Raw genomic sequence first — 121,896 nt, forward strand, 5'->3', positions numbered from 1 at the left:
TTTGGTTGGCCCTGGTCCAGTTGTTTGCCTGGCCTTTCCTTGTGTGGATGTTGACAGCCATTGTGTGGTAGGGCTGGGTCATGATGCAGCTGGCTATAGCACCCTGGGGGGCCCTGGGGCTAGTGCTGGCTCACTGGTGGACAGAGTTGGGGTACAGCAGACCACAGGGCTGGTGCCTGCCCACTGGTTGGTGAAGCCAGATCCTAAAGCTAGTACCAGACTACTGGCTTGCAGAGCCACATCTTGGGGTCTGGCCACAAGGGTTCCAGAGGTGGTGTCAGGCTGCTTATTGGTGGAACTGGTTCCTGACACAGCTCGCTGAGGGGCCTATGGTGTTTTGAAGCTTGTGTTGGCCTGCTAGAGAGTGGGGCCAGAGCCCAGCCAGTCCCAGGGTAGGTGCTAGCCTGCTGTTAGGTGGGCTGTGTCCACAGGCTTCAGGTTTGTGGCTGTCCTGTGGTCTGTATCTGTCCACTAATGGGTGAGGTTGGTCCTGAGGGTAAAGCAGGCTAGCTGGTGGGCAGGACCAGGAATTCTGGGGCTGAGAACTTCCCACTGGCGTGTGGAGTTGGGTCCCAGGTCTCTGAAGGCAAGACCCTGGAGGCTCCTGGTATAGTGCATACACACTGGTGTGTGGGGCCAAGTCATAGGCCCTCTGGTGAGCTGGGCCATGTCCAGGGGTGATTTGGGCTCAGGGGATCTTAAGGCAGTCTGCCTGATGGTGGATGGGGCTATGTCCCAGCCCAGTTAATTGCTTAGCCTGGGACATCTCAGTGCTGGTGCCTACAAGCTGTTGGGCAAGGGTGGGGCTAAGTTCTGAGTCTAATAAGCTAGAGAAAGTATTCTAAAATGGAGATTGCCAGAACCAGTGTCCATGTGGTAAAACAAGCTCTCAGAAATGGTTGCTGCCTGTGTCTATGTTCCCAGAGTGAGATCCAGTTGCCTCCTGCCTCTCCAGGAGACACTCCAGATCAGCAGGTAGGTCTGACTCTGACTCCTTTCAAATTACTACTCCTGCCCTGGGTCCTGGAGCATGTGAGTTTTTGTATGTGCCCTTTAAGTGTGGAGTCTCTATTTCCCCCAGTCCTCTGAGACTCCTGAAAGTAAGCACCACTGGCCTTCAAAGCCATCTTCCAGGCACAAGACCTCTAAACAGGGAAGCCTGATATGGGGTTCAGACCCCTCACTATTTTGGGAGAAATTCTGCAATTCTCCCATTTGTGGTCACCCTCCTAGGGGTATGAAACTTAACTATATCATGACTCCTCCCCGCCTACCAGTCTCCTTGTTCTTTCTTTATATCTTTAGTTGTAGAAGATCTTTTCTGGTAGGTTTGGATTTTTCATCAATAATTGTTCTGTAAATAGCTGTAAATTTGGTGTGTAGTGGAAGGAGGTGAGGTCAGGATCTTTCTACACTGCCATCTTGACCTCTCCTTCAAATACTTGATTCTTTCCCTTTATCAGTTTCTAGAAAAACCAACTGGTATCTAACAATTATCCTAAAGTTGCTAAAGAGATTTTTTTTAAGTATCATTATAAACCCATATATTATATTTTATATTTATTTCAGTGCATTTTAATAATTATTGTTTTGATGCTCAAGCTGATCTATCTTTGGCCAATTTAAGCCCTTTCAAACTGGTTTCTGTGCCTTTTTGACATGATCTCAAGAGTTTTGGAAAGCTTCCTTGCTTTCAGAAATGACAAGATATCTCAGATCCATCTTTTACATTTAGTACCCAGTTGAAGAATCTGCCATTTCTCTAAGGAGACCTTGTTCCTTTTAGTAGGAAATGTTTGAAGATGAAAATCTGTGCACAAGGTATATTTTTTTCTACTAGTTGTTATTGCTTCAAGAAAACTGAGTGGACAAAACTAGAAAATATGCATGCTTTTAGAATGAAGAAACTAAATTCTGAGTTCATACTGACATTTCCAATTAAAAACGAAAAAATAAAGAGTTTTTGCCTAACTTATTTCATTTCATATTTATATTGCATACCTTTTAACATTTTATCTCTTAAATGTGCTATGAGATATATGTTTTTCTGTGGAAAAGTAATTATGATAGAGAGTAAATACTGTTTAAATTTGGAGCATTTGATTTGTTGGTATTATGGATAATTCTGTTGTGATCTACCCCTTCCCTACAGATGACTTACTCATCTTAATAAATGATACTAAAACCTTAATATCTACCTTTGATTCCTTTCTCTCTCTTACTCTGTATCTAAACTATTAGCAAGTCCTACAAGCTTTACTCCCAAAACATATTCTAAATCTATTTACTTCTTCCATTTTTAATACTACTAGTACTGCTACTACCACTAGCTGCCAATCATTAGTTAGCTTTTGCTGCATAGCAAACCACCCAAAAACTTAGTATCTTAAAACACCAATAATTTATTACTTTTCACAATTATGTGGGTTAAGTGGGTGGTTCTTCTAGTGTGGGCTGGTCTGGCTAGGACTGAATGATTTAGAATTATCTTGCTTACACATCTGAGGCCTTACATGGGATCGCTGGGATGGTTGGGATGACTGGAACACCTGTCCTGGGTTCATTCATCATCTTCAAGCATGCCAGTCTGGGGCTTGTTCATATGATAGTGGAAGAACATCCAGGATCAAGATGGCAAAAGCTCTAACAGACTAGTTCATTTTTCAAGCCTCTGCTTGTAACACCAAAGCTAGTCATCAGGTCAAACCCAGATTCAAGGTCAGAAGAAATAGGCTCCACTTTTTGATGGGAAGAAAGGTAAAGCCTTGTGGCAAAAGTTGTGCAAAAAGGGATGGGAGGAATCTGTGACTATTTTTCAGTCTACCAAATCACATGAGGCTAAACCACTACTATTTCTTATGTGGGTACTTGCAATAATACCTTGCTTCCACTTTTGCCTTTATGCAAGCAGTTGTCTGTATATGAATCAGTCTGCTATTTTTAAAATATAAATCAAAACACATCATTTCTTTTTCTAAACACTGTCAAAGATTTCTTATCATATTTACTTGGTCTTTGTGCCTTATGTGATCAGTCTCTTGCCTTCCTCTTTGACATAACCTCTACCACTCTTCCCTTAGTACATTGGCCTTTCTCTTCCAAAATTAGGACACTTGCTCTCCCTGTTTCTTCTCCGTAGAATGTTACTCACTTTTATCTTCACATAGCTGGTTTTTCTTGTTATTCAGGTCTCAGAGAGAACTTCCTATGTGGCATAAATATCAGTAGTGCACACCTCTCTTTGCTAGATATTTGGAAGATTATACTTCCAGACTCTGCTGGAACAGCTTAAGCACATTTGACCAGTTCTGATCAGCAGACCATGAGCGAAAGTAAAATGTATCATTTCTAGGTTGAGTCCGTGAGAAGTGTTCTAATCTCTCTTCTCAGAGTTCTAATCTCCCTTCTTCCCTTTCTGTCACAATTGAAGAGTCTCATGTTGAGATGGCAAAGCACAAGATTAAAGTAGCTTTAGTTACTAAGGCAATACATGAAGGATTGCTGTCCTGGAGAGTTTATAAAACCCAGGATGGACTTCGGATGAGTGAGAAATAAACTTGTGTTGCTATAATACACTACAATTTTGGAGTTAATTTGTTATTATAGTATCCTCTTCTGTCCTGACTGACACACTAAGAAAAGTTTTAAGTAGCTGCTTCATCATGTTCTCATTCTCTGTACTAACAATCTGTTTTACTTTCCACATAACTCCTAATAATATTCACTTATATCTTGTTATACTCCCGCTTATCTAGAATGTAAACTCTGTATAAGGAATCTTATCTGCTTATGAATCATTTTATTTCCAGGGCTTAGAATAGCAGCTATTCAGTAAATATCTATAGACGGAATCAGTATGGTGTCTATTACATAGCACTCTTTGGTATACCAGATTGGATTACACAGCTGTGCATGAAAAGAAGCAAAATAAAACAGGTGAATTCTCACCCAAATATATTGTGGGAAATTTATAGGAATTAAATGATTTTTTGGATACTTCATAATTATAGAAGTGTGTAAAGACAACAAGTAAAATGCTCATTTTATTATTAGAACAAAGTGGACACATAGGCACAATGTAAAACTCTTCAGCCTTGGAGAGAGTAGAGAGATGCTAGGAATCTGGCAGAGTTCCAGAGAGACAAGAAAAGGAAAGCATAGAAAATAAATATGCTAGAAGTATTTCCCTGATACTCACTTCTTTTCTTTTCTGAGACAGCCATACCCTAATTGACCATACACTTGGTATTAAGTCCACTGAATTAACTCAGAATGAAGAGAATAGAGAAGACAGGAGAACATTGCCTCCTTAACTGACCTCTATTTCCATCCACAGAGAAGGAACTATTTCACACATGTCACCAGGACAAGTCTGGTTAACAGTGTAAGAGCAGCTTACATCTCATTCTCATTGTTCCTAAAGCATGTAGCTCTCTCATGAGCCTCATAAGAAATAGTGGCTAATGCTTTGTGAAGATTCTGGCATCATTAAGAGCTCAATTTCTAATTCAGTTGAATATGATTCTAACCTGCATGGAAAGACCAGTTCATTAATGACTGGAACCCTCATAGCAAGCTCATTTTCTTTGTCACAAGACTCCTGAGTTCATGTGAATCAAGGAGCATGGGTGGACAGCTCTTTCAATGTCCATGAATAATCTGTAGAAGCAAAGAAATTTCCTGAGCATTCTCTGACAGAAGAGCTATTGCCTAGCGCAATAAATATACTCTTGGAAGGGGCGGTTCAGTGTTGCCTAAGTCACATACAAATTAACAAAATTACCTAGCTGAGCCAAAATGTGTTTGGAAATCAAGGCAGACAACAGGCAGAAGAGGAAAAATTGGTTAGTAAAGAGCAGAATCCAAAACCCAAAAAGACACAGACAGAAAAAGAAAGGGTGGGGATAGGAGGTACTAAAGTAGCAAGGTGAATCCTCTAATTGAGATGCTGCTATGTGCAAGTTACCAAGAAAGAAATCCAGTGCTAGGAAAATAAAGCGTGTTTTCTCAAAATTGGTAAAGAAGGTGAGTCCATTTCAGGAACAAGGTGAAAATTCAGCTATCGAAGTCTAATTCAGCACGAAAGTCTAATTCAGCAACAAAGATGTAGAAAGTTGAATGGGAGCTGCTTAATCATTGGTGCCTGGTAGAACTTACCCCAAAGACTGTGCAAGGCTGGAGCTAAAGGTAGGCATCAAGTAGCTCCAGCCCTGAGGAAAGTAGATAGAGGTTAGGAACATGGCAGAGTCTTAGAGAGACAAAAAAAGGAAAGCAAGGAATGCAATAAGAATGGCAACAAAGCTCTTTCCATGTGACTAGGGTTTTCACAGGAAACCCCGAATATCAAGTATATCATTTGATTCTTACAACCATATTATGATTTAGGCGGTGTCTCTATGTCACAACTAAGTGGAATGTTTCTCCATTCCTTTTTCCCATACAGTAACAAATTTGGCATTTCTTTACCCTCAAGTTTGGATTTCTACACATAAGTGAAAGTGAAATTGGCTTTTGATAATTCTTGAAAAATATCAGATGTCCACATAGTTTTAGCTGGATTAGTTACCAACCAGCTTAACAATAGGATTAAAATGAACAAAAATTATTTCCAAACAAATTTTGAAAATATAATCATAGAATATTTTCTATGGAACACAATAAAATTATTATAAGTGTAGCTGAAAATTTTTATTTTCTTATAATCTACTTTGTAGAATAATGGCAAGTGCCACATTTAGAGCACAGTAGAACATTTTGTTGCCCTGTATTTCTTCATCTTCTCAACCCCCAAAGCTTGAAATATTTCTTTATGACAAAACTCAGTTACGATAATGCCTCTATCTAATATCCTTTCAAATTACTATTATGAAATAGTTATTTCCTATATACTTAGAAATGTTATTTTCGTCTCTGTTTTCTCAATTTCTAAGTTGAAATAAAGTAAGCAGTGTGGAAGTCACTTTACAAAACTGCCATGAGATTGACCTGCAGTGTTGATGAAAGGTAGAATAATAACACTGATTGAAAAACAGATGTTTATACATTATACATATTTCTCATCCCATCCTCAAACAAACCTATGAAGCACATATTTTTATTAGTCCTATTTTACAAGTGAGAAAACTGGGGCTTAAAACGAGGTTAAATAAGCTATAGAATGACTATAATAAAAAAAGACAGACAATAAGAAGTGCTGACAATTATGTAAAGAAACATTGCTTGTGGGAATGTAGAATGGTGGCTGTGGGTTTTCAAAATCTTTCTGGTCTCATGTCTTAAACAATAGTCTTGTCATACTGCAGTAACTTCGCATGTAGTATGCAAAGATCTCATGCTACTTTCTAGGTAGCTCTTACCCCGTAAATTGACACGACTCCCTCATTTCATTCACATCTCTCCTTGAATATCACCTTAACAGAGAGGTCTTTCGCAAACATCTTGTCTAAAAGATATGCTCTCTAAACTTTCACCCTGCTTTATTTTTTAATAGCTCTTATCACCACCTGACATATATATTTGCTTACTCTCCTCTTCATGGACTACTCCTAAACAAGTGGAACTACATCAAACCAAAAATCTTGTACACAGCAGGGAAACAATACCTAAAATATATAAGGGAAATACATACCTCAATAGCAAATAATAATAATAATAACCCAATTGAAAATAGGATAGGGACCTTGACAGACAATTCTTACAAGAAGACATACAAATGGCAACAAAAATATGAAAAGGTGCTCAACCTCACTAATCATCAGGGAAATGCAGATCAAAACCACAATGAGCTATCACCTCACACATGTTAAGAAGAATATTATTAAAAATAAAATATAAGGGTTGGTAAGATTGTGGAGAAAAGGGAACCCTGGTACATTGTTTGTAGGAATGTAACCATATGATTCAGTAACCTCACTTCTAGGTATTTAACCAAAGGAAAATAAATCAAGATCTTGAAGAAATACCTGCCCTCCTATGTTCATTGCAGCATTATTCACTTTAGCCAAGATACGGAAACAACCTAAATATTCATCAATGGATGAACGGATTAAAAAATGTGATGTATAAACACAATGGGATATTATTCAGCCTTAAAAAAGAAGGAAATCCTGCCATTTGTGACACGGGTGAACCTGGAGGACATTATGCTAAGGGAAATAAACCAGACACAGAAAGACAAACACTTTATAATCTTGCTTTTATGTGGAATCTAAAATAGTCAAACCCATAGAAACAAAGAGTAGAACATTAGTTGCTAAGACCTGAAAAGAGAGGAAAATGGGAAGGTGATAGTCAAATGGTACGAATTTACAGCTGTGCAAGATAAATAAGTTCTGAAGATCTACTATACAACATTGTACTTCTAGCTAACAATAATGTATTGTAAACTTAAAATTTACTAAGAAGGTAGTTCTTATGTTAAGTGCTCTTACTACACATACACACAAGTAATGATAATAAAGGGGGCAGGAGGAAATGTTGGAAGGTGATGGATATATTTATTTCCTTGATGGTGGTGATGGTTTCATAAGTGTACACTTTTCTCCAAATTTATCAAGTTGTATACAATAAATATGCACATCCTTTTTTTTTCAGCTTTATTTGGGTATAATTGACTGGCCTGCAAAGTTTCTGCTGAAAAGTCTGTTCATAATCTTATGGGGATTCCCTTGTACATAAAAAGTTGCTTTTCTTTGGCTGCTTTTAAGATTCTCTTTTTGGAGAGTGCAGGGAGACGACTGGGGTTGGCAGCGTGAACACAGCCTGCAGGGGGCTAGTGCACCACAGGTAGCCGGGAGGGAGTCCAGGGAAAAGTCTGGAGCTGCCAAAGAGGCAAGAGGCTTTTTCTTCCCTCTTTGTTTCCTGGTGCTCGAGGAGAGGGGATTAAGAGCGCCGCTTAAAGGAGCTCCAGAGACGGGCGCGAACCACGGCTATCAGCGTGGACCCCAGTGACAGGCATGCGACTAAGGCCGCCACCAAGAAGCCCGTGTGTGAGCACAGGTCACTCTCCACACCGCCCCTCCCGGGAGCCTGTGCAGCCTGCCACTGCCAGGGTCCCGCAATCCAGGGACAACCTCCCCGGGAGAACGCACGGCGCGCCTCAGGCTGGTGCAACGTCACATCGTCTCTGACGCTGCAGGCTCATCCCGCATCGTACCCCTCCCTCCCCCGCGACCTGAGTGAGCCAGAGACCCTGAAGCAGCTGCTCCTTTAACCCCATCCTGTCTGAGCGAAGAACAGACGCCCTCAGGCGACCTACACGCAGAGGCGGGGCCAAATCCAAAACTGAGCCCCGGGAGCTGTGAGAACAAAGAAGAGAAAGGGAAATCTCTCCCAGCAGCCTCAGGAGCAGCAGAATAAATCTCCACAATCAACTTGATATACCCTGCATCTGTGGAATACCTGAATAGACAACAAATCATCCGAAATTGAGGAGGTGGACTTTGAGAACAGGATTTATTATTTTTTCCCCTTTTCCTCTTTTTGTAAGTGTGTATGTGTATGCTTCTGTGTGAGATTTGGTCTGTATATCTTTGCTTTCACCATTTGTCCTAGGGTTCTATCCATCCCTTTTTTTTTTTTTAACTTAAAATTTTTTTTATTAATTATTTTTTATTTTAATAACTTTTTTATCTTTATTTTCTTTTATCCTCTTTCTTTCTATCTTTCTATTTTTTCTCCCTTTTATTCTGAGCCATGTGGATGAAAGGCTCTTGAAGCTACAGCCAGGAGTCAGTGCTGTGCCTCTGAGGTGGGAGAGCCAACTTCAGGACACTGGTCCACAAGAGACCTCCCAGCTCCATGTAATATCAAACAGCAAAAATATCCCAGAGATCTCCATCTCAACACCAACACCCAGTTTCACTCAACGACCAGCAAGCTACAGTGCTGAACACCCTATGCCAAACAACTAGCAACACAGGAACACAACACCACCCATTAGCACAGAGGCTGCCTAAAATCATAATAAGTCCACAGACACCCCCAAACACACCATCAGACATGGACCTGCCCACTAGAAAGACAAGATCCAGCCACATCCACCAGAACACAGGCACTAGTCCCCTCCACCAGGAAGCCTACACAACCCACTGAACAAACCTTAGCCACTGGGGAACAGAAATCAAAAAAAATGGGAACTACAAACCTGCAGCCTGCAAAAAGGAGACCCCCAAACACAGTAAGATAAGCAAAATGAGAAGACAGAAAACACACAGCAGATGAAGGAGCAAGATACAAACCCACCAGACCTAACAAATGAAGAGGAAATAGGCAGTCTACCTGAAAAAGAATTCAGAATAATGATAGTAAAGATGATCCAAAATTTTGGAAATAGAATAGGGAAAATGCAAGAAACATTTACCAAGGACCTAGAAGAACTAAAGATGAAACAAACAATGATGAACAACACAATAAATGAAATTAAAAATACTTTAGATGAGATCAATAGCAGAATAACTGAGGCAGAAGAACAGATAAGTGACCTGGAAGATAAAATAGTGGAAATAACTATCGCAAAGCAGAATAAAGGAAAAAGAATGAAAAGAACTGAGGACAGTCTCAGAGACCTCTGGGACAACATTAAACGCACCAACATTCAAATTATAGGGGTTCCAGAAGAAGAAGAGAAAAAGAAAGGGACTGAGAAAATATTTGAAGAGATTATAGTTGAAAACTTCCTTAATATGGTAAAGGAAATAGTTAATCAAGTCCAGGAAGCACAGAGAGTCCCATACAGGATAAATCCAAGGAGAAACACACCAAGACACATATTAATCAAACTGTCAAAAATTAAATACAAAGAAAACATATTAAAAGCAGCAAGGGAAAAACAACAAATAACACACAAGGGAATCCACATAAGGTTAACAGCTGATCTTTCAGCAGAAACTCTGCAAGCCAGAAGGGACTGGCAGGACATATATAAAGTGATGAAAGAGAAAAACCTACAACCAAGATTACTCTACCCAGCAAGGATCTCATTCAGATTTTTTTTTTTTTTTTTTGGTACACAGGCCTCTCACTGTTGTGGCCTCTCCCGTTGCAGAACACAGGCTTCAGATGTGCAGGCTCAGCGGTCATGGCTCACGGGCCCAGCTGCTCCGTGGCATGTGGGATCTTCCCGGACCAGGTCACAAACCCATGTCCCCTGCATTGGCAGGCAGACTCTCAGCCACTGTGCCACTAGGGAAGCCCTTTCATTCAGATTTGATGGAGAAATTAAAACCTTTACAGAAAAGCAAAAGCTGAGAGAGGTCAGCACCACCAAACCAGCCTTACAACAAATGCTAAAGGAACTTCTCTAGGCAAGAAACAAAACAGAAGGAGAAGACCTACAATAAAAACCCAAACAATTAAGAAAATGGGAATAGGAACATACATATCGATAATTGCCTTAAATGTAAATGGATTAAATGCTCCCACCAAAATATACAGACTGGCTGAATGGATACTAAAACAAGACTCATATATATGTTGTCTACAAGAGACCCACTTCAGACCTACAGACACATACAGACTGAAAGTGAGGGGATGGAAAAAGATATTCCATGCAAATGGAAACCAAAAGAAAGCTGGAGTAGCAATTCTCATATCAGACAAAATACTTTAAAATAAAGACTATTAGAAGAGACAAAGAAGGACACTATATAATGATCAAGGGATCAATCCAAGAAGAAGATATAACCATTGTAAATATTTATGCACCCAACATAGGAGCACCTCAATACATAAGGCAAATACTAATAGCCATAAAAGGGGAAATCAACAGTAACACATTCATAGTAGAGGACTTTAACACCCCACTTTCACCAATGGACAGATCATCCAAAATGAAAATGCATAACGAAACACAAGCTTTAAATGATATATTAAACAGGATGGACTTAATTGATATTTATAGGACATTCCACCCAAAAACAACAGAATACACATTTTTCCCAAGTGCTCATGGAATATTCTCCAGGATAGATCATATCTTGGGTCACAAATCAAACCTTGGTAAATTTAAGAAAATTGTATCAAGTATCTTTTCCGACCACAACACTATGAGACTAAATATCAATTACAGGAAAAGATCTGTAAAAAATACAAACACATGGAGACTAAAATATACACTACTTAATAACGAAGTGATCCCTGAAGAAAACAAAGAGGAAATAAAGAAATATCTAGAAACGAATGACAATGGAGACACGACCACCCAAAACCTATGGGATGCAGCAAAAGCAGGTCTAAGAGGGAAGTTTATAGCAATACAATCCTACCTTAAGAAATAGGAAACATCTCAAATAAACAACCTAACCTTGCACCTAAAGCAATTAGAGAAAGAAGAACAAAAAAACCCCAAAGTTAGCAGAAGAAAAGAAATCATAAAGATCAGATCAGAAATAAATGAAAAAGAAATGAAGGAAATGATAGCAAAGATCAGTAAAAATAAAAGCTTGTTCTTCGAGAAGATGAACAAAATTGATAAACTATTAGTCAGACTCATCGAGAAAAAAAGAGAGAAGACTCAAACCAATAGAATTAGAAATGAAAAAGGAGAAGTAACAACTGTCACTGCAGAAATAAAAAAGATCATGAGAGATTACTACAAGCAGCTCTATGCCAATAAAATGGACAACCTGGAAGAAATGGACAAATTCTTAGAAACGCACAACCTGCCGAGACTGAACCAGGAAGAAATAGAAAATATGAACAGACCAATCACAAGCACTGAAATTGAAACTGTGATTAAAAATCTTCCAACAAGAGGCTTCCCTGGTGGCACAGTGGTTGAGAGTCCGCCTGCCGATGCAGGGGACACGGGTTCATGTCCCAGCCCAGGAGGATCCTGTGTGCCGCAGAGTGGCTGGGCCCCTAAGCCATGGCCGCTGAGCCTGCGTGTCCGGAGCCTGTGCTCCGCAATGGGAGAGGTCACAACAGTGAGAGGCTCGCGTACCACAACAACAACAACAAAAAATCTTCCAACAAACAAAAGCCCAGGACCAGATAGCTTCACAGGTGAATTCTACCCAGCATTTAGAGAAGAGCTAACAACTATCCTTCTCAAACTCTTCCAAAAGATAGCAGAGGGAGGAACACTCCCAAACTCATTCTGCAAGGCCACTATCACCCTTACACGAAAACCAGACAAGGATGTCACAAAGAAAGAAAACTAGAGGCCAATATCATTGATGAACATAGATGCAAAAATCCTCAACAAAATACTAGCAAACAGAATCCAACAGCACATTAAAAGGATCATACATCATGATCAAGAGGGACTTATCCAGGAAGGCAAGCATTCTTCAATATATGCAAATCAATCAACGTGATACACCATATTAACAAATTGAAGGAGAAGAACCATATGGTCATCTCAATAGATGCAGAGAAAATTTCGACAAAATTCATCACCCATTTATGATAAAAACCCTCCAGAAAGCAGGCATAGAGGGAACTTACCTCAACATAATAAAGGCCATATATGACAAACCCACAGCCAACATCATCCTCAATGGTGAACAACTGAAAGAATTTCCACGAAGATCAGGAACAAGACAAGGTTGCCCACTCTCACCACGCTTATTCAACATAGTTCTAGAAGTTTTAGCCACAGCAATCAGAGAAGAAAAGGAAATAAAAGGAATCCAAACCAGAAAAGAAGAAGTAAAACTGTCACTGTTTGCAGATGACATGATACTATACATAGAGAATCCTAAAGATGCTACCAGAAAATTACTAGAGCTAATCAATGAATTTGGTAAAGTAGTAGGATACAAAATTAATGCACAGAGATCTCTGGCATTCCTATACACTAATGATGAAAACTTTGAAAGTGAAATCAAGAAAACACTCCCATTTACCACTGCAACAAAAAGAATAAAATATCTAGGAATAAACCTACCGAAGGAGACAAAAGTCCTGTATGCAGAAAATTATAAGACACTGATGAAAGAAATTAAAGATGATACAAATAGATGGAGAGATATACCATGTTCTTGGATTGGAAGAATCAACATTGTGAAAATGACTCTACTACCCAAAGCAATCTACAGATTCAATGCAATCTCTATCAAACTACCACTGGCATTTTTCACAGAACTAGAACAAAAAATTTCTCAATTTGTATGGAAAGACAAAAGACCCCAAATAGCCAAAGCAATCTTGAGAATGAAAAACGGAGCTGGAGGAATCAGGCTCCCTGACTTCAGACTATACTACAAAGCTACAGTAATCAAGACAGTATTGTACTGGCACAAAAACAGAAAGATAGATCAGTGGAACAGGATAGAAAGCCCAGAGATAAACCCATGCACATATCGTCACATTACCTTTGATAAAGGAGGCAGGAATGTACAGTGTAGAAAGGACAGCCTCTTCAATAAGTGGTGCTGGGAAAACTGGACAGGTACATTTAAAAGTATGAGATTAGAGCACTCCCTAACACCATACAAAAAATAAGCTCAAAATGGATTAAAGACCTAAATGTAAGGCCAGAAACTATCAAACTCTTAGAAGAAAACATAGGAAGAACACTCTATGACATAAATCACAGCAAGATCCTTTCTGACCCACCTCCTAGAGTAATGGAAATAAAAACAAAAATAAACAAATGGGACCTAATGAAACTTCAAAGCTTTTGCACAGCAAAGGAAACCATAAACAAGACCAAAAAACAACCCTCAGAATGGGAGAAAACATTTGCAAATGAAGCAACAGACAAAGGATTAATCTCCAAAATTTACAAGCAGCTCATGCAGCTCAATATCAAAAAAACAAACAACCCAATCCAAAAATGGGCAGAGCACCTAAATAGACATTTCTCTAAAGAAGATATACAGATTGCCAACAAACACATGAAAGAATGCTCAACATCATTAATCATTAGAGAAATGCAACTCAAAACTACAGTGAAATATCATCTCACACCAGTCAGAATGGCCATCATCAAAAAATCTACAAACAATAAATGATGGAGAGGGTGTGGAGAAAAGGGAACCCTCTTGCACTGCTGGTGGGAATGTAAATTGGTACAGCCACTATGGAGAACAGTATGGAGGTTCCTTAAAAAACCAAAATTAGAACTACCATACGACCCAGCAATCTCATTACTGGGCATATATCCTTAGAAAACCATAATTCAAAAAGAGTCATGTACCAAAATATTCATTGCAGCTCTATTTACAATAGCCAGAAGTTGGAAACAACCTATGTGTCCATCATCGGATGAATGGATAAAGAAGATGTGGCACATATATACAATGGAATTTTACTCAGCCATAAAAAGAAATGAAATTGAGTTATTTGTAGTGAGGTGGATGTACCTAGAGTCTGTCATACAGAGTGAAGTAAGTCAGAAGAGAAAGACAAATACCATATGCTAACACATATATATGGAATCTAAGGGGAAAAAAATGTCATGAAGAACATAAGGGTGAGACAGGAATAAAGACACAGATCTACTACAGAATCGACTTGAGGATATGGGGAGGGGGAAGGGTAAGCTGTGACAAAGTGATAGAGTGTCATGGACATATATACACTACCAAATGTAAAATAGATGTTAGTGGGAAGCAGCCACATAGGACAGGGTGATAGCTCGGTGTTTTGTGAGCACCTAGAGGGGTGGGATAGGGAGGTTGGGAGGGAGGGAGATGCAAGAGGGAAGAGATATGGGAACATATGTATATGTATAACTGATTCACCTTGCTATAATGCAGAAACTAACACACCATTGTAAAACAATTATACTGCAATAAAGATGTAAAAAAAAAAAAAAAGACTCTCTTTTTTTCTTAACTTTAACAATTCAATTAGAATGTCTGGGTGGAGCCTCTTTCGTTCATTTTTTATGGAAGTTTCTGAGCTTCCTGGATCTGGATGTCTGTTTCTTTTCCCATGTTTAGGATAGCTTTCAGCCATTATTTCTTTTAATAAACTGCCCCTTTCTTTCTCTCTCTTCTCCTTCTCGGACCCTTAAAATATGTATATATATAATTGTCCTCTTGCTGTTATCCCATAAGCTCCTTAAGCACTCTTCACTCTTTTTTCACCTTTATTTTCTTTTTGCTTCTCTCATTGAATGAATTCCACTGCCCTGTCCTTGAGTTTGCTGATCTTCTCCTTCACTTGATCTTGTCTGCTGTTGGACCCTTCTATTGAATTTTTTAGTTCAATTACTGTATTCTTCAGCTTTGTAACTTCTGTTTGATACTTTCTCATATTTTCTATCTCTTTGTTGAAATTCTCACTTTGTTCGTATATTGTTCTTCTGACCTCTATGAGCGTCTTTATGACCAATATTTTGAATTCCCTATCAGTTAAATCACGTATCTCCATTTCATTAAGATCTATTTCTAGAAATTTTCTTGTACTTTTGTTTGGAACATATTCCTATTTATTCATTTTCCTTGATTTTTGTGCTAGTTTTTGCACATTAGATAAAATAGCCATCTTTCACAGTTTTGACAGAGTAGTCTTTTGGAGGAGATTGGACTTGCCAATCAGCTGAGCCCAACTCCTGTCCAGGCTGCCTTCTTTGTTCTTAGTATCTCGCAATAGTTTAAGGTGTGCCAAGACATGTCCACGTCCCAACAGGTAGGATTGCAGTCAGCACCTAGATGCAGGCTGATTAGAAACCAGACTCTCTGGAAGTAACCGGGAAAGTATGTAGTTAAGCCCTTTCCAGGGACAAACTGAGAGATGGGTGGTTTTGCCTGCTTCTTCTATGCTGAGCCCAGGTATATAGCTGTCGGGGGCCGGTGGGGGGGGGGGGTCGCTCCCATACCTTATTAGAACTGCTTCTTTGTTTCCTATAGTCCTGTGAGACTCATGAATGTAAGCCCTATTGGCTTTCAGAGCCAACTGATCTGGAAACCTGTCCCTCGAGTGGTAGCCACAGATGCTGGGGTGCCAGATGTGTGTACTAGCTCCTTCTAGAGAGATACTAGAAACTTGGTCTTATTGTTGGAGACAGCCAGAAGGAGAATGCAGAGGAGGTGTCTGCCAGCTTCTCTGGTCTCCAGGGAGGTCACAACCATGTCCTAGACACATGCTAAATTTAGAAGCCAGACTCTCAGACCGCTGCTTATACAGTATGCAGTTAGACCCCTTTCAGAGAAAGCCTGGGAGATGGGCTGCTTCATCTGCACTGAGTCTTGGGGGAATAACCATGGTGACTGCTAGTGTGCCCATCACTGCTTCATTGTTTGCTATAGACTGTGGGTATTGTGGATGAACACCCCATTTGTTTTCAGAGCTCAGTGTTTTGGGGGCTCAGCCTCAGGTCAGAGTCTTGAAAGCTGGGCACCACATGTGTGGTCCAAACCCTCTGCTCCTCAAGAAGAACCTGGGAATTGGGGGGTCCCCCCAGATTGTATGGCTCTGTATTGAGTGGGGTCTATGACAAGAGTGTATCTCAGCCTTTCCTAATTCATTTCACTGTGAATATTTTCTTGTTTATCCAGTGTGTAGGAATCACTCAGCTAGTTTTTGAATTTCTTTCAAAAGGAATTGCTCCCTGTGTAGCTGTGCATTTTGTACATCCAAATGGAGAAAGGAAGTTAGGAGCCTCTTCTGTCACCATCTTACTCAATTCCATGTACAGCTTTTTACTTGACAATCATCTCTCAATAAAGTGATATTTTTCTAAAGTATATGTAGGACTATGAAATATATAAAGGCAGATGAGGAAAGGAGTGTGACCGGTATATGTGGGATGGATTACAGGTGGGAGAGAAATATTAGAATAGTCAGAAACATTGATTGAGTTTTAAAGGTGTTCTGACAAAATTATAATTCTAGATTTTGAGTATTAATAATCAACTTTCTTTCCCCTCATTAATTTTATGGTAGGAACATTTGTCTTTTAAAGCCATTAAAATTATCTCATTGGCGTATAGGAAACTTTTTTATTATATAAGGGGGAGAAAATGAGAGATAGAGGCAGTGGTGGAGGATTCATATGTTTAGCTCATTTCAAGGCCACCATCAAAAATGAGAGACATAGGTAGACTCATTTCTGCATTCTTCCCCTATTCAATTCTCAGGCTTGAATGTTACAAACAATTGATCCGTCCTAGAGAATGATGCTAAATTTCCTTAAGCAATGCAGAATCAGTTCCCTAGGATCAGACTCTGAGATGGATATTAACAAAGAGTAGGTTTATTAGGGAATGCTCTTGGAATCCAAAACTGTGGAAGAGAAGGAAAGAATCAAGACTGGATGGAGGGAGAAGTCAAGCCATTATGTGTCTTCAATGGAAGGCTCAGTCAACCTTTCAGGGCATTCTTATGATGCAAGTTGTGATGAGAGGGCCAAACCTTTCTACTGTCCATCAGTCACTGGATGTTCCTCTTTTCTCCAGAAAGGGGATAGGACATTGAGGGTTGTGGCTTTCTTTAGCTGAGGTAATCCCTGAAGGAGGCAGACAGCTGAGAGCAATCTTCTGGCAGCACTCTCAAAAGCTGGGAAAATAAATCCTTTATTTTTGAAGGGGAATCTGGGCAGTGCCTCACAGTATCCCTCACAATAAGCTTAGTTTGGTGATGACTGAATTGCAGCTGCTCTTCTAGATGTTTCTGTAACCAAATGAAACAATATGGGCTCCAGAACTTTGTTTCCAAATATTGGTTTGGAATCAATATAAATATTGATTCCAATTTAGTACCTGCTTTCTAATCTACTGAATTGGAATCTCTTGGATGAAGTTCATAAATCTATATTTTTGCAAAGATCCCGAATGCTTATGCTATAGACAATCCATAGGCCTTCATTTTAGAATCATTTGTGGCTCCATAGGCAGTTGTGGCTCTGTAATTCTGGCAAATAGTATATTAGTAAAAGTATATGTACAACTTCCGGGTCTTGCCTTTAAAAGGAAGGCACATACATTCCCCTTCTCCCATTCCCCTTTTTTTGCTGATTTGAATGAGACTGAAATGCTAGGGCCTGGAGGGAACCATCATGAGCTACAGATGGAAAATAAAAGATGCATGTTGAGAATGTCAGAGAAACAAGATAGGAGATACTAGGTGAGTCATACCTGTTCCAGATCACATACCCAGTTTGTGCATGAGGGAGAAACTTCTGTTTATTTGTGTCACTTATTTTGGGTTTTCTGTAATCAGTTGAATTCCTAATAATACAGAGATGGTGGGCCATCACTTCCAAAGTGAAGGACATGCTGTTGTAAATTGTTCCCCTATACTAGGAGATAGACCCATTAGATTTTGGAAATATAAAACCTATATGGATGTCTTTCTTAAGTCCTTTTACTGGATGACCTAAGAGCTTCTAACTCTAGAGGGACTTTGACCAAATAGCTGTTTGGGTTATCAAGTTTTTGGTGAAAACTGCCTTGATTTTAACTATTACAACTTGTGCTGATCTAACGGTTCTAGAAGAATCTTTAGCAGAAGAACAAAACTTCGGGAAACCAATGACAGGTTTTAATATAATCATAGCAATTGCTTTGGGAGCAAGGCCACATCAGTATCTGGAGTACCTATGCTATTTTCAACAAATACAAGCTTTTTACTGGTATCTAGCAATAACAGGTAACCGTGACCAAAGCCCCTCATCCTGGACTGGACATTTTCTTGTCTATATAGCTATGAAGTTAGGTATTCCCAGCAGAAGTCATATATGTAAGATGGGTGCCTCATGACCCATTCAGATCTCAAAGGCAAAAGTCAGATCCATGAGATGGTTTCTTAGTACCTACAATATGATACCACTTATCTGGCTGTCACCTTTGTCTGAATTTATGCCTATTGCTTGGAGGGGAGGACTAGCTTATGACCAGTTGGCACAGGATGAAAACACTCAAGGCTGGATTACCAAATGACCCCAGTATCAATGAAAAGTAAGCTCTATGTGTTATTATAGTCTATTTCAAGCAATGGCATGGATGACAACTGGAAAGGATATTTCTCATTGGCTATTGTGCTTAGTAGAAGGTTGGCTCAAAGTAAGGATTTACACTGATTTCAGGGAAGTAGCAGATTATTGATAGAAATAACCAAGGACTCAAAAGAAGCAAAATTGGAGGATGACACAAAGAAGATTTAGAGAAATCATTTGGGTCACCAGAATAGATCCAAGTCTGAACATAAGTAAGCATATATTTACCAGAGATTCCTTACCAGGATTTTCATACAAGAATCAGGTAATAAACAGTATGTGTTAACTATGGTTATCACAGTTTATGGTTGTCAGTAAGTCTTCTTTCTCATCTTGGCCAGTAGTTGCTAAATGAGTGTTGGTTTGTAAATTGGCCCCTGTACACAGAGGGCAAGGAAAGACTGAAGAGGCAGACCACTACAGATTGGTAGGTGGTAGGTTTTAATTAGCAAAGGAACTTACTTACAAGACTTGTCTTGGGCACCACAAGACAAGTGGATCTCTGTACCCACCTGCCTGAATCTTAAAAGATTATATAGAGGTCTTAATTGAATTCAGTCACATATACCATTCAGATGGTCTCAGTAACACCTCACTATCTCAAGGCTATGTCCTTGGGGTAGCTGCTAGTGAGGGGAAGGTAAGTAGAACACGCATTCAAAGGACAGGGAAGTGGGTAAGTAGCCTCCAACTGCCTCAGCACATCCACAGATCAACTGGCCGTCACGCACTCTTGATGACCTCCTTCAACAACGAGGTTCATGAATAAGGTAGAAACTGTGGCAAGGAAGAGGCGATCTATGGGCTCAAGAGCCTAAGTTTCTACCACTAAAGCCAGTATGAATACCACAATGTCAACAATAAAGTGATCTTCTTTTTTGGCCTCATCATGGAGTGCCAGTCAGCCACCTGGTAACAAGTGGACAACTTTGATCCTTTTCAGTTGGGACGAGATCAGTACTTCTTTTCTCCAATATAACCAATTGTTGATTTGAATTTTCTTTTTGTGTTTAATATGCTTCAGGAAGTACTGCTATCCATAGCTTATTGAATATTTTATTCACTACCATGAAATGATGCACAGCACTCCTTTCAACTGAAAAATATTTGTTTCAAGATGAAAAAAAGGAAAGGAAATAGGTGCATACAGTATCAATGAAATTATCTTGCCTATTATTCATAGATGGTAAACCTTAAAGACTGGCCTATTGAGAACTCCTCTCTAACACCAGCTGAGGGATACTAACTTGTGAGATTGATATGCTGATTGCACTATGTGACATATCAGATGAACTAGAAATCAAGATTTACATTCTCTCCCATTTGTTCAAAGTCCCTGCTGGCCATTTTGGGTCTTTTGTGACTCTAGAACAGCCTTTCTAAGCAGAAAATCCATCTCTGTCATTATATTGTCTGGGATGATCAATTCTGACTACCAAAGGAGAATAGAGTTACTGTCATGCAGTAAAGTCTGAGATGTAGGTGTATAGTTGATTCTGTGTTTATCATTCTCTAAGGTAAAAGGTATTGAACAACTCTTACAACCTCATCCACTTGGATTTTTAAAGGCTCAAATTTGCAATATTTTGCCAAATGACCAACTCGGATATAGACTGAGAGGAAGAAAAACCTGGAACCAGTGACAAGACATGGAGGAAAGCCAAAGGCCTTGGGACCAAATTTAAAAGTACCTGTAATATCCACCTGTATTTAGTTATTATTCACCTTTTGTTGGCAGTTACCAAGATCCTAGTTACCAAGAAACCTAGTTTCTTCACCCACCATTGGACATACAGTGTTTGATGATAGTTAAATGTACCAATAGTCCAAGTCATATAAAAAGGTGAGTAGTACAGAAGTGGATTATGATAAATTGGGTTTGGGAAGGGAATAAGAGTGCTAGTAACTATGCATGTTTTACATATGTAAACAATGTTGTGCAAGACACATTTGGAAATATACGTATAGAAGAAGGGTATGAGTGTGAGGCAGCAAAGTGTAAAATGTATTGAAGATGATAGTCATGATATTATTGAACCTCAACTTCTAGCTAACTACCTCAATGATATGCAAAATACAAGTAAAAGAGTGGGTTGGGGGAGTGACATTAATTTAGTTTTGGTCTTGCTTAATTTGTGGTACCTACAGAATGTCCAGTTAGAGATGTAAATTCAGAGTTCTATCAATGTAGTTCTATTAATGTAATTCAAAGAAGAGTTTGGGGCTGGAGATATAGATTGGAGGTCCTCCATGTATAAACACATCTGCCTATTTTAGTGAAATTGTCTAAGAAGCCTCAGTAAAATGAGAAGAGGAAAAAGATACAACTTTGGAGAACTGAGATTTAAAAGACTGGCAAAAGTGAAGGTGTCCACAGAATGTAGAAGTACTAATTTAAAATGATGTCACAGAAACAACAAGGAAAATGTTTCAAGAAAGGAAGAGTGAAAATGATATCAGATTCTACAGAAAAAAATCATAAGAAGGCCATGGGTGTTCTCAGCAGAGGGAGTTGTCATAGAATGAAAGGAGTGATGAACAAAATTTACATTTTCATAAGTTTAGCTGTGAAGGGAAGGAACAAAACAGGAAAATGGCCTCATCCAGATGAAGAGTAGAAGGTGAGTACAATGGAGAACCATGATATGACTCAGTTTCTCCTTGACTTCTAGAATTCTCATTGCTACCAAATAAATACATATGTTCCCTAATTGCTTGAAAAGTTGTATTTATTTTTCAGATCCAGTCAATAAAAGAACAAAATGACTCATAATGGCAACTCACATTTTGAGTGACATAAAATGTTTAGTTATTCTCATTATTTAAGTCATTATTTTTACTCACTTACAAAATAAATACCTGGTCTGTTACATTACCTGGAAAGGTAATACTATTTACTATTAACTGACTGTTGAGGTCGTAGATTGTTGGCACATGTCTAAGCAGGAACACCTCGTGGTGTGCCTGTATCTGTAAGGTATTGTATCGCCATCAGGACAGTCAAGAACAATTTCTCTGAACTCATAGTTTTCTTCTTGGCAGCAAAGGCATGAATTTTTCAACTGAAATTTATGATAATCATACCTAAAAAAAAGGAAAATTAGGTAATAAATAATTTCAGAATGTCTTCTGAAATAAATTGACATCAATGCTCAAATTCTAATTGTCTAAGTGATTTAGCAAGTCTTCCAACCAACTTATTCTTTCCCTACACCTTGCATTTCCCCCTTTACTGTAAACTTCTGGTATGGATTCGTTAAAATTGGTATGTAAGACCAAAAGAAAAAAGAAAATGAAAAAAGTCCAAAATGGAGAGATTTACCATTTCATAATTAGAGCATTATGGTGCAAAAACTATAAACAAAACAGTTTTTAAATATACAATTAATATCAAATTATTATTTTCCATATATTAATCTACATGTAAAAGTGTACAAAAGGAAAAATATGTAATATGTTATGTCTAAAATGTAAGCAACTTTTTAAAAAATCACTTTTTAGCAAGAGTATTTGCTTAAGTAATCTCTGTAATCACTATATGAAAATAAATACATTTGTCATAAATGTATGTTTGACTTACTTAGAAAACTACTTCAAAATGATTAATTACTATTTAAAATGTTTATTTTGATTTGCAGATATTAATATTTTCATTTTAATCAGGTCCTGATCATTAGCTCTCATGTAAACATTTGTCCATGTAATGTTTTAAACACTTAATTTTCTCCACAGTGTTCCAAAATTAATGCACAGTATACATTCAAGGAAAAACTTACCTGAGAGTCTTTTTGCATTCCCCTGTGCATCTTGCCATCTCAACTTTTTTCTTGCAACCATTGTAGTTAACAGTCACACTCACGGGTGAAGATCTGCAATTAGTTTTACCTAGGATAACAGAGTCAAAAATGAGGTTCAACATTAACAATTGCCAAGTCTCAGTTTTCTTAACCATAAAGTAGAGAATAATAACAACAAAAACGTCACAATGTTATTGAAAGGGATTAACTGTCTCAGCATCCATAACAAGGTACCTCGTTAATAATAAATGTTATTATTATTCTATTATTACTATCATAGGAGAAGAAAGAATAAAAGAAGGAGGAGGAAGGGAAGAAGGTAGAAGGAGGAAGGAAGAAAGAGGGAAGGAAGAAAAGACAGAGAGATGGTTGTTTCTGATATCCATTTTCTCATTGCTGATCATCCTTATGATCTAATACAACAATTTACAACATAACCTACTGATGTTAGGAGAGCAAACTAATTTTTTTCCATGAAAATTAAATTTTCTCCCTTGTAAACATCACTGGTTTTTACTGGGAAGAATGCTGCAACCAACATGCGTGAGAAAATATAATACTTTGTATTAATTGTTTGTGTAATTAATTATATGCATATGGTTAGATTACCTGTTGTGTTAAAAACACAGGAGACTTTCTATTAGTGATCTGTCATTTTGTTTTAAAGAAACACTAAATTTTTGTCAACAGTTTACATTTCCTCCGTATGTGGAACTTGATTTTACTTACATGTATAGCAGCACTTATTTGAATCATAGACTCTGGCTTCCTATAAGGGTATGAGGAAAAGAAACAGGCTGAAAAACCTCTGTATTTTCCTATAAATAATATAACATTGTTAACATATTGAAATAGCATCACAAAGGGGGAAATGGAACAGATAGACATGCTGATCTCAGATCCAGTCAGCACAGACGGGAGAGTATAGCAATAAAAATGAGACTATTGACACCAAATTTGTTCAACAGTAGTCAGAAAGGGAAAAACAATGTTTAAGTTCTTCTTTAAAATAAAATACCAAAAAATAAAAAGTTACTCTTCCCTATTTGAATTGAAAAAGAATACTTTCATAATAACATTACTACTTGACACTAAGTTTCTCACAGGCAGGATTTTCGTCTTATAAATTATTATACCCTCAAACTTATCAATGTCTCAAAGTAAAAACTCAGTAAATGTTGAAAGCCAACACTGGAGTTCTAAAATAAAACTTTAAACTATATTATCAATTATAGCTTCAGAAAGAAAAAGTAGTTAAATTTAAACCTTCCTTAGTAATTTAAACTTAAGCATTCATTAATAAAAAACCCTCACCATATTTTTGGGGGATAAAAATTGTGGCACAAAGAGAGATCTGAACAGTACACATTTATGTGATTATATTTAAAAAATATGTTCTTTTACAGGAAATGATTAAGCTGAATCCATGAACCTTGAAAAAAACAGTTTTTTGTTTGTTTAAAAAGCAGCAATATGCTTTCTACAGTAACTTACTTCTAGACTAGCACTAGATTAAGTTTTATAGAACCTGAAAATATATATTTGATATGAAAAATATACTTGGCAATAAAATGTGTATGACATAACTGGAATGGAATCTACAGGAGATGTATAACTATTGTCTAGGCACAAACTTTTCCAAATAAGGAAGAAGACAGGTTGTGTTTATATTTAACATGAGAAGTGAACCTTGTTGTTCACTGCTTAAGAAGATGACTTACTTCTGCACACCAAGTCTGCTTTGGGCAGTCTTGTACCACCGCAACGAAACCTGTGCTGTGGCAGAAGTAGGAGACACATGGGTTGCTGGGGTCACCAAATGAAGCACCAACCTGGGAGGTAGGGAGGGGGACAGAACAAATGAGTATTCATCTTGATTTATTTTTCAGGTTGACAATAAAACCTGTAATTCTTTTTTCAAATTTATAATGTTTAGTGAATTTCCAGAGGCACTTTCAGCCATTAAATTAATATTTAAGAAAAGGTGATTAAAGTCTTCTACTTCCATTAATAAATCAAAGGTCTTCACTGAGAGCACAGAATGTGTCAAGATTCTCAATCCTCAAATTAAGATTCATCTATAGTAGCTCTATTATATTTTTCAAGGATTTTAAAGAAAATCCTTGAAATCTATAGTAGCTCTATTATATTTTTCAAGGATTTTAAAGAAAAGTCCCAAAAGATATTTTCTATCTTTCCTTGTGTTCCTGTGTTTTTAAAGCTCTCTAGATTGCTTTATAATTACTTTATGTTTAAAATTCAAACATCAGTTTGAGGAAATTCCATTTATATCAGGCCCTCAAACCACAAGTAAACTTTCTGTTAAACTGAAATTTTATTATTTCAACTATTTTGCATAAAAATGATTAGAGATAAAACTTTTCTTTGTTCTTTAAACATCGTCGCATTTTATATTTCAAAACTGTCATAGATTCTCAAGTCAGATAACTTTTGGAAACTAAAATTTAAGAAGCCCAGGTAGAAATGTGAGTGTAATAAATGAGTTATATCAAATTAAATTATTATTAAATTATAGGCTCTGTTTTATGTATTTCCTAACATACCACATATTTTATTTTATATTTAGATTGTTGTAATATTTAGTATCACCAGTTCAAATTTATTAATATCAGTTTGAGAATCATCTGGTTTTTATGGCTTTGTGATACTTTTCCTAGAAAGTTAAATTACTTTTCAATATGTCAAATCAATTGTCAAATCCAGCCCTGAATATACTGTGTTGCTATAATCCCTATAGTAGAGCTCTAGTCTTTTGGGTTTTCGTATTTGATCTCTGACTGTTCCGCCATCTGATCTTTCTGATTACAATTACAGTTTAACTCTCTTCACTGATTTGAACATTGTATGTCTTCTCCATTTGGTGAGACCCATGGGAAATTTTGTTCAGAAGCTCCATTGCTAGGTTAATGATCAAGTATATTGCCCCCTTTTGAAGCAAGTTATGGTGGATATTGTGTTTGACATTTCTTTTGAAATGAATATGGGAAAGAAATAAATTCCACTCTACCATTATCTATGATTTTTTCATATTAGCCAAAAGAGCCTGCATTTATTCATAATTATATTAATAAAAGTATTTTAAAGTAGAAATGACCTTACCTCATAGTTGGTATTCTTAAATAAACATGTTCTTGGTTCTGAAAAATAAGTACATATTTTACCCTAAGATAAATATTATAATTTTTTATTTACAAAACAGAAATTGTATATGAGATCATATTTACCAACCAATAAGGAAACATTATAATGTTTCTTCCCATAACACCATCATCTCCTTTTAACCTACTGATTACATTCATAACTGGGTTTCCCCTGTTCCAAAGATAGTAAGCTTTAAGAGGGCAAGTACTGATTCTGCTTTATTTATCACACCCATCAAGCATTTGACTCATATTAGTAGCTCAATAAATATCTCTTGAATGCGTAAATAAGTAAACAACTATTCAATTCAAGTAATGTATTATGAATACATACCACAGTACCCGATTTCACAGCAGGTATCATTAGCTTTGAACTTTACAAGCCTCTCTTCAGTTTTGCATGTGGGTGGAGAAGGACACTCCTTGGGTTTACAGTCTACGGTCTTTGCATTTGTACAGGTGCATCTGTGGCAATTGGCAGTCCATATGTCTCCAGGCTACCAAAACAAACCAAGTTTAGACTTCTATTTGAATACAGGAATGACAGCAAATTTGGATTAAAGTAGAGACAAACTGTGTACTTACAGACTTCTTTTCTCCCAGTGGACCATGACAAACTGTTAACATGAAATGACAAATGCTAATTAAATTCGGCAAACAGTAACAGTCAACTATCTGTAATAACCACCAGGTTGACCAATACTGAATTGGCACTAGTATTTCAGAGATGCAGAATTATGAAGGATTGTAAGGTGCTTTAAGGTAGATAAATCACCTCCCCCTACTCTGAGCAAACTGTCTTTAGCAAGCATATATATAGTTCCTATTTTTATAATCCTCAGAAAGGATAATTCTTGACCTGTCCTTTCAGTGATCAATAAATCTTATGGATACTGCTTTACTTATTGTTTCACTTTCTGACTTCTGTCTCCACAATCCTAAAAGTCACCAAGACCTCATAATTACCAGTCCCAAGCGCTCTTTCTCAGCTTTTCAAGTTCCCTACAATAGCTGACATTTTTTACCTCTCACCTTCTTGGAAACGTTCTTCCTTCAGATTGAATACTCTGAAATTCCTGTTAGCAGCACTTCCTCCTTCCTCTTATTTTGTCTCTATTCTTCCCACTGGTACCTTCCTCCATCTTTACAGTATCTACTGTAACATCAAGTGGATGACTCTCAAACTTCTAGCTTCTGTATAAACATCTCTTGTGAGCTACGGACCCAGATCTCCCTTGGCCTAATAAACAGCACCTCGGCAGATTTAAAAGAACCTCAGACACGTGCACAAAATGTGCACAAAATAGATTGAATCATTTTTCCCCTAAAACCAGTTTTTCATCTAAGTTGGCCACCTCCTGTTACAGGCTGAACTATGCTTTCAAATACTTAAGCTTAAAACTTAGAAGTCATCTTGATTATTTCCTTTCCATCATTTGGCATTGAACCAATTGCAAAATCTTGTATCCTTATCTTCACTTGAATCCCTTCCTTTCCTGATTTTACTTGTTACAATACTACTCCAGGACATTAGTATCTTTTTTTTTTTAACATCTTTATTGGAGTATAATTGCTTTACAATGGTGTGCTAGTTTCTGCTTTATAACAAAGCGAATCAGCTATACATATACATATATCCCCATATCTCTTCCCCCTTGCATCTCCCTCCCCCCCACCCTCCCTATCCCACCACTCTAGGTGGTCACAAAGCACTGAGCTGATCTCCCTGTGCTATGCGACTGCTTCCCACTAGCTCTCTATTTTATGTTTGGTAGTGTATATATGTCCATGCCACTCTCTCACTTTGTCCCAGCTTATCCTTCTCCCTCCCCGTATCCTTAAGCAGGATCTTAGTATCTTTGACCTAGCAGAATCTGGCTTTTTTGGGGAAGTCTGACTCAGTCTTCTTTCTGACCCAGTCAATTATCTGTGTCATAGGTAGAACAGTTTTTCTAAAGCCTACTTTTCATCTCATCATTGCTTCAATTAAGAACTTCTGATACCCCTTACAGTCTTGTAAACTAAATACTTTATTTTAGCATTCTGCCTTCTGAGGTTGCCATAACATGTCTCCAATCTATCATCTCGACCTTGTCTCACTTCTTTCATTTACATACCCTGAATTAGCCTACTTATTGTTCTCAAATTCCAATTCTCTAATGAAATACATGAGAATCCTTCCAAAGTATACAATATATGTAATATATGTGACACATAACATGTGCTCTCTATATAATACATAGGTCACATATTTCACTGTGAAATTTATTTTCAGCCTTATATGAAAATTACCTATGTTTCTTTGAAAATCTCCCTTCTCCCACTATATCCTAAGATCAGAGAATGATTTTTTTGGTAACTTTTGCCACTTTGTACAAAGCACATCACATTGGCTTGATAATTTTAGAGGAACTCAAAGTCCTCTAAAAGTATTGAACTCTGGTTATGCCTAATTTTTCTTGTTAAAATTCAGTCCTCAATAAAAGCTGGAATTATTTAGCTTCAAAAATACTATTGCGTAGCAATATTTTGATCAAGGTATCGTATAGTTACATGAAACACTTTATTTAGTAAACTCTATTTTGACTAGGTGACAAGATGCATTTGTTTGGTTTGGTTTTATTAGTTTGTGTGTGACAAAACAAACTATCATTCACTATTTATTTGGTAAATAAAAGCTAAATTCATACACTTCAAGTTTTCCTGTTTTATCACACTTCCATAGCTAGTGACTTTCATTGGCATGACCTCTGAAATTTGATTTAGAAAAACCATTAATGTAGGATGATTGCTTTTTAAGTGGAGGTAAGCTTACCTGGAGGCGGTGGAAGTGATACTGGACATCCTGTGTAAAAACAGACACTTCATATTAATCTCTAAAGTTACTGGAATAGGTTTGGAATAAATATAGTTTTCTAATCACTGAAAACACTTGACCACATTGCTAGTATTACAAACAGACATATTGCCATCAACCTTCCCTTTCTACTCCTCATGGCATTTGATATTCCACCATTAGAAAGTGTTTCCTTTAGATTTCAAATTTTAATGGTAAGAAAATATGAGAATCAAAAGGCAGAATGAGAATCAAGGTAAACTTCTCTTCAAAATTTCTCAGAAGACAGTTCTGATAAATAGGACAATAAAATGTATAATCAAACAAGGAAAAGGATAACTCAGATATATAAAAGATATAAGTATTATTAGTTGCCTGGTTTTAATCCTTTAAGAATTTTTATCCTCTTTTTGTCTTACAATATTTTAATCTTGTTCTGTCTCCACTCCCACAAAATGCTTTAAACTGCTTACTATTTTTTGTGAGGCTTCACTTATCACAAAGTTTCATCAACCTAACAATCCACTCCAATTTCAAATTCTATTTCCAAACTGCTAAAATTCAGATTAATATTTTTATTCTCTCTACCAAGCAGAAGGCTGAACTAGAAATAACAGAATATTTGAGAAGAACTTAAAGTTTCTTTATGTTTGAGTAAAAGGACCCCAACAAATAATAGGTACAGAAAAACAGAAAATAAATTAATTAAAGATGTACAAGTTTGGGGCATAAAATATTTATCTTTACTAAGGGAACTCTAGGCTAATTCTCAATTATAAATGCTTAACAGATTACCAGAAACCAGCAACAGCAGAGAGAAATTGTGTTTAGGCATAAATATAGCAGAAAATTTTCCCTACCCAGAATTCCCAGTTCATTGAAAAAATTTGTAACGGGAGGAATAAGATACAATCTCATACTCTCCACATTGCTATCAGAGCAATTTTTCTAAGACCTATCTGATCATATCATTCTCTTAACAAAATCTTTAAGGAGACCCCATTTATTGTAAGGATAAAGTCTCATTTAAGTTTGGAAATAAGGTCCTTCATAAACATTCCTTTGCTTACCTATCTAATCTCATTTCTTCCCTGAACCTCATACAAATAGTACCAATACCTGGTTGATTCCTGAAGTCACTCATGCTGTCTCAAGTCTCTGTCTTTTTAAGTGCCATTTGACAGGAATTCCCTCCTCACCCTAGCCAATATTGAAATCAATGATCTCTTCCCTAATGCCTTCATTCAACCCTACCAACTAATAAACAGAAATTAACAGTCTCAGTGCACTCCCATGACCATAATTGCTGTGCACGTGTTTGAGAAGGATTAAATACACTATAACGATAGTATCTGTGTAGATAATAATCTCTTCCAGGCTTCCCTGGTGGCACAGTGGTTAAGAACCCGCCTGCCAATGAAGGGGACAGGGGTTTGAGCCCTGGTCTTGGAAGATCCCACATGCTGCAGAACAACTAATCCCGTGTGCCACAACTACTGAGCCTTCATGCTGCAACTACTGAAGCCCACGCCCCTAGAGCCCGTGCTCCGCAACAAGAGAAGCCACCGCAATGAGACGCCCATGCATCACAACACAGAGTAGGCCCTGCTTGCCACAACTAGAGAAAGCCTGCACTCAGCAACGAAGACCCAAGACAGCCAAAAATAAAAACAAATAAATAAATAAATTTATATTAAAAAAAATAATCTCTTCCCCCCCACACACACACACAAAATAATAAAATGGCAAGGGCTGCTACAGAGTCTAGCACATATAAGGTATTAAAGAAGTGTTAGTTGAATAAGTAACAAAGAAATCAGTACTTTTCCCATACTGACCTGTTTTATTTTCATTTTCTTGATCTCCTGTTGCTACTACAGTGGTTTCTGTAAAAGGATAATGCTGTCATTTTATTTATTAGATATAATGTACACATATCAAGTTTCTGTGTGTATGCATGCACGCATAAATGATCACACACATTCACGATTAAGGAAAGCTTCGTGTGGAAGAGACAATTCATTCCAGTGCATTTGGGTCATTTCATTTTACCTGGGTAGGACACTTTGAGGCTTGTTGTGATTCCATTTGACACTGAGGTGGAACCTGCAGAGGGAAATATTTAAAATTTCAGGAATGCACATTTCATAATCCCATTCTCAGAGATTTCAAGGTCATAACTAAGTCTTCCAGTGAGGTGTTCTGTTAAAAGCCTAACCCAAAAATATCCTGGAGGAAAAACAAAATCCCTAGTTGAACTTCAAAGTCATACTCCTAAAGGAAATGTAGGATAATCTTCCTGGCCTTTCTTTGCTGTTTCTTTCCCACCACTCCTCTCCTCCAAACTCAACTCCTCATATATAATCACAGGCACACTGATCATTGAAGGGTCTGTGTTGCTAGCATTCATCTGTTTGCATTCCAGTTCCAGAGGTTTCCTTGACTCCTGTGGAAGCAGTGACTGCTAAGAGAGGCACAAACGTGGTGAGTAGAGGGACTAAAAAAGCTAGAGTTTAACTTCAGGTAAGCTGCCCTGTCTTCTAAGATGTCACCAAGCAAAGTTCATTTATTATTATTTGACCTACCTGTGGTCGAAATTACAGGAGCACTGGTTGTTTCAGATGCTTCCTTGGAGGTAACTAAAATGAATAGGGAAAGAGCAGTGAACTTTTTCTGGTCTCAGAAGAGTGTGTCTGAAGACATCTTCACAAAGAATAAGAGTCTCAAAGCACCTGGAGTGTACTAGTACACCTACTAATGCTGGTTCATGCTCCTGCCATTGAAACAGGCCCTAACATAGCAACTCCTTGCTCAAAGAAGAATTGAGTATTTTCCTATGACCCTGGTAGCCTTATCATTTAAGGGCCCCCTTCTCTTAATGACAAAAACTATTTTCACACTTAACTATTTTGCTTCCTATATCCTGGTTTCCTGGTTCTCCCATATTAGTTTTTTGGGGAGGGTTGTAGGAGTTGTTTATATATTTTGGATATTAACCCCTTGTCAGTCATATGATTTGTAAATATTGTCTCTTATTCAGGAGGTTGTCTTTTGTTTTGTTGATGGTTTCCTTTGCTGTGCAAAAGCTTTTAAATTTAATTAGGTCTCATTTGCTTATTTTTTTTATTGGTGTGTAGTTGCTTCACAATATTATTTTAGTTTATACTGTACAGCAAAGTGAATCAACTATATGTATATATATATATATATATATATATATATATATATATATATATATATATCTCCCCTCTTTTTTGGATTTCCTTCTCATTTAGGTCACCACAGAGCATTGAGTAGAGTTCCCTGTGCTATACAATAAGTTCTCATTAGTTATCTATTTTATACATAGTATCAATAGTGTATATATGTCAACCCCAATCTCCCAGTTCATCCCACCACCACCCCTTTCCCCTTGGTATCCATACTTTTGTTCTCTACACCTGTGTGTCTATTTCTGCTTTGTAAATAAGATCATCTATACCGATTTTTTCAGATTCCACATATACGCATTAATATATGACATTTGTTTTTCTCTTTCTGACTCTTTCATGGTCCATCTATGTCTCTACAAATGACCCAATTTTGTTCCTTTTTATTGCTGAGTAATATTCCATTGTATATATGTACCACATCTTTATCCATTCATCTGTCAATGGACACTTAGTTTGTTTCCATGTCCTGGCTATTGTAAATACTGCTGCAGTGAACATTGGGGTGCGTGAGTCTTTTTGAATTATGGTTTTCTCTGGGTATATGCCCAGTAGTGGGATTGCTGGGTCATATGGTAGTTCTATTTTTAGCTTTTTAAGCAACCTTCATATTGTTCTCAATAGTGGCTGTATCAATTTGCATTCCCACCAACAATGCATGAGGGTTCCCTTTTCTCCACACCATCCCCAGCATTTATTGTTTGTAGATTTTTTGGTAATGGCCATTCTGACCAAGATGGTGGGGGAATAGGAGGATGGAGAGTTCATCTCTCTCCACAAATGCATCCGTAGTACATCTACAGATGGAACAATTCTCACAGAACACCAGCTGAACACTAGCAGAAGACCTTGGACACCGGAAAGGACAAGAAAGATCCCCGCATAACAGGGTAGGATGAAAAAAAGAAGGGAAAAAGAAAAGGAGAGGAAGTAGGATGGGATCTGTGCCCCTGGTGGGGAGCTGAAGCACAGGAGAGGCTCCCACATCTGGGGAAGACCCCTCACTGACAGGGAAATCAGTTGGGACAGAAGGGGAGCATCTGAGGCTGTTGAAGGAGGGTGTGTGGCAGACAGGACACAGTGACACCTACACAGACAGTCCGCACCATAACCCTGCATGCCCCAATCTGGGACGTGTGTCTGCCGGTGCACATGGGGGCTGAGAGCTGAACGTGGGGATTGGAGAGAAAACCTGGGGGGAGGACTGCTGTTGGCTGCAAGGAGACAGCCTGAGGGGATAGGAGGGAGGTAATTTGTAACCAGGAATGCTTCTGGAGATAAGCATTTGCCTATTTTTGTTTTTATTTCCTTTGCTTTTGGAGACAGATCCAAAAAAATATTGCTATGATTTATGTCAAAGAGTGTTCTGCCTATGTTCTCTTATAGGAATTTTATGGTTTTAGGTCTTACATTTAGGTCTTTAATCTATTAGAACTACCATATGGCCCCACAATTCTGCTCCTGGATATATATTCAAACAAAATAAAAACACAAATTCATAAAGATACATGCACCCTAATGTACAAAGCAGTACTATTTACAATAGCCAACATAGGGAAGCAACCCAAGTGTCCATCAACAGATGAATGGATAAAGAAGATGTAGTAAGTATATATGTGTGCATGTGTATATAATGGAATATTACTCTGCCATAAAAAAGAATGAAATTCTGCCATTTGCAACAATGTGGATGGACCTAGAGAGTATTATGCTTAGTGAAATGTCATACAAAGACAGAAACTGTATGTTATCACTTACATGTGGAACTAAAAAATAAAACAAACAAATGTATATAGCAAAATAGAAACAGACTCACCGATATAGAGAACAAATTAGTGGATACTAGTGGGGAGAGAGAAGAAGGAAAGGGCAAGATAGAGGTAGGGATTAAGAGATACAAACTACTGTATATAATATAGGTAAACAATAAGTATATATTATACTTTCAGGGAATATAGTCATTATTTTGTAATAATTTTAAATGGAGTATAATCTATGAAAATATTGAAGCACTATGCTGTATACCTGAAACTAATATAATATTGTAAATCAACTATACTTCAATAAAAACAGAAAAGAAACATAGTGCCCCTATCTCCCTGTCACTGTGGGAAGGTAGGAGCCTAACTTCATTCTATAAGCACCAATTAGCAAACACAGATCACCAAATCACAGAAACCAACCTCTCCCCTAACACTCTCTAGTACTTTCCCACTAGTTCACCCCAGCACTTAAACACTCCCCCACCTTTTATTTCAGCAAAGTTAAGTTCAAAATCTCAACCTATTGCAATGTTCTTGACTCCTATTTAATAATCTTAAAGTCTTTTTTGCCCATTTAACTCCATTTGGTACAATTTTTCTTTTACAGTTCAAGTTTAATATTCATAGAGATAAATATCCATTTTCTGAAACAATTGGGTGTTAAAAGGAAGAAGAATATTGAACATGTTAACTTCACTCTGTCAGTCATTTCCATTACCTTGGCTGGAACTTTCTGAGACACCAGTAATTTTGCTTGATATCACAGCAGTGCCTGCAAAGTCAAATGAAGGACATTTCACATCAGACATACCTTCTATAGGTAGCCTCAAAGATCAAAAGCAGGAAGAGAAAGTAAATCAGATGAAAGTCTAGGCCAATGCTGCAGCTAGCCCATAGAGCAACTTTATGAAGTAAAAACAAACTAACAAAAAATGACAGAAAAAAACCCTCTGGGCAGATGAAACCCCATGGATTTATAACTTGTTGAAGGAATGCTGGCTGGATTTCAGCCTCTACTCCTCCCTTTAGTAGTGTGCCCTTGTGCACTTTTACACACTTACCTGGGGGCTCTGGTTGGAGCCCAGAAACTCAGAGCAAGAAGACAACCTTAGATGGCTGGAAGAGGACATTCTCTACTAAGATTCTGCCCTATTTCCTGGCCCTTTATCTTTACCTTCAACATTCCCCTAGGTTGAAGCAAAGGCATAGGAGTCACTAACAGAACTCAACAGATATGAACCACTGACACTTACTTTTTTGCATTCCAACTCCAGTGCTAGTTCCTAAGAAAGGCAAAGAAGACTAAAGTCAGGACTGCTGTGTTGATGTTACAACAGACAGTAAATTCCAGAGAAAGGCTCTTATTTTTCTAGGCTTAGCTACTTAGAGCCACATATTAAATATTTACTTGCCTGTGTTGGAACTTCCAGGAATACCTGTTGTGCCAGAGGCTAACCCAGTGGTACCTGTAGTAAGAGAGAAGGATAAGCCTCACAAAGCCTTTCTCACCCTAAGTATAGTGTGATATTGACAAGCGTTCCTGTTTCTCTGAAGCAGTAGAAAACTGTTTAAAATTTTTTCTTGCACAAAATGTTAAGCCTAGCATATTTTCCTGTGCACTTTCTCATAACTGCTTGGTCAAATAAAATATAGGAGGAAAAGTCATGCTCCATAGATCTTATTTCTCTAGATCTAGAATCATCTAGAATCTGATATTAAATGAGAGAATATCTGTCCTATATTTACATGATTTACTTCTAGTGACTTAACTCCCTGGTTTTCCAGCATCAAAAAAAAAAAAAAAAAAAAAACAGAAAAAAATTGTCTAAACTTGTGATCAAGGGTTAGGCATCTCAACCAAAGCCTTAATTAACAAATTTACTTGTGTCTATTATAGTGATCTCCATTCACCTTCTTGGCTACTGGTGACTCCTACTGATTCCTGGCTATTGCCTGGCAAAACAAAAGCAGTGAAATTTCAAATAAAGAATGTGCTTAGAGAATTAAATTTCATCTATAGTATGTTCTCTAGGAAAAACCAGAGAGCTAATCTAAGCTGGCCTTATGATATGCTATTAAATTAAAAGAAACCATTTTTAAGTCATGCTAATTTTCATTCACAACCTGTATGTAGTAAATTCAAATGAAAAAATCATTGAGAATCCAAAATCTGGCAAAACTCACCTGATGAAATTCCTGCTTCAGTGTTTCCAACATATTCTTTAAAAGTTGTGGCTTCTGTAAGAGCAAAGGAGGAAAAATTGAGAAGCTTGAGAGGTTGAAAATATGAAAATTATATAGCAGTGTATGATCTTCTCCCTACGACCACTTAAAGGAGAATTCCTTTTACTATTTGACTTACCTGTTTTGAAACTTCCAGGTGAGGATGTCCCAGAGCCTGTCCCAGTGGTACCTGGGATGGGAGAGAATATAAAGAGGAGGAAATGTGCAGGGATGTCTTTCTTATTAGATGGAGATCATGGTTTAGGACAAATCATGTGTTTCTGTAAAAGAATGCATTCCTTCTCTAGGATTCCTTGTTCCAAAAGGTGAAATAAACATTTTTTTATTGATCTGTTTCATTTCTTGTGGTAAACTCCAGTCTTCTGGGATCCTTCTTTTCTGGAACTAGTATCATGGAGTTGGATGCCTCTCCCATCTTCACATTTTTAACTTCCCCAACTTCACCCATTTTACTTCTAGTAGATTGGCTCCCTGAAATTATGCTAGTGACTCCTGAAGGTTAAAAAATGGAAAGGATCAAGAATCTTGAAATTTTAATTAATTATTTCAAGACAGTTCTCCCTTTTAATTTCAAAGTTTTATAATTGTAAGGCTAGGTTCTCCGAAAAACAAAATATTAAAAACACATATGCCCCCTGCAAATTCTGGTTGATCCTGTTTGATTTGACCTTCTGAATCCCAAAATTAGAAGCAATCTAGTCTCCAGCACTCCAAAACTTTGCCTTATGGATTTGACTTAACCATACTGGCAATTGTTGAGCCCCAACTCCTCCTTTTTTCAGGGCCCTTTGCCTTTGCCCACCTTTATAGCTCAAGGAATCATGTTTCTGTTTATTTGTCTTCTCTTCTCACTCTATATACCCATCGTAAGGAAACCCACCAGCATCCACAGTTTCAAATATCATTTGTAAGTGAACGACTTGACAAATCTCTATCTCCAATGCAAGCTTCTCTTCTGTGTTCTGGTCACATTTATCACTCCTGCTGAGCATACTAACTGGACACCTCAGAGCATCTTAAATCCAAACTGTCAACATTTGACCTCACTATATCTTCTATCAGTTATAATATTTTTCCTTCCTCCCGTATATTCCCAGGTGCGATAGTTGTGCCAGTAGTCACCCTCGTGGTAACTGAAATCACAAGAGGAGAGAATCAATTTATGATTCCCTTTTACTAGGGTTTCGAAGTAGGATTTGGTTTAGCACAAATTATATCAGAAACGTTCTTGCCTTAAGTGTGGCTTCTATTATGCCATTTTATTACAAATGTACAAAAAAGGCAATTCACACGGGGTAAAATATAGGGCAGTTAACATCCTAACAATTTGTACCCAAAGAGAGATTCAGGTAGAATAGAATTCCCCCTAATTTTATTATAGCCAACGTGATATATTTTAAGATGAAGAGAAAAATAATTTTTGACTGTTTTTACTCACCTATTTTAATTCTACCCTGGGTGGTTTCACCACTTCCCAAAGAAGTTGTGGTCCCTAAGCGAAACAAAGAAAGGAGAAGAATACTAAATACTGAAGACTCATGTACTCAGAAAACTTGGGTGGTATCCACTGGGTTTGGTAGGGAATGTGTGTTTTTGGGTGCAAGAGTTGAAGGGAGGAGGCTGTCTCATTACTGAAGTTCTTTATACTCCCCATTAGGTTATTGCTTTACCTGTGTTAGAGTTTCCAGATGCAACTGTTGTGTCAGAGACTACACTAGTGGTACCTGAAGTAGAAGAGAGAAACAGAGAATCCCAATAGTGATGCATTTAACACCCCGAGAAGAGCATGGTCAACAAGTTCTCTGGGACTTGAAAGTAGAAGACTCTTCTTGGGGCTATCCTGTCAAAATGAGGTGCATTCTCCATTTTTAAATTCAGGGCAACAATAAAAACATTGGCTCATGTCCAGGCCTTGATGATTTGCTTCTTAAGGTTAAATATCAGAGGTCACTGGGCCTCTCCCATATGTACCTATTTCATTTCCAGGACTTGGCTTCTCAGAGGTGCCAGTGGTGGCTCCTAATGACAAGAAATAAAAACAATATTTGTCTAAATGCATTTAATTGTATAAAGTGAATAAATTCATAACATCCAAAATCAAAAATTTTAATAGAACTAAACTAAACTTCCAGAGTTACTTCCATCATCTCTGCTTCCCTACTTATAACTATATGGACATATATTGCCTCCATCTCACACCCAGGTAATAGGTTGAATGTCCAAAAGAGAATCCTTTCTGGACTTCTCTCTTAAGAATTACAGTATAAGGTTTATCCCAGAAGAAATGATATAATTTTCATAAATACAAGCTTCCTCCTTTTCTTTGGTTATGCTTCCTTCTCTGAAAGTTGTAGCTTCTAAGAATGAAAAGTTAGAGTAGTGAAGTCTAATAGAAAGTCATAAAAAGACATCATGTGCTATTGCTCCAGAACTTGCCCCAAGAAAGAAATTATAGCACCTGTTTCCCCATTGATTCACCTGTGTTGGAACTCCAAGGCGAGATGGTACTACCACGATACACTCCAGTAGTACCTGAAAACAAAATTGAATGGTATTTGAGAGATTACTACAAGCAACTATATGCCAATAAAATGGACAACCTGGAAGAAATGGACAAATTCTTAGAAATGAACAACCTTCCAAGACTGAACCAGGAAGAAATAGAAAATATAAACAGAACAATCACAAGCACTAAAATTGAAACTGTGATTAAAAATCTTCCAACAAACAAAAGGCTATAACCAGATGGCTTCACAGGGGAATTCTATCAAACATTTAGAGAAGAGTTAACACCTATGCTTCTCAAAGTCTTCCAAAATATAGCAGATGGAGGAACACTCCCAAATTCATTCTACGAGGCCACCATCACCCGGATACCAAAACCAGACAAAGATGTCATAAAAAAAGAAAACTACAGGCCAACATCACTGATGAACATAGACACAAAATTCCCCAACAAAATACTAGCAAGCAGAATCCAACAGAACATTAAAATGATCATACACCATGATCAAATGGGGTTTATCCCAGGAATGCAAGGATTCTCCAATATATGCAAATCAATCAATGTGATACACCATATTAATAAATTGAAGGAGAAAAACCATATGGTCATCTCAATAGAGGCAGAGAAAATTTCGACAAAATTCATCACCCATTTATGATAAAAACCCTCCAGAAAGTAGGCATAGAGGGAACTTACCTCAACATAATAAAGGCCATATATGACAAACCCACAGCCAACATCATCCTCAATGGTGAACAACTGAAACCATTTCCACTAAGATAAGGAACAAGACAAGTTTGCCCATTCTCACCACTACTATTCAACATAGTTTTGGAGGTTTTAAGCCACAGCAATTAGAGAAGAAAAGGTAGTAAAAGGAATCCAAATCAGAAAAGAAGTAAAACTGTCACTGTTTGCAGATGATGTGATACTATACATACAGAATCCTAAACATGTTACCAGAAAACTACTAGAGCTAATCAATGAATTTGGTAAAGTAGCAGGATACAAAATTAATGCACAGAAATCTCTTGCATTCCTATACATTAATGATGAAAAATCTGAAAGAGAAATTAAGAAAACACTGCCATTTACCATTGCAACATAAAGAATAAAATACCTAGGAATAAGCCTACCTAAGGAGAAAAAAGACCTGTATGCAGAGAACTATAAGACACTGGTGAAAGAAATTAAAGACGATACAAACAGATGGAGAGATATACCATGTTCCTGGACTGGAAGAATCAACATTGTGAAAAAGACCATACTACCCAAAACAATCTACAGATTCAATGTAATCCCTATCAAACTACCAATGCGATTTTTCACAGAACTAGAACAAAAAATTGCACAGTTTGTATGTAAACACAAAAGACTGTGAAGAACAAAAGCAATCTTGAGAAAGAAAAACGGAGGTGGAGGAATTAGGCTCCCTGACTTCAGAATATATACAGAGCTACAGTAATCAAAACAGTATGGTACTGGCACAAAAATAGACATATAGATCAATGGAACAGGACAGAAAGCCCAGAGATAAAGGAGTCAAGAATACAGAATTCAGAAACGACAGCCTCTTCAATAAGTGGTGCTGGGAAAACTGGACAGCTTCATGTAAAAGAATAAAATTGGAACACTGCCTAACACCATGCACAAAAATAAACTTAAAATGGATTAAAGACCTAAATGTAAGGCCAGAAACCATCAAACTCATAGAGGAAAACGTAGGCAGAACACTCTATGACATAAATCACAGCAAGATCCTTTTTGACCCATCTCCTAGAGAAATGGAAATAAAAACAAAAATAAACAAATGAGACCTAATGAAACTTCAAAGTTTTTGCACAGCAAAGGAAAGCATAAACAAGACCAAAAGACAACCCTCAGAATGGGAGAAAATATTTGCAAATGAAGCAACTGACAAAGGATTAATCTCCAAAATATACAAGCAGCTCATGAAGCTCAATATCAAAAAAAAAAAAAAAAAAAAAAAAAAAAAACCCAGTCCAAAATTGGGCAAAATAACTAAATAGACGTTTCTCCAAAGAAGATATACAGATTGCCAACCAACACATGAAAGGATGCTCAAAATCACTAATCATTGGAGAAATGCAAATCAAAACTGCAATGAGGTATCACCTCACACCAGTCAAAATGACAATCATCAAAAAATCTACAAACAATAAATGCTGGAGAGGGTATGGAGAAAAGGGAATCCTCTTGCACTGTTGGTGGGAATGTTAATTGATACAGCCACTATGGAGAACAGTGTGGAGGTTCCTGAAAAAACTAAAAATAGAACTACCATACAACCCAGCAATCCCACTACTGGGCATATACCCTGAGAAAACCATAATTCAAAAAGAGTCATGTACCACAATGTTCATTGCAGCTCTATTTACAATAGCCAGGACATGGAAGCAACCTAAGTGTCCATTGACAGATGATGGATAAAGAAGATGTGGCACATATATACAATGGAATATTACTCAGCCATAAAAAAAGAAGTGAAATTGAGTTATTTGTAGTGAAGTGGATGGACCTAGAGTCTGTCATACAGAGTGAAGTAAGTCAGAAAGAAGAAAACATATGCTAACACATATATATGGAATATATATATATAAAGGTTCTGAAGAACCTTGGGGCAGGACAGGAATAAAGATGCAGATGTAAAGAATGGACTTGAGGACATGGGGAGGGGGAAGGGTAAGCTGGGGTGAAGTGAGAGGGTGGCATGGACATATATACACTACCAAATGTAAAATAGCTAGTGGGAAGCAGCCGCATAGCACAGGGAGATCAGCTCAGTGCCTTGTGACCACCTAGAGGGGTGGGATAGGGAGGTTAGGAGAGAGACACAAGAGGGAGGGGATATAGGGATATATGTATACATATAGCTGATTCACTTTGTTGTACAGCAGAAACTAACACAACATTGTAAAGCAATTATACTCCAATAAAGATGTTTTTTAAAAAAATTGAATGGTATCATTATGTCAATTTTATTCCTACAATAAGAAGAGCGTATTCTAGAATAGGATGGGGAAACTACAGAATTCTTTATTACATTAAAATGTTGTTTTCAGGGATAGCTTTTCCCAGAGATTTTAATATTTTTTTCTAATGTAATATTTCATCCCAGTAAAAATTTGGTGGGGGGAAGGTGCAATGTTGGGTGGTTGTGGGAGTCTCAATGATAACATTCCTTTCTCTGGGATCAATGTCAGTGAAACAAATGTAGTTTCCTTTACTTATCTGTTTGAATGCCAGTGACTTCGTTACTAGATCCCCCTAGAAGAATAAACAGTGAAGGGTTGATTGCCCACTGAATTTTCATCTGGGTAAAGTATTGATGTTACTGAAATTTTAATGTGCAAGAAAAGTTTAGACATGTGACAAAGAAATCTAGTGAAATAATGTGGTAGTAGTAGCAGAGGAGCATAGCGAAGTGGATGGACCTTGAAGCCAGATGGCCTGAGTTGAAATCTGCTGTTTATTTGCTGTGTGACCTTGCACACTTTAGTTAATATCTCTGAGCCATAGATTGTCTTATCTGTGAAAACAGTAGCACTTACCTCACAGTTTGGTGTGAGGGAAAAGAAATAATAATAAGTTGTAGAATAGTTCCTGTCACATAGTTAGTGTTCAAAAGAGTTAGCTATTATTGCTATTGTAAGTGAAAAGTGGAGAGGTTATGAAGCTTGTGTGCTGACATGTATATATTCCAGTTTCTGTGGTCCCACTGTCTCCAGAGTGTGTACTAGCTTCTAAGAGAGAAGAAAAGTAAAAAAAAAAAAAAAAAAAAAAAAGTAAGATGAAGAGGATTTAGCATTCTGAGAAAAGTTAAGCATTCAGGAAAGTTAAGCATTCTAAGAAAAACTTTCTTGATAACAGCACCATGAAAGACACTTTACTAGTAGAGATTTTCCTGTGGAGGATTCTCTCCAGTTGGTTGGCTCACCTGTGTTTGAACTCCTAGGTTCAAGTGTAGTGCCAGAAGCTACCCTTGTGGTACCTGCAACAAAAAGAGAAGTGGTGACTTTTCATCCCATGGGAGAATCTGATCATCTTTTGGGCTTTTTCAAATGCTTGTGAATTATTTGTGTTCTCTTATGCATAGTTTTAATTCCCAAATCAAACAAAGATGCAAATTCCTCAGCATAGGAGACCCCTCTTCTGGAATTTAATGGTAGTAAGATAGGGGTTATTCATGCTTTGCTTTCTTGTTCTTCTGGCCCCCTTCCCACCATAGTCACCTAATGTGTTTCCAGTTTCTTCATTTATTAATACTCCAGTGGTAGCTCCTAAGAGGATGAAAATAGGAAAACTTTTGAATGTAACATAGACAGTTATTGGGATAAGCACTGCACATTTCAGTCACTTTTGTACTCAAGGAAGAATCTAATGAACAGAAGTCAATTTTCTGTGTTCATTGTAGCCTTCTGTTTACCTGAAATAGAACCCTCTGGGACTGTCTTTCCATCATTTAATTTCGTGGTGATACCTAAAATGGCAAACAGAAAAAACTTTCTAGATATTTATCACTTCTACTTTCATTTGCAGGGATCTACATGTATGAGGCTGGACAACGGAAAGAGAGGGACTTCAAAAATCTGCCCAAATTGATTCAAAATCAAGTAACAAAAGAAAACATTGTTGATCTGAGATGAGAGTTCCTAAAAAGTTCCTCCACAAGAAACTGTCCTGCAAGAAACAAAAAACACGGTTGACCATTGAACAAGGTGGGGGTTAGGAGTGCTGACTCCCTTCATAGTCAAAAAATCCATGCATAATTTACAGTTGGCCCTCTATATCCACAGATACTCCACATCCATGATTCCACATCCGTGGATTCAACCAACCACAGACTGTGTGGTAACAATAATATTTACTATTGAAAATAACCCACATATAAATGGACCTGTGCAGTTCAAACCCATGTTGTTCAGGGTCAACTGTAATTTATCAACCAAAATTCTCACACACACATACACAATAATTCTCATCTATTTTCCATTCCACTACAGAAGTTCTAATGACTCCAGTGGAAGTTGTGGCTTCTGTAAATAAAAAAAGAGAAACGGATAAAAGAGGATTTAGGAAGAAGGGAAAATAGGCTATGATGTTCTTATGTGAGAAGATCAGTGTGAAAGACATTTTTGCCACCTTATTTCTAGAAAGGATGCTTTCTTTCCAGCTTGTTAGCCTACCGATATTGGAACTTCCAGGTTCAACAGTGGTACCAGAGGCCATACCCTTGGTACCTGAAATGAGAAGGACATGGGATTATCATGCAGAATCTTCCACATCGAGGTAATCTGAATATCAAATCAATGTATAAAAATAAATGTATATTTCCAGGGCCATATCATTCAGTGTTACATTGTGTATGGCAGCTTCCAGAAACACTGTTCACAGAGACCGTTTTGTCCAGATGGCAGACCTGTAAGCATGCCCTTTCACTGGCTTTTCTACTCCTGGATTGAATCACGTGTGTTTTTCTCGTATATCAATTACTTCATTCATTCAACAAATATTTACTGAGCTCTGTTAAATACTAGAGATTCATCACTGAATAAATGAAGACTTTTTACTCAAGAAGCCTATTTTCTAGTCGGCCTACTTAGCAAATATAATACAAAATCTTCAGCTAAAAACAGAGGAATTTTTTCCACATTTACCTGCTTTACTTTCAGTGACTTGATTGTCTGATGTTCCAGAGATAGTTACTAATGGTTGAAAGCATGAAAAAGATTCTGTGTATGTTATGACCTTTAATCATTCATGGAGGCAACCAACCATTAGGCAATTTAGAATTTAAAGCTCAAGATACAAGTCAAATGGGAGGCAAAGTTTGCTAAGTTCATTTTAGTCATCCTTTTACCTGAGACAGAAACTTCTTGGACAGTGTTGACTCCTACATTAATGCCTGTAATATCCAGTGGGTTAGTCTTCCAGGGAATTACTACTCCTACTGCCCTCTTCAGAAATCCACACCACAGTGCCAGGCGTGGGAAAAGGCTGGTCCAGAAACCAGCTGGGGGTTGTGAATCAACAGTATTTTGGGTCCTGCATTTTGGCTGGAGGGCCTGCCCTTCATGTACAATCTCTCTGATCCAGAGGCAAACTCATGATGGTTCTCAATGGCAATGCTAACATCTGGGAATCTTAGTTCTCACTAATTTCATCACAATGACTCTGAGGCTTTCTAAGGAAGTTTTAGACTCTGGAAAAAAGAAATAAGGAAAGTGGAAAGTATGTTTGGGGATACATATTTCTCCCTGAGGTTAGACAAGGGTTGATTGCCTTTGTATCTATTCCATTACCAGTGCTGGAACTTCCAGATGTAATAGCTGGGCTGGAGACTACACCACTGGTACCTGAAATCACAAAGGAAAAGGGATTATATGTCATTTCCTTTACGTTCAAAGAAGAGCTAAGAAGAAAATCATTATGTTTCTTTTCAGTCATTGAGGTCCTATTCTAGGATTCCTCACATATCTTTCCACAAGTACATTTCTTTCAGAAAAAAATTAAGTAAAACTATATTTTCACAATAGAAGTTCTCTTATTCTGAGTATTGGTAAATATCAGAGAGATATTTATATTTTCTCGTGTTCACCTGTTTGACTCTCAGAGACCTGGCTCCCTGGTAGAGCAGTCTGAAGAGAAGACAAGACAAAGAGATTGAGTGAGAGACAGAGAGAGATTTAGAGAGACAGAGAGAGAGTATTCTGCTGTATATGAATTCAGGGATTTGGGAAAATATTAACACTCTGGAATTTGGAAGCTCAGACAAAGATTTCCATAGGGCAGAAATCACTCTGCACTCTGTATTATTTCAGCTAGAAGGAATTGACAAAAAAAGAGAATTCTTTTTGGATTCTGGCTAATATGCTGGTGATATTTGTAATACCAATGGAGAAATCCCATCCCTTCTTTAGACTTGAAGCAGTGAAGCTCAATTCTGTATTTAATGGATTTTCAAAAAGATTTTATCTCTAATAGCAAACTATTTTGACTCACTTGCAGTGTCCCTAAATTACACATAACTTTCTCAAGGAAAGCCTAGAGAATCCTAAAACTGATGGCCTCAAATCATAGGCTCTTTGTTTTCACCTGTTTGAGCTCCAGTTGTAGTCTCTTCTGTGGAAATTGTGGCTCCTGAGGGAAGAAATAGGATAATGATGAAGTCTGGGAATTTGGAACACTGGGAAGAGATATTGGGGTATTTTTTATTATAGAAGCCCTAAAAGTGAGATCGTGACATCTGAGATTAAATATGGGGAATTTCCTTCTTGCTAACCTACCTGTGTTAGAAATTTCAGATGCAATGGTTGTTCCAGACAATTCTCCAGTGATACCTAAAATGCAAAAAGTAAATGTTGCAGTACAGCATTTCCTCCTCAGTTCATCTTGGAATCATCAGTGTGGCCCTAAAGCACTGGTATCCTTTTCTGAAAACTGTCTATGAAAAAAATGGAAAATAAACAATTTTACAGCATTTCATTTCTCAAGTCAGCTTTGGATGGATGTGTTGCACCTGCGGTTCCCTTTTACTATGTAGTAAGAGGAAGCAGCAGTAAAAATCACCCTTACCTGTTTTACTTCCAGGGACATATCCACCTGGTGTGCCAGAGGTGCCTAAGTGAGGGAATAAAGTATGGTTTAATCTTTGTAAGAAAGAATCTTTGATATAACTTGGAACATTTTGATAATCAGTTGCCTTCATGAACTTTTCCATTGAGAGGAGATAGAAAATAAATAATAAACATCATGCATAAGTATGGGAGAGTTGATAGACAGCAGGCTATGGCAGGAAGGCAAGCTGGGTAAGGAGGATTGGAAGTACTGGGGGAAGGGGTTGGGATATATGCAATATGTATGCATACCTTTTTACAGGAAAAAAAAATCTTTGTAAGCCAGAACACTGAAGACAGCTTGATTGAGACATCTGTGGTCTTGGAATTCCCAGGAAGAATAATTACCCGGGTTCATATGGTACAGTATTGTTGAAGAAGAGGATTGTCATGGAGAGGATGTACAACTAGTTGACCCTAAAGCTAGACCCAGGCAATCAGTGACACCTCGCCCCATTCCCTGGCCTTGGAACTTACGTTCTGACCACAGTTCCCATAGTGGGAGCCATTTTCAAAGATGCAGCCTGGAGAGAGCAATGTGTCATTGAAACCTTCAGGATGGTATACGTGACTGAACCCAGTTAAGGCCTCTATAAAAACTTTTAAGATTCTGGCAGGCAGATGCAGAGATCTACTTGTCTTATGGCTGCCCAAGACAAGCTTTGCATGTAAGTTCCCTTGCTTGTTAAACCTGCTACCCACCAACATGGAGTGGTTTGCCTCTTTCTTCAGTCTCACCTTGCCCTTTGTGGATGGAGTCAAGTTTCAGATTTCACCCAGGAAGATCCTGAGTTTTTGAACCAACAAATATGGCAGGTCCTTCCATCATACTCCTTACCATTCATTTGCTCATTGAAGTGATCCAAATAAAGAAATAATGAGAACCTAGGCCTTGGACTGAAAACCTCACCTCCTGGTAGTCCTCCTTGGGTGGTCTCACTGCCTCTTGTGGAACTTATGGTTTCTGAGAGAAGATAACAAAAAAGGAGTAAAGACTTGGGGTGTGGACAGGACCTTCTGGGCTTCCACAGTCTATATCTCCTGAAGGTCCACGTTTAGGACTCCTGACCTGTGTTGGCACTTCCAGGTCCCAGAGTTTTGCCAGAGATGCTCTCAATTGTGCCTGAAATAAAAAAAGAAGAAAAAAAGGGGCTGTGGTCAACTTGTTGCACATCATGAAATGGGCATAGGTTTTAAAAAAGAAAACTGTTTCTCCCATATACCAGTGAATCTATATTTCTCTGGACTTCTTAGTTTCAAGAGATCCTCCAGGTATTTCCTTCAAAACATGTCATTCCCTTCTCAAATTTATGGAGAAAGTCCTCCAACACTGAGACCCCCTTTTAGGGTCTAGTTAAAGGAAGATAGATTTGAGGGCAAATCACTTGTATAATTATCAGGAATGGGCCCCGTGATGCCCTGATGAAGGCTCGTTAGAACACAAGCAAGAAAAGTTGAAGTGTCTGAACTGAATTTATTGACGTCAAATATTGAACATCTGCTAAAATTTTGCCCAATATGCTGAATATGGAAATTCAAAGAGTTTTGATATATTTCAGACAAGACTTTTTATTAGGAAGACATTAGAAAGTACAAGTAGTGACTCAGCAGTGCTCACCCATGATTATTCCAACTCGTGCTGTTCTACTTTCTTCTACAGAAGTTGTGACCTCTGAGAGAGGGGGAAACGGAAGAGAGATGATTGGAAACCATGCAAGGACCATGGAAAATATGTGGTAGTTCTCCTACACAGGATAGCACTGGAGTAAACTCATCATAGCTGAATCCATGGAAGATTTCCTGCCATTTTGTCGACTCACCTGTGTTGGAACTGCCAAGGGCAACAGTTGTGGTGCCTGAAACACAAAGGGTCTAAAGTCATCACAGTGACTTGTGTATGTCTCCTAAAGACCTGCCTCTAGAAGAAATGTGCTGTATCAAAGGGTCCTTTCACTGCTTCCTGATGAGGTGAGAGTCATAAACCTTTTCTATGACAAATGCCATTAAAAAAGCAATCAAAATGTTCCCAAGTTGAGGCAACTTTCTCAGACAACCCATTTATTCCAAGACAGGAAAACAAGGTGGTTTTCTCCCAGGTTCACCTGTCACACTCCCAGTTGCTTGACCTCCTGGTACTGCAGTGCTATCTACTGTGGGCCAAAAACCAGAAAAATATTTGAATGTGCCAAGGAAAATACTGAATATCATTATTGACTATTTGAGCGAGAAAACCTTTATATAGATAGGCCTGTTCACATTACTTTCTCTTCTTCCTAAGTGTGTAATATTCCTTGGTCCCCCTGATGTGTATGTCATCCCAAGGAGAAACCCCTCACATGGATTACACATCAGCCCATCTTTAGAAAGTTACATCTGTGAGGCTAGATGCTAGTATTGAAAGTTCTTCCATAACATGTTAAATCTAAGAAAATCCTAAAAGCCAATGAAAACTACTCTGCAGGAGATCACAACTCCCAACAGGCAAACCTATGGAGAATCATAATTCATGCTAAACCCCAAACTATGAGCAACCCATTTGTACCAGGTCTGAGTCCAGTTCCAGGTGTGCCACTGCCTCCTATTAATCTTGTGGCCTCTGAGGAAATAAAGTGATGAATGATGAGTTCTGAGGATTTGGAATATTAAGAAAAGAATGATGCTGATATTTTATCAGAACAGGTCTACTAACTACATTATGAGGTTAAATAGCAAGATTTCCTTCTTGTTAACCTACCTGTGTGGGAACTTCCAGATATGGTTGTCTTAGGGAATTCTCCTGAAGTACCTAAAGTGAGAAAAATAAAGGGATCAACACAGCATTAACTCCCCAGTGAATACTGAAGTAGCTATGCAGCCTTGAATCACTGGAGACCTTTCCTGCAGATCTTTGATTCTGTAGGAAATGAACCATCAATTACTCCCACAGTTTCCTTTCCTGACCCACCTATTGATCATTGTTGTTATTAGAGTTCCCTTTCCATAGAGTCACTGAAAGTGAAAGGAGACCTTATGTCACCCTCACCTGTTCACTTCCAGACCCTGGGCTCCCTAGAATGGTGATAGAGCTGCCTGAAGGAGGAAAAAGGCAGATGATGGGTTTGTCTTTCTAAGCTTTACTCATCAATTATTTGAGCTAATTTGATATTCAGATATTTAAAATAGATCTCCTTGACTCTAATACTCTGATAAGGTTAACTTATTTAGTCCATCTTACCTGACATGGAACTCTGTGAACTGCTGCTGGCTCCAGGTAAAACCATGGTGATACCTATTAAAGCAAATAGAGTGAAGCCTCAAAATAAGTATACATTTCATCATTCCACTAGTATGTATTAAGCGTCTCTTCTGTGCAATATTGTTTCAGGCCCTTGCATATATCAGCAAGCAGAATATTCAAAGATCCCTCCCCTAATGCAAGTTACATTCTAGCAACTGGAGACCAACAGTGAACAATAAACATAATAAATAGGTCGATGTGATAGATGTTAGTAAGTGTTATGAGAACATGGCAAACCATATAAAAGGATAGGGGACTTGGTAGGCAGGGGCTGGCTAGCAGTCACCCTCATTCATGCCATTCAACAACTAGCTCTGCAAGCCCAGGCCTCTGGAAATCCAGATGGAGACATCTGAGGTCATGGAATTCTTAGGCAGACCCAGGTTTGTGACTCTGGCATATTGTGTTCCCAGAGGAAATTCAGACCCCTTTCCTTTTCCCACTTTCACACTAATGTGTTCACTGTATTCACAAACAGAGATTTGATGAAAGTCCCAAAGCCTCAGATTAAAAGAGCTCACCTCCTGGAAGTTCTGGTTGGGTGGTCCCACTTCTTCTCATGGAAGTGGTGACCTCTGACAGAGAAAAGAAAGGAAGGAGTAAAGACTAGGATGTGGGAAAGTACACACTGTGCTTTTGTCAGAATATATCATCCAAGGTGCCACTGTCCAGATACCTGTGTTGTAACTTCCAGGTTCCAGAGTTTTTCCAGAGACTCTACCTGTAGTACCTAAAACAAGAAAGGGTCAGTGGTCACTAGCTCAATTGCTGTTCACCACGTGATTTAAACAGGAATCTAAAGTCTCCGTGCAGTAGCAAACTATAACCCTGAGACTTTTAGTACCAGTAAGTGGTCCATATATGCCCCTTGTAACATGTCTTTCTACAATTTTACTGAGAAAGTGCTCAACTATCAGGTCCCTTTTTTTGGAGGGGAGATAGGAAATTTCTCTCTACATTACCAGTTTATCTATCCCTAGTTTGACTTCACAATAGTCTAGTGAAGGCTCTTATAAGCTCAGGAAATAAGGAGACTGTCTTGTCTTGTTTTTCTGAATTTGCTCAATATAACATACATAAACAGTGCAGATATATTTTCATAAGATTGTTTTTGTGAAGTTATCATAAAGTTCAGGTATTAGCTTAGCAGGGCTCACCTTTGGCTATTCCAACTCTGGTTGTTTCACTTTCTCCTTCTGTGGGAGAGAAGGAGGAAAGAATTAACTGGAGAATATTTAAGGATCATGGAAAGGATATGGCAGGAGGTCTGCAAAAGATAGTAACAGAGGAGACATCTAATTTGTGGGAGGACTGTGGAAGATTATATGTCACCTTGTTGACTCACCTGTGTTGAAATTGCCAGGGGCAACAGTTGTGCCAGGGGCTACCTCAGTGGTGTCTGAAACACAAAATGAAATGTAGTCACCATGGTGCTCATGTTTCTTTCCTAAAAGCATGCTTCTAGAAAGAACCTAGGTATATCTTCATAGTATCTAACTGGACTGCTCACTGACTCTTCTCTGTTGATGAGCTCTGTGTAGTTTTTCATTAACCATTTTATTACCAAAGCAATAATAGTGACAATGTTCTCAACCAGAGATACACTTCCTGGCATTCTACATCGAGGAAACAGGGTGGGTTTCTCCCACCCTTTCCTGTCTTACTCCCTATGACTTGGCTTTCTGATGCTACACTGGTTTCGAAACAGAAGCCATGAGTGTGCTGAGAACTTGAGACACTGGGAAAATACTGTGCTCTTCATCACTTCCTTGTGAAAAGCATACATCTACGTGGGACAGACATGTTTCCTAGGTTCCTGTAACTCTTCTCAGTTTCTCAGGAATACAAAGTTTTCTCACTCTTCCCTTGTCAAAGCTTATGATATATGTAAATCCACAGGAGAAGTTATTCATAACAATTACCACAATCCCAACTTCAGGATTACAGCTACGACTCTAGACTGTTATTAGCAACTTTTCAGAAAAAAAATTCAAAACTGAAAAATAATTAATTTGCCTAAAATGCAGTATTGGTAGAGTAAATATGAACTGTTCCCCAGAAATTCTCTCTAGGATCTCCTGTGTCATAATTAGTGGTAATAGCAAGACAGGAGCTGCCCCTTCTCACCTGTCTGGAATCCAATTCCAGCAGTACCAGTACCTTCTCTGGAAGTTGTAGCCTCTGAGGTAGAAAATAGGAGAACAGTAAATTCTGGGCATTTGGGATATGGGGAAGAGGCATTTAGTATTATTTTTTCACAGCAGCCCTACAAAAAGCTTCATGTCCTGAGTGCCTATAGCAGTGCTGTTATTATTATTTCAGCCATACCTGTGTTGGAAATGCCTGTCTTAAAGGATCTCTCAGGTTTCTGGTAGTAGGTAATGAGTGACAACAGAGTGATGTATATTGAATGGTCCCCATTCCACAAAGGTAGAATCTAGTGGATCAGGTGGGCAAGTATCAAAATCAAACACCTTATCAGATAAGGACCAGAAAGGGATTTTATATCAGTGAACAAAATAAGAAAAAAATGTCTGTCCTCATGGAGGTTATACTCAAATGTAAATGCTAAAAGAATGCAGAGGGGGAACAATTAAGAAAAAGTGGAACATTCTAAAAAATAAATTTCTTTTGCATATCTTTTAAAACTGTTAAATTTAAAAGAGACACCAGGATGCAATAAAAGCTAAAAAAATTAATGGAAATGATAGGTGACAAATAATATGCTGAGAAATATGGAACTGCCTTTTTATTTAATAAAGAGTGTATTTCTAGAGTCATTTTTGTTTATTTGATTGATTCTGTAAGTTTGTACACAACCAGTGCAGAATTTAATGACTATATATGAGATTCAATGTCTTTGGTATGATTTAAGAAGGTATAAAAATAGAAAAAGCAAGAGCCCTATGCTACCAAAATCTAATTTGAAGTTTATGTTTTATTAATCTGATAATTTAAGACTTCTGCTATCATATTTTTGATTCTAGTTACTGTAACACCATTTTTTTCAAATCCACATTTATAATGTGACATTTTTTCATCTGTTACTTCAGGCTGCTTAAATGGCACTAAATTTAAAAATACAAATATATTTATAAATGTACATTTTTATTTATCTCAATTCATACAGATTAATTTGTATTAGGTTAAAATTTGAGAAGAATATAACAGTCCCTTAGATATTTTTCAGTGTTCAAGTAGAAAAATTAGAAATATTATTTAAAGGCACATTGTGAAAAAGCATAATTTTGTCATTTTAATATCAACTTACCTACAACAGGTTTAGGTGGAATTGTATTATCTGAGCCTAATAAAGAAAAATTAAATTCATGTTTCAATTAAATAATATATTTGAATTTTATTTTTAAAATTCACCACAATGGGGCTTCTCTGGAGGCACAGTGGTTGAGAGTCCGCCTGCTGATGCAGGGGACATGGGTTCATGTCCCGGTCCGGGAAGATCCCACATGTCGCGGAGCGGCTGGGCTCATGAGCCATGGCCGCTGAGCCTGTGCGTCCGGAGCCTGTACTCCGCAACAGGAGAGGCCACAACAGTGAGAGGCCCGTGTACCAAAAAAAAAAAAAAAAAAAAATTCACCACAATGCTTCAAATGCCATGATATATAAATTTTTTAATTAAAAAACAGAAATATGTTATTTCCACAAAGGCTCATCTTAGAAATTCTATTCAGGGTGAGAGATCTCTTGGGAGATAAATTGTAAAGTGCTCTTTTAAGAAATCATCTATGAGTTACAAATTATCAAACTAAAAACAAAGGCATTGCCCTTTTCCCAAATAAAATGTTTACACATATGTAATTCTTCTTTGGTTCCATTTAAAGACTAAAGTCTTGAACTTGGAAAATGCAAAAGATAAAATACATACGGTGCCCAGGAGTCACATATTAGTAACTATGGAATTAATTTATAATTATTATGTTCAATATATAATATGAAGCATGGCAATTCATTTAGGTTAGCATAACCATAGATTGAACAGATAATATTATACATTTAGTCTGAATCAAATTATCAAATTAATTATTTTCTAGTGATTAGTTTGTAAAATAATTTTACATAAGGGGAGTTTGTAAGAGTAGTTAGAATAAACATAGGATAAATCTTTACCAGAAAAAGAAAGAATAAGCAATCTACTCTTTAAATATTGGACAATTTATTCACTAAAACCTAGGTTCTATTAGATAACCTGCAAACTGAGAAATGAAGTTTTTCCCAATATACTCGATATGAGTATATTGGGTTGGCCAAAAAGTTCATTCGGGTTTTTCCATATACGATGCTACAGAAAAACCCGAATGAACATTTTGGCCGACCCAATGTTACTAGTCTAGAAACTTGATAATATATTATAGGCTTGAATAAATAGTCCATTTATTGTTAAGAAAAAATTGTCTTATAAGTATTTGTTAATTTTACGTCGTGTTGTAATAACTGTAAAAAGAAATAAAGAGATAAAATTTTGATTTGCAAAACAATAGTATTATAGTTTTCATAAATGCCTCAAATCTTGTGATTTCAGAATGGCAAAATGCCAAAGTTTCTCAACATATTAAAAATGTTATACTTCTTTTTATTATCTGCTGCTGTAGTTTTTATAGTTAGAAATGGGGAAAATTTAATCTATGTAAATATTAAATGCAAGCTTTTATTAATGGGTCACTAATGATCATTCTATATTTCCTTAGTGAAGGATGCCCTTGTGGTAAAGAGCACACTGTGGAGTCAGTAAACAATGGATAAAAATATTGTCTCCACATGTAAATTGATACAGCCACTATGGGGAACAGTATGGAGGTTCCTTAAAAAACTAAAAATTGGGCTTCCCTCGTGGCGCAGTGGTTGGGATCTGCCTGCCGATGCAGGGGACACGGGTTCGTGCCCCGGTCTGGGAGGGTCCCGCATGCCGCAGAGCGGCTGCGCCTGTGGGCCATGGCTGCTGAGCCTGCGTGTCTGGAGCCTGGGCTCCACGACGGGAGAGGCCACAGCAGTGAGAGGCCCACGTACCGCAAAAAAAAAAAAAAAAAAACTAAAAATAGGACTACCATATGACCCAGCAATCCCACTACTTGGCATATACCCTGAGAAAACCATAATTCAAAAAGAGTCATGTACCACAATGTTCATTGCAGCTCTATTTACAATAGCCAGGACATGGAAGCAACCTAAGTGTCCATCGACAGATGAATGGATAAAGATGTGGCACATATATACAATGGAATATTACTCAGCCATAAAAAGAAACAAAATTGAGTTATTTGTAGTGAGGTGGATGGACATAGAGTCTGTCATACAGAATGAAGTAAGTCAGAAAGAGAAAAACAAATACCATATGCTAACACATGTACATGGAATCTAAAAAAAAAAAAAAGTTCTGAAGAACCTAGAGGCAGGACAGAATAAAGACACAGAAGTAGAGAATGGACTTGAGGACACAGGGAGGGGGAAGGGTAAGCTGGAATGAAGTGAGGGAGTAGCATTGACATATATACACTACCAAATGTAAAATAGCTAGCTAGTGGGAAGCAGCCACATAGCACAGGGAGATCAGCTCTGTGCTTTGTGACCACCTAGAGGAGTGGGATAAGGAGGGTGGGAGGGAGATGCAAGAGGAAGGATATATGAGGATATACGTATATGTATAGCTGGCTCACTTTGTTATAAAGCAGAAGCTAACACACCATTGTAAAGCAATTATACTCCAATAAAGATGTTAAAAAATATATATTGTCTTCACTATTTGTTTTGCTGTAGAACCTGGACCAACTTATGTAATATCTTTTCTAAGTTCTTCATGAGTAAAATCAGATAACAATACTTATTTAAATAGTTAAATAGCATAATAGATTTTAGGGCATTGTATTATTTAACTGGAATTATTATTAATTATTTTGCCATTTTTAATTAGCCAGTGAGCGTGAAAACAAGTCAAAAAATACATCTCACATCTCCTGCTTACTTACCAGTAGTAGTGGATATTTCTGGTGCAATTGTTGAGCCAGGGGTGGCTCCTATGGAATGTGAGATTAAAAGTAGAAAGTCATGAGCAATGTTCTTATTTTATTGGGACACTACCTGGACATTTAACAATTTAACTACTTTGAGTCCAGATGTTGCAGTTGCAGTACTGGTCTGAAAACACCTAACAAAATATCCAAGGTCTTCAATACCAGATAATTTGGATCAGATTTTCTGATTTCTAAACTTATAATACACTAATATCCAATAATGGATATTTATCAGATTTATCAAAAAACCTTATGTTGGGTTGTAACTAGGGCCAATAGCTTCCCTTCCCACTCACCTGATTTTCTGGGTGTAGTTGATCTGGTCATGCTTTCACCCACTTCAGTAGTTTCTCCATATGGTTCTTTAGTTGTGTCTGGTTAAAAGGATAACTGACTATTATCTTCACATGGTTCATTTTGTAAAAATTATAAACTTACTGCCATTTAAGTAAATTTCAAATTTAGATGTTAATAATAAACCTAGAACACCTCTTAATGATTTCTCAAAAAATGTGGTCCTTGCTTAAATTAACTTAAATCATTATTGTAATTTGGTCCTAAGGCATGCTCATATTGGACCACCAAAAGAGCACCCTGGTGAGTCTTGCCTGCTTGGTTCCCAGCAGAAGTGACTCCAAAGCTTGATGCTCCAACTGGGCCTCCACTACCAGCACCTCTGGTAGCTCCTACTGATCTACTGATTCCACCTGGTCACAAAAGAAGTAATAGGGATGAAAACATAACCTTCTGAAGGGGTCTGAGGAATCAATTTAAAACAATAATATTCTACAAAGTTCCCATCTTTGAGTTCTAAATAGTATAATTCTGATAAAGTAATATAGTTCAAAATTAGATCTCTATTAAATTAAAATTATTTATATTATTGTCTAAATATAGCTAAATTTACTTACCTTCATATGTGGTAACCTCACTTCCTGGCCCCCAAGTTGTCCTCCTGGCCCCTGTGGTTGTAAAAGTTGATGATCCAGTTGTTCCAGATCTTTCAACTGGTGTCCCAGTTGTCCATGATCTTCCAGTTGATGGTCTAGTTGTCTTCGATCCTTCAGCTGATGTATCAATTGTCTCTAATACTCCAGTTGATGATCCAGTTGTCCCTGAACCTACAATAGATGTTCGTGTTTTCCACATCACTCCAATTGATGGTCCAGTAGTCCCTAAACTTACAACAGAGATTTTAGTGGTTCTTGTCAATCCGTCTGGTGATGCAGTTGTCCCTGATCCTTTACCTGAGGGTCCACTTGTTCCTGATTCAACAACAGTGGTCCCTGTTTCTCCAGATGATGATCCAGTTGTCCCTAAACCTACACTGGATGTTATTGTTGTCCTTGTCACTCCAGATGATAGTGCACTTGCCCCTGAACCTATACCAGATGTTCTAGTGGTTATTGTTAGTCCACCTGCTGATCCAGTTGTCCGTGATGCTTCAGCTGATGATCCCCTTGCTCTTGATTCAATAACAGTGGTTCTTCTTTCTCCAGATGGTGGCCCAGTTTTCCCTGAACCTACACCAGATATTATTTTTGTCCCTGTCACTCCAGATGATGGTCCAGTTGTCCCTGAACCTACAACAGATGTCCTAGTGGTTATAGTCAGTCCAGCTGTTGATCCAGTTGTCTCTGATGCTTCAGCTGATGATCCACTTGACCCTGATCCTATAATAGTGATCCCTGTTTCTCCAGATGATGGACTAGCTGTCTCTGAACCTACAACAGATGGTCTACTTGTCCCTGTTACTCCAGGTCTAATTGTTCCTGAAGCACCAGCTAACAATACAATGGTTGATGAAGTTACATCTCCTGGGCTGGTTGTCCATGATTCTCTAGTTGATGGTTCCATTGTCCCTGAACCTACCACAGAGAAGCTAGTTGTGGCAGTCAGGCCAAGTGATGATCCAGTTGTCCCTGATGCTCCAGATAATGGTGCAGTTGTCTCTGAACCTACAATGAATGTTCCAGTGGTTCTTGTCATTCCAGGTGTTGATCCACTTGTCTGTGATCCTTCAGCTGATGATCCACTTGCTCCTGATCCTATAACAGTGGTCTCTGTTTCTCCAGATGGTGGTCCTATTGTCCCTGAAACTACACCAGATGTTATTGTTGTCCTTGTCACTTCAGATGATGGTCCAGTTGTCCCTGAAACTACAACAGATGTCCTAGTGGTTATAGTCAGTCCAGCTGTTGAGCCAGTTGCCCCTGATCCTTCAACTGCAGGTCTGGTTGTCTCAGATCCTATAACAGATGATCGAGTTGTCTCTGAAACTCCCGCTGTCCTTGTGACTCCAGGTGATGGTACAGTTGTCCCTGAACCTACAGCAGAAATACTACCTGACACTGATTCTCCAGGTGATGATCCAGTGGTTCCTGTTTTCCCAGTTGACGGTCCAGTTCTCCATAAATCTCCACCTGATGATCCCATTGTCCCTGACCCTACAACACTTGTTCCAGTTGATGCTGATCCTCCTGGTGATAATACAGGAGTCCTAGTCACCCTAGATAATGGTTCAGCTGTCCCTGAAATTTCAGCATAGGTTATAGTTGTTCCTGTAACTCCAGCTAATGAACCAGTTGTTCCAAATCCTTTAATTGATGTTCTAGTTGTCCTTGATCCTCCAGATGATGGTCCAGCTGTCCCTGATACTTCAACTGCTGGTCCTGTTGTTCCTGATCCTATAATAGATGATTGAGTTGTCCCTAAACTTCCAGCTGATAATCCAGTTGTCCTGGTACCTGCAAAAAACGTTCCAGTTTTGCCTGATTCTTCAGCTGATGTTTCAGTTGTCGATGATGCTTCAGCTAATGATCCAGTTGTCCCTAAACCTACATCAGGTGATTCAGTTGATACAGATCCTCCAGGCGATGATTCAGGGGTCAGTGTTGCTCTAGATGATAGTGTAGTTATACCTGAATTTACAACAGAGATTCTATTGGTTCCTGTCACTCCAGATAATGAACGAGTCGTTCCTGATCTTTCAGTTGATGTTCCAGTTGTTTCTGATGGTCCAGATAATGATCCAATTGTCCCTGAACTTACAATAGAGATTCTAGTTGTTCCTAACAGTACAACTGTGGATCCAGTTATCCCTGATCCTACAACTGATTGTAAACTTGTCCCTGATCCCATAACAGTCGTCCCTATTTCTCCAGATAATGGTGTAGTTGTCTCTGAACCTACAAAAGATGACCCAGCTGTTCCTGATCCTCCAGGTATTGATCTAGTGGTGACTGATCCTTCAACTGATGGTAAACTAGTTCCTCTTCCTATAACTGTGGTCCTTTTTGCTCCAGATAATGGTGCAGTTGTCTCTGAACTTACACCAGGTGTTCCAGTTGGTGCTGATCCTACAGGCAATGATCCAGGAGTCCCTGATGCTCCAGATGAGGGTACACTGGTTCCTGATCCTATAACAGTGGTACCTGCTGTTGCAGATAATGGTGCACTTGTCTCTGAACCTACAACATATGGTAGACTTGTCCCTGACTCTCCAGGTGTTGAACTAGTGGTGGCTGATGCTTCAACTGATGACAAACTGGTTCTTGACACAATAACAGTTGTCCCTCTAGCTCCAGATAATGGTGCAGTTGTCTCTGAACTTACAACAGATGGTCCACTTGTCTCTGATCCTCCAAATATTGATCTAGTGGTCGCTGACCCTTCAACTAATGGTAAACTTGTTACTAATCCTATAACAGTGGTTGCTCTTGCTCCAGATGATGGTGCAGTTGTCTCTGAACTTGAACCAGGTGATCCAGGGGTTGGTGATCCACCAGGTAATGATCCAGGGTTCGCTGATGTTACTGACGAGGGTAAAATGGTCCCTAATCCATAAATAGTAGTCTTTGTTCCTACAGATAATGGTGCAGTTGTCTCTGAACCTACACCAGGTGGTTCAGGTGCTGCTGATTCTCCAGGCAATGATCTAGGGGTCCCTGATGCTCCAGATGAGGGTAAACTAGTTCCTGATTCTATAACATTAGTCCCTGTTGCTCCAGATAAAGATGCAATTGTCTTTGAACTTACACCACGTGGTCCACTTGTCCTTGATCCTCCAGGTACTGATCTAGTGGTCCCTGATCCTTCAACTGATGGTAAACCAGTTCCTGATCCTATAGCAGTGGTCCCTGTTGCTCTAGATAATGGTGCACTTGTGTCTGAACCTACAATATATGGTCCACTTGTCCCTGACTCTGTATGTATTGAACTACTGGTGGCAAATCTTTCAGCTGATGGCAAGCTAGCTCTTGATGCAATAACAGTGGTCCCTGTTGCTTCAAATAGAGACACAGTTGTCTCTGAACCTACAACTGATAGTCCAGTTCTCCCTGATCCTCCAGGAATTGATCTAGTAGAGGCTGTTCTTTCAAATGATGTTAAACTGTCTCCAGATCCTGTAAGAGTGGTGCCTATTGCTCCAGATACTGGTCCAAATGTCTCTGAACCTACAACAGGTGGTCCAGTTGCTGCTGATCTTCCAGGTGATATTGCAGGGTTCCCTGATGCTCCAGATGAGGGTAAACTAGTTCCTGATATTATAACATTACTCCCTGTTGTTCCAGATAATTGCTGAGTTATCTGTGAACTTAAACCAGTCAGTCCACTTGTCCCTGATCCTCCAGGTAGTGATCTAGTGGTCCCTGTTCCCTCAACTGATGGTAAACTGGTTCCTGAACCTATAACTGCAGTTCCTGTTGCTCCAGATAATACCGCACTTGTCTCCAAAACAATAACATGTGATCCAGTTACTGCTGATCTTCCAGGTGATGGTCCATTGGTCCCTGATGCTCCAGATGAGGGTAAACTGGTTCCTGATCCTAAAGCAGCGGTCTCTGATGCTCCAGAAAATGGTGCCATTGTCTCTGAAACAACACCAGGTGGTCCAGTTGCTGATGCTCCTCCAGGTGATGATTCAGGGTTCACTGATGCTCCAGATGAGGGTAAACTGCTTCCTGATTCTATAACATTAGACCCTGTTGTTCCAGACAATGACACATTTATGTCTGAACTTACGCCAGGTTGTCCATTTGTCTGTGATCCTCTAAGTAGTGATCTAATGGTCCCTGATCCCTCAACTGATGGTAAACTTGTTCCTGATCCTATAGTTGCAGCTCCTGTTGCTCCAGATAATGGTTCAGTGGTCTCTGAACCAATACCAGGTGGTCCACTTGTTGCTGATCCTCCAGGAGATGATAAAGGGGTCCCTGACGTTCCAGATGAGTGTAAACCGGTTCCTGGTCTTATAGTGGCAATTCTTGTTTCTCCAGATAATGGTGCAGTTGTCTCTGAACCAAGACCAGGTGGTCCAGCAGCTGATGACCCTCCAGGTGATGATCCAGGGGTTCCTGATACTCCAGATGAAGGTAAACTGGTTCCTAATTCTATAGCAGCAGCCCCTGCTGCTACAGATAATAGGGCAGTTGTGTCTGAAACAACACCAGGTGATCCAGTTGCTGATCCTCCAATAGATGATCCAGGTGTCTCTGATGTTCCAGATGAGGATAAACTGGTTCCTGATGCTATAGGAGCGGTCTCTGTTGCTCCGGAAAATGGTGCTGTTGTCTGCAAACCAATACCAGGTGGTTCACTTGCTGCTGATCCTCCAGTTGACAATCCACATGTCCCTGATGTTCTGGATGAGGTTAAACTGGTTTCTGATCCTATAACATTAGTCCCTATTGTTCCAGATAATGGCACAGTTATCTCTGAACTTACTCCAGTTGGTCCACTTCTCTCTGATCCTACAGGTAGTGATCTAGTGATCTCTGATCCCTCAATTGATGGTAAACTGGTTGCTGATCCTATAGCTGCAGTTATTGTTTTTCCAGATAATGCTGCAGTTGCCTGTGAACCTACACGAGGTAGTGCAGTTGTCCCTGGTTCTTGAGGAATTGATCTAGTGGTCCCTGTTTCTTCAGCTGAGAGTAAACTTGTTCCTGCTCCCATAGCAGCAGTCCCTGTTGCTCCAGATAGTGTTTCTGTTGTCTCCAAACCAACACCAGGTGATGAAGTTGCTGCTGATACTCCAGTTGATGATCGAAGGGTCCCTGATGCTCTAGATACTGGTAAACTGGTTCCTGATCCTGTAACACTAGTCCCTGTTGCTCCAGATAATGGTGCAGTTAACTCTGAACTTACACTAGGTGGTCCACTTGTCCCTGATCGTCCAGGTAGTGATCTAGTGCTCCCTGATCCCTCAACTGATGGTAAACTGGTTGCTGATCCTATAGCTGCAGCTATTGTTTTTCCAGATAATGCTGCAGTTGCCTGTGAACCTACACGAGGTAGTGCAGTTGTCCCTGATTCTTGAGGAATTGATCTAGTGGTCCCTGTTTCTTCAGCTGAGAGTAAACTTGTTCCTGCTCCCATAGCAGCAGTCCCTATTGCTCCAGATAGTGTTGCTGTTGTCTCCAAACCAACACCAGGTGATGAAGTTGCTGCTGATCCTCCAGTTGATGATTGAAGGGTCCCTGATGCTCTAGATACTGGTAAACTGGTTCCTGATCCTGTAACACTAGTCCCTGTTGCTCCAGATAATGGTGCAGTTATCTCTGAACTTACACTAGGTGGTCCACTTGTCCCTGATCCTCCAGGTAGTGATCTAGTGCTCCCTGATCCTTCAACTGATGGTAAACTGGGACCTGATCCTATAGCTGCAGTTCCTCTTGTTCCAGATATTGGTGCAGTTGTCTTTGAACTTACAGCAGGTGGTCCAGTTGTCCCTGATCTTCCTGGTATTGATCTAGTGGTTGCTGATTTTAAAACCGATGTTAAACTGGTTTCTGATCTTATAGCAGCTGTCCCTGTTGCTCCAGATAATGGTGCCGTTGTCTCTGATCCAGCACCATGTGGTCCAGTTGCTGCTGATCCTGCAGGTGATGATCCTGGGGTCCCTGATGCTCCAGATGAGGGTAAACCTGTTCCTGATCCTATAACATTAGTTCCTGTTGTTGCAGATAATGGCACAGATATCTCTGAACTTAGACTAGTTGGTCCACTTGTCCCTGATATTCCAGGTAGTGATCTAGTGGTCTCTGATCTCTCAACTGATGATAAGCTTGTTCCTGATGTTATAGCTGCAGTTCCCATTGTTCCAGATAATGCTTCAGTTGTCTCTGGACCAATACCAGGTGGTCCAGTTGCTGCTGATCCTCGAGATGATGATCCAGGTTTCCCTGATGCTCCAGGTAAGGGTAAACCCATTCCTGATTCTGTAACTATGTTTCCTGTAGCTTTAGATAATGGTACATTTGTCTCTGAACCTACACCAGATTGTCCTGTTGTTGCTGATCCTCCAGTTGATGGTCGTGGGTTCCAAGATGCTCCAGATGAGGGTAATCTTGTTCCCGATCTTATAACAGTGGTCCCTGTTGCTCCAGATAATGGTGCACTTGTCTCTGAACCTACAACATTTGGTCCAGTTTCTTTTGAATTTCTAGGTGTTGATCCAGTGATCCCTGATCCTCCAGATGACCATAAACTGGTTCCTTTTCCAATAATAGTAATTCCTGTTGCTCCAAATAGTGGAGTGGTTGTCTCTGACCCTACAACAGATGGTCCAATTGACCTAGATTTTCCAGTTGTCCCTGATGTTCTCATTGATGGTTCATATGTTCCTGTCACTGCATCTGATATCTCAGTGGTTCTTGATCCTCTAACCGATCGTTCACTTGTCTTTGAACCTAAAGCTGATGATGCAGTCGCCCCAGAATCACCAGTTGATGGTCCAGTAGCCCTTGATACTCCAATTGATGATCCAGTTCTTCCTGATCCTCCAGTTGATGTTTCAGTAGTCCCTGTCACTCCAGGTGATGGTACTGTTGTCCCTGATTCTTCAGTTGATGATCCAGTAGTCCCTGTAACTCCAATTGATTGCACAGTTGTCCTTGATCCTTCAGTTAATGGTACTGTTTTTCCTGAGACTGCATTTGATCGTTTAGTGGTTGCTGATTCTTCTGTTGATGGTCCAGTTTTCTCTGTCACTCCAGTTGTATAAGAGAGACATGAAGACACATAAATGAAATTACTATCCAATCAATCAAACAAATTCACAAACAAGAAATGCATCGAAGCACTAAGATGAAGTGAGGTGATATCCAGCATCTGGAGTTCTAATTTTAGACTGCCTGGTTAGCAAAATGCCTCTCTGAAAAGATGTCATTAATTTTGAGCTCTGACAAGAAGCAGACAACTATGTGAAACTCTAGGGGAAATATCCTTACAGGCAGTGGGATCAGACAGTGCAAAAGACTGAAATGAGCTGTTTATGCTAGAGAAGCAGAACTAGATGAATGTATATGGATCATGGGAGGTTAGGGGGAGAACACTAGAAGGTGAGGACATGTACATAGGACTGGGCAAGTTATTGTGAATCAGGGGAGGGAAATTGGACATTTTTCTAAATGCAATGGAATATAATGTTATGCCTTGGAGTGATAGATTTACATATATTTAAAAATTCCTCTTTCCACTCTGTAGAGAATGTATGGTAAAGGGTGTATAATAGAAGTTGGAAGACCAGTATGAGGTTATTTCAGGAATCCAAATGATATATTAGTGCCTAGGGCTAGAGTGGTGACAAAGGAGATTGAGAACAGTGGATGGATTTAGGATATGTTCTAGAAGTAGCATTAACAGGCCTTGTTTGTATTGGGAAGTGCAAAATTAAAAGAGAGGCATCAAGGAAAACTTTAAGATTTTTTCCTGAGTAAAACGAGTCAGTTATGGTACCATTTATTGTTATGGGAAAGACTGATAGAACAGGTGGGAGTATGAAAGAAAATCAAGAATTCTGTTTAGCTCATACTAAATCTGCGATTTCTATTAGACATAAACGTGGAAATGTCGAGTTATCGATTACTCAATCTAGAGATTACTCAGTCTAGAGATCCAGAGAAGCCAAGACTGGGGATATATATTTGGATATCTAAACCTAAAATGTCTTTGAAAGTTTCTTATAGCTGACTTCCTATGGATTATGCAACCATGCCCACTAGGCCTGTCTTGTCTCTGACTACCAGAAGCTTCTTTCTGAGCTCAATTTAAGGGAACTTCCCACGCGCCAAGTCATGCTCTTGCATTTTTCTACAGACTAGTTTGCTATCTACCAGCTAACACTGTGATTGCCTCTGAAAACTTAACTTTATTCTCATTCATGCAACTTTGAATTAGTATTCTGTTTGAGTTATTGAAGCAATTAATTCCACCATACCTCATACCCTGTCATTCTCTGACACTGAGTAAAGCCTACATTTCAGTTTCCTCTATCATCTGTGGTATTCTAAAGTCATGCTGGGCTTTGTCTCTTTTATTCTAAGCTCTTACTTCTTCCACAGCCTGTTCTCTATCACAATTGCTTTTACCCTGTCCTCTGGAATCCACATTCAATGATTCTATATGCTTAACAGTTTTACAAAATGCTTCTACTTCCTCCTGGGCTTAACCTAATGGACTTAATTCTGCAACAACCTGTCATAACTCAGAATGCTCCAAATCTTTATCTGAAGAATTCTAAAGGACCAAATGAGGATGGAGGCCTTGGATTTATAGAGATATGGATCTACACAGTGGTGTACGTGTGTGGATGCAAAGCTCCACTACTTGAGTATAGCAACAAGTAGCTTACTCCCTCTCACATCTCCAGTTCTTCTGGAAGGTTCTCTTTCACATAACCTGTTATTTTTACCTCATTTATAAGAATAAAGCTCTTAATCCTTTACCAGACTGTGAGTTCCTATTCATCTATTTACTTATTCACCAGATATCCACCAGATACTTATCAAGTCAGTCATTCAGCTAAGTACTGGGAATACAGCTGAAAATAAGAAAAGGCAAGTTGACAAGATCTTTCTATACTTTTGACAGAAATTCACCATGTTGGTGGCCTATGTAGTAATGGTGAATAACTGGATGAAGAATCAACAGTGTAGGCCCTGTTTTGGCCTCACAACATACTCATCCTGTGACTGAAGTAAACACATTAATTTTTTTGTAAATAAAATGTAAATAATTCTGAATATACTGTCAATTGCTCAGGGCAGTTGTATAATTCAAGTAAGTAAATGTATGTGACAACACTTTGTCCATTTTACACTTAGTGAATTTTTTTCTGCTCATCATTTTTTATTTTTGCTAAAACAGATTAAGGTGACTCACAAATGATATTATACAATGGTTAATGATTGCCTCATATCTTTATTTTTATCCATTAAGTTGTATCAATATATTGGGTAAAAATCAAGGTATAAAAACAGTATTATTTTATTCTATGAATTATATTTCTCAAACACTTTTTTTTGCCTATTTCATGAGAAATATTCATCAATCCTATTTATTTGTTTGTTTTTAGTCTCTATCTTTAGTCCTTCGAAACATGTTAAATATTATGAAGCACAAACATTGTTTAGTATGGGTTGAGCTTTGAGCAAGTGAGGTATTGTCATGTCCCTTTTGCAAATTCTAGAAAATAAGACATTTTTAAACCAATGTGTAGAGATTTTAGGGAGCAAATTGTTTTCTGAATTTTTAGACAACTCAGAAGCCAATGTTATTTATTAAATTACTCTCAGAAATTGGGAAAGCTGTTCTTCATGGTTCTAGATCACTTTTCTGTTCAATAAAGAACTTATGGGAAAATATATTAATATTTTAAACTACAACACTTTCTAATATTAATGAACCGTGAAATTTTTCTAATACTAAAGATAGTGGATTTTTGCAAAAGACTGCAAAATGAAAGACTCTAACTTTAAATTTGAATATCCTTGTTAATGCCTGATAACTTTTAATATCCAACAGTCTATTATTCAAGAAAGAAATGAATTTATTGAACTCAAATATTTCTGTAATGGGAAAATTATATTAACAATCAATAAAATGCAAAAATAACTAACATTGTTTTATAATTATTTAGTACTTTCAATCCATATTTATTTTTGCTTGTTGTTGAAGTGATTTTGTGTAGTGCAATGCAGATCTTAGATAAAGAAATGGAAATAACTGCATGGGAAATACATCCTAAGAAGTCCCTAACTCAAAGACAACATTTAAGGACCAAACAGAAGATGGTCACTATTACTTTTTTACTTAAATCCACTATGATTGTATCAAGTAACATTCCAGTGATTTCTAAATTGGCCATATAAGAATATCAGATTTTAAATGCCACTTTAGTCTTGTTTAGTAATGGAGAACACCTGAACTGTCAGATCACTGTCACACTCTGTGACACTAGTTGTACCACCTGACATTCCAGGTGTACCTGTTATAAAGGGAAAAAAATGGAAAAGTCTCATTCACAGAATTTCTTAAACTATGAGATAACCAATTCTGATTTAAATTAACTTCCAACTAAAGATTACAGAAGTGTCTACTTTTCCATATCAATAATAATTATTACCCTTCATACATTTCAAAAAAATGTGCTTTGACATACATTTATTCATTATTTCATTTGATCCTCATCACAATGCTACTCAATAGATTGCATTACTCAGTTTTTACAGATAAGAAAACTAAGGTAATAGAGGTTAAATGATTCACTCACTTAATTACATGATATTGATTCTAGGAGTAGTGTTTGCATATGGACACTGCTTGGGCAAGTTGTTTATTTATTTTTCTTTTTTCACATCAGAAATGATTATTGAATGTTTACCAAATGGCTTTTTTAGCCTCTTTGTAGAAAATTATTTGTTTTTATTTCTCTTAGAGCTATTAGTACAATGAACTATTTTAATGATTTTGTAATTTTGAAAAGCTTTCATTGAAAGTTAATAAGAATTATTATTAAACATTATTTTAATACACTTTTGGATTCTAATTTTAGCCACTTGTCTTTTGCTATGCAAACTCTTTAGATGCTCTCTTTTTTTTTTTTTTTTTTCTCTTTTTATAGTTAGAAAGGTGTTTTCTGATTTTTTGAGGTACGCGGGCCTCTCACCGTTGTGGCCTCTCCCATTGCGGAGCACAGGCTCCGGACGCGCAGGCTCAGCTGCCATGACTCACAGGCCCAGCCACTCCGCGGCATGTGGGATCCTCCCAGACCAGGGCACGAACCCGTGTCCCCTGCATCGGCAGGTGGACTCTCAACCACTGCGCCACCAGGGAAGCCCAGAAAGGTTATATTTTATAGTGATATTTTTATATAATCCCATTAGCATCCTCCCAATTTTCTTTCAGATAGTGTCTATTGGTTGTCCCCTGTGGGCAGCAATAAAATTAACTCATAATTTCTTCTTTCCTTGTTCTCTTTCTCTTCTGTAGTTTCCAATTTAAGTAAATACCATTTTCTTTCTTAATGCTCATGTTTTTACTTGGTCATTTATACTTGGACGTTTTTACTTGGTCAAATATGTAACACTTATCTTCCACCTTTCTTTCAAACTTCGTTAGAGTTTTAGAGCTACAGTTAAAAATAGTGTTACAATCTTTTTGTTTGTTTTCAAGGCATCTTTTTGCTGCTTAACACTCCTCCAGTGATTTCATTATGAAGGGCTCATGGCTATCTAATTCCCTGAATTCTTTCATGTTCCTATAGCTTTAATACTTGAATTACATTTAGTTAGCTATGAAAACCTTGGCCCATATTCTCTTTCCTTAGGTATCTAAATGCTACTCTACTCTTGTCTAATGTTAACCTGATTTTCTTTCTCTCTTAATAGCTGCCTTTTTCCTCAACATCCAGAACATTTCTCTATCTTTCAAGCTTAACATTTTTCTAAAATAAGCCACAGAATTGACTGTTCATGAATGATTCTTCCAGGTAGTTCCTTTCAACGTGTAGATTTGAAATTTTTTTTTTAATTACAGGAAACTTAATCGGATTTACAATTTTAAATATTAGTTCTATTTCATTGCCTTTTCTTCTCCAGAAACTGCAATTATATATATATATATATACACACACATATATATATATACATATATATAATATTTTTGTCTGTTTCCTATAACTATGTCCTACTCTGATCCACTTTACCTTTTTTAAAAGTGTCTGCAATTTTTTTGGGGGGGTCATATTTCCAATTCTACCCTCTAATCCCTTTCCCATATTTTCAGTCATTTATTCTCTGTTGGGTACCTTGTTATTTGGTCTTTACTTTCAAGAATCTTTTTTTTCAATATCTCTCCTTAGTTTTCATCAATTCCAATTTAACATCTTCCTATTATTTATCTGTTTCTACCCTGAGTTTTTTAGTTTATAGTTTTGATGTCTCTTTATATCTTCAGTTGTTTCTTTATTTTAAGTTTGTGTTAATGTTATGTTTTTCAAACTGAGCAGAACCCAGATGGCTCCCCCAAGTATAAAGGCCCTTCCATGTCCCCTGTCTCTTGTTTGCAGAAAAGCTGAACTCTCCCAGGCCTCCCTGGGTCACAAAAGAACAAGTTCAAGCAGTTAATGATTAGGGAATAGAGTCACAGAATCTTTCAGTGTCTGGTGCGCATTCCTGAGTTGTTTTACAGATAACTATGACTGCCACCAGAGGGAAAAAGCTAACTTTATGATGACCAGAATGTACCCATGACATAGGCTGGCCTATGTCAGCCATCTATGGCTAGCACAATTCCAAGAACTGGCCTCAGGAGAATGGGATTAACATTGTTGCTCATAATAATCTATATCTTTGTGGGTATCAAAATAATTATAACTTGCTCTGCCTGCATATGTAAGAAGGAAATTAAAATTTTCAGCAAAGAGATGCTACAGACCCATGTCAACATCTTCCACTCTAAGAATATGGTGCCATATGTCAACATGAAGAAGTTACAGAACATGGACCTTCACCCCTAATTCCAGAGAAATAGAATGATGTCTGACAGTGGGGATTTGTAAGAAGTTCCTTTGCCCCTTTCCTGTTGCCTGTTTCTGTTCCTCTCAAACCTTATAGAAATGAGATCACTTGGCAACATTTAACTTAACTCCTGACTTATGCCCTAATGAATGCACATAATACCTTGCCTAACCTGTTGATTCTTTCCCTAGATTAAAAGCAGTAGGAATGAGGGCTTCCCTGGTGGCGCAGTGGTTGAGAGTGCACCTGCCGATGCAGGGGACATGGGTTCGTGCCCCGGTCAGGGAAGATCCCACATGCTGCAGAGCAGCTGGGCCCATGAGCCTGTGCGTCCGAGCCTGTGCTCTGTAACAGGAGAGGCCACAACAGTGAGAGGCTCATGTACCGCAAAAAAAAAAAAAAAAAAAAAGCAGTAGGAATGAAGAATTCAGTAGTTAAAGAGTGACTAGCTTTCTACCCCCAGACTCCCCCTTAGTAATTCTGCAGGCAGACAATGCAAGCAAGAAAACATCTGAAGAAAGATCATGAGGAGTCAGGCATTCTGCATGCAATGGAAAATGATACAGAACCTAACATTTTGCCTCAACAATTCACTGAGATTCTTTCCCCATTTTCCCTTTAAAAACTGTCATGGCCAAGTAGAATCTTTGGAATTGGTTCTGGGACATGAGTCCACCTTCTCCTCAGATTGCTGGACTTCTGATTAAACAACTTTTCCTTTGCCTCTCAATATTGGCTTTCAAGCAGTGAACAGCCAAACCTGAATTCGGTAACATTTTAGTGTTCCTCTGTTTTATGACTAGATTTTTAGAATTTGCTTCCCATTGCTGAAAATTTCTGAAAATGTATACAAAAGAATAGTTTAAAATAGATATTGGAATTTAATTTTTTTCATGCCTTTTTATTTTTGCATTGTGTTTTCCTAAAACAGCAATAGCAGGAGATCCTATGCAGTGAGGGCACAGAGGCTTCTGTGAGGTTCATCAGATTTCTAAGATCAAGGGCTTCCTCTTGTTACATTGAAGGGAAGATTCTTTTATAAGTGGAGTTTTTCCTTTTTCTTTCTTCTAATTTTTAATTATTATACTGTTTTCTTGAGACCCTGAGCATTTTTTTTTCTTTTTCCATTGACATTCATTCTCCAAGGATTCCTTCACCTTCCAATATGCCTCCTTCCCCTTTACAAGCAGTTGCATGCCTTCCCAAGACTGCCAGTTCTCATTCCATGAACTCTCCAATCCTTTCTTTCAAACTCACATTCACAAATGCTCTGACTTGCCAGATCCCAGATCTCTCAGTATTCTCTAATCAAGGTGAGACCTTTCCTTTTGGAGGTGAACTCAGTTGATGCTACCTACATTCTACCACTATAAAAGACCTCTCTATACTTCCCTCTGTTCTGATGCTCTGACCTGAATCTTGGTTCCTCTATGAGCCCCAGAGCACTCTTTTCCAGTCTCGAGATTTTAGTCTTCTCTAAATATTCTAGATATGGGCTCTGTGTTGATATTTCTGGTTGGTGAAAGGAGGTATGTGTAGCTTCTAATGTATGCAGCCACCATTTTCCTCTTTTTTTAAAAAATTTTTTTCACAGGTTCCTTGAGTTTAAATGCTACTCAATTCTAAGAGCATCAGTGCAAATTAAGGATCAGATCCTTTGTCCAGATCAGACACTGATGAGGGAGGTGTGGTTGGGAACTGCTAAAAAATCATGTCCAGACTTGCCTGACTTCCCAGGACTTGTGGGTCCAGTGCTTGGTTCCCCACGGGCGTTGCCACCTCCAGCTTTGGGGATTGCTCCAGGCAATACCCTAGGCAAGGCTTAATTTTATAATGGGAGAAAAAAGCTAGCTAATTAAAATATAAAATTGATCATTTTATGAAGATGGCCTGTGTAAGAACAAATAAAAATTTTGAATAAGAGGCTTAATTCTCTCTATTGAAAATAAGGGAAGAGACTTCCCCTTTCCTTTTCTTAGAGTATTTACTTTAGAATATCTGTAAATGTAAGTTCTTTTCAGTGTCTTTGAAATGTATGTAAATCTTTCAAAAAAACTAAATAAGCCTCTTGTCAGCTTAATGACCCAGAAATGTCTTTCTCAAGGGCTTGAGCACTATCTCTTTGAAATGTAAACATCTAAGAAGACAGTGGTTCTTCCCTCTCTAGATACAAAACTTCCTCCTATCATCAAGATAGAAGTTTATTTTTCTGTTGTATAAAACCAGTTATTAAATAACCAGATGGTCACCCAATTGCCAGGTGAATTTAGAATGAACTATGTGTAATAAATGGTGTTGTCAAGTTCTCTTACTTAAGGACTATTTTTCTGGAGAACATGCATGTAGCAGATTGTATTGTCTTGGTGAGATTTCTTTCTGTCTTTATAGATCTTTAGTGAATTGGCTATAATTTGCATCACATTCTGGTTTAATGCTTATTCAATAATAAAACTGTTTTCTTTCTCTTCTACCTTTGTGGACAGGGTCTCTGGGTTGGGAGATTTTGTTTTCAATTCTATTTCCCCAACACCTGAAATATGATTGCTGTTTATTCCCCTGAAATTGAATACATCCCTAAAATTTCACTCAGTTTACTTATGTTTTGAGTATATTTGCTCGAGTTAAAGTGTATAGTTATAGACAAAGAATGTCTCCTGCCATTCCAGTAAACAAAGAATGTTGCCTATCATCGCGCCATCAGCTACTGCGGCCTCCCCCACCAACAGTGAACCCTCAGGGGAATTCAAGATGGAGAAAAAGAGGATACTGGCCCTACATAGTTAAGATGAACACCTAAGGAATAATTTCAATGAGCCTAGACTCTTGCATCTTCCCATACACAGAAAAGCACTAAAATCATTAACTTGAGATGTCTGATTTTTTTATGATTAGCTGTAATCTTTTCATGTAAGACTACATGTATTGTTTTCAGCAAAAATCCTATATATCATGGCTTCCCCCTTACCCCTTCAGAACAGTTCCTCAGAGCTATCTGAGAGGCTGTCTCATGGGCTATAGTCCTCAATAAGGCCCCTAAATAAAACATAACTCACAACTTTTAGGTTGTGTGCTTTTCTTCAGTCAACACAGTCATAGTGTACTGATCATAATGTCATATTATTTTCAAAATAGAATAATTCTGTTGTCTTTAACCGCAACAAATCAGTTCTCTTACTAGAAGGTCCTCTTGAGTTCCCACTTCAACAATTGTCACTGAACATTTCCTCGATTTAGATTATCTTCTATTGGACATGGTTTTTGCCTTTGTGTGTATATAAATATTTATTTCTCCTGCTCAAAAATCAAGTTCTAAGAGAATAAGTATCTTACTCATCTCCTCCCCTACTTTCTCTAGGACACACAGTGTGATGTGGGCACACATCAATAAATAACTCTTGATTTATTTCTGATCTTCATCAGTTTTGACACCACACAAATAATAATAATTAAATTTTCCAGAAAACCTTGCCTCTGACAAAATTTTAAGTAAAGAACTCACATTTCCATTGTCTGGTTTTATTCTGATTATATTCATTCAGTACCTGCTCCAGAAGTGTTTTCACCAGCAGCTCCAGTGATGGCAGCATTTTCCTCTCCAGTTGTTCCTAATTGAAAAGAACAATGGTTCTCAGTGGACATTGGGGTTGCCAGATATAGCATATCAAAATAGATGGCACCCAGTTTCACTTGAATTCTAGATAAACAACAATCACATCCCAATTATTGCATGGGGCATACTTATACCAAAAAAATTTCTTATTTATGTGAAATTCAAATTTAAATGGCATCCTGTGCTTTATCTGGCAACTCTACTCTATGTAGGTGGTTGTAATGAAAATGCTCAAACTACCCATATTCATTTGTCCTAAAATTATAACTGTTAAATCCATAGCCATTGCTCAATTCACCTAAATTCCCCATGAGAACTTGGAATCTCAGCTCCTGATGGAGCACCACCAAAGTGTCCAGGTGACCTGCACCTTGACTCTGAGCTACCAGTTGGGCTGGAACCATGGAAAGGTGGTCTATCTGTGATGCCACTGCCAGTTCCAGTGGTAGTTCCAACAAATTCTCCTGTTACACCTGATAAACAGTATTGGGAGAGTATATATATTATTATGACAATCCAGTACTGTAGTACTTTTGAAGTGAAGATTTGGAGAAACCAGAAAAAAGACTTCTTGAAAATGTTAATCATGTTTATACTATTCTACATCCTACATCTTTTGTTGGATGGTATGTTATCAACTAATACTAAGTGCAATCAATGGTATTCTGATGAAAGACTGTTCTTTTTGACAAAAGTCGTGGCCTCAGTGAGATCCTCTACTCACCTAACTTACCTTCAGATTGTGGCACTTCACTGCTTGGTGCTCTAGTTGTTTCACCAGCTGATGATCTGGCAGTCTCTTTCAAAATAAACAATATATATCAAATTACATATATATACATATATATATATATAAAGATCTTTAGTTAAGCGAACAGAATATGCTGTTCTCTGCTTTCAAAAGACTTGTCACACTTATACATTCCCAGTTCACTCTTTCCAAAAATTGATCATAAGAGCCATCTGGGTTGCTTATTAAATATACAGATACACTAGCCCAGTGATTCTCAGCTCCAGCCTATACATTGGAACCAACTGTAAGGCTTTTAAAAATTACTTATGCCTGGGTCTTTCTTCCAGGAGTTCTGATTCAATTACTCTGTAAAAGCCTCTTCAGTATGTATTTTCAAAAATCTTTCTAGTCAATTCTTATTTGTAGCCAAGATTGCAAACCATGACTTTAGCCCCACTTCACATTCACAGCCTCGGAAGTCCAAAGGCAGGAGTCTTAGAATCTGAAACATAACACGCTTTGCTATAAATCACCTCTGAGCTAATGTTAGAGAAACACTGTCATTAATCCCATAAATGCAGGGATAGTGAGGTCACGAATATGTGCATTTACTAGTAACTAATAACTCAGAAGTGCTGGCTACTTCCCTAAGGTCAGTAAGAAGATGCCTCAGACTTCACATTTCAATACCTGCTTGGCCTCCTGGGGTTGTGCCTGGGGTAGGTGAGTCTCCACTTGTGCTCTTGCTTCCATGCGTGGTTGTGAAACCCTCTGATACTCCTGGGGTCCCTGACACAACAGCAGGGAATGAGTATTACTTCCACTGTTGCCGGATTCTACATACCACTCTTCCCTAATGTGACAGAATTGAGGTTTCTCACATAAAAGACAACTTTAAATGATCCCTATGATTTCTGTGACTAGATGGTCTTATACCACATAGAGCTTAATCTTTAGTTCAACCTGCAATATGTTCAGTGCCATTTAACAGGGGTTGAGGAGCACATCCTGAACTGCCTAATTTCCCTGGGCTTATTGCTCCTGTACTTGGTTTGCTGGGTGTGCCATCTTCCTCATCTCCTGTTATTGGTGCAGTAGGACCCCTGTTCCTGCTCATAAAGAATAGCAGTTTGAAAAATAACCTAGATATAAATCAACTCATGTAATCCTATAAAAATCCTCTGAGGCAGGTAATATTACTATTCTCACTTAACAGACATGGTTAAGTGACTTGCTCCAGGTCACCCAGGCAATCTAGACCTAAGTTCATACTCTAACACGTGCTTCTCAGAAGATCTGTAGTAAAAGATCAATTCTGTAAAATTTTCAGTCTTCCATATTGATGCTTTGGAAAAATGCCATGAAAGGAGAGAAATAAAATTAAAAAAAATAAATCCATACACAACATAAGCTTTTATTCAACAAATATAAAAATTGCTGTGTCAAATTGCCATGTTTCTAAATACTTGTTTTCTGTTTCTGTTCTTATCACTTCATGGACCAGTAACAAACAGTTCTGAATTGCATTCATTGGCAGAGCAAACTTTGAGAAGCCCTGGACTGACTTGTCATTATCACCCAAATAATTCCCATTCAAATTCTAGAAAATATATACTAGTCATCACCCTCAAATTTCAGTCAATTCACTGATCTAGTTGGAATTAAATAGTTTCTTAATTTGTGCTACCGTAGCTTATATCTTTCAACACATTATTTTTTATGCAAACAATATCTTATTCCAAAAAGTTTTTGACAAAGATTTTAAATTGAGAAATTTACTAAGGGAAAATAAATGTAGGAAAAATAAAGTCAGGCCATCGATTAGTTAATAAATGCATAAAGAGAAATTCCATGCAAACACTATAGAAATGGCTTTTAATGGTATATAAAGGAGTTTTGATTTATCCTAAAAGCAATCTGAAAAGTTGAAAGATTTTAAGTAGTGGAGTGGTATGATGACAGTTGAGGTTTTGTAAGTTCATTCTGGTGTGGTATCAACTAAAGTGTAAATTGGGAGGGAAGTGGGGAAGGGTGGGAAAGTTCTCAACATTGACAAGCATCCATTGCCTAAAGGGCTTGTTAATACACTGTTTGCCTGGCTCCACACTAAGACCTTCTGATTCTAGGCAGGTAGGCCCCAAAATTCTGTGCTTCTAAAAAGTTTGCAGGAGCTGTGGATGCTGTTGGTCTGGGAACTGCACTTTGAGCATCACTGTATCAGAGGAAAGTGAGCGAGGTGGGTGCATGTAAAGATTAGGTGGAAAACGTCTAACATCTGATCAAAAGCAGAGGCAAATGTGATGCACAGAGGAAATTTAAGAGTTATTCAATATTTAAGTCACTAACTAGCAGCATAAGGGACAGGGTGAACTCAGGCTTGTTTGTTTTTAACCAAAATCATCTACACTTAAAGAAGTCAATAATATTTTATTCATGAAACCAACAGTAGTTGAAATTTAGTCAGTGATGCACAAGGGCAAGCATACTCTCACTGACTTCTCTTGGATGTTTGCTCTTAGGCACAGATCACAGAATTGTGGAGCTATGACAGAGGAGGCTAAGGGTCTGGGTTCTAATCCTGCCTCTGCCAGTTTTGAGAACTTTTATTATTTTCTTCCACCTGGGAAAAAAGACACATATTTCAGCATAATTCAGAAATTTCAGTGTGCCATAGAAATGTCACTAATATTTTGTTAACATATAAATATTAATTTTTGAATTTTTCCCAAAGTCATTCAGATAACATAGTGCTGCCACCAGACCCCTGTTATCTAATGAACTCAGAGTACAGTTGTTCTTGACTTGAAAAGGAGGACTGCTTGTGGAAAGAAGCTATGGAATCATTTCTTTGTCTCACCTGCTCTGAAGCCTATGTCACTTGTGCTTCCATCTTCAGCACCTGTGGTTGCACTTACTGATCCTCCAGTTGACCCTGATGAAGGTAAAGAAAAAACAAAGTTTTTTTCTGTTAAAAAAGTGTGTGCTGTCAACTCTCAAGGTAATGGGTGTATATGATTATAACATGATATTCAATAATAAAGTAACTTGTGCAAAAACTATGGAGTCTACATGTTAATTACATATAAAGAACATCCAAATCTGATTATATATGTCAGATACATTTATTTTGTAAAATACTGCACTGAGCAGTATTGCCTGAAACCAGCTGCTTAGGAGTGGCTGGTATATTTGTTCTGAACTTAATTTACCTGATATGAGCCCAGGACTGGTGAAGGTGGGGCCCACTGCTCCTGTGGTGCCCACACTTCCAGCTGTGGAGGTGATAGGCACTGGAGTTCTAGTAATACCTGAGAAAAATATAAAGTGAACTTCTCAAGTTTACTTGGCCTTTAATACCAATGGGTGATTTAGCTGTTCAGTCAGTTCCTACTATAGAGAAGAGAATCATGAATCCAGTGACTTTCTTCAAAGAGTCCTTAAGATTTTTGTTCTGTTATTACTTTCCTACTAAGATTTTGGTTTAGTTCTTGCCATATTTTTTTTTAACAAAGTCATGTTATCTTTTCCCACAAAAGAACTTGGGAAGAGGTAGGTCTGAAATTGTTGATATAGCAATAAAAAGTATGGATAAGCCTCTACTAACAGGAATATATGAGAATCCACATCCATTTGTCTTCATGGTTTAATTACCAAAACTGATAGATAAAGCATTTCTGTTCTCATTAATTTTGACATCCATAACCATTACAATTTCAGTTGATTTTTCCATTACTTGCAGATGAACATACACACTAAAGTACTTGATGTTATGAATTACTGTGTATCAGATTCTTTGTTGCCAAGACATAAATGATAATAGAAAGAGCTGTCTTTACCAAAATATTGATAGCTCTGTGTGTTACAAAGTAGTAATCCACCCTAACAATTTTCAAAGTGACTGTGTCCATTTATTTTTACCTCATGATAAAATTAATAATTTATTTTATTATTTTAACCTCATTTATTTTTCACCTCTCAATAAACTTAATAATTAAAATAAAATCTTGCAATTAATTTCCCAGCTACTGCTAAGTTTTTTGTTTACTTCTAAGAACCATTTAAATTTTTATAAAATCTTTTATAAATGATTAATTTGCCTTTTTTCTTCAATGGATTCTATTTTACTTAATATAAATTTGAAAGATAATCTTAAGGAGTATCTATAACATTTACCATAATAAACAACACATTCAGTACTGCAAAGTTTATTTTTTGCAAAATATCTTATTCCTGAAAAAAGTTAAAAATACATAAAATTGGTTTTAATTAAGGAAGCAGTATGTTTGTGATTAATTATTAAAAATACTAAACTCCTCTGCTAAAATTTAAGTTTATTTACATAATGAATTATTCTTTAAAAAATTGTAAGTAGTAATAAATTTGACTTTATTGAGTATTTATTATGTATTACACAAAGCTGCACTATCACATTTACTCAAGTCCTGTAATGTAGATATTATATTTTTCCTACTTAAAGAATGAGAAAACTAATCTTCAGAGTGTTTGACAGACTAAAACTAGGGTCATACAGCTAGTAAGTAGAAGAGAAGAGATTCTAGTTCTTATTTATCTGCTTCTGCTTCCCACTACACTCAGCTGGCTCTCTGTAATATCCTGGTACAATTATCTTCTTTCTATGATTGATGCAATTTTAGAATAAGCACATTATACAAACAAATAAAATTTATATACAACGTATATAAATTCTGATAAAATTTAACTTTTTGAGACAAGAAAGATGCATTTTAAGATATCAAATTGTTATGTAACAGAAACCTACATTTTAATTATATGAATTAGTATCCCATTTAGTCAATGAGCTATTTTTAGTTTTAATAGAAACTTATTAAATAAGTTATAAATTTATTAGAAACTTATTAAATAAGTTATTATAAATTTTAACACAAGTCCCAATTTGAAATTGGAATCTGCAATTATATGCTACTACTTCAATAACTGATTTAAATTAAATTTAACTTTTTTTTAAATATCAAAACACAAAAGCCTTAAGACTAGAATCTAGAAAACTATGTCCTGGATTTAATCCTCTCTCTGCTACTTATTACCAAGTGACCTTCAACACATGGCTTAACCTTTTGTGCTTCCATTTCCTCATTTGTAAATTGAGGAAAATAATGGTGCCCACTTCATAGAATTCTATATCAAATGAGATAATATGTGTCAAATAATTATAATAGTGCTCAGTAAATATTAGCTCTGTGTCAAGATTTGTCAAGCTAAACAGGAAAGAAGCATAATTGAATAATTTTTCTTCTAAAAATAACATACTTCTTGCAATGGTTGGCTAAGCATCTCTCAGGGCATTTTAACCCTTTGAAAGCCTTTACTGTATAGAAAATAAAATAGATATATAAGGCATGGAAAAAAGCTTAAGCTTTGCATATTGCTTCCTTTAACTTCCTTTAAAGTTTTAAAGTCAAATACATCATAAATCCTCTTCTGAGCACCCAGGCCTTTCTCCTTCTATCTGGCAGGAATGCCTTTGATCCATCCGAGAAGGTCATTTAAATTTATGGAAGAAACTTTAAAATAACTTGTACAAGTTATTGTACAAGTCATTTTCAAGTTATAGATGGGAAACAAAAACAAAAAAATATCTAATGGCCAGTGAAAAGTACTTGATACAGGGAAGTATTTGATCTATTACTTGATCAAAAGTACTTCACTCAGGGAACGAGATAAGGGAAAAAAGGTGCCCTTCTGCACAGTCTCTTTTTGAAATAAATCTTACCTATTCAAGAATCATAGGGTTTTTTTTGAATACCACATTGATATCTTAAGACAATGTAGAAAATAAAAATAGAAGAGTTTTGGCTAAATTAAATTAACCCATTAATCATATTGGTTCAATTCAACAGGACAAATATATTATCCAAAATGAAAGTACATTTAGAACATTGAGACTATAAACCAAATTTCTGGGTAAAATGGGTTCTCATGTCTAAGAAAGAAATCCTTCCATCTATCGTAGACAGTTCATGGAGAGGCAACACATGTTCAAAATGATGTGTCTTCCTAGCTATATTATATCTGGAAATATTACATTTCATTTTTCAGTGTCTATTTAAATATTCTTAGTTGAGGCATACTATATTTAGAAAGAAACAAAAAACTTGCTAGTGATGATGACTAAACTCTTATCTTGGGATCCATTTTTCTCATCACTGATCAAGAGAGCTTCACCACTAGAAAGCTAAAAACCAAAAATCATTATGTAGTTATGAATTCATCACAACTTGTCAAATGCTGTTCAACTTTTAAATCACTGATGTCAGTAAAAGAGATGGGATATGATATTCAAGCCTTCACTTTGTGCAAGGCAATTTCTCCACAAAAAGGATCCTTACTTCCTTTAAAAAATGTTATAGATAATCTGATTTGCAAAGCAGAAATAGAGACAGAGAACAAACTTATGGATACCAAGGGGGAAAGTGTAGGGTGGGAGGAATTGGGAGATTGGGATTGACACATATACACAATTGATGCTATGTATAAAATAGACAACTAATGAGAACATACTGTATAGCACAGGGAACTCTACTCAATGCACTGTGGTGACCTAAATGGGAAGGAAATCCAAAAATGAGGGGATATATATATATATATATATATATATATATATATATAGCTGATTCATTTTGCTATACAGTAGAAACTAACACAGTGTTGTAAAGTAACTATACTCCAATAAAAATTAAAAAGAAAAAAGTGTTCTAAAAGCAAACACTTTAAACTGTTTTATTTTTACTATGGCGTGATGCTTATTGGATGAATTTATAAAACCAGTTTTTTTTTTAATTATGTTGATGTGCCTTAAAATGAAATGCTTTATTCTTACATGAAAAATGAAGATCAATAGAACATTAAACTTAGCTTTTTTAAGAGCTTCAAAATAAGACTATCAATAAACATACTCGTCCTTCTGAGACTCTACTGATTGCCACCCTCACTTTAAGTAGATTCTTATGATACTTCAGTCACCAGCAAATGAACATGTTATCTCTTATGACTGTTAAAATTCAAAAATGTCACATTCAATTCTCAACATTTTATACCCAGTCCAGGAATCTATAGCACATTTTGAAGTATAAAATTTATGGTTGGTATGGTTCCAGAGGGGAGACCTTCAAGACAGCAGAGGGGTAAGACGTGGATATCACCTTCCTCCCAACAAATACATCAGAAATACATCTACATGTGGAACAACTCCTACAGAACACCTACTGAATGCTGGCAGAAGACCTCAGACTTCCCAAAAGGCAAGAAAATCCCCACATACCGGGGTAGGGCAAAAGAAAAAAACAGAGACAAAAGAATAGGGACGGGACCTGTACCTCAGGGAAGGAGCTGTGAAGAAGGAAAAGTTTCCACACACTAGGAAGTCCCTTCACTGGTGGAAATGAGGGCTGGGCAGGGGGAAAGCTTTGGAGCCATGGAGGAGAGTGCAGCAACAGGGGTGCAGAGGACAAAGAGGAGAGATTCCCTCACAGATGATCGGTGCTGACTAGCACTCACCAGACTGAAAGGCTTGCCTGCTCACCCGCCAGGGTGGGTGGGCACTGGGAGCTAAGGCTTGGGCTTCAGAGGTCAGATCCCAGGGAGAGGACTGGGGTTGGCTGCGTGAAGACAGCCTGAGGGGGCTAGTGCACCACAGCTAGCTGGGAGGGAGTCCAGAAAAAAATCTGGACCTGCCTAAGAGGCAAGAGACCATTGTTTTGGGGTGCACAGGAGAGGGGACTCCTTCCCCATCTGCCCACAGAAGGTAGAGCACCGCCTAAATGAACTCCAGAGAAGAGTATGAGCTGTGTCTATAAGCTCAGACCCCAGAGACAGTCAGGAAACACTAAGGCTGCTGCTATAGCCACCAAGAATCCTGTGTGCAAGCACAGGTCACTATCCACACCACCCACCGCCCCCCTGGGAGCCCATGCAACCTGCTACTGCCAGGGTCCCATGACCCAGGGACAACTTCCTCAGGAGAACACATGGCATCCCTCAGGCTGTTACAACATAACATCAGTCTCTGCCACTGCAGGCTCACCCCACATTCTAGTTATGACTACTGTACCCCTCACTCCCCCTGGCCTGAGTGAGCAAGAGCCCCCTAATCAGCCACTGTTTAACCCCCTCTTGTCTGGGCAGGGAACAGATGCCTGAGGGTGAACTACTTGCAGAAGTGGGGCCAAAACCAAAGCTGAACCCCAGGAGCTGTGTGAAAAAAAGAAGAGAAAGGGGAATTTCTCTGTGCAGCCTCAGAAGCAGCAGATTAAATCCCCACAATCAAATTGATTTACCCGGCACCTGTGGAATACCTAAATAGACAACAAATCATCCCAAAATTGAGGCAGTGGACTTTGGGAGCAATTGTAGACTTGGGGTTTGCTGTCTATGACTGATTTGTTTCTGATTTTTATGTTTATCTTAGTTAGTTTTTAGCACTTGTTATCATTAGTGGATTTGTTTATTGGTTTGGTTGCTCTATTCTTTTTTTTTTCTATTTATTATTTTAATAATTAAAATTTTTTTTTCTTTCTTTTTTCTCCCTTTTCTCTTGAGCCTGGTAGCTTACAGGGTCTTGGTGCTCTGGCCTGGTGTCAGGCCTGAGCCTCTGAGGTGGGAGACACGAGTTCAGGACATTGGACCACCAGAGACCTCCCGGCCCCATGTAATATCAGTTGGCGAGAGCTCTCCCAGAGATCTCCTTCTCAACACTAAGACCCAACTCCACCCAATGGCAAGCAACGTCCAGTGCTGGATGCCCCATGCAAAACAATTAGCAAGACAGGAACACAATCCCACCCATTAGCAGAGAGGTTGCCTAAATTCATACTAAGTTCACAGACACCAAAAAACACACCACCGGATGTGGCCCTGCTCTCCAGAAAGACAAGATCCAGCCCCACCCACCAGAACACAGGCACCAATCCCCTCCACAAGGAAGCCTACACAAGACACTGAACAAACCTCACTCACTGGGACAGACACCAAAAATAACGGGAACTATGAGCCTGCAGCCTGCAAAAAGACCCCAAACACAGTAAGTTAAGCAAAATGAGAAGACAGAGAAACACACAGCAGATGAAGGAACAAGGGAAAAACACACCAGACCAAAAAAATGAAGAGGAAATAGGCAGTCTACCTGAAAAATAATTCAGAATAATGATAGTAAAGATGATCCAAAATCTTGGAAATAGAATGCAGAAAAAACAAGAAATGTTTAACAAGGCCCTAGAAGAACTAAAGAGTAAACAAACAATGATGAACAACAAAATAAAGGAAAATAAAAATTCTCTAGAAGGAATCAATAGCAGAATAACAGAGGCAGAAGAATGGATAAATGACCTGGAAGATAAAATAGAGGAAATAACTATCCCAAAGCAAAATAAAGAAAAAAGAATGAAAAGAATGGAGGACAGTCTCAGAGACCTCTGGGATAACATTAAATGCACCAACATTCAAATTATAGGGGTCCCAGAAGAAGAAGAGAAAAAGAAAGAGATGAGAAAATATTTGAAAAAATTATAGTTGAAAACTTCCTTAACATGGGAAAGGAAATAGTCAATCAAGTCCAGGAAGCACAGAGAGTCCCATACAGGATAAATCCAAGGAGAAACACATCAAGACACATATTAAACAAACTATCAAAAATTAAATACAAAGAAAAAATGTTAAAAGCAGCAAGGGAAAAGCAACAAATAACATACAAGGGAATCCCCATTAGGTTAACAGCTGATCTTTCAGCAGAATCTCTGCAAGCCAGAAGGGAGCAGCAGGACATATTTAAAGGGATGAAAGGGGAAAACCTACAACCAAGATTACTCTACTGAGCAAGGATCTCATTCAGATTTGACAGAGAAATTAAAAAGTTTACAGACAAGAAAAAGTTAAGAGAATTCAGCACCACCAAACCAACTTTACAAATGCTAAAGGAACTTCTCTAGGTAGGAAATACAAGAGAAAGAAAAAAACCTACAAAAACTAACCCAAAACAATTCAGAAAATGGTAACAGGAACATAAATATCGATAATTACCTTAAATGTAAATAGATTAACTGCTCCAACCAAAAAACATAGACTGGCTGAATGGATAAAAAAACAACACCCACATATATGCCGTCTACAAGAGACCCACTCAGACCTAGGGACACATATAGACTGAAGCTGAGGGGATGGAAAAACATATTCCATGCAAATGGAAATCACTAGAAAGCTGCAGTAGCAATTCTCATATCAGACAAAATAGACTTTAAAATAAAGTCTATTACAAGAGACAAAGAAGGACATATCTATTGATCAGGGATCAGTCCAAGAAGAAGATATAACAATTGTAAATATTTATGCACCCAACATAGGAACACCTCAATACATAAGGCAAATGCTAACTACCATGAAAGGGGAAATCAACAGTAAAACATTCACAGTAGGGAACTTTAACACCCCACTTTCATCAATGGACAGCTCATCCAAATTGAAAATAAATAAGAAAACATAAGCTTTAAATGACACATTAGACAAGATGGACTTAATTGATATTTATAGGACATTCCATCCCAAAACAACAGTATACACTTTCTTCTCAACTGCTCATGGAACATTCTCCAGGATAGATCATAACTTGGGTCACAAATCAAGCCTTGGTAAATTTAAGAAAATTGAAATCGTATCAAGTATCTTTTCTGACCACAACGCTATGAGACTAGATATCAATTACAGGAAAATAACTGTAAAAAATACAAATGTATGGAGGCTAAACAATATACTACTAAATAACTAAGAGATCACTGAAGAAATCAAAGAGGAAATCAAAAAATACCTAGAAATAAATGACAATGAAAACATGACGACACAAAACCTATTGGATACAGCAAAAGCAGTTCTAACAAGGGAAGTTTATAGCAATACAATCCTACCTCAAGAAACAAGAAAAATCTCAAATAAACAACCTAACCTTACACCTAAAGCAATTAAAGAAGAGCAACAACAACAAAAAAAAATTTAGCAGAAAGAAAGAAATCATAAAGATCATATGAGAAATAAATGAAAAAGAAATGAATGATATGATAGCAAAGATCAATAAAACTAAAAGCTGATTGTTTGAAAAGATAAACAAAATTGATAAACCATTAGCCAGACCCATCAAGAAAAAAAAAGAAGTCTCAAATCAACAGAATTAGAAATGAAAGAGGAGAAGTAACAACTGACACTGCAGAAATAAAAAGGATCATGAGACATTACTACAATCAACTATACGCCAATAAAATGGACAACCTGGAAGAAATGGACAAATTCTTAGAAAAGCACAACCTTCCAAGACTGAAACAGGAAGAAATAGAAAATATAAATAGACCAGTCACAAGAACTGAAATTTAAACTGTGATTAAAAATCTTCCAACAAACAAAAGCCCAACACCAGATGGCTTCACAGGCGAATTCTACCAAACATTTAGAGAAGAGCTAACATCTATCCTCCTCAAAGTCTTCCAAAATATAGCAGAGGGAGGAACACTCCCAAACTCATTCTACAAGGCCACAATCACCCTGATACCAAAATCAGACAAAGGTTTCACAAAAAAAAAAACTACGAGTCAATATCACTGATGAACATAGATGAAAAAATCCTCAACAAAATACTAGCAAACAGAATCCAACAGTATATTAAAAGGATCATACACCATGATCGAGTGGGGTTTATACCAGGAATGCAAGGATTCTTCAATATATGCAAATCAATCAATGTGATACATCATATTAACAAATTGGAGGATAAAAACCATATGATCATCTCAATAGATGCAGAAAAAGCTTTCGACAAAATTCAACACCCATTTAGGATAAAAAAAATCCTATAGAAAGTAGGCAAAGAGTGAACTTACCTCAACATAATAAAGGTCATATATGACAAACCCACAGCCTACATCATTCTCAATGGTGAAAAACTGAAAACTTTTCCTCTAAGATCAGGAACAAGACAAGGTTGTCCACTCTCACCATTATTGTTCAACATATTTTGGGAAGTTTTAGGCACAGCAATCAGAGAATAAAAAGAAATAAAAGAAATCCAAATCAGAAAAGAAGAAATAACACTGTCACTGTTTGCAGATGATGTGATACTATACATAGAGAATCCTAAAGATGCTAGCAGAAAACAACCAGAGTTAATCAATGAATTTGGTAAAGTAGCAGGATACAAAATTAATGCACAGAAATCTCTTGCATTCCTATACACTAACAAAGAAAAATCTGATAGTGAAATTAAGGAAACACTCCCATTTACCATTGCAACAAAATAATAAAATACCTAGGAAAAAACGTACCTAAGGAGAGAAAACATCTATGTGCAGAAAACTATAAGACAGTGATGAAAGAAATTAAAGACAATGCAAACAGATAGAGAGATATACCATGTTCTTGGATTGAAAGAATCAATATTCTGAAAAAGACTATAAAACCCAAAGCAATGTACAGATTCAATGCAACGCCTATCAAACTACCAGTGACATTTTTCACAGAACTAGAACAAAAAATTTCACTATTTGTATGGAAACACAAAAGACCCTGAATAGCCAAAGCAATTTTGAATAAGAAAAACAAAGCTAGATGAATCAGGTTTCCTGACTTTAGACTATACTACAAAGCTACAGTAATCAAGACAGTATGGTACTGGCACAAAAACAGAAATAAAGATAAATGGAACAGAATAGAAAGCCCAGAGCTAAACCAACGCCCATAAGGTCACCTTATCTTTGATAAAGGAGGCAAGAATATACAATGGAGAAAAGACAGCCTCTTCAATAAGTGGTGCTGGGAGAACTGGACAGCTACATGTAAAAGAGTGAAATTAGAACATTTCCTAACACCATACACAAAATTAAACTCAAAATGGATTAAAGACATAAATAAGGCAAGATACTATAAAATTCTTAGAGGAAACCACAGGCAGTACACTTTCTGACATCAATTGCAGCAAGATCGTTTTTGACCCACCTCCTAGAGAAACGGAAATAAAAACAATAATAAACAAATGGGACCTAATGAAACTTAATAGCTTTTGCACAGCAAAGGAAACCATAAAAAAGACAAAAAGACAAGCTTCAGAATGGGAGAAATATTTGCAAATGAAGCAACTGACAAAGGATTAATCTCCAAAATATACAAGGAGCTCATTCAGCTCAATATCAAAAAAAAAAAAAAAACGAACAACCCAATCCAAAAATGGACAGAAGACTTAATAGACATTTCTCCAAAGAAGATACACAGATTGGCAACAAATACATGAAAGGATGCTCAACATCACTAGTCATTAGAGAAATGCAAATCAAAACTATAATGAGATATCACCTCACACTGGTCATAATGGCCACCATCAAAAACTCTACAAACAATAAATGCTGGAGAGGGTGTGGAGAAATGGGAACCCTCTTGCACTGTTGGTGGGAATGTAAATTGATACAGCCACTATGGAGAACAGTATGGAGGTTGCTTAGAAAGCTAAAAATAGAACTACATATGACCCAGCATTCCCACTACTGGGCATATATCCTGAGAAAACCATAATTCAAAAAGAGTCATGTACCACAATGTTCATTGCAACACTAGTTACAATAGCCAGGACACGGAAGCAACCTAAGTGTCTATCAACAGATGAATGGATAAAGATGATGAGGCACATATATACAATGGAATATTACTCAGCCATAAAAAGAAATGAAATTGAGTTATTTGTATTGAGGTGGATGTACCTAGGGTCTGTCATACAGAGTGAAGTAAGTCAGAAAGAAAAAAACAAATACCATATGCTAACACAATATATGGAATAAAAAAAAAAAAAGGTTCTGATGAACCTAGGGGCAGGGCAGGAATAAAGACGCAGACATAGAGAATAAACTTGAGGACATAGGGAGAGGGAAGGTTAAGCTGGAAAGAAGTAAGAGAGTAGCAGTGACATATATATACTACCAGATGCAAAATATATAGCTAGTGGGAAGCAGCCACATAGAACAGGGAGATCAGCTCGGTTCTTTGTGACCACTTAGTGCGGTGGGAGGAAGATGCAAGAGGGAGGGGCTATGGGGATATATGTATACATATAGCTGATTCACTTTGTTATGCAGCAGAAAGTAACACGACATTGTAAAGCAATTATACTCCAATAATGATGTTTAAAAAATAAATTAAATAAAATAGAATTTATGGTTATGCAGTTAATTGAACAAAGATAACCAAGTGGTACTATCTGAGCCCCCAAGTTACAGATTTTTGATGAAACTAAATCAATGATTATTTGAATAATTTCTAAGTTCCTACCTGTTATGTATGATATGGGCATATTCTCAGAAAAGATGTTGTGGAATAGTCGATGAGGAGCTAAACATTAAATCACTAATAATTATTTTAGAATTGAAATTTAATTAATATACAAAATTTTATGTGCCTCAGTTCATCTGGGAAATAAGCAATTACTAATTTATTCCAGTATCAATATAAAGCTACATCTACATTATCCAAAAATTCTGGAAAGTTACTAATGATTCTATAACTTGATAATCAATGTTTTCTCTATATTAGGATTATTTGACTAAATCTACTTAAAATTTATTTGATTTGTGGCACATTTACAGAATTTTAACATGAAAAAAATAAACTTCTAAAAACTACATTTTTCTCCTGATTTCAGATTAACGTTGGGGCAAGCCTTAATGATTCACATCTCTGAAATTATAATTTCTGATTTTATAATTTCTTGCTTTCACAAATAAAAAGGAAAAGACAACTCTTTTTTCTCTCTACATCATACAAGAAAATCCCTTTTTCTTCTGATATTTGTAATGCTGGAAAAAATATTTGAGCTCTTTTTATCTCCTCCCCTGTAAAATATGAGGGCACCTGTGTTGTGGAGGATTGTGGAATCAGGGGATTGTTGAGATTTAATGAGAAATTGAAGAAAAAGTTCTTGATATAATGACTAAAATATAGTAATCACTCATTAACAGTTATTATTTGCTATATATTGTAATACAGTACTAAGATGATGTTTTAGTAAAATAATATTATACTAATAGCATGAAATGTCTGCTGGAATTTCAGTGAAATTAAATAAAACATTAGGATTTGGTAAGGTTAAGCATTAAAAGTCATAAATAATACCAAATGAATTCAGGAAAACATCACCTAACTAATCTTCCCTATAATTAAACTCTACATTAGATTTATAATTTTTTTAAATGCTATGGTGGAAGCAATTGATAAGATTTTTGTAGTGTTTTAAGGTTAATTTTACATGTAAAACCTTATCAGTGGCTAATGATGAAGTAACGAAAGCTCTAGGTAATCTACTCATGGCCTTCTGTTTTATGTGAAAAGTTTGCTTGCTACAATACAGAATGTTGACAAAATTAAATTGCCAGAATATTATGTTCAAAACTGAATGCTTGGGGAAGAAAAGGCAATAAAAGAAAATATATGTATAAACTGGAAAAAAATCAAACCAGTCTTCTTAGTTCTGATTGCCTACTTTTAATGCAAGATGCAGATATCAGCATCACATTGAAATAGTTATCCAAATTGCTTATGACTCATGCATGACTACACAATTCATCAAATCAACAGTCAAGAATACATTAAATGGCCTCAAGATTCAAAAGTTTTAGTAGCTGAGTGAATGATTTTATTTTAACTGAAAGAGACCTATATAACTGAACCAAATTACTTATCTTAGACACAGAACAAGGCTGAGAATTAGGAATTCAGTCCATTGTTTATGGCTGAGATAATACATAGATAGAATATCATTATGCAGTGTATATTAAACAACTACTGGGATGAAATTGTTACTAAGCCTTCAGAAATAAATTTACAATTATAGAATAAAGAAAAATATTTCTGAAACGTGTCAGTTCTTCTAAAATTACATTGAAAGAGCCAGACCTGCTAATGATATTCAACATAAGAGAAAGTTTGATAGAAATTAAAAATGTCAGTTGGGCATTTTAATGATATTCCACACTATGATGGTGATAAAATTACATGTTTGCCCTTTGAATATAAGCAACATGTATTAAGTACCAAATAAATCAGACAACACTAAAAATTACAAAAGTACCACAAATTAGTCATAATTCTATATCATGATATAAAATCATAATCAAAAAGTAGTCTTGGGCTTCCCTGGTGGCGCAGTGGTTGAGAGTCCGCCTGCCGATGCAGGGGACACGGGTTCGTGCCCTGGTCCGGGAAGATCCCACGTGCCTCGGAGCGGCTGGGCCCATGAGCCATGGCCGCTGAGCCTGCGCGTCCGGAGCCTGTGCTCCGCAGCAGGAGAGGCCACAACAGTGAGAGGCCCGCGTACCGCAAAAAAAAAAAAAAAAAAAAAAAAAAAAAAAAAAAAAAGTAGTCTTGATTTTACACTATCTCTTTGTATTCTAGAGAAGAAATATTAGCTCCAATGAATGAAATGTATGAACTATAAGATTCATCAGTATAAATAATATCTAATCAATAGTATAATCTTCACTAGAAATTCTGTGCCAAAAGAAAAAACCTGAATTAAAATTTGGGACAGGGAAAAGAAGAATCATCCATTAATTCTACAAATATTTATTGAATACTAACTATTATATAGCTTGGGACTAAGTGCAATTGGGAATACAAGGATGGCAAACCATTATCTGTGACTTCAAAGATGTTACCTAGACTTCTTGTGCTGATCATTTTGCAATATATATAAATATCAAATCATTATGTTGAACACCTGAAACTAATAAAATGTTAACATGCCAATTATACCTCAATAAAATATTATGTTTTAAAATATATATGTATATACAGAGACAGACAGATTGGAGAAAGTAATAAATAAGAGGAGAAAGAAAAATAATGTTAATTGAGGGGAATAAAAAGGTATTAAGTATAGGAGAGTGGGTCTGTTGATTCTAATATGTAAAACACAATTTTAATATATGTAAAAGCCTATATTTGTCAGTTTATAGGCTTGTTGATTCACCTATGGATGATTTCACTGCTTGATGTAGTAATCTCTGGAATGGAAGCTGCTGAATTGGAGAACATAATGGAAAAAAATGTTTCATGTGGAAGGAAAATTGTGTTACTGATAACATCTATGGCAATATATAAGATGGATTACCTTGAAATTAATGTTTCAGAGAAATTTGATTAAATAGTACATAGATGTCCAAATGTAAAATTAAAGTTTAAAATCTATAGACCACAAGTAAAAGTCAAAGACTCTTATCAGTTTGTATAACATTTTTTTCCAAAGTTTTCTTCTAAAATGTTAAAAATAAACAAAACAAAAACAGAAAACAAAATCTTCCCTGAGTTTATTTTTGTGTATGGTGTTAGGGAGTGTTTTAATTTCATTCTTTTACATGTAGCTGTTCAGTTTTCCCAGCACCACTTATTGAAGAGGCTGTCTTTTCTCCATTGTATATTCTTGCCTCCTTTATCAAAGATAAGGTGACCATATGTGCATGGGTTTATCTCTGGGCTTTCTATCCTGTTCCATTGATCTATATTTCTGTTTTTGTGCCAGTACCATACTGTCTTGATTACTGTAGCTTTGTAGTATAGTCTGAAGTCCAGGAGCCTGATTCATCCAGCTTTGTTTTTCTTACTCAAGATTGCTTTGACTATTCAGGGTCTTTTTTGTTTCCATACAAATTATGAAATTTTTTGTTCCAGTTCTGTGAAACATGCTCAAAATGGATTAAAGACCTAAATGTAAGGTCAGACACTATCAAACTCTTAGAGGAAAACATAGGCAAAACACTCTATGACATAAATCACAGCAAGATTCTTTTTGACCCACATCTTAGAGAAATGGAAATAAAAACAAAATAAACAAATGGGACCTAATGAAACTTAAAAGTTTTGCACAGCAAAGGAAACCATAAACAAGACCAAAAGACAACTCTCAGAATGGGAGAAAATATTTGCAAATGAAGCAACTGACAAAGGATTAGTCTCCAAAATATACAAGCAGCTCATGAAGCTCAATATCAAAAAACAAACAACCCCATTCAAAAATGGGCAGAAGACCTAAATAGACATTTCTCCAAAGAAGATATACAGACTGCCAACAAACACATGAAAGGATGCTCAAAGTCACTAATCATTAGAGAAATGCAAATCAAAACTACAATGAGGTATCACCTCACACTGGTCAGAATGTTCATCATCAAAAAATCTACAAACAATAAATGCTGGAGAGGGTGTGGAGAGAAGGGAACCCTCTTGCACTGTTGGTGGGAATGTTAATTGATACAGCCACTATGGAGAACAGTATGGAGGTTGCTTAGAAAGCTAAAAATAGAACTACATATGACCCAGCATTCCCACTACTGGGCATATATCCTGAGAAAACCATAATTCAAAAAGGGTCATGTACCACAATGTTCATTGCAGCTCTATTTACAATAACCAAGACATGGAAGCAACTGAAGTGTCCATCAACAGATGAATGAATAAAGAAGATGTGGCACATATATACAATGGAATATTACTCAGCCATAAAAAGAAATGAAATTGAGTTATTTGTAGTGAGGTGGATGGACCTTGTGTCTGTCATACAGAGTGAAGTAACTCAGAAAGGAAAAACAAATACCGTATGCTAACACATATATATGGAATAAAAAAAAAAAGAAAAAAAAAGGTCATGAAGAACCTAGGGGCAAGATGGGAATAAAAACGCAGGCCTACTAGAGAATGGAATTGAGGATACGGGGAGAGGGGAGGGTAAGCTGGGACAAAGTGAGAGAGTGGCATGGACATATATACACTACCAAATGTAAAACTTATAGCTAGTGGAAAGCAGCCACATAACACAGGGAGATCAGCTCTGTGCTTTGTGACCACCTAGAGGGGTGGGATAGGGAGAGTGGGAGGGAGGGAGGGAGACACAAGAGGGAATAGATATGGGGATATATGTATATGTATAACTGATTCACTTTGTTATGAAGTAGAAACTAACACACCATTGTAAGGCAATAATACTCCAATAAAGACGTTAAAAAAAAAACAAAAATCTTCCCTGAAAAGTGTAACTGCAAAGGTATAATACTGAAAAAGGAAGTTTTGGAATTTTTTTTAATGATTAAGTTGATTAAGTTGTGGTTGATGATTATGGCTTGCCTGTGCCTGAGCTACTGGTCACCAGTGTAATTGCTGTACAAAGGAGAAGACAAATATTTGGAAATGTATGTTAAAATGGTGTTGAAAGGCAAGATTACAAAGTATTTATTTAGATATGGGTTAGATATCTCTATAATTCAAATAAATAATGAAATGTCAGTTAAATTCATTTACCAGAAGCACTCCTGTACTTCTCTGATCACTGCTTTAATTACAAATGATTCAATTAAAGTTAAAATTCCTTGGTGTCAGTTGAAAAGAAAATATAAATTATTTTCAAAGAATTTAGCATAGAATTTTCTTCTGTAGCCACTTTCTTCCAAATTAGTAATATGTAGAATGTTATTTTTAGGACACATGATCTCTGAATAGGGAAAAGGTTCTTCACCAAAATCACAGTTGGGATGTAGACCCTGCCATTTGTCATTTAGAAAATAAATAAATAGAGAATGACAAATTTGAGAAAAGGGCCAAATGCCTGAGTTGCAAATTCACTTTGATGCTTATTTAGAAGCTAAAAACCAAATAAGCATTTTTTTTACCTGCTTCAGCGCTTAGTATGGAGGTAGCTGTTGTAGTAGAAACTGTTTAGGGAAGAAAATATTTATGAAAATAAATTACTTAAATAATTTTGCTGGAAAATTTAGTTCAAGAAACCAGTTGCCATAAACTTAATAAAAGTTTCTGAAGTTGTATGCAGAGGTTAATTAACAAAAGAATCTTTCATTAAATCAATATGAATACCACTGTATACTTACTGTATGCCCAACAAAGATAACTATTTTCTGTTATTACCACTTAACCAAAATCTCACAGGAACTTTATAAGACAGGGCCAAGACAAACCCTGACATGTGATACCTTAGCTTTAGGAAAGTAACCAATGATAACTAAAATAAATAACACTTCACTGATGACCACATACTAACTACATTACCAAAACCTAAGGTTTCCAATTTACTATACTATCTCTTAATTGACACCACCTCCAAATAATGATCAACAGGAAATAAATTCTATCCCTGAATCATACAAGACAGGAATGTGTAAGTGTACTGTAGCAACTCTAAGTACACTTATATCACCAATGTATTATAAGTTCCAAACCCAAAGGTAAACTGCATTTTGCCCAATACTCTCTTGAATGGACATAACTGAAATACTTGCAACAAATTATAGCTTGCAACAAATACATGAGTTAAGAAAAATAAATTAACTTTTATTTCTATGTTTTCAAGTCATCTCCCAGTATAATCATGATTTCAAAATATTTACTTCACAGGAGATCACATTTACTTCTTTTTCATTCCACTTGTTCCAATTATCATCTAAAAATATCAAGCTTTGGATGATTATATTTAACTAATAAGCATACAATACCTATTGTACGTTCTAATCATATTTCTAACTTGAATCACAGGAGTATAATATTTTGACATATTTTCTAGTAACTGTTAATTTTATGTGTTTGTTTTCTTTGAGGTACGCGGGCCTCTCATTGTTGTGGCCTCTCCCGTTGCGGAGCACAGGCTCCGAACGCGCAGGCTCAGCAGCCACAGCTCACGGGCCCAGCTGCTCTGCGGCATGTGGGATCTTCCCGGACTGGGGCACGAACCTGTGTCCCCTGCATCGGCAGGCGGACTCTCAACCACTACACCACCAGGGAAGCCCAGTAACTGTTAATTTTAATTTGAAATTTTATATCAGCATATTTACCAGCATATCTTTTGCTGGCACAGATTCATGTGAAACTATAAATGATTATCCATAAAAAGACATCAGAAATACACATTTAAACCATAATGATGATTTTACCTGTAAATGTTGAATTTGTAGGAGCAGTTTCTGAAATAATCATAAATTACTATTATTGACAGGAATGAAAAATTGTGAAAAAAAATCTAAAACTCAAGTTGCCTATGAGTTATCTGGCCTTTTTTATTTCACTTCTTGCAATTTCGAATGCAAAACAGGAGTCGTTTATATATTCTTTGGAAGCTTATTAAAATTTCTTTTTAAGATATATGTTGCACATGAGTAATCCTTCAAGTATTGAATTCTATCTATATAATCCTCACCTTCCACTCCATCCCTTTATTAAATTATTTTAGTTGATGTCTCACTCCCTTAATTCCCAGAACCTACAGACAGGCAGGAGTGTGGCAGGAGAATTGCCCCATCTACCAGTGGTTCAAAGTGCCTTGACAGCATTGGTTTTGAACTGACCCAATATGAACAAATACCCTGAAACGGAATAGTCTCAATCCACTGAGGAGCAGTCTAAAGCATTAAGTACTTACTCCTCTGCTGTTGATGATATGAAAAGATTCCAAACCCTTTACCTCATCTTTCCTAAATTGATTACAGTAAAACATAGTGACTCACCACTGCACTCCAACTCTCCTGCGATGCAATAGCTGAAAGTTAAATTATAAACAAAAAATAAACAATCAAAACAAAAAACAAGAATTAGGTTGAAATTTTTAGCTCCTAATTACATACATCTCCCAAATTTAAAATAACAAATTGTCTAACCGTGAAAATCAAAACAGAACCAAATAAGAGAACAGTAAATAACTGTTTCCCCAAGAGCATGCTGTGGATTCAAACTGGTTTTTTGTTTTTTTGTATTTTTCATGTACTGTTTCCTAATCTTTTCACTGAGGAGTTCTTGGGACCTAAAGGAATTTTTGGAGTCAAGCTGTAAAGTTAGTTCTTAGATTTTAAGTTTCAAACATGACTTTTTTTTGATGGCCATGCCGCTCTAGTACAGACCTCCCTTCTTTACTTCCATGTCACTGTCTGAAAGCCTATAAACATGATCTTACATTTATGGAATGAAAACTTTCTTTTTACCCAAAAGTACATAGTGACATTTTCTGTTCTGTCTTATGCACTAAGTATAAGATTTAACAAACCATTTGTTGATATGTGGATTTACTGAAAACACAAAATAACCAACATAAGTAATATAAAACTGAACCTAAAGCTGACCTTCCCATTTAGAAATAACAGTTAAAAAATATATTCACTGATTTTTTTCTTAATTGTTTTCTAAATAAAAATGGAAGAAACAGAAATATTGGACAGTTAGAGAATTTACCATATTCTCCCACAGTTATCTTGGATCACTCCACCAGCAGGTATGATGTCATTATAGAAGCAGCTGCACTCAGACAAACTGACGCATTTCATGGTGTTCTCATCCAGGAAGGGAGCACTGTCTGGGCACTTAGCATAACAGCCTGTGTGTAAAAATGACCCGCAGTTCATCTCTATTTGCTGAAACTACATTGTACCTTTGTACACTTACTTCAATGGTTCCATGAACTGAAGTAGATAATAGCAAAACAACAGCATACTCTTAGTGAAAAATATATAAAATTGAAACGGCCACTATGGAGAACAGTATGGAAGTTCCTTAAAAAACTAAGAATAGAACTACCATACGACCCAGCAATCCCACTACTGGGCATATACCCTGAGAAAACCATAATTCAAAAAGAGTCATGTACCACAAAGTTCATTGCAGCTCTATTTACAATAGCCAGGACATGGAAGCAACCTAAGTATCCATTGACTGATGAATGGATAGAGAAGAGTGGCACATATATATAATGGAATATTACTCAGCCATATAAAGAAATGAAATTGAGTTATTTTTAGTGAGGTGGATGGACATAGAGTCTGTCATACAGTGAAGTAAGTCAGAAAGAGAAAAACAAATACCATAAGCTAACACATATATATGGAATCTAAAGAAAAAAAATGGTTCTGAAGAACCTAGGGGCAGGACAGGAACAAAGATGCAGATGGAGAGAATGGACTTGAGGACACGTGGAGGGTGAAGGGTAAGCTGGGACAAAGTGAGAGAGTGTCATGGACATATATACAGTACCAGTTGTAACACAGATAGCTAGTGGGAAGCAGCTGCATAGCACAGGGAGATAAGCGAGGTGCTATGTGACCACCTATAGGGGTGGGATAGGGAGGATGGGAGGGAGACACAAGAGGGAGGAGATATGGGGGTATATGTATATGTAGAGCTGATTCACTTTGTTATACAGCAGAAACTAACACACCATTGTAAAGCAATTATATTCCAATAAAGATGTTAAATAAATAAATAAAGATGTTTTGTTAAGAAAAAAGAATTGAACAGGATTCAGACCTTCTTGCAATGAATATAAACCTGAGAATTTAGAAATTTTGGCTGATTTAATTTTTTTCTAATATGTTTCCTAAAATATTTTAAATGATTTACTACTTTAATGATAGCCACGCTGTTGAACATAATGCAAGACTTGGATAGATATGGGTCTTGAAATGTGAATGCCAATTCTAAATATCTACTTTCACAAGGGTAGACGAAGATAACAGAAATCATAATAAAATGGGCTGAAAATATCCTAAAGCCTGGGATTTAACACAGATGTGACTTTTGGAAAGTTTCTGTATCATCTTGTTTTCTTGTCACTTCATTCTTTTTCTCTAAGATATGTAATGCTAGGAATAAGGTAATTTTTAACTGTGAGATATAGTTAATTGGCCTCCATTCAAGTGAGATTATATTATATGTTGCATTCTGAAACTACATTCTCAACAAACTACCTTGTCTAATGAAATGTATAAAGATTGCCAATGCGATCAGATCACTATGTTCTCCCTATCTCTCTCTCTCTCTCTCTCTCTCTCCTGTTAAATAGATAATTTATGTCTAGACAAAATATTTCTAATGTAGAAATATTAATATCATAATAAAGATAAACAACTATTCATTAAATTACAAAATGTAAGATACTGAATTGTCAGTATCCTAAAATATTTTCGTTTTAAGGTATCAGTATAATTTGCGCTTCTTCATGGAAATTATTAAAATATGTCTTACCTTCTAAAACTGCAGAAAACTTCTGGCCAATTACTCTATCTTTGCATGTTTTTGCAGTCAATGTACCACAAGGTTCATAATGCCAGCTGCATTCCCCAGGTGCATTATAATAATCACAGTAGACAGCTATGATTGAATTATATCAAATTACTTGCATTCATTACATGACAATTTTCACCTTTCATTTTCCAAAGCATTTTTATAAGAGTTTTTGAATGAAACTAACAATAAACAGAACTAAAGTATATCATTCTGTCTTATCAAGTCCCTTTGGCTTTATCTAAATTGCCATATGAGCAAAAACAGCTTACAAAAAAGGAGGGAAATCATATAGAATCAAAATAGAACTTTTCTTTGACATCTCACAATAAGATTGGTTTGAGGTGGAAGAGTAAATATTAATTTTCCCATTTTTTAGCTATTTTAGGTCATAGTCTATATTCATGGTTTTAATGTCTAAGCTTAAATGAGAAAAATAAATCTCCAGGGAAATTAAGCTTCTTTAATATGTAAATAACAGTTCCCAAATGAGGCAACTAAAGATTTCAATATAATATATAAAGCTGTACATAATAAACTAAATAGAATGAGGATTCAATTTCAACATTTCTCATTTGGCACATTTTCTCTTATCATACCGTCCTTTGGAAGGAAATGTGTTGACTAATTTCTACTAAAGTTACCACATTCCACACATAACAAAATTCAGTTTATATTCATTTAACAGTTTATCTTGACTAGAACTCTGTAGAACTTTTCAAGATGATGTGTGAGGACTTCACCCAAAAGTGATATATGAGGTAAATATTTAAGAATATATAACTATACCAAGATAGGTAAACAGTTCATTGTTCATTTAAGTATGAATAAGAAATATTTTCCATCAATATTCAACTTTCCCCTGTGAACAGAAGAACTTTTGAAACTAAAAAAGTTGAATTTGATGTACTGTGCCAGGTGCTATACCTTTTTAAATAGGTATTTTTTTTCCAATCATAAACAAACATTAACATGTGTTTAAACCTGTCTATGCCCAAGAATATGTGTTTTATAGAAAATATGAGGAGAAGAATGGTTGTCTAACAAAACAATTCTGTCTGATTATGTTTTAAAGAACAACAACATATGGACTTACGACAGAGATCTGGTTTCCTCCATGTAACACAGACTCCAACCGCACTGCATGCTTCTGCATACATCGCCACAGCTGTGCAGAATCCCAGGTACTTCCCCTCCATGTCACATGCACAAGCTTCTTCAACACATGCATCATAGTACGTACTGGGGTCCACCTAGGAAGACCATGTTAAAGCAAAAATAGAAATGAGATTTTCTTTTCTGATAAACAAGGAAAATAAGAAAAAAATGAACAGACTGGGGAAACAATATAACCACACCTGAAAGAGTTAAGCAATCTTGGTTATTCTTTAGCTGTTACTACTAACAAACACTTGTAGCCTTGTCCTTCACAAGGCTAGTTACTCTCTGACTCCATATGAACTACCCTTTGCACCTGGCATTTCTTCTCCCCTGCACTCCCTTGTAGCACTATTCATTTCAGAAAGAAGGTCACAGGCAATAACTTCAGGGACACCAGACCGGGTTGCTGAGCCACCTGACACCAGCTTTGGCCATGAATTTGCAGAAAAAAAGACATGCAAGACCTTAATTACTTTCAGCCTTATCACCTACCCCAGACCATGAGCCCCAGGCTATATAATCTTTCCCTGTTCCCCAGGGAAGGGGAGCACAGTTCTTGAGGCACTAGCCTGCTGTGTTTTCCCCTTTGCCAGGCAAAGATTAAAGCCTTTTTTCTCATTGCTCCAAAACTCTGTCTCTGTATTTCTTTTCACCATCGGTGCACAGAAAGCCAAGATTTTTGGCATCAAGCACAGCACCTGAGTACCTGAGAGTAAAACCCGTGCCTGTCATTGCTCTCAGAGCCCCACTACCTTATTGTGGCAGTCTCTGAAGGTGCTGTCCCGGATGATCTCACATTTCCGCACGGCCCAAGCTTTACAGTATGGGTTTGAGTCACATGGGAAGGTTTGAGCTACTGTGTCTGAACATTCTTGACTTGTTTTCCAACTATTTCCAAATTCCAGTGCTCCAGCAGCTACTGATGAGTATCTCGTTGTGAAATCATCCTTAAGATCGCCATTGTTATTTCCACAAAGACCACACACTTTGCCCTATATAGATCAGAAAGGGAACTTTAAAAGTGAGTTATGCTAGAGATATAGAGAGAGATAGATAGGTATGGATAGATAGACATATGATAGAGATATTAAGATTGTGTATATTATAAATCTATTTTAAATTCCAAATTTTGAATGGAAACCAGAATCTGTGGATAAGATTCTGCTCCCATTTAATCCAAGATATCCTACATTTCAGTATTGACCAAGATAAATGCCTTAAGAATTTAAAAATAATTATATTCAGTAGCTTCAAATCATACAGGAGTATACTCTTAGGTTCTTAGAATATTTGTTCCAAGGATTACATTAATTCTATCTATACACCAAGCAACCACATATGGCTAAACTAGAATGCTTCAGGTTTATTGCATTTATTTTTCACCAACTTCTATCATCTTTGATTACATTTAATACTTCATGTAAGGTTGAATAGATGTGGAACCTTGTTCTATAACAAAGACTACTATTCTCCCACTTTCCACATTTGAATATGTCTCTAATCTTCAGCAGCAAAAATGATTTTGCTTCTATTGTTATTTGCTTCTGTTATATTATTATATATATGAACGTGATATACATACATTCCAGCGTGGATCCAATAACACAGAAATTCTTGTATTTTTGTCCCAAATTATGGTTATTCCACTTAAAATTTTCAAAATCAAGTACAGGCCAACAGTATGAACAGAGTATGAATTTCCACTGAGTTCACATTCCTTACTTTCTGTAGTTTTGACTGCTGTGACTTTACCATCTTGCAAGACAATATTCTGATCCTATAAATGAAAAGATAGACTTACAAAAACATTAGTTTTATTTGGCGGTGCATAATCTGAGAGAAAAAGAAAGTAAAGAGAAACAGTACTGTACCTGAAAAGCAACTATAATTTTTCTTGAGCATGTAAGCCCATCTTCACAACACGGGATGCTTTCAGTTAAAATACGGAATGTGCCATTTTCACGACCACAATAATCCTTTAAAAATTAAATGTTAATAATAGTTTATTTATATCAGGGACATGGAACTCAATTACAATGTTTGCATCAGACAAACATTTCTTAGACAGTGACCCCTTATAATCAATAAATTACCACATGTTTTGTTATGGAATTTCCAAAAGACAGTGGTGTAACTGTGTTATGGGTCTGTAGCCTTTGCTGAGTCCAAACTAGTTAACTTGTTTTGACTGAGTCCTTTTCCCATTACCTCTATACAAGTTTAGAATTATACCATAGATGTATATATATTCAAATTGTGTAAGTCTTAGATTTATTTCTAGGCTCTGCAAATAGCTAGATAAGATGTGGGGGCTTTTTCCTCAGTGATTTATATGAAATTTGATATTCAATCAAAACTAATGCAAAACAATCCAAACTTCACCCATTACATGTTACTTAGGAAGCAGTTTAGGTGTATGGAACAAGCATGAACTCCAGAATCAGACAGATCTAGGTTGAATATAGCATTTTCTGCTTAGTAATTCATGTTGCTTAACCTCTCTAACCCTCAATTTCATCTCCATCATAGGAATAATAATATAAGCCTTTTATATTTTAAATGATTGAATGTAATAAAATACATAAATTCGTTTTGCAAAAAGCACTCAAGAAAATGTAACTGTTATTGCTGATAGTGCTGTTGTTAAAATAATGACACCTAACATTTATTGAGCATTTAGTATGTGCGCCAATATTTTCTCTACTTTGGTTTCAAGTAGGGGCTATTTCCATCCCCATTTTATAGCTGAGGAAACTGAGATACAGAGAGATTAAGGAATGTGCCCAAAGTAAGTCATACATCTGAGAAATGGCAGAGCCAGGAGTGAAATCTAGGTCTACTGCCTCCAGACTCATTTTTACATTATGTTACATTTTACTGCCTTTGAGAAACATATAAGGGGCCATTTTTTTTTAATTTCACATTTTGAGAATAAAATACTCCAGAGTTCATCTACAAATAAATAATAAGTAAAGAAAAATTGTGATAAAATACACTTGCAATTACCTCGATAAATGAATACTGGCAGAGACCATCAAAGCTGTAACTTTTTCCATCAAAAGATCTAACATGACCTTCCCCATAGATATGGCAGGTGGTTTGACATTCATTTTGTGTACAGTTCCAAGATCCTTTTATGCAAGTACTAAAGGCGAGCAATGATACAGTGTGGTAAGTATATTACATCAAGATTCATATACTCATATGGTTTTTGTAAAGAAGCACAAAACAATGCTTCATATTGGTTTAAATTTTGCAGCTTCTTCATTATCTGATGTTCATTGTACATAATGCTATGTAAAATTTCTATTTTAAAGATAGCTTTTTTTCTAACTATATTTGACCATTATTTTTCAAAATATCCCAGAGTATGACTTCTTTCCCATAAAAATCAGAGCAGATTGTACACTTTCAAATATCCAAAACAAATAAAGTAGTAATCTTTTATTATGTACCATTTGTTGCAGCCAACCGAGGTGACACTTCCTTGGTCATACTCTTGTCCACCAAAAGAACATGGGCAGTCATCAGGGAAGACACAGTTCCCTTTAGAATTTCGAACCATTCCTATGGGACAGTAGCATCCACGCTTGCAAGGCAAGTTCTCCTACAGAAATAAATATAAAATATACACCATGAGGCACTAGTCTAAATACATCACATTATCAGTTTTAATTGACAATGCAGAAATATACCAAATATACATTTAGAGTCAACATTTGACAAATCAAAATGACACACAGAAAATAAAATGACCTTCTAATTACTTTTCATTGATGTCTTAATTTCCTTCTTCACTGAAACAAAAGTTTTTAAAAAACTAAACTCTAATGCCATGTTACTTACTTCAAAATTAGGTATGTTCCGAGTGCTACAGGTACTGTCAACTCTTCTCTGTGCCTTAGGATTCCTACAGTCAACATATTCAGCCCCTCTAGAACAATTCTCTGTGGAACAAGGGAAGCTGTTAATCAAGGGCCCCTTGGTCTCCTTATTTTAACCAAAGTAGATATCTTAAGCATCATGATTTCAAAACTTACGTAGTGTTAAATCAATGGGAGTCTGGCAAAGAAGAATTCCATCTCGACATATGCTGGAAATAAAAGAAAATGATACTTTTTTTTTTTAGGCTGTGCTGTGCAGCATGAGGAATCTTATTTCCCCAACCAGGGATCGAACCTGTGCCCCCTGCATTGAGAGAACAGAGTCTTAACCACTGGACCGCCAAGGAAGTCCTGGAAATGATGCGTTTAAATAAAATTCCAATGACAGCTTCTTAGTACACTGTTACAGCAACTTTAACCTCTCATTCATAAACCACCTGTTTTATCACAAATAATAAGACCAATGAGACACAGTCTCCCAGAAGATGCATAAAATGTACCAAATTATAAGATATAATCCTGTATGTATTATAGAAATGTACAAGCAAGGTTCTTATGGACATACAGAAAACTTCATGGAAAAGATGGCTTGATCTTGATGGATGAGTAAGATTCAACAAATATTGCTGATAAGATGTAAAATGTGACAAAGGAAAGAACAAGGTATGTTCCATGACTTGTTTGATAGAAGGCAGGATACATTACAGGGAGAAGTACTGGAAGTAAGTTACGGCCAGATTTCAGTTAGTCTCACATGCAAGTTTGTTTCTATTCTTTTTTTTTTTTTTTCCGCGGTACGTGGGCCTCTCACTGTTGTGGCCTCTCCCGCTGCGGAGCACAGGCTCCGGACACGCATGCTCAGCGGCCATGGCTCACAGGCCCAGCCACTCCGCGGCATGTGGGATCTTCCTGGACCGGGGCACGAACCCGTGTCCCCTGCATCGGCAGGTGGGCTCTCAACCACTGCACCACCAGGGAAGCCCTGTTTCTATTCTTTAAGCAACTGTCACCATAACAAAAGTGTTTGAGCAGCTAAGTGACACAGTCAGAATAGTGCTATAGATTTGATATTCTATTGGTAGTACAAGAAACTTGAGACAGAGACAGAGAGAGACAGGGCAAAGAACAGCCAAGTTAGCTCTCACAGTAGTGCCAATAAGAGGTCTTAGAGGTCTGAAACAGGATAATGATGAAGGCAACCATAATTTGGAGGTGCTGGCCTAAGTTTTATTAAAAAGGTAATGTACGGATTCCCCAACATCTACAGGGAATGTATCTTTACCAAACCCCAACCAAATGTTTTACATATTTGATGGAAAAGAGTTGATACGCATCCTTTCCTTTAAAATGACCAAGAAAAATTATTCATAGCTAAGTGATATCTTTATGGAACTAAAGAAAAGAGAGAAGGTGCATCCAAAGTTTTTTTGAAACAACTGCTTCAATTTTGCAGTTATGTTTTTAAGAATTGCTATTTATGTGTATCGAATTAGAAATGTGGATAGACTACTTTGCCCAGACTGCAGAAATCACAACCTTCTTATCCATTACAAAAAGTTACAATTCTTCAGCACCTCCTACTTCCCAGGAACAAAGTTCAAACTCTTGAGTGTGCCTTGGTCACTGCCTTCTTTTCCAGCGTAATCCTGTGCAGCAACAACCTGCATGTGCAATACTTTTTCAAACATTTCCTACATCAGTTCATTCTGTTTACTCCACTAGAAGTCACTCTTCACAACTCAATTTTGTCTGGAAGATTCATCCCTTAGGAAAACTGAAATGCTGGTCTCCTCTGAGAAGTTTTTTATCTCCTGCAGTAGCAACTGGCCCTTTTTGGTACCATATGATAGTATACAAACCTCCTTGCAATATCTGAGTCCAAGACAATGCTCACTCTTTGTAACTCCAGGGCTCAGCACAAAACATGGCACACAGTAGATATTTATTGAATAACTCTTTGTTGAATGTCAAATGCTGAGAGACAACTAGGAAACATTGAATATAAAATCATTTTGCATTGTCTGTATGTAGTAGCTTCTAGAATATTTTTTCTACTGTCATTTAAAACCAAACAAGAGTGGGATAAATCAGCGATGGCCATTACAGTGTAGTGAACACTCTAGGTAAAAGAGGTAATATCAAACTTTAATAAGAAATACAAAATTTTAAATATGATAGGTCTAAAGAAGACTTCATACTAGCAAAAGACTATTTCTCTGAAAAGCACAGTCCCTTGATTTCAAAGTCATAACAAGTATATTTGTTATACTGACATATAAATGACATACCATTTATTGTCATCAATATGGATGAGTTTGCCTGGTTGTATGACCTCGTCATTTATGTAGCAGTCACACTGAGATTTTGGAACACAGTTTCCTTCATTAGTCTGGTACATTCCATCAGGGCAAGTGCATCCATCAACTAGAACATCTTTCATATCGCAGCTCCTATCTCTCTCTGACAATGATCGGCAGGAACTATTGCAGGTTTTAACATTGTACCTGAAAACTAGGCCACTTGGACAAGATTGATCTGTTGGTATAGGGAAAAATAATCAACATGTAAATAACCAGGAAAATTAATAATCTTACCTCAAGTTGATGTTTATAGATATTATAGTGAATTAATCATAATTGAGATTATGAATAATAGAGGAAAAGGTACCTGTCCTTTTTTCATTCTTTTTTTCTGTCATTATTGAGACACTACTATAATGTTTACACATTCTGCTGAGAATAAAGCCCATAAACAAGATAGGCAGAACACTGCTCTCCTGTAGCTTATATTCCTGGGGAAAGGACAATTGTGCTGCATGCTAAAAAAGCAAGATAGGAAGCTCTAAGTGTGTACAGCTGGGAACCTGCACTTAGTGAAAAGGAGGGGGTAGATGGACAGCATGAAGACAGCCTGGAGAAAGGTAATTCTATGTCTGGTAATTCTATGTCTAAATTACAAGAGAGGGAAATTCTTTCAAAAAGCAAGTAGAAGAATAGAAACTATAAGCCCAGAGACAAGTAGCCTTTAGAACTTGCACGACCCTTGTAAGCAGCTTGGTCTTTAGCCTAAAAGCAATGAATTGCCATTGACTTGTTTTAGAGTGGAATGTCACATGATCAGGTTAGTTTTATTTGGTTTTACTTTAAAGATTATACTGATTTCTCTGCAGAAATTGGATTAGAGGGAACCAAGACTGGATATTAAAGGAGGTTATTGCAATCACCCAGAAGTAAAAGTGACGGCTTTTGAACTAGGTTGGTGGCAAAAGAGATGGAAAGATATGAATATATTTGAAAGAAATTTTGGAGGTGGACTTGGCAGACCTTACTGATTAACTGGATATTGGCTATGCAGTATTAAGATTTATCTATAGAGATGTGTTTCTACAAAAGTTTTTCTTTTTTGTAAACCAAGTACTTCTCTGAAGTCGTTTTTGAATAGTGCAATAAACATTTTTTTCCATTAAATGAAGGATTTATCAGCTTTCTAATAAGAATTTTTTCACTTTTTCTTTACTGAGTACAGTTGATTTACAATATTGTATTAGTTTCAGTGTATGACACAGTGCTTCAAAATTTTTATAGATTACACTCTACTTTATATTTATCACAAAATATTTGATGCATTTCCTGTGCTATACAATATATACCTGTAGCTTATTTATTTTATACATAGTAAATTTGTACCTCTTAATCCTCTACCCTTATATTTTCCCTCCCCTTTCTCCATTGGTAACCACTAGTTTGTTCTCTATATCTGTGAGTCTATTTCTTTTTCGTTATATTCACTAGTTTGTTTTATTTTTCAGATTCCACATAAAAGTGATAACATACAGGGCTTCCCTGGTGGCGCAGTGGTTGAGAGTCCGCCTGCCGATGCAGGGGACACGGGTTCGTGCCCTGGTCCGGGAAGATCCCACATGCCACGGAGTGGCTGGGCCCATGGGCCATGGCCGCTGAGCCTGCGCGTCCAGAGCCTGTGCTCCGCAATGGGAGAGGCCACAACAGTGAGAGGCCCGCGTACCAACAACAACAACAAAAAAGTGATAACATACAGTATTTTTTCTTCTCTTTCTGACTTTAGTGTAATAAATATTTTAAAACAAAATAAGATTTTTTTTCTGGCCACGTGGCAAGAGGGATCTTTGTTCCCTGACCAAGGATCCAGCCTGTACCTCCTGCAATGGAAGTGCAGAGTCTTAACCACTGGACTGCCAGGGAAGTCCCCAAAGTAAGATTTTGTAAACATAGTAGTTGAGCCCTTAGCTTACTAATTTATTTTTTCAAAATAAGTTATTAATATTTGACTATGAGTTAAAAATGCATGTCAGAACATTATTTATATTTCAGCATACAAAAGTTGAACAGAAACATATATTTATATATAAATGCATATATATTCTGTTCTTGTTAAAATATGAATGTATTTAATCAAGATAGAAGAAATAAACCAAGAAGTAAATATGCAAGGACTGCAAAAAACATATTTTTTGAAAAAACATAAAATCATCTTTGAAAGAACAAAGTACAGACTTGTAAATACACATGCTTAAAGTACACCTAGACACACACACTCACACACAACTGTTGTAAAATTGAGAAGAAAGTAGAGTTATCTAAAGCCTCTGCTTACCACAAAGCCCAGCCCTCCATCCTATCATGTAAGTTTCCTTCTCAGCACATGCTTTCACATAGTTGCCTAAAATCGTGCACAGGCAGTCTTTACTATTTTCACAAGTACAAGTATATTTTTTGCATTCCTTTAAAATAAGAAACAAATTTATATTACATTATGAAAATATTCAGAACAGGAAAACTGTGTATAACAAATCAGTTCACAACCACTCCTCTTCCCTGAAAAACGTATGTCCTTGAAACTTTTGGAATTACTTCTTTTCAAAAATATACAAAATAGCAAATCAATTATTAAATGAGTTTTCCAAGAACTTAGAAAAGACAGAAAAAGAAACTTATTCAAGACTTTTCTCATTTGGGGTTATTTTCCAGTACCTCTTTTTGTTTTGAGTTGGTATATCTAACAATTGAATAAATTAGTATAATCCAATGTTAAATTTAAACATATATCTTAATCTACTGACAATGGCTGCTATTTGAACATTTTTAATATCTCATGCTGCTTTTAATATATTATCAAAATATTTCTCAAAAAAAGCTGTTAATATCAGACCCTCACATACCTCTTGATATGGTTTAGGGTCCACAACTGAATGGCAGGAAGCAAAAGGCCCACTCAAATCAAGAAGAATTCCACAGTGCCTTTCAGCAAACCTTTCTGGAAGAAAATTAATGAACCACATATTAGATCAAAAATGTCATAATTTTTTGATTAAAAGAGAAAGTGTAAATTTTTAACTTTTGTCTTTATTAAAACAGTTTTTTTTTTTTTTTTTTTTTTTTTAAAGAAGATGTTGGGGGTAGGAGTTTATTACTTAATTAATTTATTTTTGCTGGGTTGGGTCTTCGCCTCTGTGCGAGGGCTTTCTCTAGTCGTGGCAAGCGGGGGCCACTCTTCATCGCGGTGCGCGGGCCTCCCACTATCGCGGCCTCTCTTGTTGCGGAGCACAGGCTCCAGACGCGCAGGCTCAGTAGGTGTGGCTCACGGGCCCAGCCGCTCCGCTGCATGTGGGATCTTCCCGGACCGGGGCACGAACCCGTGTCCCCTGCATCGGCAGGCGGACTCTCAACCACTGCGCCACCAGGGAAGCCCCAACAGTTATGTTTTTAAAGTGTTTTGCTATAATTTGTTATCACTATATACAAAAATAGCATGATATAATCAGAAACTATTTAAACTTAGAGGCAAATCTTTATTAGCTTTGGACTTTTATATTAAATCAGTTAACATTTTCTGAAGGGCAGTTTCTATATAAAAATATGAATAAGGGAACCAGAGTATTTATTTATGTACCTTTTAATTTAAAATACATATTTATGTCAAATTATGAAATGTTAGAACTGTCACCCAAGTAGGTCAGATCAGTGTTTCTGAAGGTCATACATTAGGACAACCAATATCAATAATTCAGATATGCTAATTTTATTTTTAACTGCTTAATTCATATTTGGTTGGTTTATAAATAACTAGTCTCAGATTAAATTAACAGAAGAGAAAATTCACAAAAATAGCATCTGAGTAGAAAATGTTTTGCTCAGTGATTTGCAGATTCTTAAGGATGATGACCATGACTAGGACAAACATTACTAAAATTTTTTTTAACTATTTGTTGATTGACCTTTAAAAGTTACTGTCACCAGGAAGCAATAAAGGAACATGACTGAACCTATATAAAGGACATTGAGGCCAATTATGAGGCCAAACTTGCAACCAGGTTTCACTGTTTTTTTGTAAACATTATTAACGTCTTATTAAAGTATAGTTTAATTTTCTGTATTTTATTTTATTAAGTTATATATAAAACACTGAAAATTGAGTCATTTACATATCTCTCAAAATTGTTAACATATAGTCTGCTTAACATAAATTGGCTTGGTTTCTATGAGATATATGTTTTTTACCTATGCTCATTTTTTTCATTGCAACACCCACAAAACAAAATAACAACAATTAAAACCGTGAAATATGTATTACCATGTTGATGTTAATGCATTTACCAGCTCATCTTTTAAATCAAAACAAATAGATGAAACTTTCAAAAGGAATCGCTTTAGTAATTTTTAAATATTATTAAAAACTGATCAGACGTTTGTTTCAAATATGCAGATTAATTTAGAAATAACTAATTAACATATTATCCTAATACATCTTAACTTACCTTCCGTTGCATTCCATTACTTATGAAAGAAGCAACATAAAGTGAAGTATGTATTAAAATCAACAATACTAGGGGAACAATCAGAGAAAGACTTGGACTCAAAACACTTGGATTACACCTTATTAAGAACACCCTATCTAAACTCCATTATCACCATCTACATTAATGGAGATAATAACCTCATCTATGTCCTTCATGAATATTTGTGGAAATAAATTGAACTAATAGGTATGAAAGTATTTGGTAAGCTAAAACATGAGCTGAATCATACAAGTGTACAGTTTTCCCATTAAGATCTATATTTGAGGTTTGGTATACATGATGGCAATGGTTAGGAGACCTGGATCTAACTATAGCTGCATCATTAAGTGTCTCAGCAGTTACGGTGAGTCTCACTATTCAAAGAAATGATGACTTCTACAACTAAATAAAATAGGAATACTAATAAACTAAGTGATAGGTAAAGTCTCCTCTAACCCTATTATTCTATAACCATGGAGAAAACTGTATAAGGAGGAAAAGAGTAAGTACAGAAAAAGACAGCTGTGTCTTTTCCTCCCTCCATTGCCCAATGAGACATGTTTTCTAAGAGTGTCATCAACCAGCCCGATTGTTTCTCCACTGTTCCCCCTAAAACTGGGATAGTACAACAAATGCTAGCTGAAACCAGGATTATCTGGTAGTCTCATATTATTACCAGAATAAGTTTATAATTCCAGTACCAAATATCTAATTACAGAGTTTGATGTTCAATTAACATTACCTTTTTCTATACTGACGCATGAAGCAGTGTTTCCTTTAGGACAAGGCATCATTTCCCAAGAATTAGCAAATGCCTGAGATGTCTTCTCTAATATATTCTGACTTGACATGAAATCATCCTCTGCTCTGTTGTTGTAGGAACCACAGAGTCCTGTATAGAGCACAGAACAAATTTTAGCATTTTCTCATCTTCTTTTTGGATTCATATTCAGTTCTTTACTCAAATCAAAACATGTATAAGCCACCTGAGAGTATTGTCTTTCTTATCTGGACCCTTCTGACCCATGAGTTACATTTTTTTTCTGTGTATAAATGTCACCTTCTTAAGCAAAAGTATATTGCAAAAATTTAGATGGTTTTAAATGAGTAACTGTAGGATTTGCCGTCGTTTCTTTGTTTTGTTTCATATTTGGACAGTATGTAAGAGCTGATTTCTATAACAGAAAAACTCAGTAAAAGAAATGTAATCTATGAGCAGAAAGACAAGTTATAATAGCTTTTATTTGAAACTTGATTTTCAAAGATTTATATGTATAGTATTTTCATTTATTCTTCTACAAGTCAAAGCTTTAGTAACATATATTAGCAAAATGAAATAACAAAAATTATCAAATCTCACTTAATAAATCCTTAATTTAAAAACCTTAAAAATTTTAAATTGTTGAAAACCATTAGGAAATAGATTTTGTAATAAATAAAGCTGTCCTCACTGTATGTTAGAATTATTTTACTGCAATATGGAAGGAAAGATTAAGTTAAAATGCCTTATGGTCTAATGTCATTAATTGAGACAACTGAAAATTACACTAGATGTTTACAAGAGCGCCTTGGAAATAAAAACATATCTAGACGACTTACCTACGGTGTCTGTGAATTGGTTGGGTGGCATGGAAACATATAATTGCATCACAGGAACAATTTGTATTTGCAGTTTTCCATGAAAGTATGTTTCTGCTTGAAGGTATGAGGAAGATGCATTGGAGATCTGTATTTTTTCTGTTAAAGTAATAATTTATATTAATAGCAACAATTGACATATTAAACAGTTTTTGATTTCTTAAAATGCTTTTATACTTTAATAGATTTTAAAAAGCAGAAGCATTTAATATCCTTAAAGATTGAATAAATTAATGCATTTTATATTTATTTTAAAATGGTATTATTAAACTTACCTGAATAATAATAACCTTGATTTCTAATCTTGTCATTTGTGACTGTTCCATCTCTATTGAATATGTATTTTTCAACTGGAACAGACTAATATTTAAAACACATTGTTAGTTCATATTAATTTACAATATTAATTCATTTTAGTGTAATATATGAACCTGAAATTTTTTTCCATAAAAGTTTAATTGTAATGGATTAATTTATAAATATCTAAAATATAGATCATTTTTAAAGCATTTCTTATATCAATTCTTTGAGGAGGATTATAAAGGACTTTTCATCCCTGATTTGTAGATGAGGAAGCCAAGACCCAAGAAGGTAACTTGGATTTCCAAAGGTCGAACCACTTGTAACTACCAAAGATCAAGCTAGGTGACCTCCCCACCATATAGGTCATCTCCACTTAAAATGATAATTCCAAATACATGAAATTCTAAACAAATATAAATGTCTTCTTAAATGGGCCATAGATTTTAATAATCGAATAAGCACATAAGGCTGACCTGTAATTAGCACATTAGTTATGTGTCTACGTTAATTTTGATATACTTAAGGATCCTTGGAACTATCCAGCTCTTCCAGAGACTTTACCAATCTTTTATGCTTTGAATTTACACAGTAAAACCTCTCTTTTACAACCTGAAAATTCTAAATTTGTGGAGTAACTGATTCAATTTTGCTTTAGGAATCTGATTACTTACCGAATTCAAGAGGAGTGTAACACTATTTAAGCACGTTCCTGACTGACCACTTGGACATGGACGAAGCTCAACACTAATAGACCAATCTTTATCCTGTTAAAAAATGCATTTCATGTAAATGTTTATTAAAATGTCATTGAATATATGCTATTACTATGTGATTCATTCACAATGCATGTTTGCATTTCAAATATGCAAAAGGCTTACATCTTATCATTCTGCTCTGAAACTAGAAACCTAGTTCAGTCAATGGCACAGTCTAGGATTGGCCAAGAGCTTTACAGATGGTTCAAGTTTCTTGCATCTAAGACTATCTAAGTAGTCTATAACTGGTGGATTTTCATAACATTATTTTTTTTTCTTTTAGCTTTACTTTTCGTCTTCTCCACAGGAATTGTGCTGCATTATTGAGACTAATAGGACTTAGAGGGAACATAGCTTGTTTATTCTCTGGAAAAATCCATGATGTCAACTTAAATCCAATGAGAGAGGTATTTAATTTGTCAACCCATAATAAAAGTCATGCCAAACATTGACTTCCAGTTTTCATTTCAAGATCTAGGAATCTCTAATCTATAAGAAGCAAATATTCTATATATTTTTACATATTTCCCTCTCACTTTGCCCATCCCCTATTCTCATGGATTATGTGAGGAGTATTACAAAAAAGGAAAGAAGATTTGGAAAACTGACTTTTGATAGCAGCAACTACATTTTTCAGATTACTGGTCATTGACCCACATCTCTCACTTCAGGAGTCACAAATTCTGCTCATCTTTGTTTCTGACCAGGAAGATTCAGTAAAATTTCCTGTTCTCATGCTAGCTAAAGGTACAAGCTACGAAATAGAATCCCCCTTTTATTGAACTCCAGATTACTTAAAATTTTAATATTGAAAAGAGTTTAAATGTAAGGATAACCTCTATCATACTGTTATATTATAAAAACTAAAAATAAATGTAAAAGAATAATGATGAAAGAGGAAGATCCTTTATGGAATGTAAAAGTTAGTTTCATTTGAGGCATTAATGAACACATGCAAAGAAAAGTAGAAAAAGGAAAACTTTTCCCGGTGTATTTAGAAAATTATTAGCAATGAAGGAGATTTTGATTGTTTTTGTTTATCAAGAATTTCTAAGGAGCACAGGTAATAATCATTGTCAATGTCAATATGTGACCGAAAGCAGATACTGAAATACATAACCAATGATTGAAGGGATGTTTGTTATTTTTAATAGTAAATAAAGATGAAGATTGTGTTTTTAAATGGCTAAGAAATAGTTTGATGTGTCAGTTTTCTCAAGTGTTGTAGACTGTTACGTACATGGATGGCCAAAAAGTGACAGTTTCCATGATGATTGTATTTAACACCATCAAAGGTGGTAATCAAACTTCCTTCCACCTTACATCTTCCAGGACATAACATTTCAGTGCAAGACCACTTTGCTTCTTGGCATGTGCTGTTAAAATGCAACGAAAAAAAAAAAAAAAAAAAAAATGCAACGGTTATGTTAAAGGTCATCAATTATGTTTTCTCTATGGTGAAAATAAATAACACAACATTAAAAAATCATAACTTAAACTACGACATCTAGTTAAGTTTTCTTACACTATTTTCATTCCCTACCCAACATCTCAGCTTTGATAAAATGTCTCATTGACCATGGTATCCTGGTATTTTAAAAGACTCTAATTCCATTGACCAAAATAATAACTTCTGCCAGCATTAAACATATAAAAACTTGTAAACTGGATTTCAGGAGTTTGTTTAAATGGAACACATTTCACTATTAGTATTAAAACACCTGTTACATGCTACATTATAGACCTGCACTGTCCAATATAGTATAGAGACATAGCTACTGATTATGTGAAATGCGGCTTGTCAGTCCAGATTGAAATCTGCTGTAAATGTAAAATACACACAGACTTCTAAGACTTAATATGAAAAAAGATTGTAAAATCTCTCAACATTTTATACTAATTTCATGTCGAAATGATAATATTTTGGATATGTAAAGTACATGATTATAATTAATTCTACTTGTTTGTTTCTTTTTGCTTTTTAAAATGCATCAACTAAAAGTGTTAAATTATATATGTAGGTCATATTTGTGGCTCACATTATATTTCTCTTGGACAGCACAACTCTACACATTCAATAAATCATAGCTCTTGTTATTCATAATTATTATTAATATATTATTACCAGACTAACAGAACATTGCCTATTTATTGAGAAAATATTACAGTATTAATAATATATTAGTTTTCATTTAGTCAGTTTATTTCCTTACAAGGACACAGTACATTCTAGAAAGTCCTCTGAAGTCCAGCAGATATGTGGAGTTTCAGAGAAAAGGCATAATGAGGAACAGGGAAATCTGTCTGGTCAGAATATTGTTCCTGAATGTGAAAGGAAGAATCAAGCTATTCAACTAAAAGAGAAATAATCTACACTAACGTTTGGCACATTAAAATCCTATCTGGAGGTTTGGAGAGCACTGGTTTAATGGGATACAATTAGCAAAGTTTATATTTTTGTTATTGCTGTTGCCTCTTCTTCCCTTTCTCCCCCTCACCCCATTCCTTTCCAGCCTTCCCCTAAATTTGCAAAGCAACTTTATTTTCCTTATGTAACGTAGTAATGTGGATAAGCTTTACACCGATACTTCTTGTGGCCAAGGTGACAGAAAGTACCAATAAAATGTCAAAAGTATAGAATCTAAAAAAAAAATCCTATCTGGATTAAATGCATCTTCACCAATGTAGCCTCATATAAAAATTATTTGAAAAGTGTTGGGTTGTTTCTAATTGTATATTTTTAAATATTCTTGGAAATTAGCATATTGTTTCATTATTGTAACCATACTTTTGTATTATGCTTTGCTCTGTTTTGCAACCACCAATCGGTTTACTATTCAAAACACTATTTTAGTTAGTAAAAAAACATTGTCTTTTAAAGATACAAAGAAAGCTCATATATTTTACATAAAACACAAAGCTTTCCTCAAAAATTGAAAGACAGAATATCAACACAGAAAATGCCAGAAGTTTGCTTTTTTTTTTCTGAAAAGTTTATTTTACATGTGGATTTAGGGAATTACTTCAAATTACATTAAAATATTAGTATTATGTCACTATCAATAAAATGTAGACCAAAAGCACACACACATACCACTGAGAACCACAAGAACCTTCACGGATTTCTCCTGACTGATACACCTTTCCATTAGATTCACAGGGACAGTCAGCCTTCAACACGCATCTCCCTTTCTCTCCAATATCATCCAATAGATAACCTAGAGTATATTATATAAAGTTAATCTTGAAACTATATAAACATCAGTAAATTCTCAAGCAGTGTGTTGCAAAATCACTTTTGAGGTTGTTCTTTCAAGTGTAAACATGCACTTAAAAATGATAATTTCTATTTAAGAAATTTGAGAACTGGCAAGAGTATAGACAATTTTCGGAGCCACAGAGCAGTCCTTTTGAGCCTAATACAGAGCTAGCGAATCATCTGTGTAGTACCATGGCCCTCAGGTATTGTAGAGACAGAAATGCACATTAACTTTAAAAGTCTCTCTACCCCTCCCCTGCAGTATGCTAGAAGGATGGATTATAAATAGGTAATAATTTATTCATTAAATATCTTGTTAGAAACAATATCCCACTATAACTGAGTCACTTCATTTTCAATTGTTTTAGTGTAAATAGTATTACCTTCTGGGCAGGTGCAGCCACTCACACATTCAACGCCTTGAAAAGGAGCCACATTAGAACAAGTTGCAGGATTTGAGGGACCACATTCTTTGTAGATATGTTTTTCTGGGCATCTAGGTTTTTCTGGAGAAATATAGAAATATGTATACATGGAAAATAAATGTGATAAATACATAATATTCTAATGTGGATCTTTTCAAATGGGATTCTTTGAGTCTACTTTTCAAGATATGTCAGTTTTTAAAGATATTCAGTACTAAATTATGCCAATTTCCTATGCATTATTTTATGATACAATATTTAATTTGGAGGAAATGTATATTATATAGTATCATTTTACCTTACTTTGAAATTGATATTCTATTTGTATTTTAACTTATAAAGACTGAACTAAGTATAAATGAAAAGTATATTCATATTTGTATGAAACTCATTTAGGTTTTCTAATTTTCTGAAAAAAATAATTACTCATCAACATACTTTTGATAACTTTTTCAGTTATTTTTTACAGAGTTTTTACAGAATTTCACAGAATTATTCATTTTTCCCAGTGACTTTTACTAATTATAAAGTTCCAAATTAAGATCTTAACACAAAGCACTTGTAGCAAGTAACCCCACAAAATGGACCTCAGTTTCCTCACAGGTACGTGTCAGAGACAAGATTATGGTCTCTGAGGTTTCTTCCAGGGCTTAGGCATTTGAGAAGATTACTTTGAAACACATCCCAACTTTAAGTGCTATAGAAGCTTCCTGATTTGGAATCTACAATATATTTGAAACCTACCACAAACCACATCGGGATCGTCTCTCCAGGATACATAGGTGCCAGGACCATCTGATGAACAGAGGCGGGACAATTCTGCATAAGTGTCACAGGTGGATTTTTTGTCTCTACTTTGGCAGTACTCATCAATGCAGATCATTTTGTAGTTGTTGGATAAAGTGCCAACCTTTCCACATTTCTCAAAGTAGGTTCCAATAATTTTGTTACAGTGCTAGGAAATAAAGCATGAAGTTTTAAGAAAACATAGGAAAAATGGAGAACCAAATGAGTATTTTGGGAAAGATAAATTCAGAAATTTATTTTGCATAATACCCTGTAGCTTTGACAGGAAAATTCTTGAACACTGGTTGAAATGGGGAGTTTTGAATCATTACATTTGGTACAGTGACTCCTAAAAGAAAACTTCACCTCTGATACTTTTGATTGCTATATAAGGACTTCAAAATTTGTTGTACCTAAACTCATCCAAAATTTCTCTAAAAGTGACATGAAGTTTAGAACTTGAGAAAATGAAAGGGGTGAGAAAAGGAAAGGTTGTCAATGTCAGAGATTGGGATGGTGAATGATTGACACCACAATACACAGAGGGATATTGACCCTTTAACTGTCAGTCTGCTTATATTTGATGAGCAAAAAAGTAAAATGGACTGATTCTGTGCTTTCTTGGTGGGGGCCATGTGAGTCTGCTCTGGAAACAACATATCTGTTCTCATGTTGTTTAAGGAAGTAAAGACATATTGTCAAGCACAAAAAGTTCAAATTTCAAAATATTTTAATTACCACATAGCTTTTTGCTATCTTAACTATGTTTGTTTTCAGAGAAATATAAAAGCTACTAGCAAGCAAATAACACAGTTTGCACCAATTAAGCCCCAGGACAACTGATAACATTCTCCAAGTGAGGTATAAAATTAAGTGAAACGAAATCTTCAAAGATTGTTTTTTTTTTTTAATGTACTATACTTTGTGTATATTTCTTATTAGATTACAGGTTTCTTTGGAGCAAGAAATAGAACTTTATAATTTCTAGGCTTAACACAATGTCTTGTACATAGTAAGTTCTTACTAAATACACATTGGCTTTAATATAAATTTGTATACTCATTCAACTAACATTTTTGAGCAACCAGGCATAAATTCTCACACACTGTGCAACTACCACAACAGTAAAACCTAATCTCTGTCATCACAGAGCTCAAAATCTCTTAGGAAACATGTGAGAAAAACATGAGGAATTTTTATAGATCATAAGTACCAATGAGTGACATAGGGTAACAGAGGAAAGAGAAAGCAATTCTAACTGCAAAACTCAAGGAGCATTTCACAAGGAAGATAGCAGATGACCTTAGTTTGCTTTGCTAAAAGATGACAAGGTGGTTATAAATACAATACCCATTGTCAATTAAAACACAAGTCTCTTCTACCTATACTATTCATACATATCTTGGTCTTGAGAATTTTGTTCTAGATTGAAATAAGAATATGTGAAAATTCCTTCAGTCATCAAATAAGTGCAATCTACCAAATTCAACATTAAGAGTTTCTGCAAGTGCAGAAAATTCAGAATAAATGATGACTATTTTCAAGTGGTGTAGTCAAAAATATTATCTGTAACTTTTTCAGAAAGAAGGTAAAGTACACTGGAGATGACAATTCAGACTGGCTATCTGGGGCGAAAGTAAGGGAGTGAGAGCAGAAAGTAGTTCTTAGAAATGCACTACAGGGATTTCTAAACTGTAAGAGTCAAGTCAGTCCTTATTAAGAAATAATCATGGAGAGGTGAAGCATGTCAGTTTACAGACCAACTAAAACACTGTTCAAAGGAAATTAGAATTGTTACACTCATATACAGCAAATATCATTTAAAAAAAAACACTTATTTTAGCATCTACAACTAAACTAAAGCAGAGAAGCAGACCACAGGGACATTGGAGAGGAAGCAATGGCAAAATTCTAATAAGGTCTGAGTGTTAGAAAAGGATGTTGGCTATCCAAATTGAAATGAAAGAGAATATTGTTGAAATCTGCTATTAAATGAAATATATATTTCTTACATGCACTCCATCTTCACAAACTTGATAGCTTTTGGTAACAGCTTTGGGACAATTACCAGGAATTTTACTATTGTCAATGTGCTCATTAATATCTTCTCCTTGAAAAGAAAGCAATGTTAACTTCAAGATATTCATTATATATATATATATATATATATATATATATATATATATATATATACATTATTTTTAAGATAAATATGGACTTGACAATATAAATATATTTTTTTATTTTAACAATTTCTCATTCTATAGACAAATGCAAATTGTTAATTGTTGGATTTATCCAAATATGAAAAATTACTTTATAATTTCCTTTTGGGAGGCAATTTTCTTAGACAAAATGCATTGAAATCTTACCTGGAATGCTGTTGAAGTCACCACAAAGACCACAAGTTGGATACTGCTTGTGAAGAGTGAGCTTTAAAAAAAGATTACATGTATGTTTATAAAATATTGAAAATATCTCAAGACAAAGTTTAACCAAACCAAAAGACAGGCCCTCTTCATGTTCAATTTTACCTAAGCTGGTTACTTAGGAATGTATTACAGGGCCTTTTCTAAAGGATTTAGATTTAGAATTTGGCAAGATCCTGACTTCACTTTTACTAACTGTGTCTTTGGGTGGATTATTTAACTTTTATTAGCCTGAATTTCCTGAGTTCCATCATCTGTAAAATAAGATTAATAACCATATTTTAAATATTAGATAATCCTTAGTCAGTGCCTGATACATAGAGATTTCTCAATAAATCTTAGCTCTTATTTTCCTTATATTGTATTATTTTATAACTGAAAGTAAAGAACAAAAAGCACAAACTATAAGAAGATCATAGATGGACTTACTGAGAGTTTATTATTTTCATCCCACATTAAAGACAGGATTCCTCTACGGCTATTCAGAACATTATGTTCTCCATATTTCTTAATGTGAATCATTTTATTGTCATATGGTATCTGTACACTGAAAAGTATAAAATACAAGTACATATAAAAGGTGTAAGAACAGTATTATTACAGCATGTTTTTTTCTGGTAATTCATGTTTCTATATTTAGTATCATAAATATAATACTGCTAATGAATAGTAAAGTTTTTTTTTTCTGATCATTTCAGAAGAAGAGACACAATGGCTTTCATCTGATTTTGGAAAGACTTGCAAGGAACAATGAATAAATCTTTGAGGCTTTGGAGAATTGAACAAGAAGAAACTGGTCCATTATAAGAATAAAATGATTAAATAATTTGAAATGTTCACAAGCAGAATACCATGCCTCACTTTCTTATCCTGAAAAATATTCAAATATGTCATCCCTTCCAAATATAAATTGCTACTTCTAAAAACAATGGCCTAAGTTTCAATGTATTGTAAAAGCTCAAATTTTTATTTAGCATTAAACATGCAAATGAAAATTGAAATATTCTATTAACAGTTTTGTTGAATATGCATGTTGCCCCAAATCTAGATACTCAAAATAGTCAAACAACAGAACTACTCTTTTTTTCCCACCTTGTGATAGGAATAAATATAATATCTTATAATCCTACATATAGCAAAGTCTTATACATTTTACAAGAACTTATTATAAATATCAATATGAGCACCAAAATAGGAAGAGTACTATCTCTCCCCTAATAAACCTTTTATTTTCTTTTTGCTCAGGTTACTTCAAGTGATTCTATAGCCTTTATTCAAAACACTGTGACATTTACCTTTCTCCATTAACTAAAATGATATTGCCAACAATAGAGATGACATTACTGTCTACTATAACTGTTATTTTTTCAATCTCACTATCATTGTTTCGTTTGATCTCAATATTGAACTCTCCTCCAGATTCAACACAGTGACGGCAGAAACTATACGTGCATGAAGACTCAAAGGAAAAGACACGGCCGTTGAAAGCTTTATATGCTCCTTTGCCCCAAGTAGAAACTTCACCTACAAAATATTTAGGGTAGAATATTCATTATTATTTAGAACAATTCATGTAGCTTCTAGTTTCGGTTTTTTAAGTGTTTATGTACCAAGAAAAAAAATCACTGAAAAGTACTATTCTCACATCCACCTTAAGTCTGTATTTTTCTTTCTTATATACTGCAAAATGTGCTAAAAGTAATACCTGAGTACTTGCAAATACCCAAAGTTGGCTAAAACAAAAAAAGTAAAACATCTTGTTTCCCAGTGGAAAAGGGAAATTGTCTCTACTACGGGAAGGGATATATGGAGGGAAGCTGTGGTCTGTTTGCTCGTTTGTTTTGCTTTTTGTAGAGCTAGTTTTTCTAATGTTGTCTGAGTGGGTTATCATTAATAATTAAATAAGTATAAAGAATTATATTATTTCTCTCTATACATATATGTGTACGTACATATGTATATGTGTGTATATACGTTATGTGTATGTGTGGTGGGTGTCTGTGTCTGTGTGTGTGTATAAAACAGATAGATGATGGAAAAAATTTTTAAACCAGTTTCAAATTTTCGATACTTTGAAACCTCATTAGGTACTGGTTGTCTTGGTCATATAAATATGGTTATAAATCAGAGTCATTTTTACTTACCAATAGTTGTGTTTGTTTCTGAGTATTTGGGGGTTGCTTCTGGAATATGGGTTCCTTTTCCTATTCAACACAATGCATAGATTACTTAAATTACAAAATTGACTTTAAATATACAGGATATTTGGTTTTCTACATGGGAATTTAAAAGTTGGTTATTGAAGGCCATCAGTGGGTTTTTTTAATCCTAAATATATAATTTGATTTTGTGACAGCTATGATTTGTCAAAGCCATATGTATGATTATCTGTGAAACCCATATTTTTTCTTGTAGCAATCAGCCACAATATGTTCAGAAATCATTAACAGTTTATTCATTTTGGGTCATGTACAATTAATAACATATTCTGCATTCCTTACAGAACTATATTTTCAACTTCAAAAATAGAATATTTGTAGTCTATTTTTATTGGAAAATGCTACCCAAACAGGCCCAAGATAGATTTTATTAAATCAGCCTACTGTATAATACTAATAACTCAATCATCTATATACAAAAATAATCAATTCTCCTGACCAAAGGGAAAAATTCATAACCTTGAAACTTTGTTTCCCATTATCATTTATTTCCAATGCATGGACCCTTTTATGCAACCAAGTAAACACATGAAGTCTTAGAGCAAGGTTTAAAAGCAAGCAGAATAGAATAGTAACAACAATTTTAAAAAGTGAACATTTTGATAGAATTTTAAAATATTTTTCACAATGCCATTTA

General features: G+C 36.5%; 1 protein-coding gene across 1 annotated transcript; it reads right to left on the reverse strand.

Moving 5' to 3' along the window:
- Positions 1 to 21,789: 21,789 nt before the first annotated feature.
- On the reverse strand, positions 21,790 to 119,496 carry MUC19 (mucin 19, oligomeric). Its single transcript, XM_065888182.1, has 75 exons — positions 119,470 to 119,496; positions 118,984 to 119,044; positions 118,624 to 118,721; positions 116,570 to 116,780; positions 115,784 to 115,906; positions 115,236 to 115,359; positions 113,382 to 113,517; positions 112,058 to 112,150; positions 111,359 to 111,443; positions 111,045 to 111,182; positions 110,188 to 110,337; positions 107,829 to 107,923; positions 107,264 to 107,390; positions 104,920 to 105,166; positions 102,788 to 102,840; positions 102,594 to 102,694; positions 102,203 to 102,354; positions 101,754 to 101,892; positions 100,619 to 100,723; positions 100,330 to 100,524; positions 99,500 to 99,739; positions 98,683 to 98,839; positions 97,548 to 97,673; positions 95,763 to 95,904; positions 95,045 to 95,076; positions 94,475 to 94,504; positions 93,203 to 93,244; positions 92,661 to 92,693; positions 90,530 to 90,562; positions 76,703 to 76,801; positions 76,351 to 76,425; positions 74,184 to 74,282; positions 73,059 to 73,233; positions 72,693 to 72,844; positions 56,257 to 63,339; positions 55,954 to 56,052; positions 55,301 to 55,348; positions 52,591 to 52,626; positions 51,447 to 51,500; positions 50,665 to 50,718; positions 49,996 to 50,049; positions 49,841 to 49,894; positions 49,257 to 49,310; positions 48,777 to 48,827; positions 47,863 to 47,898; positions 47,112 to 47,165; positions 46,953 to 47,006; positions 46,002 to 46,046; positions 45,713 to 45,766; positions 44,729 to 44,782; positions 43,613 to 43,666; positions 42,853 to 42,906; positions 42,364 to 42,417; positions 41,661 to 41,693; positions 38,378 to 38,434; positions 37,871 to 37,918; positions 37,570 to 37,623; positions 37,338 to 37,391; positions 36,973 to 37,032; positions 36,344 to 36,391; positions 36,018 to 36,068; positions 35,567 to 35,608; positions 34,374 to 34,427; positions 31,269 to 31,322; positions 31,097 to 31,144; positions 30,736 to 30,792; positions 30,522 to 30,569; positions 28,663 to 28,692; positions 26,433 to 26,464; positions 26,182 to 26,344; positions 25,807 to 25,844; positions 24,404 to 24,518; positions 23,416 to 23,451; positions 22,666 to 22,774; positions 21,790 to 21,973 (listed from the first exon to the last, which is right to left on the reverse strand). The coding sequence occupies exons 1-75, from the start codon at positions 119,494 to 119,496 to the stop codon at positions 21,790 to 21,792; spliced, it is 13,356 nt and encodes a 4,451-aa protein (XP_065744254.1).
- Between the last annotated feature and the right edge of the window lie 2,400 nt (positions 119,497 to 121,896).

Source organism: Phocoena phocoena, chromosome 11, assembly GCF_963924675.1.
Source record: "Phocoena phocoena chromosome 11, mPhoPho1.1, whole genome shotgun sequence".
Lineage (NCBI taxonomy): Eukaryota > Metazoa > Chordata > Mammalia > Artiodactyla > Phocoenidae > Phocoena > Phocoena phocoena.

Excerpts from the sequence above, each read along its gene's own strand:
- MUC19 (XM_065888182.1), bottom strand. The coding sequence starts at position 119,496 with ATGTGGGATGAAAATAATAAACTCTCA. Across the intron at positions 44,783-45,712 it reads ATCTGAAATTTCTAACACAG|GTACCAGTGGTGTAGTCTCC; the intron begins GTAGGTTAGCAA and ends TTGTGATTTCAG. Across the intron at positions 25,845-26,181 it reads CTGTGAAATCGGGTACTGTG|AACCAAGAACATGTTTATTT; the intron begins GTATGTATTCAT and ends CTTATTTTTCAG.